The sequence below is a fragment of the Anastrepha obliqua genome, chromosome 5 (assembly GCF_027943255.1).
Source record: "Anastrepha obliqua isolate idAnaObli1 chromosome 5, idAnaObli1_1.0, whole genome shotgun sequence".
In the NCBI taxonomy this organism is placed as follows: Eukaryota; Metazoa; Arthropoda; class Insecta; order Diptera; family Tephritidae; genus Anastrepha; species Anastrepha obliqua.
Window position 1 is genome coordinate 42,002,018 of NC_072896.1, and position 142,891 is coordinate 42,144,908.

Consider the following 142,891-nt stretch of genomic DNA (forward strand, 5'->3'; position numbering starts at 1 on the left):
ATGACTAATGAACTAACATTTAGCTAAATATTGCTGCATAATTTTAACATGACTATTTTCATCTAATGTCCTATGGCGGAACCACTGTGCGCTGATGCGGATATTACTATTATTACAATATAATTGTTTTTTTTTTGTTTATTTAGTAAAAAATGATTAATTTTGCGCCACCTTGTATAACCTAATTAATCAGAAATTAACTAAATAATAATGTCCTCAAAAATCTAGGACGATTTCCCTGGTAACCCCGTATTTTTAACAATATTTTGTTGAAATGGATTTTTTCATTTGAACATCAAAACTAACTTCATACGAACTTCTTTATTTTGATTTTATGCTACAATAAATATAATTTTAAAATCGTATTATATGTATTTACTAACTAAGCGAATCAATAGTGATAATTAGTAAATAGTGATAAGCAGTAAATCAATTTTTAAATACTTATAAATAAATATGTTTGTATGTGTATGAAAACCGCATGAAGTGGTAATAAAAGTAAAGTTCAACGTACATTGTAAATGAAGAGCAAATTTATTACTGATTCAGCAGATAATCAATTATTGAAATCAAAAATATTTAACAAGCAAAGCAAAAAACAAAGCAGATACAAAAGAAATTATACAATGGTTAAATTTAAATTTTTGCAAAGTTGTTTGTGTAATTGAATAAATAAAGTAAGATTGATAACTATAAATAAAATTTAGTTTTATTTAAAATAAAAACATCAGCTCATCAATCTCGGTCAATTGCTTTGTTGATTGATTACTTAACCCATCCTTCCGTAATGGTACCAACTGGCCACCGAGATTTACTGCCCCTACTTTCAGTGATTCATCAGTGCCGTACTGTGCTCCCTGTTGTCCTTTTTAGTTGTAAATTGATTTTATGTTTTTTTCTTGTTGCTTATTTTAAAGTCGTTACAATTGGGCGCTGTCAAAAAAATGCCCAATAAATTCATTATTTTGCAGTTAGCGTTGTAAGATGAATGGCGATAGAATTTCATTGCACAGAGTGAGGCAAAATTTCACGATAAGTCACTAAAAGATGGATAGTTAGAAAGTTATTTTGGTTTATTTAGTTTTATTGAAATTCCGTAATACACTTTCGTGTGGCTACTTTTTCTCAAAAATAAATGCAGGAATTCATTTTTTAACCAATTTTTTACTACATATATACATACAGTTGCGGTCAGAATCTTAGTAGTGCTTATGGCTCATTATATTTAAGTGGCCACGTTTCACGTATCACAACAATTTTTCGCCATCCACTGTAAAATCCGTTAGATTGAGAAGTCGGCTTCAAGTTATGCCATCACTTGTTAAACTCAACCTGTCGGTTTCGTTAATTTTGCTTGAAATTTTAGTTGCAACGGCTTTTTAGTCAGTCAAAATCTTAGTAGTGCGTGAAAAAGTGTGTGAAAAATTAATATTTTCGCGGCTATCTTTGTGAAAATTAAAAAAACGGTGAGATAAGTTTATTTAATTGATATTCTGTAGCTAATGGCCAAATTTTTTTTACTCCTCATTCAGTAAGGTCCAGAAGGAAAAATTGCGCACCCGAGAAACGCGCCCTCATAAAAAAATTGATTGCTGATGGAAAAACTTATGTGGAAGTGCAAAATATCATTGGCTGCTCACCAATAATGGTACGTAATGCCATCAAGTACAAACCAAGTGGCAAAAAGCGTGGAAGAAAGCTAGCAATGTCGGCAAGAGAAGTTAAGTCTATCGTCAAATACTCAAAGCAGTTTCCATTTGCGGCTGCTGCTAATGCCTTAAAAGTGTCTTCGAGCCTTGAGACTGTTCGTCGGCGTTTGCGTCAGCACGACCTGGGTGCCCACAGTCCAAGAAAAGTACCGTTATTGACAAAGACGCATGTAGAAAAGAGACTTCGATTCGCCAAAGAACATATAAATTGGCCTTCGACCAAATGGCGCAATATTTTATGGGCGGACGAGTCGAAGATTGTCTTGTATGGTGGAAAGGCATTGCGCCAATATGTAAGACGCCCACCTAACACCGAATACCAGCCAAAGTATACAACAAAAACAATAAAGCATGGTGGTTCTAGCATTATGCTCTGGGCATCTGTAAAGAGCGTTGTGCTGCAATTTTAAAGAATAAGGATCATGCTAATTTTAACATTTTTGTTCGGTACGGTTCGGATTCATAACGAATCGATCAACGCCAGAAAAACGCTTCCAAATTGTGGGAAAGTAAGAATCACAGGCGAATGTCTTTCATGAATAGGAATGCTTAAATATTCCCCATACTGTCCGCCATACATAACTAATTTCTCTAACCAATAGTCCCTGAGATAGTGGATATTTCTCTCGTAATGATCTATGGTTTTTCTCAAGGGTTAGTGCACAGATCTAACTGAAACTTGGGCTTACGTAGAGTCTTAAGTAAGATAATTTTTTCTTATCACTTTCTGTGAAAATTGCCAGTTTCGCAAAGTTGTGAGCATTCCTAGTCTTTAAGATTATAACATTACTTTTCTGAAAAAATTCTATGGACCAGTGCATGCAAGGGAATCATTGAAAAATAAAAAAATAAATTCGGTGCAATATCGAGTTATGTTAACAAAATCGTTTTCCTTTTGTATAGTAGATGGTAGATGGTGATTGTGAAACACCAAAATCTTTTTTTTTTGCCCCCATTTATTTTATACATCTGTCCATTGACATTAAGTATGTTGTTTAACAATTTGGTCAGGATTTATATTATATACATCGCTTAATGGCCAGTGTCAAAAGCGATAAAATTAAAATAAACGAAATAATATACAATTATATAATGCAAGTTTCACTTTACATGATTACATTTTACAACTATTTTAACTATTTTTAATTATTTTTTTACATATTTATGGTTTTTTAGCATTTATCATACTAGGTCGCTTGGTCCGTTTCTTTCCCTTTCAAGAAGTTTGTTTATTTCTGCATTACTGTGTGTGTGTATTTTTTGAAAGTGCCTTGTTGTATGTATGTAATAAAAATTCTAGTAACGAAACACCTCATTTGTGAATCTTTAATCCTTTTGTCCATTTAGAGCGTGAAGAACGCAAAAATAATTGCGATTGTTTATAAAAATTATTGTTAAAAATTATTGTTTCAACAAATACACAGTCTTTGAACGTTAAATCGATAGAGTAAACATTTTCCGGTAACCGAAATAAATTTCATCAAATTATCAATTGTAGTTTCTGAGATATTGATTTTACAAGAATATCATGCAAAAAAATTCAATTGGTAATAACATAAACAAAAAGCGAAATAAAAAAAAACTATTCACAGCAAATATTATGTGACAAATTGTCTATCCAAAAATGCATTTGATTTTAACATCGGCAATTTGATGGAAAATTCGGGGCCCACTTGACGTGGTTTGACTCTGTTATCTTTTTGATTTCTTCGTCTACTGTTGCTATAATAAAAGTCCTGTGGATGTCATCATTTTTCGTGTACCTCTCAGACATGGTCAAAATTCGAAGAATCTTAGACTGCTGTCGTTGGATTTTTTCTATATGAGTTTTTTTAGCCGTTCCCCACACCTGTAGTCCATATAGTCAGATTGGTTTAATCATAGTTTTGTACACTAACAGCTTGTTCTGTATAGTGAGTCTGGATTTAGAGCAGACTAACCAATGAAGTTGTCGAAGTTTTTCTTTTATTTGTTTGACCTTTTGCTTTATGTGGTGATTCCAATTTAGTTTGGAGTCCACTTTCCCAGATATTTAGTAGTTGATTCTATTGTAATTGCTTTATCATTTATTTTAATTGGAACTGCGGTAAATTTTGTTTTGTTAGTAAATATAACCTGTACGGTTTTGTCTTCATTTATTTTTAGGCACCAGTTATCGAACCATTCCTTAACTGCGTTTGTCTAATGCTAATAGTATTGTATCGTCTGCGAACGTAGCAATTAAAGAATTAGTTTCGTCAGTGGTATATCTGCGTTGAATAAAACATATAGTAGAGGGCCAAGAATGCTTCCTTGCGGAACTCCAGCAGTTATTTCATGAATATCTGAACATTGATTGTCATATTTAATATAGAAGCTTCGGTCGGTTAGATAGCTCTTTATGATGAGATAGTAGTCAAAAGGTAGCATTCCTTTTATTTTGTGGAGTAAGCCTTTGTGCCACACTTTGTCAAACGCTTTAGCTACGTCCAAAAATACTGCGGCACAGTATCGATTGTTTTCAAGGTCTGATTCGATTTTATTTGTAATTCTATGGACATGTTGAATAGTCGTTTTTTTTTTCTAAATCCAAATTGATGATACGGTATTATACGTTTTTGGTCTAGAAGTTGGCTTATTCGATCATGCAGTAATTGTTCAGCAATTTTAGGAATTGTCGGTAATAAGCTTATTGGTCTATATGATGGCACCGGAGTTGGATCTTTACCCGGTTTTGGCAATGCAATAATCTCTGCCACTTTCCAGAGCTTCGGAAAGTATTGTAAGCGAAACATTGCATTAAAAACGTTTCGCAAGTTATCACGTCATATCCGGGCGCTTTTTTATGTTTTATTCCTTTTTTGATGCAAACTATTATTTCGTGTGTATTCGTCCTTTTTATTTTTGTAAAATCATAGCGGAAGTTGTTTTGGTTGTTGATTTTGTTCTCTTCGTCATTTGATAGAACATTTTCGAAGTAATTTGCCAATGTTTTCGCTTTTTCCTCTTTTGTAACAGCCCATGAACTGTCATTTTTTTTTTAGTGGTGGTTGATGTTTTAAAATGAAACACCAAAATGAAGAAAAAGTTTTTTCTAATAGCGGTCGCCCCTCGGCAGGCAATGGCAAACCTCCGAGTGTATTTCTGCTATGAAAAAGCTCCTCATAAAAAATATCTACCTTTCGGAGTGGGCTTAAAACTGTAGATTCCTCTATCTGTGGTACAACAACAAGACGAATGCCACAAATAGGAGGAGAAGCTCGACGTACACCATTTTTTGGGTCTATTGCGCCAATTGTATATATACGTTCTGCCAAAAAAATATTGGTAATTGTTCATTTAAAAAGCGCGCGTTAGACATACGAGGTGTGTTCAAAAAGTATCGCGAATTTTAAATTATCGCAGGCTATGTATATTCAAATTTCTTTTTTTTTTGTGGCGATATGCTGGTACTCGCTCATGCCGACGAGTTCGGCAATTTTGAATGTTCAGTAAATTGTTGACAGCTGCTTTTCTTGCACGTGTTTCGGCTCGTCTTCGATTTTTTTTAAGTGCGCGGAGGCATTTCGAATGTTGACTGTGTCATACGGAGAAGCTACTTTGGACCAAAGCAACGTTTATCGGTGGTACAAAATGTTGTCAGAAGGCCGAGAAGATGTGAATGACGAAAAGCGTACCGGACGCCCGAGCACTTCAACAACAGACGAAAAAATTGATAAAGTGAAGAAAATGGTATTGGCCAATCGTCGAATCACCGTTAAAGAAGTGGCTGAGGAGGACCTAGACATATCGATCGGCTCGTGCCATTCGAGTTTTTTCAATGATTTGGGCATGAGACGGGTCGCCGCACAATTCGTACCAAAACTGCTCAATTTCGAACAAAAGCAGCATCGCATGAACATTGCTAATGAGTTGTTGAACTCTGACCGCTACGACCCGAATTTGGTCCAAAGAGTCATAACTGGTTACGAATCGTGGGTTTATGCTTATGACGTGGAAACCAAAGCTCAATCATCTCAATGGGAGCTGCCGCTCGAATCAAGACCGAAAACAGCGCGCCAAGTCGGTCGAATGTAAAAGTTTTGCTTACCGTTTTCTTTGATTATTGGGGCGATGTGCTTCATGAGTTCTTGCCACAAGGTAAAAGGGTCAATAAGGAATATTACCTTCAAGTTATGCGCAATTTGCGCGAAGAAATCCGCCTGAAACATCTTGATCTGTGGAAGAACAAAAATTGGCTCTTGCGTCACGATAGCGCCCCTGCTCACACATCGTTGCTTGTGCGCGACTTTTTGGCCAAAAACAACACGCTAAAGATGTCACAGCCACCGTATTCAAACAAAATTTCTACTTCCACAAAATACTCCAAAATAAGCATTGCTTTACTCTTTCGCTTACCGCCGGCTTCAAGCCATTCTACTTTTTGTCCCACTTACATCAGCTACGTTAACAGTTTTCCGTTTGTTTCACCTCAATCGTATGAGCAACCTGAATGTTGCAATTTCGTAAGAATTTTATTTTAATTTTCGGCTCGTATAAAAGCTACAACGAATGAGGAAATCATTGTAGTTTAACATTTCTTTGGCAGAGTGAAGTTCAAATCGTGAAGGAAATATTTACATAGAAAATGAAAATCTTCATCACTGTCACCATCTTCGCGGCTATCGCCGTTGTGGGCGCAAATTGCGGAATGACTGATACCAAACAGGGCATCGTATCCTCATCGTATGGCGGTGGACATGGTGGTGGATCTTCTTCATCTTACTCTGCACCAGCTCCAGCTTCAGCACCGTCATACGGTGGTTCTTCCTCATCGTACGCAGCACCTGCAGCTCCCGCAGCTGCACCATCATACGGTGGCGCTTCATCGTCGTACTCAGCGCCTGCTGCTCCCGCAGCTGCACCATCATACGGTGGTGGCTCTTCCTCATCTTATGCAGCTCCCGCAGCTGCACCATCATACGGTGGCGCTTCATCGTCGTACTCAGCGCCTGCTGCTCCCGCAGCTGCACCATCATACGGTGGTGGCTCTTCCTCATCTTATGCAGCACCTGCAGCTCCAGCAGCTGCACCATCACACGGTGGTTCATCCTCATTATACGGTGGTGGTTCTTCCGCATCCTACTCAAGATCTGCAGTCCCTGCTGGAGCAGTATCATACGGAGGTTCATCCTCATCATACGGTGGTGGTTCTTCCTCGTCGTATGCTGCGCCGCCATGCCCAAGAAATTATCTGTTCAGTTGTCAGCCTTCCTTATCGCCAGTAGGATGCGCTTCGTCAGGTAGCAGTAGCGGATACGGCTCAGCGGCTGCTTACTCTCAATATGTGCCATCGTACGCACTCCCACCAATTGGATACGGCTATTGAGCCAGACGAAAACATAGACATCGCATTAGGATTTGGCTTGTGAATGAACCTCGCTTTCTTTTTATGATTTAATTATTGCAGTTAATAAGAAATTTTTCAATTAAAAAAAAACACGTGTTATTGTTTGCTAATATATTACATAAAGATTCGAATATGAATCTGGGAGGTTTATATGTATTACTGAATATTCCTGAGCTCTTAACATGAGCCTCAATAGAAATATGTGACACGAGTGAGACTCCTTCAAGCTCAGCAATTGCCTGTGGGTTTAGGCCAAAAAGCTTTAGCAATGGAATCTCTGCTTTGCGAATTTGAGACAAGTTATTCATCCCAAGTCCAGACAAGTAATTCTGCAGTATTTGCCCACGCACTGACTTTCACTGTCCGCCCGGTGCTGAATCCCTGGATATTTTCACCGGAGCTCATACTTAAGGCATGGTTAAGTCGGCCTTGCAAGTGGTCTGCGCAATGGATCTTGGGTGGATCAGTTGTAGTTGCAGTAAAGCTTCTAAAGTTGGACACATTTATAAATTGGAGATAACTTTCTCTTACTTAGCACTACTTAGCGTCTGTTAGTGTATGTATCGCGGCAATTTTGTGCCGTATGTTTACAGAAAATAATTCAAAGGCATTAAATGGAGTGATCTTGACAGCCAAATTGCTACGTAATATTGTGGGATTATGTTTTGTTGTTGTAGCAGTATAAACATTCCGCACACATATACGGGAATGCTGCTGAGTGAAACTCCTTGGCCAGATTTAAAACCGGTTCTTTTGTGGGATTTTCCTTCCCGTTGGCTATCAATTTATTGTTTCGTTGGCTCTGTTACATTTCGGCATTGCTGAAACTTCGTGCCAATAATATCCATATATTCTGTCAAAAATAGTAACGGGATTTGTTCAATAAAAAGCAAAGTAATTGTTTAATCATCAAAATTTATTTTATCGCCTTCAAAATAGGCTCCATTTGAAGCAATACACATGTGCCAACGTTCAGTCCAGTCAACAAAGGACCTTTGGCCTCCATCGACTCAAAACGTCCGCCGATTGTCAATTTAAGTTTTGAGAAAAGGAAAATGTCACAATCCGTTGAATATGGTGGTTGTTCGATGCTATTTGTCGAGTTTTTGGTTAAAAAAGTGTTCACAGTATGAGCCTTGTGAGACGGTGCGTTATCATGGCGCAAGATTCATGAGTTTTCTCTCCACAAATTGGGCCATTTCCTACGCACATTCTCTCTCAAACGTCGCAAACCTTGTAAATAATATTTTTTATTACCACGAATTCTCGTCCCTTTGCAAAAGCATTATACTACTCGGATACCGGTGTTTTTGATAAAGCGCACTTGCCATAGGCTTTCTGCAATATTTTCAACGATTTGGCACACGAAATCCCGTTCAAAACACAAAATTTGTGACAAATTCTCTGTACGATATTTTTATCTGAAAATCACAGAGCACACCTGCGGTTGACTGATATAATTAGATGCCAAAAACAAGCTAATTACTCGTAACAGATCAGGCTCAAACTCTGCGACACTATAGAGGACAGTTGTGCCAACATTCCAGCAAAACAATTTTGACACAGGAAGTGTGTTCAAAAAGTATCGCGAATTTTGTGTTTTTTCAAAAATTATTTATTATTCATCAATATCTATTTTTTCCCCTTCAAAGTAAGCCCCATGAGATATTATGCAATTTGGCTGTTAAGATCACTCCATTTAATGCCTTTGAATTATTTTCTGTAAACATACGGCACAAAATTGCCGCGATACATACACTAACAGACGCTAAGTAGTGCTAAGTAAGAGAAAGTTATCTCCAATTTATAAATGTGTCCAACTTTAGAAGCTTTACTGCAACTACAACTGATCCACCCAAGATCCATTGCGCAGACCACTTGCAAGGCCGACTTAACCATGCCTTAAGTATGAGCTCCGGTGAAAATATCCAGGGATTCAGCACCGGGCGGACAGTGAAAGTCAGTGCGTGGGCAAATACTGCAGAATTACTTGTCTGGACTTGGGATGAATAACTTGTCTCAAATTCGCAAAGCAGAGATTCCATTGCTAAAGCTTTTTGGCCTAAACCCACAGGCAATTGCTGAGCTTGAAGGAGTCTCACTCGTGTCACATATTTCTATTGAGGCTCATGTTAAGAGCTCAGGAATATTCAGTAATACATATAAACCTCCCAGATTCATATTCGAATCTTTATGTAATATATTAGCAAACAATAACACGTGTTTTTTTTTAATTCAAAAATTTCTTATTAACTGCAATAATTAAATCATAAAAAGAAAGCGAGGTTCATTCACAAGCCAAATCCTAATGCGATGTCTATGTTTTCGTCTGGCTCAATAGCCGTATCCAATTGGTGGGAGTGCGTACGATGGCACATATTGAGAGTAAGCAGCCGCTGAGCCGTATCCGCTACTGCTACCTGACGAAGCGCATCCTACTGGCGATAAGGAAGGCTGACAACTGAACAGATAATTTCTTGGGCATGGCGGCGCAGCATACGACGAGGAAGAACCACCACCGTATGATGAGGATGAACCACCGTATGATGGTGCAGGTGCTGGAGCTGCGTAAGATGAGGAAGAGCCACCACCGTATGATGGTGCAGCTGCAGGTGCTGCATAAGATGAGGAAGAGCCTCCACCGTATGATGGTGCAGCTGCAGGTGCCGCGTAAGATGAGGAAGAGCCACCACCGTATGATGGTGCAGCTGCAGGTGCTGCGTACGATGAGGAAGAACCACCGTATGACGGTGCTGAAGCTGGAGCTGGTGCAGAGTAAGATGAAGAAGATCCACCACCATATCCACCGCCATACGATGAGGATACGATGCCCTGTTTGGTATCAGTCATTCCGCAATTTGCGCCCACAACGGCGATAGCCGCGAAGATGGTGACAGTGATGAAGATTTTCATTTTCTATGTAAATATTTCCTTCACGATTTGAACTTCACCCTGCCAAAGAAATGTTAAACTACAATGATTTCCTCATTCGTTGTAGCTTTTATACGAGCCGAAAATTAAAATAAAATTCTTACGAAATTGCAACATTCAGGTTGCTCATACGATTGAGGTGAAACAAACGGAAAACTGTTAACGTAGCTGATGTAAGTGGGACAAAAAGTAGAATGGCTTGAAGCCGGCGGTAAGCGAAAGAGTAAAGCAATGCTTATTTTGGAGTATTTTGTGGAAGTAGAAATTTTGTTTAGCCAGTAATTTGAAGCCACTAGAAGTGTTTTATGGCGACAATGAACTGGATTTCATAATTTGCCACCTACAAAGTTTCGCAATATATTTATTATTACTTGTATTTATATTATAGAATATTCTTTCCTGTGCAAAGCACTTTTTCCATTTCATGCATAAAGTCAATGTACTCATTTTAGGTACTTTTGTCTTACTTACCTTACCTACTTCCCTCGCATAAAAATGCTGTGTGCACTCGTATATAGGAAATAGTGCTTTTTTTAATTCCCCTGCATTTTTTTTTTATAAATTAATGTTATATTTACATACACATACAAATGTACGTATGTACGCATGCTGCCCATAAGCCATGTGTGTTATATGTTTTTGCAATATTCGATTTGCGTTGATTTCGTAAAACAGCGGCCTTCACAAATCGGTGCGAGCTTATGCAGATACTCTATAGCAAACATTTACAATCTTAGTAAATATATGGACTTGTGTACTAGGGATGTCAAATTGCGAACCAGGCATTTTTTGAGTTCCAAATATTTCGACATCAGTCTGAATCTCCGCCACTAGTAAAACCGAAAGCCAAACAAGTAACCACTAAACAACTACTTAGTAGCTTTCAAAGATAAGCCTTTTGGCAATAATTGATGCTATGGCCAGTTGTCGCACAGCTGTTGTGAACGCGATAGTAGGGTTTTCCCACTGCATATTTTCTTCAAAAAAGTGCATTAAAAATGCAAGTCTTACTTGAGAGGGATCTTCCTGACCTTAGTCATACAAGTCTCATAGCAGAGATACTGGATCAGAATATAATCCGTTTTAACAGACTTTATGATTCCGAAATGTGATTTTAACCTAAGGTTTAAAAACATAATCTCAGACCGCAATTAATGGGAACTACAAGGGCCCCGGGATCGATCTCAGAAGTCTCAAATACTGAAGTCGATGTGGCGATCTAGGGCCCAACCACGAAAATCTCCGAACCAATGAGCAAAAGGCCTAGCGCCTTTCAGGCTGAAATTCAAGCAATTCCAATCTGTGCGAAAATAAATCATATGAAGGGCAACATGGGTGCACGCATAGCTATATACTCCGACAGCCAAACTGCATTAAAAGCACCAGTTTCACGTTCTGTGGAATCGAGATAGTGTACGAATGCCTTAGCAACCTTAATCAACTTAATGCAACAAATAAAATTGTACTTTTTTTGGATTCCGGGCCACTCTGGAATAAAAGGTAATAAAATTGCTAGGTCGGGTTCGGCAGCAGATTTTCACGCCCCAGAACCATACCAAATGAATCCGAATAAAATCAAGAATGCTCTTGTTGCAAATATTTTAAAATTTGGCCGCAAGGCGGAACATTTTCTGATTTTGTTAGCGGATCACCCAAGAGATGACTAATAACCTTGAAAGTTATTGCAACTTATGGAACCTTGAAGTGAACCGCCCAAAGTCACAAATAATGGTGTTCAGAAAAGTGGGAAGATTAGTAAAGAAGAGAAATGGTAGTATAGTAAGGAAGAAATACAGACTGTGCCTCGATATACTTACTTAGGGCTGGAAATATCTCCTCAGGTGAATTTTAAAAAACATGTTGAAAACAGAACAGCTGGAGCAAAAATGGTATTAATGCTTCGCGGACTTGTCTTTTAAAAAAGAAAGAAATTTAAATTGAAGCAAAATGACAACTTTTTTTGGAGTTTGTTGTTCTCCGACTCCGGCTATTTATTACTCTTCTAATTTTTGTCCGTTAGTCTATTATACGAAACTCTAAGATTTGACGTTACGAGTGGATTCGCTGAATGCTACGCTACGAATTTCGAATGTACGTTCGGAACATGATGGAAAGAATAATGAGATGGCGCCTATCGTGGTACCGTTACTTTGCTCTCAGCGAATTTGACAATGAGTTACGTGGTTTTAGCTCCAGTATGGCCAGATTACCATTATCGTAACTTGATGTATTTAGGATTTTCTTTTTTCTTATTTAGTCTCGGGGTTTTAGTTCTTTCTTCATGACATTTTTCTAGCCTATACTAATTAAAAGTAATGTTTATAATTTTGTAAAATAGACATTTTTTAATAATTAGTTAAATAATTCACTAATTTTTTTACGCTTTACTTTTTTTAACACCTGGTCGCATTTCCCGCGATTGCAGTTGTTGTTGGTGTTGCTCTGCTTTCAACATTCAACTCTCTCTATCGCTACTGCAGTGTTGCCTAGCTTTGGATATAAAAACGCACTAAAATGCCCATTTAAAGAAAATAAAATACCAAATTTTTATTGAATTACCCAAAGAACTTTGTATGCGCGACAAATTGTCTTTCAAATGTGCGTTTTTTTAAATAAATGTGTTATGGATATATACAATTTAATTTATGAGTTTTTTTTATTAAAAGAAACTCTTTTGTTAAGGGAACGACTTATTTGCTATATTTCAGGTTATGTAACAAAATAAGGTACTATTTTTGTAAAAATATCGTTAATGTTATTTCAGTATTTTATGGTATTTTTTTGCTTATTTTTACTATGAATACACTTCTTGCGGCCCTATGTCCCATTAAGGATTGAGGACCGGAAAAAACGATTACACCTCTTTGGTTTTAATTCGCATTCAGTAAATTCAACCGCTTTTTAAAGTGTGTAAAAAGGTTTTCAATGTTAAGAAGAGTTGAGAGAAGAACATTTAATATTCTTGCATTAACTTAAAAGGAGCAAAAAATTAAATTTGCACTTTCAAAATATCAAACTTTATAAGAATCAACAAATTTCCATAAGCACTAAAATCTTCTCAGAGTGACCTTTTTTAACCTTCTTTGAAGCAAAATACGTTCGGGAGCATCAAATCGGACCATAAATAGATTTTTAGATATATCTCGACCTCAGCCTCACGTATCGATCAAATTTTAGGATGAAAAATATCTCTTCGTGTAGCTAATACTTACGTGTTTAGAACTTGAGTCAAATCTGATCATAACCCATTTTTAGTGATGTTTCGACCATTATCCTGTGAGTTTGAACTCAATCGACTGGCTGCTTTTTAAGCTTACCAGTCACAAGCATATAAGCAAGATAAGCGAACAAAAAAAGAATGGCTTCGAAATTTTGAATAGTATCGAAATGTGGAGAACAAAACTTGCGGTTTTCATTGGCATCTTAATATATGCATACATACATAGATATAGTGACCCAGTTTCATCACAATCATGCTGAATAAGAAACATTGCTATGTAAAATTATACTTACACGCTGTTGCTATCGTATCTATTCGAAGTAGGTAGTATGAAGCTCCGAATAAGCACAACGTACTTAGTGCTGACTTTCAGTGCTCCAAAGAGGTATGTGCGCTTGTGTACTACATGAATATTAAAGCGATATTGGGTGAATAGGAGACATGTTTTTAAGAATTTTTTTATGCGACACAAATTGTATGAGTTTATAAACTCAATTTTCATATAATAATCCAACATTTTAGTTTTCTAAATTTTCATGGCAAATTTTAGAAAATTGATGGGTGACGGGGAACCCGAGCGACACCCAAAAAAAAAAAGTTTCGTGCGGTGTACCTCATAACTCGCCATATAACTATTTAAAACTTTTTTTCAATTTCCAAATTTTTGTAGTACTTGGAGGCCACAAAACCGATTTTCACTCAAAAAATTTTAGTAATTGTAATATTAATAAATATTATATTAAGTAATGGTGAATTATGTGAAGAAGTGCTGTCCAAAATTTCAAAATGATTTTTCTAGTAGATTTTGAGTTAAGGCATGCACGAACTTCAAACATAGTTGGTTTCAGAAAAACGCTTTAAAGTGAAGCTGGTGTAGAAATCCGGGCCTAGTCTACTTACTCCAAAATAGCACTTGTCGGGAAATATCCGTTGAATTTCAATGCTGACATTGGTATAGGCGTTAATGCTGGTTCCTAGGTAAACGAAGTCTCTTACAACTTCAAAATTATAACTGGTAACATTGATGTGGGTGCCGATAGTTGAGTGCACCGAATCTTTACTTGATGACAGCACATACGAGTACTCGAGCACGCTTAAATACTCAAAATTTCGTCAATTATACTCCGATTGACATGAAATTTGGTCTTAATATTCTAGCAGTGCAAATAAAGTAGCTTACCCACCTTAACAGACGTATTGCTTTATTTAACTCTGATGCAATTTGCGAATTGATATTTTCAAGAATTCCTTTTATTCGGGGACGTAAATTCCTTGTAAACGCTAAGGACTCGTTGCCATTATGAGACAATTCAAACTTTCGTACAACTACTGCGACGAACTTACTTACCTGTGTAGTTATGTTGTACACAGATAAATTGAAATCAACTGGACAGCTCACTTTTTATGTATAGTAGGGTAGAAAATATTTTACATTGTCCCGATTAGAGTGCAACATTGTGAGAAAAGAACCCTTAACCATATGAATATGCTGATAAAAGAACAGAAAACAGCTCTGACGCATGACAGAACAAATGGAACACTATTACGAGAAAAGAAAATACCATTTGTATAAAAAAAACTCTTGCATGGTGCACGGGTTGCACGAATTATTAAGATTTGCATCCCATGCAGAGGCACAACAACAAAACGCAAACGAAACCTTCTTCTTCTTAATTGGCGCTAGAACCGCTTACGCGATTTTGGCCGAGTTTAACAAAGCACGCCAGTCGTTTCTTTCTCGTGCTAACCGGCGCCAGTTGGACACACCAAGTGAAGCCAAGTCCTTCTCCACCTGATCTTTCCAACGCAGAGGAGGCCGCCCTCTTCCTCTGCTACCACCAGCTGGTATCGCATCGAATACTTTCAAAGCCGGAGCGTTTGTATCCATTCGGACGACATGACCCAGCCAACGTAGCCGCTGGATCTTTATTCGCTGCGCTATGTCTATGTCGTCGTAAAGCTCATACAGCTCATCGTTCCATCGTCTGCGATATTCGCCGTTGCCAACGTGCAAAGGTCCAAAAATCTTACGCAGAATCTTTCTCTCGAACACTCCAAGCGTCGCTTCATCGGATGTTGTCATCGTCCAAGCTTCTGCGCCATACGTTAGGACGGGCATGATGAGAGCCTTGTAGAGTGTTAGTTTTTTTCGTCGAGAGAGGACTTTACTACTCAATTGCCTACTTAGTCCAAAGTAGCACTTGTTGGCAAGAGAGATTCTACGTTGGATTTCAAGGCTGACATTGTTATCGGTGTTAATGCTGGTTCCTAAATAGACGAAGTCCTTTACAACCTCGAAATTATAACTGTCTACAGTGACGTGGGTTCCGATACGCGAGTGCGCGGACTGTTTGTTTGAAGACAGGAGGTACTTCGTTTTGTCCTCGTTCACCACCAGACCCATTCGCTTTGCCTCTTTATCCAGTTTGGAGAAGGCAGAACTAACAGCGCGGTTGTTAAGGCCAATGATGTCAATATCATCGGCATACGCCAACAATTGTACGCTCTTATAAAATATTGTGCCTGAGCGATTAAGTTCTGCGGCTCGTACGATGCTCTCCAACATCAGGTTAAAGAAGTCACACGACAGCGAGTCACCCTGTCTGAAACCTCGTTTGGTATCAAACGGCTCGGAGAGGTCCTTCCCAATTCTGACGGCGCTGCTGGTGTTGAGCAACGTCATCTTACATAGCCGTATTAGTTTTGCGGGGATACCAAATTCAGACATCGCGGCATACAGGTAACTTCTTTCCGTACTGTCGAATGCAGCTTTGAAGTCGACGAAAAGATGATGTGTGTCGATTCTCCTTTCATGGGTCTTTTCCAAGATTTGGCGTATTGAGAATATTTGGTCGATGGTGGACTTTCCAGGTCTGAAGCCACACTGATAAGGTCCAATCAGTTGGTTGACGGTGGGCTTCAGCCTTTCACACAATACGCTCGCTAGAACCTTATAGGCGATATTTAGAAGATCCGCGGTAATTGGCACAAATTGCAGGATCACCCTTCTTATGGATTGGGCAGAGCACACTTAAATTCCAATCGGCAGGCATGCTTTCATCCGACCATATTATGCATAGGAGCTGATGCATGCACCTTACCAGCTCCTCACCGCCATGTTTGAATAGCTCAGCCGGCAGTCCGTCGGCGCCCGCGGCTTTGTTGTTCTTTAGCCGCGTTATCGCTATTCTCACCTCGTCATGATCGGGTAGCGGAACTACAATTCCGTCGTCAACGATTGGGGTATCGGGATCTTCACTTTCTCTGTGACATGCGCAGCTGTCACCGTTTAACAGGTTCGAGAAGTGTTCCCTCCATAATTTAAGATTGCTCTGTACGTCAGTCACCAGATCGCCGTCTTTGTTCTTACAGGAAAACGCCCCGGTCTTGAAACCTTCTGTAAGCCGCCGAACTTTCTGGTAGAATTTTCGGGCGTTGTTCCTGTTGGCCAGCATCTCAAGCTCTTCGCACTCACGTATTTCGGCCTCTCGTTTCTTCTTTCGGATAATACGTCTCTCTTCCTTTTTCAGCTCTCTGTAGCGATCCCACATGGCTCGCGTTGCGCCCGATCGCAGCGTGGCTCTATAAGCGGCATCTTTTCTTTCTGCGGCAGCATGACATTCCTCGTCGTACCAATTGTTTTTTCGGGCTCGCCGGAATCCGATTTCTTCTTCGGCGGCGGTACGTAGGGAACGAGAAATGTGGCTCCATTGCTCGCGCATACCGATTTGTTGGGCAGTGCTTTCGGAGAGCAGGAGTGAGAGTCGAGTGGCGAATCTTCTGGCTGTCTGTTGTGATTGCAGCTTTTCAATGTCGAACATTCTTTGCGTAGGTAGATGTACGTTTTTTGCTGCACAGAGGCGGGTGCGCAGCTTGGCTGCAACAAGGTAATGATCCGAGTCGATGTTGGGTCCTCGGATCGTGCGTACATCTAATACACTAGAAGCGTGTCTTCCATCTATCACAACATGATCGATCTGGTTTCGCGTTTTTCGATCAGGAGACAGCCAGGTAGCTTGGTGTATCTTTTTATGCTGGAATCTGGTGCTGCAGACTACCATGTTTCGGGCCCCGGCGAAGTCGATCAGCCTCTGTCCGTTACCGGATGTTTCGTTGTGCAGGCTAAATTTTCCGACTGTGGGACCAAAAATTCCCTCCTTGCCCACCCTGGCGTTGAAGTCGCCAAGCACGACTTTTATGTCGTGGCGGGGGCAGCGCTCATAGGAACGTTCCAGGCGCTCATAGAAGGAATCTTTGGTCACATCGTCCTTCTCTTCCGTCGGGGCGTGGGCGCAAATTAGCGATATGTTGAAAAAACGGGCTTTGATGCGGATTGTTGCGAGACGCTCGTCCACCGGAGTGAACGACAGTACTTGGCGACGAAGTCTCTCTCCCACAACAAATCCGACACCGAATTTGCGCTCCTTTACATGGCAGCTGTAGTAGACGTCGCAAGGTCCTATGGTTTTCTTACCTTGCCCCGTCCATCGCATCTCTTGGATGGCAGTGATGTCAGCCTTTACTCTCACGAGGACATCAACCAGCCGGGCAGAGGCACCTTCCCCATTAAGGGACCGGACATTCCAGGTGCATGCCCTCAAATCATAATCCTTAGTTCGTTTGCAGGGGTCGTCATCAGTATAGGGAGGTCTCATCCGAGGCTTTTTTACACTTTTCATTGGGGGCGATTTTTAAGTGGCGGGTCCCAAACCCAACGCACAACCAGCTATCCTGGAATATTTCGCCTTCTCACGTTAGCTCACTCCCAAACGGATGTTCGGAAGCTACCCAGAGGATACGTGGGCTAATCCCGGCCGTTGTGAGCTGCTTGAACCATATGCAGAAGAATCGTCCTGGCCTGGCAAACGAAACCTAGTTTAGCGAAAATATCAATACTTTTTCTCGATGTATTCCCTTCAGACTCTGATGCATCAATTGTTAATGTTGCTTGAATTTTTATACAGGGTGTCGCAAAATTAATCATCCAATTTTTTTTTTGAATATTTTTTTCACTAAATAAAAAAAGTGCCTTTTTGAGTGATGAAAATCTTTATTCTAGCGTTTGTGTGCTCCATTGCTTGTCTCTTTGTATACTGCAGCTGTCTCAAGTCAAAAGTCTCAAATATAATTGACGTACGACGCCATTTGCAAAGATTGTAAATCTTCCAATAGGGTGTTTAATTTTGCGCTACTTTGTACCTTCGTATATAACGTCGGAAAGTGTGACCGATATTAATCGTATACGTATACGTTTATTTTTCTGTATATCTGTATTATCTCCATCATTAAAGTAATTCTACTTCAGAATTTTTCGTCATTTTAATGGTTAGCTTGTTTGGTTCTGTGGTTTTGAACTGCATGCAACTAATTTATAAATTTGTATTTGGACTGAATTCGTATTTGTTTTAGAGGTAAAATATTAGAAAAAATATTACCCTTTAATTTTAAATAGAAGTTGGATTTTTTTTTTTTCATTGAAAATTTTAATTTTTATAAAATGCGTCAATTGTACTTGTCCTCGAAAATTATGAAGAGCAGACCAAATCGAAAGATAAATTATGTTCTAGACTCATAAAAAAAGGAAAATTGTAACAACTACTTTAGCGATGGATTGTAACATCAGATGAACGGACGAAAATTTAATCTTAACGTATCAAAAGTGGAGTTATTTTTTATGGCATTTCGTTCAAAAATTGCTGCAGGATCAAATTTTTTACAATTTTTTCAAATACTCGAAAATGATTTTGAAAGAGATAGTCTAGGCCCGAATTTCATTTACTTTTGTTTTCTTGTATCCGGTGAATATTCTATGTTTGACCTTGAACTGACCTACAATTTCGCCCAGCTAGGATAAACGGACGTCAATATTCCGTCCAGTGAATATTCTGTGCTAGGTATTTAGGGCGTCATTTCACCTTTCAAGGAGGTTGGAAATTTGCGTACTTGCTGTGATGTATTACCATTGATTAGAACTACGATAAGAAATGCCAATCGAATTAATACATTTTTTTAAGTTTTTCTGAGTTTTTGTTAAAAAAATTCTCCTATCCAAAGGGTGTGTTTTGATATATAGGGTTTTTCAATAGGTGCGCTTCAACTTTTTTCCGATAGGGAGGGCGAACGACGCAATATTTTTTATTTTTCGCTTGTCATTTGTAAATTTCGTTAGTAAACATTTCATCATGGAACGCTACACACTTGAGCAACGATTGCGAATCGTGCAAATTTTTTATGAAAATAATCGTTCTGTTGCTGCTACTTTAAGAGCATTACGGCCATTTTACGGTCCATTTAACAAGCCGTCCCGTTTTGGGGTTATGTGAAGTCATTGGTCTACAGTAACAAGCCGGCGACGATTTGTGAGCTCAGAGCCAATATTGAACGCGAAATTGCTGGAATTTCGGCCGATTTATGCAAAAGAGTGGTCGAAAATTGGGTTCAACGATTGGACTTCGTAAAACGTGCACGCGGTGGTCATGCAAAAGAAATCGAATTTCATACTTAAATGCATATGTTCAAACTCGATAACAAAAAAAAAAATTAGTTAAAAAAGTCAAACAGTTTGTGTTTTATTCAAAAAAGTTCAAAAGTTGAAGCGCTCTTACTGAAAAACCCTTTATTAAAAAAAATAGAAATTCGGGCTAAGAAAATCTTTTCCACAATCACGTACGCGCATTTTAACAAAAAAAAAAAATATTAATATAAAATCGGTCAAAAATTGCCTTATCTAGGATATTTTAACAAAATTTGTCGAAAACTCCCCACGGTGTGCCATAGCAGTATGGATTGGTGCGTGGCTACCATTCGAAAATGCACCGTCTCAAAACACCAATTCATAGAAACGGTATTTTCTAATATCAGTAGTTCCTCAGCAGGCAACGGCAAACCTTCGAGTGTATTTCTGTCATGAAAAAGGTTCTCAGAAAAAAATGTGCTGTTTGGAGGCAGTATAAAATTGTAGAAACATCCATTTGTGGAAAAATATCAGGACACACACCACACATAGCAGCAGAAGCTCGACCACAATCCCAAAAAAGGGTGTAAGGCACATTTATATATGTATATCGGTTGTTTTTTAAGGACTCGAGAACTTAAAATGATAATATAAAAAGAAATTTTGTAAGAATAAATTTTTTTATTACAAACTGGTAGATAATTTTATGACATTTATTTTTAGAGTATGATATCTGGCACTTATCTTCCGTGGCTGCAAGTTACATAGTCCATTCGATCAGCCCAACTTTTTACTACTTTTTCCAAAAAATCTCGCCGTATGGCGCCAATGGTGGCTTGAATATTGAAATAACCCGATTGCTAAGAGTGCTGTATGGCAAGGTTTGTTGGAAAAAAATGGCGTCGATGTTTAGCTGCATAATTTTTGGAAATGAAAATTCAATCAGCGTGGCCCGGTAGCGCTCGCCCTTCACCGTAACCTCATTTCGGAAGAAATACTAAGAACCGAACCTAGAACCAGTGCTCTATGAACTTCACGAAGAAAGTAAATTTCCACAATTTGGAAGCGTTGTTCTGGCGTTTTTTGACCAAATGGCTTACGTCGTTTGTTTTACGGTCGATTTTTAGCTTTTGTGCTATGCTACGACTACTAGCATGACGCTCACCTTCGATTATTTCTGTGACTTTATCGACACTGTCAACATTTTTTTTAACATCAAAAATGTTGGAACGGAAGCGACGAAACCAAAATCGGACATAATTAGCTATTACAGTATCGGCACCATAAAAGTCGTTCATAGTTTGAGCGGCCTGGCTTGCATCAAAGAAATACTGTAAAATGTACCGAATTTTCTCTTCGTTGACCTCCATTGTTAACAGCCTGTAACTCACAAATGAATGCAACAAACAAAAAACAAGAAAAGATTTTTTTAGTGTGAAATCTCACCTTGACAACGAGCATAAACTTTAAATTGTTTGATCGACACTTTACGAGATATCGATCATTAAAGCCATTTACCGAAATATTTTTCCACAAACTACAAACTACAGTACTTACATGCATATAACGGGAATAGGATACATATTTTTACGCATTTAATTGATACTCACCAAACATTTAAAAATAAATAAAAAAATTATATCAAAACATTCGATTTTTGGACGTTTATTTCGTTTCAGTTAAAGTTTTGATTAGAAACTACAGGTTGAGAACTCGCACTTATTAGGAAATGACTGTAAGACAATAAAAAGATAATATGAGGGATAAGAACTAGACCTGAGTGGGGGCGAACAGTAACTTAATATAAGTATACATATATACTGGTTATGTATGTATGTATGTGTAAATCTAGATTATGTGATTGAACAGATAAGTGTACATATTAGTTTCATATCGTTATGCACTTAAGAATTACGCGCTTAGAGATTAAACTGTCTTTACCTAATAACATTTACATTTACATCAAAGGCTTAAACACGGATTCCTAAATGTACATACCTACTATATACATACAAGTACGTCTACATAGGCAAATGCTACTTATATTTAAGTGTTTGTTAAAGACTAACTATCGTCAGTGTCAGAGTTTCGCAAATGGAGACATTTTTAACAACTTTTTCTTTTTTTAAAGCTTAATACTCAACTACTTGCGGGGCAAACAATTTGGTCTACGAGTACACCTTTCTTGAACTCATATATGTAGGTATGTATGTATTTGGCACTTTTGACTTGCCATTCCATAAATCACGCATTCTTTTCAATCTGCTAAGGACATTATTGGTAGTTTGCTAAAACTTTAATGTCTCTCAGAATTTAATTTAATTACACATAATGCATAAAAATCTTCTACTGCTTACCATCTACTCCATACATACTTCGTCAATCATACACACATAGGCATGTGTATGTGTGTACGAGAATATACAAGGGTATGTATGTGTGCAAGAATATATCTATTATCCTTTTGATATTTTGTCTTTGGGATTTTTGAGTCTACTGTGTCTCATATGAAGAATTCTTTATTTATGTACATACAACAGTGTTTTTTTTTTTGTTATTATTTTTGCTATCCACTGAAATTATTCGCTTCCATAATTCGGCTCGCACTTAGACATATCTGGTGATTTGCGTGTGGAATTCCGAGAGGCATATTTGCAATTGGCTAAATGAGGGACGTTCCGTTGGTAGCACTGCCCAGCAGTAAGCCATTATGGTAAATCTATACATAGAAAATAAAAAAACAAATAAGCGAAACATAAATTGAGCAATGAGTGTCAGGCTTGATTAATAAATATGAGGTGAGACTTAAGTATTTAAAAAGTATTTGTGGAATTTCTTTGAAAAAATTTTGCTTACAATTCATCTGGGCAGTTATAGGGCTGTGCCAAGCGGTAACCGTCTTTCAAGTAGTGCTCCATTTCGTAGGGATCGATCTCGGCGTACGGGAGTTTACCCAATGTGCACATCTCCCACATCAGAACGCCGAAGGACCACACATCGCTGCCCTCGTTGAAGTGTTTCTTTTGTATGGCTTCAAGAGACATCCATTTAATGGGGCGATTCTCACCGTCACCCAAACAGTTGTAATCAGCTGGAAACAGATCGCGGCTTAGAGAACTATCGGTTAATTTGACGCGTAGTTGGTCGTCAATGCTAAAGAAAAAAAGCGAGGAAGAGGTGAAATTTCATAATTAAATATATGACAGCTAAGTTATATAAGGTCTTAAACAATATATGTAATTATGTATAGGTATACTTTATATTAGTTCGGGTAAAAGAAATCCATTAGTTATGCGTAACATTTTTGCAAAAATGATTTAAAACTGTTTAATGGTCGATTTTTGGCTCATGGGCGATGCCGGTCAACTTCGATTATTTCTCTGATTTTGTCGATATTTTCTTTAATATCAAAAATGCCTCAAAAGAATCAACGAAACCAAAATTGGACGTAATTAGCTGTTACAGTATCGGCACCATAAGCAATATTCATACTTTCAACCATTTCAGAGGACTTCCATTTTTACCTTGATCAAAGAAAAAGTGTAAAATGTGCCGAATTTTCTCTTTGCTGACTTCCATTGTTAACAGCCTGTAACTCACAACTGAATGGAACAAACAAAAAATAGCAAAATAATTTTTTTAGTATGAAATATTACCTTGACAGCGAGCATAAACTTTAAATTGTTTGATCGATACTTTACGAGCTAGAACCATTCCCCGGGAAAATAATGGATTTATTTTTTCCCAAACTAATAGGCGCTTGCACCCTATTTGGGTGTTTCGCCGAACTCCTCCCCTTATTTGTAGTGTGGGTTTTGATGGTTTTCCACAAATGGTGGTGCCAACAAGTTTGTGGTGACAACGAAAGGCAGATAGTTTTTATGAGGTGATATTTCAAGGCAGAAATACACAGGGAGGTTTGCCATTGTCTGCCGAGGCGCGACTGCTATTAGAAAAAAAACTATTTTTGTTTCTATGATTTGGCTTTTCGTGTCCGGAGCTTTAAAGCTGTGCCCTTCCGAATGCTAGTTACGCACCAACGCATTCGGGTATGGCGGGCAATATAATTTAAAGTTGACTGCTCATTGCCATCTTAACAAGCTATCTATTTAGTTGGTGTGCTACTTACTCTCCTTTTGTTCTACTATAAGTCGATTTTGTTTGGTCAACATTTTGTTGTTTTTGGCTTTTGATAGTCATAAATAGTGCTTGATAAAACTCTTTTATGTGGCTTTCACTAAATTTTTTAAACGTCTTATTTACCTTATAAACCTCATCTCAGGCCCGAAACAGAATTGCAACAGGACAGCGGCTAACGCGTTGACGATCAGCTGATCAAATTCCATCGGAAAATGCGTTGAGCTAAACATAATTGCGACGGGACGGTTTTCAACTGACATTTTGTGGTTACAATAAAAGTAATTTTGCAGTGAAATCTTTTCGTTTGCTCCATTTGTGAAGCAATTCGTTGAAGCTCATTGTTACAAAAAACCACTTCTTTCTAAATTATTGATATTTTGCGGGTTTTGTTGTACTAATCGACTAATATTTGCTTGTTATTTGCCTGCTGTTGCTTGTGAACAAACAAATTGTCAGTGAACAGAATTCAAAGTGAACAGAAAAGCAACCCTAAGTCTTCAACCTGTCGGAGAAAGTAGACATCGTTCCCGTAGTATAACAATAGCCTATGTGCTCATAGGCTATTATTTTTTTATTGAATTTTTGGATTCTCCATCGTCGATTTTATATGTGGTCAAAATTTTGTCAAATTCTAGTTCCACAAAGTGGGTCAAAACGTCAGTCAAAAAATAATAAATATTTACAGACATAACGAGATTTGAGTGAGAGCTACTTTCGACAAAAAGTTTGAAATTCATTTTTTCAAAACATCAAAAAATTTATAGGCTATTTTAATACTAAGGGGACGACATGAATCTAATTATTTTGTCGCCGTAAAAGTAACCGACGGCAAAAAATCCGTTTTCGCAGCAATTCTGTGCAATTTCCTGCTACTAAATGTGTTCTAATTTTGACAGTCGTCCGCCGTGCGTGATTACCATTCGGGAGTGCGTAGGTTAGAATCCTAACAGTGTATTTCTGCCATGAAAAAAGTTCTTCATAAAAACCATTTGCCTTTCAGAATCGGCTTAAAACTGGTCCCTCCATTTGTGGAGGAGCATCAAGACGCACGTCAGAAATAGAAGATTGAGCTCAGCCAAACACCTAACAGAAGAGTACGCGCCAATTATTTATTTATTTTAATTTTGACAGCGGGTGACGGGTTGGCGGGTACGCGCTGTCCGCTGCAATTCTGTTCAAAGGGTCAGAGTGGAGGCATAAACTTGAAAATATAAAAATCGATCTGGTGAATAGCCTATTAAATGATTTAAACTTCTGTAAACAACTAGTCTAGCTCAGCTAGTGTAGAATCGTTTCTCCCTCCACGTACATATTATTTATGATCTATCTGAAAGCTGTTTATCACACAATGTCCTATTGAACTCCGATAACAGTGCATCGTGTTTTATCCTATTAAATCGGGATATGTTCGCCAGATATGTAGTAAGTGGCCAGCGAAACTGAGAACTCTTTTTACCGAGAGCTTATCCCTCAATGGAAGTCGCTATAGCGATCAAAAAAGTTAAAACACAATTTTTAATTCGTTAAAAGTGATATTTTTGATACCTCCATTTGAGCCACCCTTGCTCTATTTACCACAAAGAATGTGAACCACAAAATTGTTTGAAGGAAATAGGAAAAAGTTTAAAATTTCTAACAACAGCTCAGATTCAAATGTGCCAGAAATGTCGTCGATCTTTTATGATTCAGCTTTCAATCTAATTCTGATGAGATAATCGACTGCATTTTATGTGTAGGACGAGCTCTGCATTGGGTGACAAAAAAACTTGTAATACTCTTCTAAAATTATTTTCTAAAGTTTATGTCTCGAGTTCAATGGTTTCCACTGAAGCATCAGTATTAACCTTTACGCGTTATTCATTTTGTCTTCTAGTTCTACAAAGGCGAGTATAAGATATGCCTTTATTGTTATTATTGTAAATATCTACTTACACGCAATTCCTGGCCGCCACGTCTTTATGTATTACGCCATGATTGTGCAGGTGTTCCATTGCCATTGCTAGTTGCGACGACATAAGTACGGTTTGGATAGTGGTCACACTACGCGCGTATGCCGGTTCTTGGAGGAACAACTTAAGGTTTCGTGTATTATTGCTTGCCGGATAGAGCACGAATGGTGTAGTAAAATCCTCGATTGTGACGCCCAAAACCGAGAGAACGTGCGGGTGGGACGCATCGTACAGCATCATGCCTTCCTGTAGCAAAAGTGATACTTGCATTTGACTGGCATGCTGGGCGACCGTTTTTACCAACACCTCCTGACAATCGCTGTAAGTGCCTTTATAGATGCGCCCATATGTGCCCTCCTGCACCAGACTCGAAAGACGCACTCGACACTTTTGCACTGTAAGTTCGTTGAGACGCCGATTGAACTCCTCGGGTTCGTGCTCATATTCTCGAAACGGTCGCGTGAGTGTGGCATAAGTTGGTGTGATTACCGACGGGCACACGTAGATTGAATTATGTGCAGTTGATGATATAGTCGGTAGGCGTTGGAAGCTGGAAGTTTTTATCAAATGTACTCCATGATTTTGACGTTTCGTGGGACCTTTGGCGCAATAGGCGATAACGATGAGTGTAGTGACAAGCAATAAAGCTAGAATACCACCAACTATTAGTGTGGTGACACCACTAGTCGGTGGTGCGAGAGTCTCTTTTAACATTGGATCGAAGTCATGTAAAACAGTGCCTGCACCACTTAAGCGACCACCACCCAACAAGTTTTCATCCATTGTGTGTTGCTCGTCGCTACTGGTCGCATGATCATCACTCACACTATCCCCACCCACCTTCGCAACCTCGGCATCATGTGCAGAATTAACACTTGTAGAGTCTTTGAAAATACCCTCGACTGGGTGATTAATCTGCATGTTCATGTTGCTGCTACTACTACCACTACTACTACTGCTGTGTCGACCGTCATCCTGTGGGCCAGCAAGGCAAATTTTTTTACGTCTGAACATCAAGTCTGTTATGTTGTTCGTCTTTCGGTCCAATATTATTTCGATGGCAATGGTGACCTCGACTTCTGCATCGCGAGTGCCAGAACACTTCAGGCTGACAGCGAATGTCTGTGGCTCCAATGGAATTTCACCGATGCGCGAAATATTCAGCATTGGCCGCGGCAGCACGAACGGCTCTGATGTAATAATGTTGACACTGTAGGGTAGCGGATGGTGGGCTAGACTTTGCCATGTGAATGAGATTTCGTTGACGTTCGCTGGTACGGGCACGGCAAAGTTAAGCGCATAATCATTGACTTGGCCATCGCGCACATAGTACAGCTCAGCAGAGACACCTGCAAAAGAGAAGATAACGTCCATCATTAAAATATCCCAGCAAATTTGAGTGAATTTCAGGGTTGGGCGAATAAAGTAGAAGTCTGAAAATGAAAACAGAAAACTATAAATGCAAAAGAGGACTCCACACACCAAAGCGCTTACGACCACCACAATCCGAAAGGAGAAGAACGCGCTGGCCTTTTATTGAACCATGCTGATACTGACAGCACGATTAAGTGGTTGGTGATTAATAAAAAGTGTCAGAATTGGCTGAGGGTGTGCGAATGTGGGCTTTTGCTTGGTTTAAGGCCTGATGTGGAGAGTTGGCTTTGAGTCGTATCCAATGCGGTAGGGACATATGTGACATACGACCGCCGCTCGTAGTCTACCCAGATTAATTGGATCCATCAGCGCTTTGGTCAACAAAAGAGAAATTGTTGAATCGAACAACCAGCTGCTTAAATCGTAAGTAGAAAATCTGTGTAAATATTTGCTAATATTGAATTGCGCGCTACTACACTAATCAGTCTGAGAGTGCATTCGGTAATCATATGCCACTTATGGTGTGCACCACTATGGTTAGATTCATTTTTGTTTTGCTTTTATTTTATTAAACTTACATAAGCCCTTTAACCCTGGTTTCTACTTGTAATCACTGATAATTTATTTTAATTCTGTGGTTCAATTTTCCGTGGTAGCCAACACGCCTCTCCAATATTGTGCAGCTATAATTTTGCTATGTGTCTGTGTTGCACAGTCTATGGATTTCCACTGCATATGCAAATGCAGCTAATGCATGCATGTAACGCATCTGGTAAACACCAAAGCCAAAGCGTCATTCGTTGCGACCATTTTGTGGGAATTTAAATCAACGTTGATTGTGAAAAAGCGCATTTGCGTTTGACTCAGATTAGTAACGCGCACAGCACGGCGTAGACTGGCAAGCACTTTTCAGTGCCAATATATTGTTAACTCGATTTCAATTCGAGAAAATCCGCTGCTAACTGATCAGTGACAAGCTTTGCAGCCAGTCAGAGGTTAGCAAGCCAATGGCCACCGTCGTTTTCTGATGTGGCGCGTCTAAAACATACCAATTTTCGATTTTAGCAACTGGATGCGCCTCCCCTCTTCTCTTTAGCGCCTACTACATATTCTTTCATATTGTTCGTCATGTAAGCGTTGGTGTCAGATGCGATTTGTTGGCAACATTTCCATACACGGACACGCACATACTCTTACTAAATGTCTGTTGGTTACTGCGGCTATGTCGGCATTATCATTCCAACATTTTTGTGTTTGTGTTCTGGCTTTCGTTTTTCTATTGTTTTGGTTGTTGATTATACGCGTTGGCATTGGCATCCTTTGTTGGTTGTGGGCTACAGCAGCAATGTCCAACAGTTGATAATTACATGACCGCATGGTCGCCTTTACGAGGATACCATCAACGACAGCAGGTCGCCGAAAGCTTTGAAACGACCCTGAATCGATATGCTTGTAATGCAAAGTATTGTGTAATGTCTTATGTGTATGTGCATTCGTGTATGGGTGTGTGCAGGTGGTCTAGTTAGCAACTGAAAATGTATGTAATTCATGACTAAATGCGGCGGCGGTTACCTACAGATGGTGTCCACATGCACCCAGAAACAAAATGAGCAACATAGAATACAGAATCTGACGGCTAGTAAAATTGATATGAAACCCTTTTTGGCAAAAACATGTAACCGAACTCAATTTTTTTTACTAGACTTTATACATGTAAGCCAAACCCAGAGCCAACTCATGAAAGTTTCACTTTAACTTTAGAAGTTGTTGTAAAGTTGAAAAATCAGGAATCACTCGGTCCAGATGAAATTATCAATGAGATGATTGAGTACGGAGGACAAAAATGAGCTCACATTTTTATTTCTCAAAATTTTCAGAACCATAAAAATATCCACATTATGGAAGAAGCGCATAACGATCCAAGTATTCCCAAAAGGCGATAAAAAAAATGTCGAAACCTATAGTACAATAACGCTGTTAAGCTCTGCCTTAAAACTTTTCACGAAGTTCCTTGCTTCGGAGATTGCTGCCATCGGTATAAGCGAGGAACAGTGTATTATTTATTACTAGGCAAATTATAGACAAGACAATATAATATAATACAATCAGCCAGCCTTTTTAAGTTTTGTCGAACTAACACAAGCATTTGACAGGGTGAAGTTTCACGATGTTCTTAATCAACTGCAAAACAGAAATTAAGATGAACGAATCATTGCAGTGGTAGAAAATATAAACACAGACAACTCGACTTTTAGGAGAGCAAACAAAAGCGTGTCAACCAAAATAAAAGTAGCATAAAAGTAGCAATGGCCGCCGTAGCCGAATGGGTTGGTGCGTGATCACCATTCGGAATTCACAGAGAGGTCGTTAGTTCGAATCTCGGTGAAAGCAAAATTAATAAAAACATTTTTCTAATAGCGGTCGCCCCTCGGCAGGCAATGGCAAACCTCCGAGTGTATTTCTGCCATGAAAAAGCTCCTCATAAAAATATCTGCCGTTCGGAGTCGGCTTGAAACTGTAGGTCCCTCCATTTGTGGAACAACACCACGACGCACACCACAAATAGGAGGAGGAGCTCGGCCAAACACCTAACAGAAGTGTACGCGCCAATTATTATTTTTTGTTTTTTTTAATGTCTACCGAATTCTCGCAGTTTTGTTTCAGATGGTCAAACCTGGTAGTCTATCATCCTTGTGCATTACCAGTACTCAATGACTTAAGTTTTTGAGGACACAAACTCCTTCATAACCTCGAAATTGTAACTCCTAAAAGATAGTACTCAAGTACGCAGACATACTGGGTCGTTACGTCAGATAAAATATCTGGGTGTGATGATTGACAATCGGCTCAGTTTAGGACCACATGTGAAATATATAAGACGCAAAGCATCAATCCTTCCGAACGTTGGCGGGCCTAAAAGCAGCAAACGAAGGCTACTAAATAGCCTTATCACATCCACTCTGATGTATGCAGCTCCCGTATAGGCGAAATCATTGAAGTTAAGAGGGTGATAAGCGCAAACAAAACCACCTGGTGATTGCAGCCATGATGTCTATATATCGATATATTGGCGGAAAGACGGAGCGAGAGTGTACGTCCAGAAGGAGCAGAGTTACACTAACATATCAGCAATTACAGAGAAAGCGAAGGCTTTATTTTTACCAAAACGGGGCTCACATATACGCTGATCCCAAAGATCGAAAGATGGTTAAGTCGAAGCAATGGTGAGCTTAGGTTAGGTTAGGTTTGGCAGCCGCATTGCTAAATTTCCCTCTCCATATTGAACCACCCTGAGCTTTTGACAAAGCGTAAAAGGTTGTTGATACCTAAAGTGTATAGATTATCTATATTCGTTAAGAAGTAAGATTTTAAAAATCGGTTCCTAGCTAGAGCTGCGCATGTGCAAAAAAGGTGTTGAATTGTTTCCAACTCCTCCTCATTTCTGCAGCTACGACAGAAATCATGCGTGTAAACGCCTAATCTCTTTGCATGATTTCCTATGAGACAATGTTCTGTGAGGGCCCCTACTAAGGTCCTGATTTGGAACCCAGCATAAGATTATACGATATTGCTTGGCCATCTCATTTAGAGATTGGCGACAACGTAAGACACTCCTGGATGTTGTTTGGAATGCATCCAGGGCTCGTAGGGCAGCTTAGCTGTCCGATAGAATGCAGATATCTGTTGATGATATTCTTTTTATCTTTAACCATTTTAAGGCTTCATGAATAGCGTTTATTTCCGCTTGAAAAACACTACAGTCATCCGGTAGTTTAAAGGATTCACTGATAGAAAGCTCTTCGCAAAATAACCCTGGCCCATACCGGTGTCCATTTTAGATCCGTCCGTGTAGATCTTAACGGGTGTGTTGGTGAGCTTAACTTCCAGCTAATACACTTCCTGACAGGTCGTGGTTACTACCAGAAGTAGGTACGTTAGGTAGGTTGGATGACAAGAGCACCACTAGTACACTACAGGTAGCATTAGAGTGCCCTTTTATACCATAATGTAGACCACTACCTGCGAAAAATTACAAAACTTAAAGGAAGAAAAGCCATCTACAGTCATCCAGTGCTGTTGATGTAGTGGCTGAGAGAAAAGGGATTTAGACTGGAGAACTGCCTCAGGCTATCACCAAAAGTCAAACTAAGGAACCGCAGACGCCTAATCGCCAAACACGAACATTTCCAAAGAAAATGTTGAACAGTTACCAGAAGTACCTACATCGCTTTAGTTTACGTGAGTTGCCTTTGGCGCCTAGTATGCCATGAATAGGAAGAAGCAAGGCATGTGTTTCTTGTAAGCCCACGACTTGCAACTAGCAGATGTGATTTGGCCGTACTATCAGAAGAACCGATAATACCAGAAAGCATACCATAGTCGCCATCATGATGCCTACAAAGGATGCGTGGGATGAGACATTCAGCCGTCTACGAGGTTAGCGGTGGCCAAACAGACGATACTTGGCAAAGAAACGAACTCTTAAGTTAGAGTGAGACAATTATGGTGGAAGTGGGCGGAAAGGCCCGACTGCGGTAGTTTCTTTCTGAAATACACAAAATTGTGGGAAGATTAACGTACATACATATTTTTACAGATTGCATGTGAAGAGTAGTTGACGTCGAGTCTAGTGCTCAACCGCCTCCCGGTGATTTACTTAAGGGTAGTACCAGAAGGGAATTGGTACATTGACGGTAGGAGGTTTAGTTGATGAGGTAAAGGCTTTTTATTCTTGCAACTCGTAAAAAAATTATATACGGGGGCCTACTCTTAGTCAGTCCCCAATTTTGAAATTTAGATATGCCTAGTCTTTTTTTTGCTTTCGAAAGGTCCACAGTGGGTATGCGCGACACGTTAAGCAATTTACGAATTGTATACAAATATATGCATATCCACTCATAGACATATGTAATAAATTGAATCATTCGGAATCTTCTTTATACGCAGTCAGTGCACATTTGGTGAAAATTGGCAACAAATATAATATAATGAGTAACTACGTAGACCTTCGAATAACAAACAGGCATATGTTGGTACTTTAAAATTTGAACAAAGTTAGAGCGCAAAAAATTACAATAATAATTTGCAAGCAAACAAGAATTACGACTGTGCCATATGATTAAAGTTGCCACAGCTGTAATGAAATCAAATCGAAGTCAAATTGAATTTCGTTTCATATCTTTTTTGTGGTAACGTCGTCTCATTTCACTTCGCCCTATGCCTACATATTTCCATTTTATTGCAGTGTTCTTTGCTGTGCTTTGCTTTTTTTTTTTTTTTTTAATCTGCGGCTCATAAAGTTGGGTCACAAATTTCTTGTTAACAGATTTTGAAAAGTGCACAAATGCTCAGCAAATCAACACAAAAGCCTATAAAATAACCAATAAATAAAATAAAATAGCAACAAGAAGAAATTTGTGTTCTTGCAAATTTGCAGTTGCTTTGCTGCTAATAAAACCAAACGCACCACCGCCTACAAACGCCTTTTTTGCTTGCACATCTTGCGAATTTGCCAAACCATTCATAGGAGCCTACAGACATACATGTATGCATGCGTGTGTATGTATGGATGTATGTCTATATGTATTTTAAATGTGCGTGCATGTGATATTCTCCACTGTGGAGCCTCCAAATGTGAAGTGAAAAAGCAAGGCAAATCAAAAGAAAGAATAACATTTTCGCAATCGCTGCCAATTTCGAATTATTGCAAATGGGGCTATTCCTACCAGCAAAAACAACTAAGTAGTAATAATAGCAGCAATAATGGCCAACCGACCAACCGACAGCGACGAGCAACAGCAATAACAACCGAAACCGACGCTACTACTTGTATTTCGCCCGGCATTCAAATAAGCCTAAAGCTGTCCATTCAGCATATTTTCAGCTTTGGCATTTTTTGGTACTCGTACATTATTCCGCCTTCGCAAATAGTGAAATCACAGCGGTTTGTACGTAAGAATAAGATTTTTTTTTTACTTCAAAGAAATAAAAAATATACGCTGCTGTGCACTTAGCATTTCTGTACCCAGTGCACTAAGGCATTAAAATATATAACTTGGTTCAAAAATTTCCATAATACGCTTACGAAATCGTTATACTTTTGTGCTAATAGTGGACGCGCATATAATACAAAACTTAATATAAGAAATGGTCGTTCACTCTTCAACCAGACTAAACGAAACTCGACTCTACAGGTTACTAAAAATCAGTCCCTCGAGCATTTTCATCAATATTCTGCCGCCTTGATTTCAAATATGGGTGTCTGCATTTTTCTTTGAAAATTAGTTATTCACATCGCTGAACTTGTTTTGAAAATACGAGTTTATTTATGCGAAAATAGTTCAAATTATAAATAAATATAAAGTTATTGAAGTTATAAATATTATAAAATAATATGGCTGCGGTGTCTACTTTGCTACAGTTTTCGCGAAATCCTTATGAAAAAAGTAGGTGTCTGCCAGGAAATTCTGCGTCATCAACACTTCCGCTCTGCTAAAATATCATATCTCCTCAGATACGGCTTTTGAAAGGATTTTCTCGCCAATTTTTCGTTCGAGAGAAAACCATAACTACAGGAAATATAACCAACCACCATTCGGTTTCATGAAACACAATACCATCGAACCAGTCCATCGACTCATAAACTACATACACAAAGCATTTGAACAAAATAAATATTGTACAGCGGCTTTTCTCGATATATATCAAGCCTTTGACCGTGTTTGATATGGTGGCTTACTCCATAAAATAAAAAACACTCTACCAATAAATTATTGCATATTTACTAAGTCCTACCACGAAAATCGATATTTCCTTTCCAACAAGGAGAAGTTCTTTGTCAACCAAGGCGAACTAAATATGTGAAAGTTCAGCTGGTGTACCCCAAGACAGTATTATGGGTCCCATTATATACTTGCTATACACATACGATCCACCAGCTTCTGAAGAAACAATAGTCGGAACGTTCGCGGATACCACTGCCGCACTCACAAATGACTCTCATCCCCATATGGCCTCCCAAAAACCCCAGAAAGGAAAGTGGCGCATTAAGTCAAACGAGGCAAAATCTTCTCAAGTCACTTTTACACTAAATTGAAAAACTTAGCCACCCGTTAAGCTTGATAATACAATATAATCATCCCCCAAACTAAAGTCAGAAAATATTGATAGCAAACTTACATGGAAAACCCATATTTTCACTAAACAGAAGGCTCAAGGAATAAAACTCAGAAACCTTGATTGGTTACTACATCGAAATTCGCATGTTTCTCTCGAGTGTAAGCTCTTAACTCTATACTCCTCTTTCTTGGGACCCATATGGATATTTGGCATCCAACTTTAGGGCACTGCAGTTAACTCAAACAACGAAATACTTGAAAGAAAACCAGTCGAAAACCTACCAGCACAGAATGATCTCAAATGCCCCTTATTATATCACAAATGCAAAAATTCATCGCGACCTCAAAGTACCAACAATAATTGCAGAAATAAGAAAATATGCCATATCACACAACACACGACTCCAATCGCACTCAAACCCTCGTGTCTCAGAAATATCAGAAATAATTGCATAACCTTCACCAGACTCAAGAGGACGTCTGCAAAAGACCTCATATGACAATAAATTTGTCTAAATTATTGTTTATCATAAAATTAGTATATGGTTGCCTCACCGAGTGTATACCATAAATGTTGTTTCTCTTAAATGGATTATCTAAATAGCTTGAAGTAAAAATGTTGCTTATTGTTTAAAAAAGAAATGGATTAAAAAATTTTACATGTAATCAAAAATTAAGTACATAAATAAAAAGAGTGGATCCAAATTAGTCTGAAACAGCTATTTTAATTTCCAAAAAAACATTCATGCGACTGAGATTATTTTGGCGAAATACGAAAAAAATCAACACAGCCCTCAATTCTGTTACTTCGTTTGACGTGTGGACAACGACTGATTGCACAAGTGTGTGAATACGTGTGAAATGAGCGGACAGAATTCTATTGTCGAGTCTTTGGGGAGATGGTAGCCAAAGTTACTCTCAAAATTTTGCTTTGGAACTAAACCGCGTAGTCCATCCTCAATGGCTTCAGTCTCTGGTATGATCCAAATTAGAATATGCCGTCTTCATATGGAGACCGCAATATGTCTGTCATTTGAAAAAGCTTGCGTGAGTTCAGAAACTTTTAAGATTTAGAACCTTAAGCAGGTAAATGTATTTAAATTCGTTTGCTTCCCTAACGACCAAATTGGTCGTTTGGACTACTCTATGAAGCTTTTGAAAGTGTTGAGCTTTGAGCGAATCAAGGAATGAATATATGTATAAAAAAATATTAAGAATTAACAAAAATCTGTCTATATACATATATTCACCATTACACCCTTTGTTGGTTTTTCGCCGAGCTTCTCCTATAATTTATGATATGCGTCTTAATCTTGCTCCACAAGGGGAGAGACTTAAACCGGTTAAAAAGACAAACCAAAAATTCTACAAGTCAATGTCAAAACAGTTATACCTATAAAGCAAACAGTAGTTTGTCTTTGATCCGGTGCTAACTTTGACATGAAATATGTAACGCGCCACACTGTCATTCCAGAACCATATTGTGGCAACTTCATTAAATTGAAATCGGAAATTTGTTTACTTACTTATCTGTATTACACATTTTGGAGGACACTTTCACAAATGTTCTCACTAACTTACTCATATTAGGGCGGGTCACATTGTTGGCAAGCAAGGCGCATTCATTAAAGATGAACAACGATGAACATAACAAAAAAAACGTTGTGTACATTGGAATGTCATAACAGAAGAAACTGGAAAACGAAAAGGACGAACTACGTTGAACATCCCGACATTTAGTGGAAGCTATTATAGAAGCATATGACGATAGTGCAAATTGAAAGGCATTTCGTTATTTTATTTTGTTCTGGCATACAAGTGTAAATAGCGAAAAAAGAAAAACAAATCGGCGGGTCTACCGCTATCACCTTTAATAGATTCACCTTGGAGAAAAGTGTTTAATATCGGGCTGATCCGAATTTTATGCCACCTGCGCTTTTCCAAATGAAACCGTAATAGAATGAAATCAGACGAGTATTTCTAATATAATATTTTAAAATAATGACTAGCTGTTCTCATGTGGTTATTAATTGTATTTCAATAATAATTTGTATGCCAGTTTTCTTTCCCCCATTTGTACTTGGACTAAGGCTTGCGAAGTATTCTTATATATATTTCGCTTTGAGTAATTTGCGCTTTTCGGATGCTACGAGTATGCCTACCTATGAAGCGCGATGCTTATTGATTAACTTGAAATCATTGCAGAACGAGAGACTAATATTATCTTTGTCTTTAATTTTTTACTTAATCCGTGATGCTGTTGTTCTACTTCAGAAGATTTTCTTGATTTTCTTTTTAATTATAATTTTTTTAATGCCTCTTAACCTTCCAATATGTCTACTCAGCCTATAAGAATCTATTCATTGGCTTAATAAGTAAATAAAAAACGAAATAAAGAAATAATAAAAAAAAATTAAACTTTTTTTTCAGTAAACCCCGAGGTTAAATATCATTTGTGACAAACTTTGTGGCATTATGCCCCACACCGGAACTCTAGGAATATGTGATTAAATATTATTTTCGCACTCCTGTGCATATTTATAAATATAAGTAGGCGCACTGCCCCAGGCTGGTGAAGAAAGGAGCACCCAGTGACCTTAGTCGTCTAGTTGCCAAACTTGGACATTTACAGAGAAAACGCTCAACAGCCTCCTCCTCTGAAAGGTCCCTACAGCTTCTATATATAAAGCGTTTTTCAGTAAGAGCGCTTCAACTTTTGAACTTTTTTGAATAAAACACAAACGGTTTGACTTTTTTAACTAATTTTTTTTTATTATCGAGTTTGAACATATACATTTAAGTATGAAATTCGATTTCTTTTGCATGACCACCGCGTGCACGTTTTACGAAGTCCAATCGTTGAACCCAATTTTCGACCAGTCTTTTGCATAAATCGGCCGAAATTACAGCAATTTCGCGTTCAATATTGGCTCTGAGCTCACAAATCGTCGCCGGCTTGTTACTGTAGACCAATGACTTCACATAACCCCAAAGAAAATAGTCTAGAGGCGTCAAATCACACGAGCGCGGCGGCCATTCGACCGGTCCATTTCTGGAAATAATGCGCTCATCGAACTTACTCTTCAACAAATCAATTGTAGCGTGTGCTGTGTGGCTTGTGGCCCCGTCCTGTTGAAACCACATGTCGTCTAAGTCCATACCATTCAATTGCGGCCAAAAATAATCGTTTATCATGTCGCGGTATCGATTTCGATTCACAGTAACGTGGCGATCATTCTCGTCAACGAAAAAATATGGGCCAATTACGCCGCCGGCATGTAAACCGCACCAAACAGTGATTTTTTCGGGATGCAACGGTGCCTCATGAATCACGTGTGGATTGCTTTCTGCCCAGTAACGCATATTTTGCTTGTTGACAAAGCCATTGAGCCAAAGGTGACCTTCATCACTGAAGATGATTTTTCGACTTTAAACTTTCTTAACAGAACACGCATTTTTATAATAAAATTCAATGATTTGCAAGCGTTGCTCAAGTGTGTAGCGTTCCATGATGAAATGTATACTAATGAAGTTTACAAATGACAAGCGAAAAATAAAAAATATTGCGTCGTTCGCAGAAGCGCACCTATTGAAAAACGCTATATATACATCATATATAATTGGCGCGTACACCCTGTTTAGGTGTTTGACCGAGCTCCTCCTCCTATTTGTGGTGTGCGTCTTGATGTTGTTCTATAAATGGAGGGACTTACAGTTTCAAGCCGACTCCGAACGGCAGATATTTTTATGAGAAGCCTTTTCATGGCAGAAATACACTCGGACGTTTTGCCATTGCCTGCCGAGGGGCGAACACTATTAGCAAAATGTTTTTCTTAATTTCGGTGTTTCACCGAGATTCGAACCTACGTTCTCTCTGTGAATTCCGAATGGTGCCAACTACTACTTCTGCAATGGGGTTAAATGGTAAACCTAGTTTTTCTGCGTGTGTGCCGATCGTCCAAAGACCGCTAAACACAGCTACGAGTATAGAAATTGTATCGCGAGGAGTTCTCAGAACTTTCTGGGTCCTATAGCTATTGCACTGGGGCCAAAGGATTTTCGAAATAAAAATGGAGCTCCACCTTTTCTGCGATTTCCTAAGAAATAAGTTGTGCAATTCCCCTTTAACAACTGTTAGGGGGATACCGATGAGCCATATTTTCTCCAGTTCCGCTTTTTATGTTAGAAAGTCCGCATGTTGCAAATATCTTTCTATTTATTGGAGATTGATTCAGATTTATGAAAGCAAAAAACCAGCACAACCTAATGTATACGTATGTGCATACATACATACATATATAAGGTATAACAAATACTACATCTTGTCTTCAAACACATTGGATGCTCGTGTTGTGGCGAAAACATCTACAACAGCAATAAAAACAGTACCGCTGTGCTTGCAAAGCAATTCTAAAACAGCTTTATTGAAACTCTAGTGACGCTCGACATTGATGGTGCCATCGAAGCAATGGCAACCTGCAACAGTATGGAAAGTAGGAAATACATACATATGTATCTCGATGTAAGTCAGCGAAGTATTCGTTTGTTGGTAGGGCGACATCAAACAATTCGTCCTTTAACTCTTCCTTACCGCCGAGCATTCGACAGTCAGCAACATCAATCACAAATACGTAGAAGAGCAGCAATTGCTGAGATCGGCAAAGTACAAATCAAATAAAGTAAATTGAATATGGGCACGTCGAACACAACCAACCAAGAATTGCTACGGAAGGGGCAACTGTTGATAAAACAAGGATGTAGAAAGGTAGGGACTTGGAGCACTGCGGCAGCTACGAATTTCAGCTACTTCGATGGCAATGTCAACAGACAACACGAATTGCCAAATGTCCTTTCTCAGGTTGTCAACCGTTTTAGCGAAAAGGCAGTCGAGGGGTGCACAAACATACTTACATGTATACTTGGTATGTATGTATGTACATACCTATATGCGCATTCATGAGATTGTGTAAATTTGTATGTGCCGAAAATCAAAATATCCCGATAAAAGAATTATATCTTGTTCGAGTTGGATTATCTCTCTGTATCTACTAACCGAGCAGGGATGCCATTGCCAGCAATCGAATGATTGAACTTACTACGTACGTCATACAGACATACATATATTACATACGAAGCGATGGAGCGAAAACGACAAACGCCTATTGCTACAGGAAGCGAGTCGCAGCCAACAACGCCAACAACCAGCTTCCTTTACAAAAATTGAATTACGCTTTATTTGTATCATTTGTACGGTACCGTAAGCCTTTGAAATTGTTATTATTGCAGTGGATTGCTACTGACTGCTGATTTCTATTTGTTATTGCAATGTTTCGGCCCAACAATTTACTCGCTCTCTCTTCGATCATTTCACTATTATATTCCATTTTATTTATTTTAGTTCTTTTTGCAAATTTTCGAAGTCTGCATTTGGGTGAACATTAAATTTTTGAAAAGTTCATACATATGTATGTATGAACATACATACATAATATATATACTTATGTGTGCGGATATGCGCATAACTGTATCTGAGTGTTCAACTTTTGGTATGATTGTGCATTTCAATCAGTTTTACGCAAATACATTTTATTTACTTTATTAACAATTATTTATTTTTGAAGGCATCCCCGACTATTTCCAATATTTAAATCTGTGATTTTTACATTTTTACTGTTAAAACGAATTGTTCATTGATTTTTTGTTGATTTATTTTTGAAGGCATCCCCGACTATTTCCAATATTTAAATCTGTGATTTTTACATTTTTACTGTTAAAACGAATTGTTCATTGATAAAAATACAGTGAAACCTCTCCTAATAGCATAGACAAATGGCGACGTTAAGCGGGATTAACGACTTAATCCGGAATTATCTCAGTAATTAAGTGTAACTAATGCGGATTAACAACTAGAATTGATTCTTATAATTTAAGCGGATTATGTGAATTTTGTATGGCAATGTTGCCGAAAAATGCTGTGAATGAAAAATAATGAAGCTTTTAAAAACAATCATTACAGCTTTAAAATTGTGAAAAAAATGATGAGCACAACACGAGTAAGTATTTTATAGTATTTTCGTTTTATTTTTAAGTTTAAAAATTCGTTTTCCAATTTCAGATGGCAAACCGAAAGAAACATTCTAACTGGACGGAGAGGGACGAGCAGGCGCTCGTAACTAAATGGGGAGAACGCACAGAGTTTTGCAGAGGGCAACATGAAATGCTCACATAAACAATGGCATTGCTGTCGAAATGGCAGGCAAGTCCAATCCTTTATGAACAAACGTGTAATATGAATTACAACTCTATAAATTGTATAATATTAAACTTACAATTTTCCAGATTTCGCGTGCTCTTTCCTGAAATGTTATGCGTGCAATGCTAGTTTGCACTAACACGTTCGAAATTTCATCAATTATTTTAATACTGAGGAGCAGTTTAAGAAATAGCAATATAAGAATGTTTTAAAATAAATATATTAATTATTTTTTAGTATCAAGGCAGCCCGTATTTATTGCCTGCTTAATGCCTTATTGCCTCTTAATGTAATAAGAATCAACTGAGCCGGTAATCCCGATTAACGCCGCCGTTTGTCTAGGCTATAACGGACACCTGTATTCAATAGTCATCTCCCTTGGGTGGGCAATTTTTCTTATACCAAGTTTTAAGAATAAATTTCGGAAAACAATTATTGTCTCTTAAGCGGGCACTCTCTTGGCCGGACAGTTATTTTTCATAAAATTGGCACAAAAACCTCTATTGAGCGGACGCAAACCGCTTATGAAAGGACATTAAGATTTATTTTCGTAATAAATCAAACAAAAACCTCTGTTGAGCGGACGTGAACTCCTCATAGAGTCATGTAATCCTCTCTTCCTTCCAACATGGTTCACTCTTTGATCGGATCACTCACTATCAGATCCGTTATTATAATTTACATCTTTTCCTTTTCCCGTTTTTATAAGTTAGTATGTAACAAGGATTACAGAATACATGGTTGCGCCTTCCGAATTCGCCGTGTCGTCAGAGCCCATGAATATACAAACAAAAGGAAAAATAATAACTTGTTTGTGAAGAATAAGAGTTGGCAAAAGCAATGAGAACAACCAAACATAAGAAGTTACACCCACACACACATTTTCTTGTCACGGTGTCTTCCACAAAAAACTGCATTTGGAGGCTTTATATTCATTTGTGCTTAAACAATTTAACACGCGGCATTTCGTTTAGTTTTAATCTCAAAAAAACACAATATTACCAAGCCATTCACTGAATTTTCATAAACATGCAATTTCTCCTGCTTTTGTATATTTTGTTCGTTTGTTTTGTATTGCGAAGGGAGCTGACGTCAGAGTAAGGTAACTGGTTTCTGCCACCTTCAGTACTCAATTCGCCTAGATTCCCAACCGTTCAGTGAATTTTGACATACATGTTTGTTTTGTATTGGCAAGGGACTGGACGTCAGATTTGTCAAAATCGCGAAAAATAAAGTAATGGTTTAGTACTCAATTCGGCTTGAGTATGTCAGTTAAACGTTTTCTTAGTTTTAGTTTGAATTTGTTCTTGAAGGAGTGAGGTTAGCTTAAATAGCCTTAACAATAAATAAAAAAAAGAAAGAAAATTATTTTGTGCTTGCTTTTACTATAGGCGGACAAAATATAAAAAATTTGAGTGAACAGTTACTTACATACATACATACTTACTACTGGATTTTTTTTTCATTTTCTTAAAGTATCTATAATATTTTACAAACATTGTGTGAAAACTTGAAGTAAATCCGACAAATACTTTTCGAGTTTTTCAACAATTAACATAAGCTGCTTTTTTTTGTGCTGGTGATCACTGTAACTTAAAAACCGCTTGATAGATTTCAATAAAATGTATACTGCTTTTGAAAAACATAAAAAAATCGTGCCTGATCGAAGGATTTTTGTTTTGCATAAATTTCGATTTTTTTTAATTAATTGAGAGTTTTTTCGAAAGTCTGAAAAATATTTGGGAGGCCACCATATTGTTAATTTTGACAACAAAACGCTTCCACAGGCATAAGATTACCTATTAATAAAACTACAATAATTTCTCTTGTCCGATTGATTTTAGATGAATTTCTAAGGACTTGTGATGATCACCGCAAGGGACTTCTGGCATACGGGCACACACAAACAGCGATAACTTTTACAATTATTAATTTTTTTTTTTAATTTGCTAAAGTCAAGTCGAAATTGCAAAATAAAGCAATTGACTAGCAAAAAGAATTATTTCGCACTGTTAAAAAAATATGCAAAGTAGTTTCTTTTAGAAAAACCCAAAAAAAACTTGCGTCAATCCACAATTTCCAAGTTTTTTATGCGATGAATCTAATAACCTAGTTTTATATAGTTTATTGACTGAAATGCATTATTTATTTTGATTTTCGCTATTACTTGCATGCACTTATTCACATATGAAATGAATATGATGTATGAACTTTTGAAAAAATAATATATATATATTAAAAAATTAGCAACTTCAAAACACACAAATTACACTTGCCTTGAGCGGACACCTCACTTGGGCGGACAAAATTTGAATGACGGTGAGTGTTTCACTAGAGTGTTCAGTAGGAGGTTTCACTGTACTCATTTTTTTTTTGTTTTTGTTTTTGGAAATACTTAGATTCTGATCATTTACTAAACTCAACGAATTATTTTTAAGTAAATCAATTTAAAATTATTAAATACCAGAACACCTCAAAATGGCCCTAAAAATAGGCGCTACTTGGCTAACCCATATTCTGTTACACGCATTAAACTTAAAAAAAATTGTACACGAATTGCATTTGATTTTACCTTACTGGGATTATGGGTAATCAAGTCCTGAGGAATTCAGTTATCCTTTTTTAAATGAAAGTGAAGTAGTAACAACTTTTCGGTTACTCCGTTTTCCCTACATTATAAATACTTCAATTCGATAGCTTTCAAATACAAAATGCCATGCATTGATAGCAGCTGTACGAGCATTAAATGTTCTAATAGAAAGCCTAGTAATAAAAAATTACGGCAAGAGTATAAAACAACAATTCCGAAAACTCAAAGCAGTGTGACATGGAACCCCGCTCATTGCTCAATACATAGCTCCCTGTGCTCTTTCGACATTTGGCCATAAATAAATGTACACAACGACAAAATGAATAATGGCATTCAATTATGAATAAATTTTCAGCATCAGATAAAAAATGAAATAAAGGAACTTTTCATTACGCACACCAACAACATGCATTCAAACATACGCCGCCACATACGTTTGTATGCGCACCCATGCCCAAACCACGGACAATCAGCTGCTGATGCGCGCTGAAGAGAACTAAGAAATGTCGTTAAGGACTTGAAGCGCCTAAAAGACACCAACCACCAGCCGTCTAACAGCAACGCCGCAGATGTCAATTGAAGTGCTGATGCGGAAAAGTGTAGATAAAAAATGAGCCACTGCATTGGCATCTGCAGTGACAACAGCGCCAAAGAGGATCGAGAGAGAGAGAGGGGGAGAGAGAAGGCGGTGGCGAGAGTTGTTAGTATTGGCAAAGCATACAGTACACACAAGCTTCAGAATCGCCAGCTCGGCAGGTCGGTAAAGAAGACAAATCAGTGCAGGTGCGACAAATGCCTGAAATGCCAAGCATTGTTGGCTGAACGACGAATGTCGGCGCTCAACAGCAAATTAAGTGGCGGTGGAAGATGTACCGTAGTCGATTCGGATGCGATATTTGAGGCCAGGATGCGTTCATTGCTCGCATGTTGTTTTTGCCAGAATGTTTGCAGTGTCTAACAACGTCAGTATTGGAAAAAGCTAAAAGTCAGCCCCAGCAATGGGCACTACCAATGAACGCACCACTGTGCTAAGGCGGCTCTAATGCCCTTGTCAAAGGCTGGAGGATTGTTCGTTCCCGTTGCCGTTGTCATTGCAACACTGAAATTGATGATTCCCTTAAACGATGAGGCAATAGGGCAAATAGTGGTAGGATGATAAGTCGACACTGCGCCAATGTTAAATCAAAATATTGAAGGTACAAAATCCATGATGTTCAAGTAAAGTGCTGCCGCTTGTCATGCAGTCAACCACACTGATGTGACTACTCCGAAGAAGCTGACGATTGTATCGACATCATAATAAATGGAATAGTGAGGAAAAAATGAGTTTCATTGACAAGAAATCAGAGGATAACGGCATGGCTAGAAAGGTAAAGTAACAAAGCTTACAGTACACTCAAAAAGTATAGTCAAGCGAGGTTAAGTACGTATTGCGAGGCAAAGCAATGAAGTGAATTATATCGAAGTGAAATATAGTGAAAATAAATGAAATTTTTATTCATGAGGTAGTACCTAAATTTACCGCAAACGCCCTGCAGTAAAGTTTAGCACAATCGCAAAAACGGACGATTTCGCTACCAGTTGTATAGTAAATTCGATCTGTGGCAAGCACAACAAACTTGGTTGCTACACTCAAATCTCGGACCAGGCAGTCAAATAACACTACTGTTTAACATACAATATATGCAGGGCGAATAGGGTAAATGTGGCTATAACTTCCGGATCCTTTATTTTTCTTTTTGCTCTTTTCAGATAAGAGGAGGAATACAAATTAACTCAACAAATGAAGAGTCATGCAGTTATTGTCGCTAGATGTGCAAATTACATCGATTTAGAAATCTCATATTTTCTTAAGTGCGCCAGTTCATTCGTTCATAAGGTTCATCGTGAATTGGAAGCATCAGGCGGCGTTGATCTTCGGGCCCTTCACCTATGAACATCTGTAAAAAAGTGCAGAAAACGCTGTATATGACTGGCACTTGGTGCTGCGCTAATGGGCTATCGGCATACCCCACCAAAAATGGTCTTTACAAGAAGGAGGAAGCCTGATGGACTCGTTCTGCCTATGCTACCCAAAGAAATCAAATAACTTGGAGTAATCCTCGATAGTAAACTTCTTTGGAAGTCACACGATGAAACAAAGGCATCCAAAGCACTAAGAGCTTTCTGGCAGCGCAAGGGTGTTTTTGGAAAAACGTGGGGCTTTCTGCTAGCAAGATCTTATGGATCTACATGGCCGTGATAAGACCTATTAACACCTGTGCATCAGTAGTCTGGATGAGTAGACTCCCTCTCGTGGGAGTCAAGATGACCTTATCAAGACTACAAAGGACTGTAGCCATCTGTTGCACTGGAGCTGTTCCGACTAATTCAAGCCCAGCATTATATGCTCCGGTTGGTCTACCACCACTTTCGTCCAAGGCGAGGCCTTAAAGGCCATCTGAAGGCTGAAACACAATGAGAAGCGCATGCCCTTAGACAGCACCCCAACCACATCAGGGGTAGTCCAGTCCTATAAATTTAGGCTGAACTATGTCGGTAGACATACTATAATAGCCTAATGTTAACGTGGGTCCCAGGACACGTGGGTATCGTGGGTAACGAGACCTCTGACTCCTTCGCTAAGATGGGCTCTGAGGCCAACCCCGTTTTGCCACTCCCTTCTGCGGCCATCAAAGTCAGTAAATGGGTTACTTACTCCTCCTGTCATTAAGGGACAGCAGACAGCTGGTTGCACTGATGACGGGCCACTTTCTATGGGCGAAGCACTTGAAAAGATATGCATCTTAGTCAATGCACTCTGCCCAGCGTGTGAAGAGAAGGATAGACGGCGGAACACTTCCTGAGCGTCTTCCCCGCCTTCGCTTGAATTATGTGTTAAGAAGGGACCACCTTGGCTCCTTGGCACCAGGAGATCTACTCAGATTTCTTCGGAGGTCGGGTAGATTTAAAGAAAATTGAAAGGGAATCCGATTGCAGCAGACTTAATTGTGTCTAAGTGCTGTACGTGCTAGTTGTCCCGACAAAAACAAATAAACACCAATATTTTACTTAACCTTATCAAAAAGGAGAATAATTAACAGTTATTATTAGAAAAAAACTTTCTATCATTTGGTATTTCGAATCTGACCATTTCCAAATGGTAGTCACGCATCAACCCATTTGGCTACAGCTACACAAAGCAACAGCAAAAACATAGCACAAATCAGTACAGATTTTATGAATCCTCAATTTAAGTTTTCCCAAAAAAATTACATATACACTTCACACATATACATTTATAATGTTGTGAAATAATTTTAATGCTCTTAAGACTATACCCAGTGATGAGAAGAAACAATACCAAACAAATTCCACAACCACAAAGTATTTCTTGGGCATTAATGAAATCAGCAGTGTTTTCTCAAAAAATTAGGAAAATAAATAAACAAAGAACAATAATTTACTTTTCAAAACTTGTTCTTAAAGAAACAAAAAATCTCACAAAAAACAAAAAGAAATTAAGGAGGAAATAATGCTCGTGGAGTCTCAGACAGTTGAAGGAATGAATGAGTACAGAAGTAATTAAATTGCATCCTCGAAACTTACAAACAAAAAGTGACAAAATTAAAAGTGTCAGAGCTACAAAGTTCCTAATAAAATAAAATTCCGAAAGTATTCATACACACAAACATGCCATAGTTACTTGTAGCTGCTGACACGTACCCCCTTAATTAGCAGCAAAAATAATCATAATATTGTATAATTCAACAACAAGCGAGCCAAGTTTGAGTGCTACAAGAAAATCAACAGCAACAACACTTTCACATGTACTATATGTACTTTCCAGATACCGTCACCAACATCTTTGGTACATGGACCAAACAACAACAACAACAGAAGTGTGCTGTAATTAAAAACTTTGAATGTGTTGAAAGAAAAATACTCGTCTGAAGAGAACACAAATATACGAGTATTTATTTATACACAAGGGAAAGGGCGGCAATGAAAAGTTGCTGTTGCCGAGTGGAACTTACAGAGTGTTGAATAAGTGCGGATGTGCCATTGACGGCGAAAAACCTACTCGAGCAGTTTTGTATTCTCTGAATCCGGCCGACATTTACAGATAGGATTGATTGTATTCTAGAGCGGGGGTTGCTAAGGGATGTGTAAGGATTCATTAACTGGTTGCGACTGGAATTAATTGAGTTGACTGAACAATAATTAAAAAGGTAGGATATAGAGCGCATTTAGATTTTTTTTAAGACCGGCAGGAATACTTAGCATAATTTCATAATCAAAAGTTTTGTGTCGGATGCACTAACTTCAATACTCGGCCCATGGCTCGCTACAGTGCACTGCTCTGTGCTAAGAAAGGAAATTTGTTAAGCTAAATTCTGCGAAATTAGTGAATAAATCGAGGTATATAATTTTATGTTAAAGAAAGAGCTGCGGAGTCTAATCATGCTTAAGGCAGGTAGAATGGGGTTGTCATGTGTGCCGATAACATTTAGGAGTTTTAACTGTGAGAAATGATCAAACAACAACCCTGTATCCGCTCATCTACTTAGTAAGAGTACTTACATAGCTAAAGGATTTGAAAGTTAGGATTCCATGAACTATCCCTTTCGATGCTTCCTACCTAATACTAACCGAAGGAAAGGATGGTATAACCGGATACGGATCAAGAAAGCTTGAAACGCTGACGTTTACTTCCTAAGTAAAAATCGAAGTATATCCCCATAATATTTGACATTGATTCCAGATTTAGCTTTGAAGATTAAACCAACACCGAATATCAGGGAACTCGAAATGGTAGGTACATGTATATTACATACATGTTGCATATGAATAAGTGAAAATGAGAAACCTGGAACTAATTTTTTTAGAAACTATTGAATACCATTTTTGTAGAATGGGTTAACTAACTTTATTCTGGTTTTAAGACTTCGACTTAAGTATTGCAGTTTTTACTTTCATAACAATACTTAATCGTCTCTCATGTAAACTTTAAATATTCTTCTTTCAGTTTTATAAAAGGGTCTAAAAATGCTGATGTGAACGATATCAATTATAAATGCAGTTACTAATCGAAACAGTTGATTTCATCAAAAGTCCACAAATACAAGAGTAGTCTTCTATATTTTGCGCCCAATAATGAAAACACAGAAAAATTGCAATGAAAAATGGATTTATTGTTTTTCCAAGTATTCTGCTTAGAAGTAAATGCACTTCTGCATCCGTTTGAACCAAATCAGTTCACTCAAAGTGGATACCTATGAAACAAGCTGCAAACAGCTCCTTCAGGCGTTGAAAAACTTTGACCTCGCATTTTATTTTCGCTGCTCAGGAAGAAAAAGAAAGCAACAGGTGCCAGATCAGAGCTGTAAGGCAAATGATCTAAGTATTAACTCGATCTTTTGATTGCTCAAAATCGTCCGCTACGTGAGAGCTCACATTGTCTTGGTGAAGGATGATTCGTCTTCGGTGGTTGAGTTTTGTTGATTATCCGAAAATTGCTGGCAAACAAATGGCGGTGTACCACTTAAAATTAACTATTTTCAGTTTCTCTAGTGGTACCATTTAACCAGTTATTTTGAGGTGTTTCTTCAGCGAAAAACTCTTGTTGAATTAAGCTCGGTTTGGAACACCTATATTGGCGATTGCGGTTCTGTTTCCAGCTCATATGCATATATTCCAGATTCGTCAGCTGTTACGATGTCATAGACCTGTCTTTAACCACCGCACTAAATTTCTTCAACATTTCTTTACACTAATCGAAACGATAAATTATTTGGGCAATTGTCTAATTATGGGATATTTAACGAGAACAAATCGTGTTTACGGCCAAATGGTCATGCAGCAACTAGAATTACAGTGAGGCATGTCGAAGAATCAGTTAGGCCCGAATTAGGCAGGCCTTACTGAGGCACGCCTCACTATTATCTTACCCGGTCTACGTTAGGCAAGGCAAAGATTGGCATGCCAGAACAAAACCAAATTTGGTTGTGGTCACGAAAATCTGTGGCAGTGTCTCACTTAGGCATAAATTGGAATCCCTAACTGATTTGTAGAAGGGCATCCGGAGTATTACCGAAGTTCGGTTTTTCGAACCTGCGCCTAATGAGGCAGATGTGTGGCGATACCTTTCGGGACTTGGGCCTAGTTTGGCTGCCTTATGAGGCGCAAATTTGGAATGCGGTCTGCCTTATTTGCACCTAATCACCGCCTTACCAAAATTTTTAGTCGGGCTGCTCCCAAAAATACCCAAGTATACCTCTATCTCCCGATGTGTCACATGAGGATCTGGCGTTATCACTTGCCGCACAGAATTGATTGTATCCAGTGCAATACCTGTTTTGGATGACCTTCACGAAATTTATGCTGCAAGGATCGACCGCCACGTACTCATAGTGCCAGCGTTTCACAGTAGCCAACTGTGGTGCTTCAACGCCCAAGGTCGAAACAAGTTGATCGATGCACTTATGTCTCCATAATTCTCGTAGAAAATCGTTATAAATCATCGCACAAAAATGTTTACGAGTTAATTCCATTTTTTAGGAGAGGTAAATTTTTCAACTCACTGAAAAAAGAACAAATAAAGCTCACAAATGGATACGAAACATAATATTTTTACTAAAAAATACCAAACTTTTCGATACAAATATCAAAATACAGCTCATCACACGTAGTATTGTAAATACGCAAAATATAAAAGCCAAAAGCAGGAGAAGGCAGGAGCAGGCAGCAAAGGAGTTTTTCGATAGTTCTGCACTCCACTACTGTGACATTTTATAAATGTGAGTTTAGCTAATACTACGCTGATTAGCACAAATTGCATTCATTGCAGCTCATCTCCATAAAAGGAATAAATTGCTAAACCGTCTGAGGTTGTTCATCAATTTGTATAGCTGAAATGCCAGTTTTGCAGCAGACGCCGGCAATCAAATATTGTTTGAGTCATTATTGCAAATTGGCACGCAATCAACGAATACATAATCTTTTACTCTCTTCCTGGGATAACTAGCGCTTCACTTGCAATCGGTTTAAGTCGGCAGCGTATCGAGTTTTGGCATTTACTACCACTTTTTCGGAACTGTTTAACTTCTTCGAGGCAATCATTTTTCATTTGTCAGCCGTCGTCAGCGTCGTTTTTAAATTACGAAATTTGAACAAGGCTTCTTAAAATAAGCCTATAAAAATTTACGAGAAATGACGCGCACCGCCATGGAATCACAATTACCCAACCAACTCACTCCCCAAGTCCCTTGTCTCATCTATTGAGGCTTACAAGTAACAAGCAGCTGTACCAAAGCGGATGGGTTATTTTGTGTGTGATTTTCAATTTATTCCTTTACTCCTTTACTACAGTGAACAATGTCTTAAATTGCTCAAATGGGTTGGGAAATTCTTTCGAAGCGCGTAACAAAAAAAAACAAAAAGAACAATTGCGCCAAGTCTTTACAGCAGAGGAAATCTTATTTTTAAATTGTACTTTTACTTATTTTACCCACAATGCGCCTATGTGTCGCCATTGTAATGGTAATGGTTAGCGGTACACTAACTCTGCTTTTTGGCCACCGAACAGCCATAAATAGGAATAAGTACAAAAACTAGGGTGTATTGCCGGGAAATATGCCGCAAATTTGGCGATATCTGCTTGCTTCAAGTGCGATAATATGTTTTGTGAATTTAAAAGAACGAACAGGTTTGGGTGTGTGCCTAATCATGTGTGTATGCATGCATGTGGATATAATATTTATATCTTTAGATGTTGTACTCTGTACGCTTCAATCCGAAATTTCCATTTTTTTGATTATTCAGCCGCAGGCAGCCAAATAAATTTCTGCTTTAGCATCGAAGCTTTTTATTATATGTACTTCTATACTTCTTACTACAGGGTAGTCCATATAACGTTTGAAACTTGAACTATAAATTGTTTACAAATTATACATTTACAAATTAATCGCTTTTCGCTTGGAAAAAAAATCGAACAACCAGCCGCGAAGGTGATGTAAATTGGGCAACTAGAAGCTGCAATTGACGCCGTTTTCCCAATTTAGTTGATGGGTTGCATTACATGGTAAATGCTCCGAACCATTCAGAAACACCAAATTAAGAAAAACATTTTTCTAATAGCGGTCGCCCCTCGGCAGGCAATGGCAAACCCCAGAGTTTTTTTTTGCCATGAAAAAGCTCCTCATAAAAATATCTGCCGTTCGGAAGCGGCTTGAAACTGTAGGTCCCTCCATTTGTGGAACAACATCAAGACGCACACCACAAATAGGAGGCGGAGCTCGACTAAACACCCTCAAAGCGTGTACGCGCCAATTATATATATATATATATATATATATATATTCAGAGACCATTCCCCATTCAAAAGTTGACACATGAAATCGATTGGTGAGATAAATGTCAGGAAACGCGAAAACTCACTGAAAAATTGGTTTGGCAGAATGGACTTACGTAAATCCAGCCAGCCGTGGAAGTTATTTGAATGGAGTACTTATTGACTCCAGTTTTTGTTTCTTCAGTCATCAATTTTATTATCTGAAAATCTAACACTCCCTCTTGGGCTTTGTTAGAGAATGAGTATCAACAATAAGCACGTAATGATAGATGACAAAAAAGTGGAGTTTGTTGATAGCTTCTGCTACCTGGTCTGCACTATAGCAGCGGACGGCGGAGCAGAGGCAGATATCAACAAAATTGAGCAAGGCAAGAGCTGCATTCCGGCGCTTATGGAATATTTGGACAAACTAGACAAATTTCCAGAAACACCAAGCTCAGGATATTCAACACAAATGTTAAGTCGGCGTTGATATATGGAAGGGAAACGTGGCTTTTTTCGAAGTGATCACGCGGAAGCTTAAATGCTTCATCAACAAATGCTTGATAACAATATACAGAATATTCTGGCCCAACATAATAAGTAACAAAGAACTCTGGAAATAAACAAATGAGGAGCCCATCTTACGCTAGCTAACACGCAAAAAATCAAGTTGGATAGACCACGCTCTTAGAAAAACGCTCCACAGTACCACAAAAATGGCCCTAGATTGGAACTCTCAGGAAAGCAGAAACCGTGGCTGGCCAAAGAACACCTGAAAAGGTCCACGCTGCATGACTTATCTTTCATAAACACAAGTTGGGCAAAGCAAAGACGATACCAACTAGCCGCGTAAGTTGGGAAAGCCTCCTCAAAAGAGTAATCAGGAGAGAAAAAATATATACATATGTAGTTGTTATTGTATTAATCAAATTGTAAATGGTTCATATTAGCACTCAACGTAAATAAATAAATTAAAGTATCTTCCATATTTAATGGTAATGTTGGCTCTCTCCATAAACCAGAAAAAATCATTGACAAAATATTAAATTGTATCCCAAACGCTAGATGGACCACCTTGTACATTAATATGTATATACATGTGGTGGTGGACGTGAAGTAAGGCGTTTATTGTAAAAAATTTCTAAAAATTATAAACTGGCATCCTGCAATAGATGTGCTAGGAATGAATAATAGCCAAATACATAGGAACATACATACAAATTTACGCTTAGAACGATGTGATATGTATTGTTCTGAAACGCTTTTGGTGTTGTTTCAATTAATTTTTTTTTGCATGCCATTTACTCAATGGTAGAAGCCTTAGTGAACTTATGTCTGCCACAGACTGGGCGAGAAACACTATTACTCAACGGAAGGAATATTTTCCAAGAGCGTGTTTCGGTCCAAGAGTCGTTCCATACGCTATAAAATACCTTTTGTTGTATTTTGTAAGAATTAACTTCAATGGTAGATTTAAATTTTTATTTCATTTATGATTTTTCACCAAAATTTGAATTTTTTCAAGCCACGCCAAATCAAAACATATATTTTTTACTGTTAATTGCTATTTGGGAAGAATTGGACATCAAACTCAAAAACATGCAATGGCTCTTCGGTAGCAGATCAGCTCTAACTATTAAACAAACTATTCATCTACAAGCAGATACTAAGGGCAGTGTGGAGTTGTGGGTGTGCGCCAGTCAAAGTACGAAAACCCAAACCCAGCAGTTCCAAAATAAGGTCTTTGGGTGTATTGTTAAGGCGCCATGGCGTTGCAGAAGTTCTGACATTGAGCGTGGCCTTAAAATAAACTTCGTCAACACTGAAATCGCAAAGTTTGCAGTAGCCTATAAAGAAACACTAATAAGCCACATCAATGAAGAAGCACATAATTTAATTGAAACCGACGGATTGATACGAAGGCTCAGACGCGCTAAACCTAGCAATCTCATACTTCCATAAGATGCATTATGTTATGCAGAGTGAAAATTCTACAATGTTGTCATATTTAAGTTGCTTGTTAGTCATTTGTTAATATTTATGAACTTATCGCAATAAAAAAGTTCTATTTATTTTTTAAATTTTACGATTAAGTTATCGATGGCGGCCGCCGTAGCCGAATGGGTTTGTGCGTGACTACCATTCGTGATTCAGAGAGAGAACGTCGGTTCGAATCTCGAAAGATCAAAATTAAGAAAAAGTTTTTTCTAATAGCGGTCGCCCCTCGGCAGGCAATGGCAAACCTCCGAGTGTATTTCTGCCATGGAAAAGCTCCTCATAAAAATATCTGCCGTTCGGAGTCGGCTTGAAATTGTAGGTCCATTTGTGGAACAACATCAAGTCGCACACCACAAATTAGGAGGAGAAGCTCGGCCAAACACCCAAAAGACGGTGTACGGGCCAATTATATATATATATATCATAAATTTGTCCGCTGAAAAAAAATCTCTCCTTAAAAGTGAATCTACAATTTTACGTACCGTTCGAGCTTGTGAAGAGCTGGATAAAAAAGTTGTCAGAATTTGTTTTATTAGAAATACATAAGCCATGCATTGTACTTCTTTGATGTATATTTAAATTTAGGTATCGGGTGTCTTTTATCTGCATTCAAACTATCAATATCGATAACTAAGGTTTCACAGTTGAGAATGACAAATTGTGTTCAAATTTCTGTTCAGAAGCGTTTGGCAAATCATCATGAATCGTTTAAAGCCAGCACAATGCTTCCAAATTGTGGAAATTTTCTTTGAAAAAAAAAATTAAATAAATCTGTTCGCAAAGTTCATAGAGCGAAGTGTTGAAGAAGATGTCGCATTGTCGATTCATCCTAGTTCTCAACTTGTTGGGTTTTGCCCTTCAAATGCATGGATAATTTTACGTAAGGATCTTAAGGCTTATGTGCTCATAAAATACAGCTCGGGCAAGAATTGAATTGAGCTCATTTAGATTTATTGGAAAAAGTTGTCAAAAATTGAACTGATCGAATCGATCATGTGACTCGTAGCCGATGCGGATATATGCTGGTTATCATATTAATAAAAATTAATACCATGAATACAAGATTATGATAAATAAAAAATCATTACGAAAATATTTCTGTTTTGGGTTATCATTTTAAGTTCTGAAAAAAAAATGCTTAATCCCGATTTTTGAATAAATCTGGTGTTGGGTGTTAAAGAGCTCCGATCTTTGTCACTCACACTGAATGCCTAGTCCAAGGACACACATGAATGCTTTCTCCAAAGTGATTAGATACATTTACAGGGCGACGCAAAATTAATCATCCGATTTTGTTTTTAAATAACTTTTTCTTAACAAAACAAAAATTATTTTGAGTAATGAGAATCTTTATTTTGGCCTTTACGTGCTCCATTGCTTATCTGCAGCTGTCCACTTGACAAATGTCAAATATGATGGACGTGCGACGCCACTTGCAAAAAGAATAAATCTTCCGACAGGGTGATTAATTTTGCGCCACCTTGTATATGAACACCAATATTCTTAACAGAACGTCCACATTTTGTTCTGCCTGAAATTTTTCACCAACCATTGAATTGTCGATTCGTTCGGACAATTATTTTCACCATAAAAATCATGAATTTTGCGATTTTAAAATTATGCATCTGCCTTTACAAATGTCAGAGATGACATAAAAAAGACAGTTGTTTACTTTAATTGAAGGATTTTATCACCACCAACAGAGTTGGTGAATTGAAAATTTCGTTACTTTGCGCCGCGGCAATGTGGATTGATCACAAAGGTATCTTTCTTTCTCTGAATGGATTTTGCCAATAAATCAAGAACACTTTCAAAACTGAAGGACAGGTTCCACGAGCCATTGATTTAATTAGGCCAAAATGTCGTAAATAGTACCCACGTTAAAGGAGGCGCCTTTATCGATACATGACCACCTTATTGTTCTTTATATTGCAATATGGCGCACTCTTTCGAAAAAAAATGAACTCAATTACAATTTATGTGCCTATTCCTCTCAGATATGTATATGTATGTGTGTATGTATGTATGTATGTATGCATGTAATATATGTGGATACTGAAAGAAAATGGAATTTCTTGTGTTCTGATATTTGTTGGTGTCGCCTGTTTATGTTTTCTTGACTTGTTTTGCCTTGTATTATTTTAACATAAATTTTCGTATGCGAATTGAATTCACATATCTATTCACATTCGGTTATTTATTCTTTTAACGACAGCAATGTTTCCCCGCTTGCCGGCGTCCTCACAATGACTGCCAATTCATCTCTGCCGGGACTGCTTCCCACTGTCATTGACCGGCGCTGGCTGGTGGGGCTCGCATAGCCCATAAATCCCGAAATGTCTTTTGACACATGAATATGTGAAGCATTAAAACTGCCAGACGACATTATTTTATTATCATAGCAAACGGGTGGGCGCCTAGGCAACGCTTTTACGGATGGAACTTCAAGGAAAAGGAGAGACCACCACCATATTGCTTCGTCTTAGGCCTGCAGCTAACCCAAGCACAAATGATATCATGTGAGTATGTAATAGCTACATACATACGAATATGCGTAGTGCGGTCGTAGCAAATTTTTTGACCGGATGATGAGCTAAGAATGAGTTGGACCAAGAGTTAGTGGCTTAGAGCTTCCGCTAGATAAAAAAGAAAAAGGACGCTGAATGGCAGAAATGCAGGCAAACCACTCCGCATGCGATTACTTTTTTCAGTTTTTTTCCTAATGCCACTGTTTGATGAAAATGGGGCTTCCTTAATGTCCTGTGTTCTTGCTGTTACTGTTGTTGCTCGCTTTATGGTTTTCGTTGCTGGTCGCCAACAACTTTTCTCTACGCTGTTGCCTTTCTTTTCAGCTGTAGTTATAGTTGTTGTTTTTGATTTTGTGGTTGATCTTGTTGTTGTTCTTGTTTCTGTGGCTGTTGCGCTGCATATTGTCGCGATGATGTGTTTCCAGATCATTTATACGCATTTAGAGCGTTGGATGTGACTACTTTTATATTAGTTGTGGTTGTTGTTCATTTGGCTAGCATCGATGTAGGGAAGGATTTTTATTATTATGCGCATAATGAATGCTTTACAGCTTTATACTTACACCAATGCTACAACCAATGCCAATGTACAACCATACCCGACAGGAACAAATGGAACCAGTGAATTGAAATTTCATTTACAACTCGTAAATGGTATGGAGTATACAGCTAATGTTTCCATACGTAAATATTATTAAACATAAATCAGATATCAGAATTCCTTTAAAATAAAGTAGCATAAATAGCTTAAATTATTCCTGAATAACAAAAACAGTTTTATTAGCTGAAATATTTATTTCAAATTTTATTTTAAAGAAAGTCACTTTTTTATGTTTCATAAAATTGCCTTGCTAATTTTTTTCCAGTTTTTCCAAAAAAACAGGCGACCATTTGCTTGGAAGTGCTTCGTGCGCGAACAACTTTTGTTGGATTTGGCTCATCTTGAAACACCCATACAGTCGACTGCTGTTTACTTTCGGGCTCATACGCGTAAATCCATGATTCATCACCTGTCACGATGTCATAGACGTATTTTTTGAGCATTTCCTTCGACCAATCGACACGAGCCTTTTTTTGAGCGATTGACAAATTGTGTGGGATCCAACGCGAACAAATTTTTTTGACAGTCAAATGTTTATGCAATATTGAATGTATGCTGGTCCCACTAATGCCTAAGATTGTCTCAATCTCATGATAGGTCACATGACGATCTTGCAATATCAGTTCGCGCACAGCATCAATGGTTTTCGGAACAACAACTGATTTTGGACGACCTTCACGAAATTCGTCTTGGAGTGAACTACGACCACGATTGAATTCACCATACCATCGATAAACACTGGTCCTTGATGGAGCTTCATCGCCAAAACATGAATTAAGTTCATCCATGCAATGTTGCTGAGTTAATCCCCGTCGAAAGTTGTAAAAAATAATCGCACGAAAATGTTCACGATTTAATTCCATTTTTGGACCGAGATGAATCTTTTAAGTTACTGTAAACAACACAAATAGCGCTGGTATTTCAAAACGTTCTGAGTACGTAAAAAATATCAAACTTTGCGATACAGTTGTTAGTTGCCAGATTGCAACACCAGGGTTGCCAAATCCTGCCAAATAAAAGGCACCCCTCGTAGAAGTACTTAATGTATTCGTCTAAGTAACATCCAGATCTGCTTTCATCACTGGTTTTGGATCCGTCGGTGTAGCAAGTGTACTGATATCCCGTTAATAGCTTCTCTGGACTTAACCATTGATCTCTATCTGGGATCAAAACATCATACCTCCTATCGAAGCTAACGGCAGGCACCCGAGAACAATGTGCACCGCTCCGACAATGGCCAGTACTTACTTCATTTCCCCAGACTCCGCCTTCATTGCTCCCTTTCGAATTTGAAGATCTAAAGGTTGCAAGTTCAGAATGGCATTAAGGGCATCACCAGATGTCGTACTCATGGCACCTGTGATACCCAAGCGCACACTTCTCTGCAGCCAGTTTAGGGGTTTTACTCTGGAATTAACCATTGTGGTTTTCCACCATACTACAGAGGCGTATGTAATAATGGGTCTAATCAGGGTGATGTACAGCCAGTGTACTATCGCCGGTTTTAGACCCCATGTCTTGCCAAAGGTTCTCTTACATTGCCAGAAGACTTTTAGTATTCGAGAGACCTTCTGCTCGACGTGCTTCTTCCAGGTAATCTTACTATCTAGGATTAATCCTAAATATTTAACCTCAGAAGACAGTTGCAATATTACCCCTTTCAATGTGGGTAGTAACAGGCCTTCCATATTGTGTTTCCCAGTGAAAAGCACTAAGGTACTTTTTGTAGGATTCACCGAAAGGCCATGCAATTCGCACCAATACTCAATCTTGTTTAGAGCTACCTGCATTTTATTGCATATAACTTTAAGCGATCATCCTGAGATTAATACGCACACATCGTCTGCGTAGACTTGGATGTGTCCAATTTCAGGCAGATCATTAAGAAGAGAGTCCACCACGAAGCACCAAAGTAGGGAAGAGTGCACACCGCCTTGTGGACAGCCCTTCTTAACCTCAACCCTGACTCCTTCATCGCCTTCTCTATCCATGGTAAGCAGTCTTTTTGATAGCATGAAGTGGATCCATCTGTCAATTATTTCTTCTACTCAATAACTTCTGATAGAAGAGCACATGGAGTCAAAGATAGCATTGTCGAAAGCTCCTTCAATGTCCACAAACACACCAAGAGTATACTCTCTTGTTTCCAGCCCTTTTTCGATTATGCTAACGCACTCGTGCAGAACCGATTCGCAAGATTTCCCAATTTGATAAGCATGCTGTCTGACGTTGAGAGGGTTTCGAATCTTTCGCTAAGTCAAGACTTGAAGCTGAATACCTGTAAGTCCCAATACTTGTTGTGTAATTCCAACAAAGCAAATGTAACTTAGAATTATCGAAAATAGTAGTGAAAGGGATAAAAGCAACTTTCTTCAAGAAAATCAAACCAGATTCTAGTTCTAATTGGGTAGGATTTCTTACAGGGTATTTTTCCTCTATTTAATATGCTCATATATATATAGGTAAATGTACAAGTACATATCTACATGAACATTTAAGTAGGAATGCGTTGCATACTCGTACAAGCACACATATGAGTACATCTACATAAAAATATAAATGTATAAGCTCATACTCATATTGAATATAAGCGTGTTTTCAACGCAATAATAAATGCACTCATTGATTATTTGGGGCAATCACAATACGCATCTTTTGCTAGTGGTTTGGAACCTGCCACCGTCATAATTTATATGTGGCAGTTTATTATTTCTCCAAATGGCAGACAAAAAACAGTCATTGTTGCATGTAGCATATTTTAATAGGTCTTAAAGTCGATTTTTGTGTATGGCATGAAGTAAAATTACATTGAAAAATATTGAACCAAATTAAATTAAATATAAATAAAATATAATAAAGATATGTAAAATATATGTACAATAAAATAAAATAAAGTGGAATATAAATAAAAATATAAATAAAACTAAAAAACTGAAAAAATTAAAACAAAATTAAATACAAATGAAGTTATAAAAAATATAAAAAATAAATAAAGTAAAATGAAATATAAACAATGTAAAATAAAGTAATGCAAAATCTAAATACAATAAAATAAAACAAAGTGGAATATAAATAAAATTAATAAAATAAAGAATAAATAAAATAAAATATTGTAAAAAAGTGAAATAAATAAAAAAATTTAAATAAAATTAATAAAATAAAAAATAAATTAGAATAAAATTAAACACAAATAAAGATGTATAAAATAAAAGAAAAAAAAACTTAAATAAAATATATATATATTAAAATAAAAAAATAAAATAAAGTGTAAGAAAATGATACCAAATTAAATAAAATAAAATAAAATCAAATGAGTATAGTTAATCGCCCATAAGTGTTCAATAGGGTGTAAATTTGGTGACTTGGAGAGAAACCATAGCTTTACTATACAAGTATGAAGCGTATGACTGGGCATCCCAAATAAAATTAAAAATTGAATAAAAAATAAAAAAATATAAATAAAGTAAAAGATAAATAAAATTAATAAAATAAAGAATGATTTTAAATGCAAATAAAGTTGTGTAAAATAAAATAAAAATAAAATAAAATGATGTATATTAATATATAAATAAAATAAAGTAAAATTAAAAAAATAAAATAAAGTGTAAGAAAATCAAATCAAATCAAATTGAATATAATAAAATAAAATTAAGAGCCCATAAGTATTCAATATGCTGTAAATTTGTTGATTGTAGAGGTGTTAGCAGTAGAGAAGTAATAACTTTACTATATGAAGCGTATGACTGGGCATCTCAACGCCCTACTTTAAAGTTTTTTTTTTAATAAGCAAATAAGTAAACTTATGCATTATTGAATCAATAAACATCAATTTCCCATGCCACCAACTGCCATACACTCCCACATCATGACTCCACCACCACCAAGCTTCACTGTTGAAAATAAAGTTTCTTTATTCAACGCCGCCCCAGATTTTCTCCGCTCAATTTATCTTCCTTTGATGCCAAAAATCAGAACTTGATCTCATCTGAAAAAATTGTTTTTTTTTTCCAAAATCCTCATTTGCGAAAGCATTGCGTTTTTGCCTGTTAATTAGGGAAATAAATGGCTTCTTCCTAGCAAATTTTCCATGATCGTCGGTTTTTCTTAAAACTCTTCTGATAGTTGAAGCACTAATATATTTTTGAAAGGAATACTCCTTATTTCTTCTTTCACTTTTGAAACATCTTTCTGCATCTTTCTATAGTCCTATAATACCGCGCCTTTCCTTTCTGTGAGCCTACAAAGACGCCCTACTCTTATAATAATTAGTATCTGAACAATTACGTTCTGCGGCTCGCAGTACATTTTCCAGCATCAGGTTTAAGAAGTAACACCTCACATTTCTTCTTCAGCGGCGGTATGCAGAGAACGAGAAATCTGGCTCCATTGCTCGTGCGTACCGGATTGTTGGGTAGTGTCTTTCATTCTTGGCGTGGTTAGCTGTACGTTTCTTGCTGCATAGAGGTGTGCACGTATTTCGGTTGCAACAAGAAAGGCCAAAAAGTCGTTGGGTTCTCGTATTAGTCCGGGAGCCAGGGGACGATTTTGGACTGCGTTTTTATACCGTTAAATTCTTGACTAGACTTGAGATTTAGCTTTCATGAATAACGAAAGTGTACATCAGCTAGCGCACCCTCTGTGCGTGTGGGAAGGTACGAAACGTGTCGAAAAAAAATTCTACCAACTCATTTTATACCGGCTGAAATTTTTTTCACGTATTGTTGACATTAAGTAAAATAAAAAAAAATAAACATCTGCGCGTTAGAGGGGGGAAAAAACATCAGCTGAACAGGTGAACTTGTAAAAAAAAATTAAAAAGTAAAACTACTTTATGCCGATTGAAATTTTTTTATAAATTTGGGCACATATGAATATATAATAATGATGGTCAGCTGCGTTTAAAGCGGTGGGAAGACCGTCAGCCGAAGCAAGAATGTATCATTAGGTTCAGCTGACATATTTTCCCCCCTCTACGACGCAGCTGACTATTTTTTTTTATTCTACTAAATGTCAACAAAACACAAAAAAAATTTCAGCCGGTATAAAATGAGTGGTTAAACATTTTTTTTCGACACGTCTCGCAGCATCCCACGCACGTACCCACCGCTACTGGACCAGGTGACGGTTGGTTTCGTCATCCATTGAATAGCGTCTGCCTTAAGTATTAAAATCAGTCGACATGAAATGATGAGGTCAAAATGACCCCTGGCACCCGGACTCTGTATATTGTACGTACATCTAAAACACTCGTACCATAAACCTGTCTTCTATCTATCGCAACATGATCGATGTAGTTTCGCGCTTTTCGAATAGGAGACAGTCACTTAGCTTGGTGAATTCTTTTGTGCTGAAATCTGCAGACTTTCCTTTGGTTTACTTTCATTAATACCGCAACTCAGCTGGTATTTTCGTAGACTTCATCCAATGAAAAACAAATTTTCCAAAAATTACCTACACAAATCATAGACGGTCGCTATAAAAATGCTTACTAATATCCAATTTTGATCCTTTGGGTCACAGGTTACACCAATCCACATTCAACTAAATCAGCTCCCACTGGTACTTCGCTGAAAGGAAAAGTCAGCTGATATGAAGGCATTCCTTTTACATTTTAAAAATAATTGTTATAAGTGTCCAACAAATTTCAAATTCCACTTAATCCAATTTTTCATTTGATTTTGTATTGCATTTTCATACTTTTAAAAGTTTTAAATTCGGATTACCACACAACTCCATTTTGTTCTCATCTATTTTTATATGTTTGTTTATCCCATTTATGCCCTACTAACAAAAGGAAAGCTCAAGCATTTCTATTTGAAAAATGAAAAATATATGCATGTGTATGTACATTTTGCAAGTATGTATGCATGTATACCAAAAAAAAAACATTCAGTCGAATTTCCAAGAGATTAATTCAATAAAGTGAATTTTTATTTGCTCTCAACCATTTGACTACTGAGACTTTTTCTTTGCTTTGCTTGGAAATGCTGCAGCTCACATCCACATCCTCCACCCGGACCACCCGACATCCAGGTTGAGTGCTATTGTTATTTTGTTCCGAATTAATGCTTTTACTTTATTCGCCCACAGGCCTCCAAGTGCCTTGGAATTGGTTCTGCTGCTCTTGCTGTCACTTAGATTATGTTTTTTTAACTGTCATAAAGTTTTACTTAAAATAATCATTTTTAAAACTTTTATAATTTGTGAAATAAATATTTACTTTTATTTAGGTATTCCTGTCCACAGGCAACAGCAATGGATTGCGTTGGACCTTTAGCTGTTTTGTTATCTTTATTTGAAGCTGTGGTGGCAGTGCCAATGGCAAAAATCAACAGCTTTCACTGGCAAACAAAGCGAAAACCAAACCGAAACCAAACCAAAGTGCAAACGAAAGCTTACCAAACCAAACCAAAACAAACAAAAAGTGGAAAATGCAATAACAAAAAAAGTTTCCGAACTGAGTAATCAAATTTAGAGCTGAAGTAGTTCAGCAAATGAATGAGCGCATTGGGACTGGAGGAAGGGTTAGTGGAGGGAAGAATCATTTAATGGAGCTCGCCTGTCGCCGGTGTCTAAACTTATTTACTCTACTCATAAAACGTCAGAAAAATACACCTGATTTTCCACTCTCTCTCACTTCTACTGATTTTCCCTCTTTCGCTCGCCAATTGCCACACTTTTGCCAACGAAGTTTGAAAGGGGCAAAGGTACTTGTAGTGTTTTTTTAAAGGATGCCCACTGCGAAATCGACCCTACGCCTCACCAACTCCTGCCATAACCGTCTTATACGAATGGTTTAAGCAACCATATACCCGCATGACGCCTCTTACTTTCGATTTCTGTCCCCCGTTACCAATTAAATTTATTTGCTTATTTTCAGCTTTTGGCGTTTTAGTTAAGCAAACTGAATCCAACTTTTGAAATACTTTTGGCCTACTTTAATTTTTATGGGCATGCAATTTTAAAATTGAAATGATCCATAGTCAACTTGACTCTTTAGAAAGATTTTAAGTGGAAACCAGTTGGTAAAACTTTTCACTCACTTTTATTTCACAGTTATGTTTGCTTATACAGAGGCTAGAGGGAGTATTTGAAAAATCCAAGCAAATTTTTTGCTTACACATGCGAGGGTCGTTTGACAAATCCGTTCAAAGTCAGAGAGATGGCACTACTGACGCGTGTCGAGGTTATGTTGAGTTAGTAGCATCGCTTGGAAGAACACACACCAAGCTTCAGCCAGATCCGTCTAATTTTGGTGTTTGGCATACGTTTGAGCCGAGGAAGTCGAGTGATTTTCCTTTTCCACCATGGAACGCATCAGCCCACGCCGCAGCAGTTGCAAAATTAATGGAAATTGGGTTCCAATCGGTCTCACATCCTCCCAGTTCTCCAGACTTCGCTCCCTCGGATCCCTCGGACTACTATTTGTTCCGCAATTTGAAAAAATGACTGGCGGGAAAAAGATTTTATTCAAACGAGTAGCTGATTGCAAAAACGAATGTCTCGTTTTCAGACTTGGGCAAATCCTATTATTCGAAAGGCATCAGCACACTTGAACAGCGTTGAACGAAGTGAATAAACCTAAAGGAAGACTATGTCGAAAAATAAAAAAGTTTACCCCAAACAATTAAGTAGTCTGATTTACTTTTTTCAAGAAATTAAAATAGCTCGAAATGATAGGTTTTTCAATATATGTTGAACTTCAAGTTTATTTCGTTGTTTTATTAAAAGTGTGTGGTTAAAAGGGTGCAGCTTTATGACTACCAGGTCATTCGCCTAACACACAAATCTGCAATTCTCAAACGATTTATGAAATAAGTCGTTGGCATAAAGTGATTTCGCGATTTATAAACCATTCCAGAGCATTTATGGCTCAAGCTCAAAGTAAACCGTTAACTTGACCTCTACTTAGTAATATGTAAGACTTATCACGATGCAGGGTCAGTAATTTGGTTGAATTTCTAGCTTCAGTGGCTTCTAGCAGTACACTGTACACTAGTCTTCAGCTTAAAAGATCCATCAGACTTAAAAATAAACAATTTTGGAACCTTAACGCTCAATAAGTAAACACCAAAGCGAAAACTATAACAACCCAATAAATTCAAGGATGTTAATATAGTCCTATTAGATGAAAAGGATTGGCCAACCGAAGCAAAATTAAGAGATTAACTTCGACTGGCACGTCATATAGGATTCGGCAGGGGAACTCTGCCCGCTCAATTCACATGGATTCTTATGCTCATCAGTCAGTTGTTGCCTTCTGAGGCAACAAAAAAAATTAAATGGTAATGTTGTGTTGTTCTTTTCTCTTTAAAAGGCGTATTTTAAGAGGTTGTGAACTTAAAATGATAATACGAGTACAAAAGAGAAATATTTTTGGAATGATTTTTTATTTATCATAATCTTGTAGATAATTTCAGGGCATTCATTTTTTTTAATATGATAATATGGCTACGAATCACATGATCCATTCGATCAGTCCAATTTTTGACTACTTTTTCCAATAAATCTAATTGAACTCAATCAGCAAGAATTAGACGCAACGATCAATTCAATTCTTGCCCGAGCTATATTTTAAGGGCCCAATAGGTTGAGAATAACGATGAATCAATAGTTCAGCATCTTCTTCAACACTTCGCTGTATGAACTTTGCAAACAGATTTATTTAATTTTTTTTTTCAAAGAAAATTTTCACAATTTTGAAACATTGTGCTGGCGTTAAATGATTCATGATGGCTTACAAAACCTTACTGAACAGAAATTTGAACACAATTTGTCACCATAGTTATCGATATCGCAGCTAATAAAGCTCCCTATATCACCAACACAATCTCGAGTTTTTCTACATCCCCTGTTAAGTGAGCAAACCAACTGATTCCTTCACATTCTCTGAGAGCCGGTTAACTACCTACCACGCCTTCTGAATTATTTTCACTAAGCACTAAACTCCTCTCAAGTGAACTTTTCCTTTCTCATATTCTGCAATTCGCTGTTGTCAGTACTAATATTAAATATTTTAAGCCACTTTCTTCTGCAAGTAAAATTGTACAACAATTAAAAATGTTTAAAGTATTTTTTTTTTATGACGCACGCCGCACAATCGAGTGCACTGTCATGCATTGTGAGGTCATAGCGTTATCCTTTTAATATTCTGTATCCGAATAAATATTTCTTGATACTGATATCAGTAAAAAATCTCTTTTCCTTTTTTATACCAATTTATAGTATATGAAAACGGAAGCATTTATAACTGGCATGTGGCTGTACTGCTACTATTTCCTCTCACGCGTCTCATGTTTTCCGCTTTTCACAATTTTCCTATTTTAGCAGCGCCAATATAGCAACAACTGTCCAACCCATTACGCTGTCGGTGGTATCGTGGATGAGTTAAATTTATAGCAGTGACGTGCAACTTCCGCTTGAAGCGAAAGATCGCTTTAGCTTGGCCCACAACTCATTTTTCGGACTTTAATGCTGCGACGCAAACCAGCTGGGAATCATTTGTCAAACTGTGTGAAGCAGTTCAAAAACTTATTGATAAATTCGAGCTTCGTTACATAACATATCTATACTACTGTAAGCATTCACTTGTATGTGTGCACATGTTCACACACATGTTCCTATAGGAACTCAAATATGTATGTGACTGGCAGCAAAGACGGCTGTTGGCACCGGTGGCGCTTGATTAATAAACCAACGTACGAAAAGTCAAATGCGATGTCAATTATTTGAAATGCCTAAAAGGGGATGATCGGAGGGTGCATCCAAAGAGCAGACGTACATATATGTACATACAAACACATATGGATGGATGTATAACAAACATTCGCAGGCATAGATTATACCGTTTTAAAACTATTAAGTTTTTAGTTTGGTTCCGCATTTGTTTGAGTCGGACTCATGACATGACATGGCCAAAAGCATCATCTGCAGCCATTACGAAACACTGGAACTCAATTGTAAAAGCTGTGTTAGTTTGTATATATTTTAGGTAGTTAAAAGCTGACGCTGGATGCAATGACTCTGCAGTGCGCATTGGCCAGCACCTAAATGCGAGGAAGCAACGGATAGTAGCTCCACTTAGTTCAAAAATAAATGTTTACTGCAATGCCAACATTTAGGTCATAAAAATATTATTGCGACTATAGCAGGACTCTCCACAGAGTTCGTAGGCAATGGCACGGAAGGCTAGTCAAGAAGGGCACGCAGGGTCGGTGCTTGTAACTTTCGAAAACCGCTTTTCCTGCGTTAACCAACGAACAACAGCATTGAAGTTGCGCAAATTGATAAAATGTAGTGAAAGTTCTACTGCTTTTATTTTTGTCAAAGATCAGCGAGATTACATGTGAATGTAGCAGCATGTCATATGTATGTGAGGAATGGTAGACATACTCACTTAATTCCCAGCGGAAAGGTGCGTATCAATTATAAATGTGGCCCATGCAGCAAAAGCGAATGCGGCGACAGTTTATTAACCGTCACCGTTTATGTGCATCGTGCGGAAAAACTGATGAGGATGAAAGTAAGCCCATGCAAATATACAGCCAACGTACCTACATACAAGTATATGTATATACTTACACACATGTGCCTACAGATCCAGTCAACTAATCAGCAACGCAGCGGCAACTAACTCTAAATTTTCGCTGGTGGTATTAATTATTTCTTCAACTTAGTGGAAAGACATTTTAGCTTTACTTCTACATATAAATCTATTTGTATGTATATGTATGTATGTAAATATGTATATATAAATATAAATATATATGTACAGCTGCGATCAAAATAATAGTAGTGCCCACACAATGGGAAAGAATTGAAGAAGTAGGATTTTTTTATGTTAAATATTTTTGTTGTTTTTATTTTAACAATAAAATCAAGTAGGCTTAGGAAAATAATTCATTATAACGTTATTAAAAATAAATTACATACGAACTTTTGCATGTGGGCGGTCAAAAAAATTGTAGTATGATTTTCTTCAATCAAAACACATTTAAAATAAATCTTATTTTTAATCAGGTTTAAAGGAAAAATAATCATAATAATAAGTAGTACAGTAGGTTCTGTTTTTATGCGGTAGATACGTTCCGCAAGAAACAGCATAAAAAAACAGCGTAAAAAAGCTACTAGTTCTATAGTAAAACTATAGATACGTTTCAAATGCTAAAACCGCATAAATCTGAAATAATGTAATAAAATCGCATAAAAAAGGGCACTAGTCCCATATTATAACTATAGATACGTTCCATAGACCGCATGAATCTGAAATAATTAAATAAAATCGCATAAACAAAATATTGTATTTTTGAAAATTATATCTTTATTTAAGAAACGTCAGAATCGAAAAATAAATTTAAGTCAGAAATAGAATCAGACAATACCCACATGTTGCGCGTTCGTTTAGGATTTGGCGTAAAATCACTTTCGTCACTTTAGGAAATGTACACGTCTGATCTAGATAGTTATGCAGGCGGTTCCATACTTGTAGGGTTAGCATTTCTGATGTAATCTGTGATGAGTTTTTGCTTAGCTGGTTTAGAATCTTGTTTATATGTACAATTCCCGATAGGTCGACATGCATTTTGTAATTTAAAAAAAAAAATCGCACTATTTCAAAACCGCATAAAAAAAGCCGCATAAAAACAGAACCTACTGTATTTAGTATCGTATCCTTTATACGAGATTTTCACATCGTTCCTCGGGATCGATTTCCATGCCCGCTCTACTGTTTCCCAAAGCTGATTATTATATGTGCGATTAGGATCAGCAACTGCATCCTTCTCATCGCACCTTAAATTCTCTATTGGGTTGAGGTCTGGAGAGTGTGCTAGCTATTTTATAGCCTCAACCACATGTCTCCGAGACCTCTGCGACACCAACTTACTTGTATACTTTGGGTCATTGTCCTGCTGGAAGACCCAAAACAGTGGCATTTCTTCGCGAGCATATGTTAGCATGATTTCTTCCATAATTCGAACATACACATGGTTTTCTTTATCGGTCTTGTACCATAAAATGAAAAACATGCCCAAATCATACTTGATCCTATACTATACAGCACGATTTTGGACTCATATGTTCACAACATATTTTTTCATTTCTCGGTGGGCCAATTAAAGTGCTTAATTGCAAACTTTAGCCTTTGTGCCACATGCCTTTTAGTTAGTAAGGGCACTTTTCTTGGGCAATGAGCTGCGAAGTTCTGTTCCCGAAAACGTCTACGAATAGTTTTCCCGCTTGACTCCAGCTCCACTTCTGCCCGCTCAATTCACATAGTATCAGATGCGCAAAGATTATTCTTTGAATACCTACATAACTAACTACGATTAATTGATTTAGCAGTAAGTCCGGGACGCCGTCCTCGTGTTTCAGGCTGGGATTTATATTTTATGCGTGACAAATCATTGTCAGTGAACAGTCCACAATACCTTCAACTTTTTTGTAAGTTTCCCCTTTCGAAATTAGGTTTTTGATAAGGATGCACAGTTCAGCGGTGCAGTGCTTGCCTCATCAAATAAGTGAAAATTTTACAATCAGATTTTCACAAAATAATATGGAAGTACATTAAAAAATACAGTACTTACCTTTTTGCAAATTTTTTACCCAAAAAAATATTATAAATAGCTTTTTCGCTGACTCATTAGTCAATACACTTGAAAAAACAATGAAATTACAACACCAAGTACTAACGTATACAGTTATAACGTGAACGTTTGTTTATTGTACTCTGTCGACAGTGTCTTAAGGAAAATACACCATAAAGAAGACAACAAGAAAAAATAAAAATAGTATACTATGTGCGGTACTAGCGCTACTATTATTTTGACCGCAACTGTATATATTGTAAATATAAATTTCTTCGAAAGGGCTTCATACAAAAACTGCTGCCAAGAGTTTAGCATATTTTATACCGTACCATATATTTTTATTTTATACCTATGGGTCGTAGATGGCTTGTATATCACTAATTTAAGCTGGGTGTTGCCATCTGGTTGTATTAAAGAAAGTAATTTATTAAAAACAGACATATATGCTACAACATGGGTTGGGTATCAAGGCAAATATTTTCAAGAAAAATCTATTCTAAAAATGTTTTTTTTATAACGGTGCCACCTGGTTGTAGGTAGGTAGGTAAAATGGCAAGAGTGCCACAGGCAAACTTCAAGTAGCACTTACGTGCCGTTTTGATACCATAATGTGGACCATTACTTGTACAAAGAAAAATTATTGGGAAGAGAAAACCTTCTACAGCCATCCAGTGCTGTTGATGTAGTGGAGGAGAGAAAAGGGATCTAGGCTGGAGAATTTCTATAAGTCATCCCCAAAGGGCACGCTAAGGAATCTCAAGCGCCTAGCCGCCAGAGTCGGACATTTGCAGAGAAAATGTTCAAAAGTCTCTTTCTCGGCAGGATCCCCACAGCTTCTGCAATAGGAGTCGTATGGAATTCCAAGCTTCTCCGCATGAGTACCGATCACCCAGTGGCCAGTGAACACCGCAATGAGTTTGCAAATTGAATTGCGAGGATTCCCATCACCTTGAGCGTTCTGTTTATATCCTATTGAGGCCATAGTGTTTTCGAAATAGCGCACGATGAGACAGACCTCCATCTATCGGTCTTGCGCTTTTCTTAGAAAGAAATTGTGTAGTTTTCCTTTAACAACGGACAAAGGGACTCCGATGTTTGCGAGGGGGACAGTTGAAACCGGTTCTGTCGACCTCTTCCTGGCAAGCTCGTCGGCAATTTCATTTCCCTCTATTTTCCTGTGCCCATGAACCCAAATAAGGAAGACGTTTCCTGCTCGATGGAGATGTTTGAGTTCCTCCTTACAGGAGTTCACCAGAAGAGAGCAGCAATACGGCGACGACAGTGCCTTGATCGCAGCTTGGCTATCGGAAAAAATATTAATGTCTCCCTCCCAACAGCGATCTTGAAGCATTTTGTATGCCTGTAGGATCGCGAAGACCTCTGCTTGAAAAACGCTGTTCGTTTCCGGCAGTTTAAAGGAGACCGAAATGCTGGCTCATTTAGAGAAAACCCCCGCTTCCACTCCAGATTCCATTTTGGATCCGTCAGTGATAACAGAGGTACCTATATCCGTGCCGGCTCGGAAATAGCCCTAGCACAACCCTCAAAACCCAATTTGCGGATGGAGAGATCAGTGCGAAGAACAGAGAAGGAAGGGGAGATCTGCTTCAAGATGCTACTATGTCCTGCGGGAAATTGTCTCCAGAGGCCAAGCTCCTGGTTGTAATAAAGAAAAATATATTAGAAAATAGACATAAATTCTACGCAAGAGTGTAAAGGCAAATATTTTCAAGAAAAATGGATTTCAAAAATATTTGTTTTTAATGCGGTGCCACCCGGTTGTATAAAAAAAAGTTATGTATTAAAAACTAGACATAAATACTACAGCATGGGTATCAAGGCAAATATGTTCAAGAAAAATCTATTCGATAAATATTTTTTTGTGATAACGGTATCAACTATATTTTATTACAAAAATAACAATTATCAAAAATTTCACTTAAATACTAATATATATGGTAAGTATCAATTAATAGTAACTCTTGTTAGTAAAAAAATATTTTTAGCTGGTGTTACCACATATTTTACTTTTTCTTTTTTTGTTTTTGAGAGAAAAACAAGTGTAAACAAAAGGTGTTTAAGGGGACAGATACCTATAAAATTTCGGATTTGTTTTTCATAAAATGTTAATATAATCCTTTAATAATCAAAAAAAATTTTAGAACGTAAATTTAAGTATTTCTTATATTATACATCGTCAACCGTGACGACTCTATTCTTTGCGTTCGAGCGCTGGGAGAGGTATAGATAGTGACGTTGTATTCAAACTTTAGACGCATTTTTCTCAAAACTATATTTTTCGAATTGGCGTACACGATAACTCGAAAAGTTATTAACCGATCGCCCTGAAATTTTACACACATCTTTTTTATGATATGACTATCTATGTGAATTTACAATTTCGAAAATTTTTGCAAAAAATAACTTATTCGAAGCAAAAATAGTAGGAAAATTCGCCCCAAAACAAATTTTTTTTTAAGCATTTTATTCCTCGAATTGTTTATTTTATACATTAATAAACAAAAAAATTTGTGGTTTTTTTGTATTCAAGTCACTGACGCCGATGCTACAATGCCTGTCGATTGAGAAGCCCGCTGCGACCTTCCTGGAAGAATTGAGTGTACATCCGCCATTTTAAATGATTAAAGTAAAATAAAATTGTTTTAAATTATTTTAGTGTATAAATAAACTGTATGCCAATTTTGAGAAAAATATATTGACTTCTTCACTTTAAATAATTGAAAATGAATGAAAATCAGGGAAAATATGGCCGTTTACAGGTATCTGCCCCCTTAAGTTGAGCTCCAGACCGGAGTTTAGATAAAACACACTTAATAATGCTATAAAATAACAAAGCACACGCACAAGCCCATTCGGCAACGACGACCGCATTTTAGCTGTATACCACAATACATAGTATCACATAATTACATTTAACAATTTTCTACTTTTTATGAAAAAATCTTGTTTTATTATTCTAAAGTTAATATAATTTTGAGTCAATTCATGCCCGCAGTAGGTTTTGATTCTTACCAAATGATAGTCATAGACATTTTTAGTAGATTTTTTTACTCAAAATGGTGTGATTCTGTCTCCTATGTCTGTTATTATAACTTTTGTTATTTCTAAGAAGTCTAAGCCAAAGCCTTCAAATATACAATCTAAATGAGGTAAATGATGAATTTTTACACTGTACGGACGCTATTAAAGTTCGGGAAATGGCCCGATATTATACTGTCTTTTTCTAAGAAAATGTAGCCCGTTGAACTGATAAGAACCTACTTTTAACGTATAGAAATAGACATGCACGCTTTTGCGTTAAGAATTCAATTTCCATTTAACATTTCTCCTTAGTTGTACAGCTTCCCAAGCAATACTTAAGGACTACTGAAAAGCCAATTCGCACTTGGAGGAAACTAATCGACTGTAATATAGTTACCCAGGGGCGTTTAACTACATGCACATACATGCATATATATGTACAGATATATTCATACACACAAATAAATGCATATTTACACAGATATACATAGCTCCATAGTTACATGGGTTATAAGAGCATCGGAGAATCTACAACTGGAAATCGTTGTAAGAATACTAGGAAAGTTCGCCACTTGCGCTAATTAGCGGTTTGTCTTGCAACTCACCTGAAAAGAGAAAAATTGAAGAAAATAGAATATCAGGATAATGCCATGATTTAAGATGGTATAAAATTAAAATGGAAATAATTAGAAGAAAGGGGAAAATTAGAGAATGAGAGAAACAATAAGAGCATACATTAAGCTCATTAGCTAATTTGAAAGTAAATCGCGAAGACGACTGACTTTTATTTTCCACCTGCAAGCAATTTATAATAAGTTGAGTGCGTTGCAAAAGATGCATTTAAACAGATAACCAAAGTGGCGAAGAGTAGAAGAGTAGGAAATGAAACACATCGTTGGTCGATATGTACTCGGAATAAGAAGAGATGCGTTGATTGGAATTAAGTATTTCAGACTTTTCAGAATAATGTTTCATTAAAAATAAATGCATTAATTATTGAGACTACGAAAGAATATGATTTTTAATATTCGAAATATGGATGCAAATACAAAAGTTTATATGTTATAAAATCGAAAATCCCAAAAGCAAATCAGAACAGTTTTTAAATATTATATTATGCATCAGCATTTCGTAAAGAAATTAAATCACTATTAGTATCTTCCGATACATAATATATATAATTTTTATAATAATTATAATTTTTGCAAATGACGTCCAACGTCAATCGTATTTGACACTTAGAAACTAGACACCTCCAGTATACAAACAGACAGGCAATGGAGCGCTAAACTTCGCAAGAACGTGGAATAATTGTGTCGAGTTTTTCGGTCAGCAATCGTAGTGTTAGACACGTCGATCGTGTCGCGCCAAGTAAGCAAACATTCCGGCGCTTAGCTAATCGACTAGAACAGACTGGAATCACACCGCCACCGGGCTGGTTGTTCGACCGAGAGAATCGCAGTTGTGGCTGCCGATCCGCGCGTGATACACGAAGAGCTATTACATTCACTCAAAGCCACTTTGTGGTGTGGTGTTCACGTAAATATGGTCACTGTTACTGGCAAACCCTACAGCGCATAATAAATTACTTCTTACTGCCGGTATTCGATTAGCGGGGCATGAACAAGACGATGCAACCACACGCACAGCACGGTACACAACGAATATTGCGAAGGTAGCGTTTCCTGGGCGCGTAATCTCGCGTTTTCGCGAGGTGGCATGGGCAGCTAGATCGCCAAACTTAACTTCAAACAGACTTTTTTCTTTGGGACTACTTGCAGTCGTGGGTTCATGTCAACAAGTCTCAGATAATCGCAGCCCTTAAAAAGAATATTAATGCAAAGAAACGCAAACAATTATCATCTGAAATCTTGGAGCAAGTCATGGAAAATGCGATTAAACGGACCCAAATCCTTCAGAAAATCATATTTTTATTTAGTAAAAAAAAGTTATTCAAAAACAAATTTGGGTGATTAATTTGATTGTATTACATATGGATTCCTGTTTCGGGTCAATGTTTTGTTGGAAGACCTTTTTAAGGGCATATCATGTTCGTTATGTGGATTCCATTATGTTTTTGTAATCGTATTAGTTATCCATTGTATCATTAATACGATGAAGCCGCTCCAGACCTTAATATGGCCATTAAGTTTGACTGCCTTAACACAGTACGGTTTTTGAAGACATTTGCCTTGTGGTCGTTGGATCCAGCACATGTCATCACTTCTTATGAAATTAAATTTGGACCAGTCGCTGAAAAGGACAGTATTCCATTTACTTACCGGTCTGTTCATATGATCTTTACCAAATTGCAGCCGTTTTTTTTGGTTGAGTAACTATGTAAATCAACAGCAGCCAGACGATGGGCGATATTTCTTGAACATATTGGCAACCCAAACGCTTTTACCAATTGTGAAGCACATTTAAGCAGATATTTTTTATCTCTCTCATATTATTGTGTAGAATTCGGCTGTCAAATCCCCTGTGACGTGCCAGCCGAAGTTAGTCGATCAATCTCATTTTTCAACATAGCTGATAGCCAAACCTGGTAATCCAACATATTAGCTTTGTGGCTAAAGAAAGTTATGAATAGAGAAGATGCAACTCCCAACCCGTTCTTATGCTAAAATTTTTAACAACAATCGGTTTCAATAAGACTCATTGTACTATCATTTGAGTTGTGCGTTTCGTGCCTCATAAATTGGGCTGTTAACTGGTCATGTGATTTAACAACTTGGGATCACTTTTTATGCGGGATATTAAGTCACTGATGTAAACCATAATTTCATAACCACTCTAACCGGTGATAACTTGAAAATCAACCTTCGACGGTTTATATGTTAAAAAAAACATAACTTCGCTAAAGCTGAGAAAATTAGATTGGAGTGTCTTCAAAGAGCTCGGTTGATGTACCCTTTGCTTATAAACTATAATTGGAACCAAGAAACTGATAATTTCACGGATTTTTTGTGCATTTATTTGAAAAAGAAATACAAAATATCTGTTAGACGCTGTCCAAGCGGCATCCACCGACATTAGGGAGGGTCAATTTGTTCTTCAAAAATATAGCCGACTTTTTTTCGGCGACTAAAGTATTCTTACTGACAAATCTCAACAAAGAACGCCATGAAATTTTAGTTATGAATTATTGATTAAAATTAATTAATTTTATTTTTTTTTTTTAATTTTGTTAAATTTTTTGGAAAAGAATATTTATTCCTACATACCACATACATATGTATGTAGTTTTTGGCTACCAGAAATTTATTTCTGATGATTATTGTTCTCAAAACGTATTCTCAAAGAGCATAGCATCAGCTACAACTGCTGCGGATTCTATTGTATTCCTATAGATGGTTTTACAAAATCTTTTGTTATTTGCAAAATATATATTTTAAAAGTGATTTAAAGGATCTACAACCTACTTTAGGTTATATTTTCCCCAAAAATGTGTCCACATAATTATAGAAATAAAATAGAACTACTTTATTTAAATTTGTCTTATTGTCACATACTTTCTAACAGTGGCGAATTTCGCATGGTAAACTTACATAAGCTTAAAACCAACCATGTGCTCCTTTCAGTTCTTCAATAAAATATGTGTATGTAATAAATGAATCATTTCTCTTCCATTCATTTTGGAGAGAACATAAAAAAGCTGAAGTACAAGTAACTGCAATTGAGCGAATTCGACAGCTGCCTATCGAAATGCCTAAAGCTGGGGGAGGTCAAATGCAAATTTCCTATGGCCATAACTAAAACTGCCTGGTCAGTACTGTAACGATGATGATAATGTCACATTGCATTTGTTGCAACACTGAGAGGGCTGTACATGCGATAAAGCGACCAACTGAGCGGCTGAACTTCTGTTCGGCCTGCCTGTCTCTAAATGCTGAATGGAACTCAATATGTCTATTCATGTGCTGTACAGTTTATGTTGCCGCCCACTCGAATGCTTGACAAAAGGATGGCTAATAAATTATGTTCAGCATTGACTGAACACTACGCGGACTACTGTTACATACAGCAAATATGCGTTTCTTCCGTACAAGTGAATTTGTATTTAAAATTAGTTAGTTAGAGTGCCAGTCGCGCTGCGGTGTCTCAGGTCGCATACATTTTCATGCTCGAACGCATAGTTAAACCAAAAGAAAAATTCGATTGCAATACAAATACACCCGCATGAACGTACTATTTATGTGCATATATCTGTATGAGTACATACGTACACATGCAGAAGCTTCTCTGACCCATACAAATAGCCAATATGCACTCAGCCACTTCCGACTTTTAGTTCGTCGTCGCACTTATTCACATTTGTACAATATGAAATCCTTGCTAACAATCTCTGAGTGGGCGATTACTCACCCTCCCCTACTCAGTTCTGGGAAAAACCGAATAGAAATACAAACATGTTACGGTCAGTGGATTTGGGAGGTATTTGTTGGAATGAAAACGTTTTTCAGCATGCCTTATCTACAGATATAATTTTTCATTCGTTATGAGTCTACAATTGCTGCTATATCAACTGTTTGTGGCAAAGTGTAAAGCTCTCGTTTTGCACTTTCACATCTCCAAATGGGTCGCATGTGGGTTCGCATAAATGCATCGTTAAATAAAATATGAGTCTTTAGTTGGTCTTTGGACATGTTGCATAGCAAATAGAGATGCTGCTCTATCCGCCCATGAGCACCCATCGAGATCAAATACATCGAAACTCATCGTTTATTCGGATTTAGATGGAGTATTGAAAGCAGTTTTGTGCAACTTTACGTGATTCCCTTAATGCAACCTCTATGTGAGTAAAATGTAAATAAACTTGAGTAAATGACTTGCATCCTTGGTTATAAACATTTTATCAATATTTAATATGTACTCGTATACAGTATGCGACCGTCGCAGCCGAGTCGGTTGGTGCACGATTAGCATTCGGTAGTGCACAGGTGCGAAACCCAGTGTGGGCATGGAACAGCAAATGATAGAATAAGTTTTTCCTAATAGCAATCGAATCTCAGCAGGTAATGGCAAACCTCCGAGTGCGTTTCTGCCATAAAAAGAACCTCATAAAAAACCATCTGCCGTTTGGAGGCGGCATAAATCTTGGAGAAAAATATCATGACGCTTACCACAAATAGGAGGAGGAGCTCAACCAAGCACGATATCAAAATTGCAATGTTCAGATGTAAAATCTAAGAGTTTGGCAATCCTCACAAATTCTATTAAAGTCAGACAATTCCAACTGAAAAACATTAAACAGCTTTTAGTAAAAAAAAATGTTTATCCGAAAAGTCAGAGTCTTGGTGAAAGATGTATGGGCTGTAACCGCATATACTATCAGTCCAGAGTTTCATTATTGTGTATGTAATTCACACGATATTTTTGAGTAAAGAAGTGTGGTGGCATGACATGCCCTTTGTTGCCTGCAACATCCAAAACCATAACAGAGACTGGAAACTTCGTAACAGCAGGGAGATTTGTAGGAATGGAATATAGCCAACTGTCATTTCTGCGTTTGGCCTTTTCGTCAGAAGAAAACCATAATATTTCAAGATCTTCAGGGTGTTGAATTTTGTTTAGAAGACACTTTGAACGGATAACTCGCTGCTCTCGTGTTTGCTCCGGCATAAACTGTCTTCTGTGTATAACGTAGAACTTTTACCGGAGATCTTCAGAAACAACTCGACGCATAGGAGCCTAAGAAATATTAAACTCCCTCGCAATGGCTATCAATTATTTTGAATAATAAATTCTGCAGATCGGACAGTGTCAAAAGCGTTCCTCGGGTTTTATACGTTCTTTGCGTTTTGCAACAGATTCAGCATTGCCTCTTGATGCTTCCAAATCACGAAGAACCTTAATAACGAATGAACGAGCGCACATAAAAAAATTAGAGATTTATAACTCGGTGTGATTCGAACATAAAGAAATGATAACTAAATATCTTTTCATTTCTTGAATCAAGTTGAAGACCTCCATGTCTTATCGGAAAAAGAGCAAAAAGAAGGATAATGGTTTCGGGGAGTTATAGCCATGTCCTCAAATACCGTATACACCCTCTATGTATGTCCGTAATTTTTTTAAGTGTGATCAGATTGGAGGTACTTTTTCCAATAGGGAATAGATCACGCGTGACTATTGTAAAACTAAGCACAATCTTATTTTCAGTATTTATTGATATTTCATCTTGGAAAGACTTACGCCTCAACAACATTTACAAATCGTACAAATGTATTACGAAAACCGACGCTTTGTGAAAAGTGTTCATCTTACGCTCAGTCCAACTTATGGCCTCAGCGATGAGGCCCATCTTTGACTAAATGGCTACGTCAATAAGCAAAATTTCTGTATTTGGGCTGAAGAGCAACTACAAGGCACTCAAGGAAAGCCATTACATCCATTGAATACAACCGTTAGGTGTGGCCTAAGGGCTGGAGGAATAATCGACCCATATTTCTTCAAAGCCGAGGCTGTTGCCAATGTAACAGTGAGTGGCGAACGCTAACGCGAAATGATAAATTATATGTCGGACATTGAAGCCCGGGATCTCGGCAATATCTGGTTCCAAGAAAACGGCGTTACTTGCCATACAGCCTGTGTGAAAGAATGGATTTACTGTGTCGTCGTTTTGGTGAGCAATAGTGGATTGGCCAACAAGATCGTGTTGGCCTTTTATTACTGAGGAAATGTAAGGTCTAAATGCTTTGTGGATAAACCAGTCTCGGTTGAGGCATTGCAAGCCAAGGTTACTTAAGTTATTAATGACATACCGACTGAAGTCCTCCAGCGAGCCATTCAAAATTGATGTGTACGGATGGCCGAGTTACGGCGCAGTTTTGGCTAGCATTGAATGGAATTATCTTTAAAAAATAAATGTCACGAATGGCTCTACACAAAAATAATAAAAATTGCCCAATCAATTTGAATTTTCTTTGTTTTATTTCAATTTGAAATCCGATACCTCTAAATTGATCACCCTTTAGAACAACTGCAATTCTAAGCTCTGTATAAATCCGAATGTGGTCATAAAAGTTTGCTTGCTATTTCATGTAAGGTGATATGCGCTGCCAACACAACTGTGTACTATTGGGCAGCAGCTTTAAATAATAATTTCGCATTTAACTTTGCCATCCCTCGAGGACATCGGCAACCTCTGAAAACACAAGTACATAGGCCAAAGATTTGATATGCTGTAGTTACGAGTATGCATATGACATACCATATATGTGTGCTTATATGTGTAATTGTACAAGTTGCTGAATTTATATTGTACATGCACGAGTATAATAGTTATTTTATTTCCTAAAATTCGCATCGTTGTTGCACAAACACAAAAGTAACTCGACCTACATAATATTTTCAGCAAAGATACGAATGAATGCAACTCTAACAACAGCCACAAATTGCTGACTGCTGTTATGGCACCTGCTGCCGTTGTACGAGAATAAAAGCTGCTGCAATTTGTTGCTGGTAAGTCAGCACTGCAATGTTGCCGCATATCGTGTGTTGCCTGGAGTTTTACGAGTATATCCTACATTTAGGACAACCAAAACTCTAAGCTCAGCCGCATGCTTTTTGTTAAAATATACACTTACATATGTAGGTATAAACCTCATACGAGTATGTGTTGGATGGTGCTCTGTTGTGCTAATATAGCTAGCGGTTGGGAAGAGGTTGCATACACTTGGGAATTGACCCTAATTTTCTGTCTGTTGCAGCACACAAATGCGAAACATCTACTTGACGTTTTTCGTCACAGCCGCGCATTCGTAACCACGGATTCGTTGGAGCAACTAAAAAGTCAGTGGCAACAATCAGAGCAATTGAAGCGTACTGCTTGCCACGTACGGCGGTAGGAGCCCACACACACATAAATTCTTATAATAAAAACGGTACATTCACATATGGAGTTTGTGCTTTACAGCTGTAGATGATTGCATTGTTGCGCTTATGCAGGGGAGGATTTCGGGTAGAAAAGAGTTTAGGTTGCGGCTGTATCGACTTGCATTTAGAAAAGAATAGGCAGATATACCTACAGGTCGGGAGATGATATGCATGTGTGTGTGCATATACAGTTATATAAAAAACCATCAATCTCCGGCCGCATTCAATAATCTTCTTTTTTATTTATGGATTTCTTTTAAGTTATTATTTGCACTGCGCACCTAAGCCGCTGTCGATTTGCCATTCAATCGGAATAATGAACAGACAAATTGTTGTCATTTTGTGCAATTTAACTGCAGATATTTTGAATCTGTCTTTATTCGCTGTTTGTGCAATCAATTATGGGAAGGGTTGAATGGGGCCACAATAAAAGGAGTAAACGAGGTAGGCGCGGCATGTTAGCAGAATGAGTAACCAATGTTGATTAGAAAGTAATGATAGTGGGGCTTCGGCAATCGTTGTTATTAGTGTTGGGCAGAATCGGCACTTAAAGTAGTAAGTACTAGATGCTCAAAAGGGCTGGCAGTACCCAAATTTTAAGGATTTTGATACTAGGTAGTGAAAAGTACTCAAAAGTAGTCAGTACTACATCATTTTCAGTTGAATTTTGGAAAGCCCTAATTGGACTTTATAATAGTTAATTACATTTCAGAAAGGATCAATTGAATTTTACTATTGTAAAATCCAGTCTACGCTTCCAAAATTGTGTATTTTCTAGTAACTGCTTAAACGAGTTTAGACGAGTTCAAGAAAGTGCGCCAGTCGTTTCTTGTTCCTGTTGACCAGTACGCCAGTTGGACACACTAAATGAAGTCAAGTCCTTCTCCACCTGATCTTTCTAACGCAGAGGATTCCTTCTTATTCTCTGCTACCACCAGCAGGTACCGCATCGAATACTTTCAGAGCTGACGCGTTCGCATCTAGTCGGACGACATGACCCAGCCAACATAACCGGATCTTTATTCACTGCACTATATATATGTCGTCGTAAAGCACATACATCTCATCGCCTACGATACTCGTCATCGCTAACGTGCAAATGTCCAAAAATCTTCCGCATAACCTTCCTCTCAAACACTCTCAGAGACGCCTCATCCGATGTTGTCTTCATCCAAGCTTCTTCTGACGGGCTTGATGAGAGCCTTGTTGAGTGTTAGTTTTGCTCGTTGAGAGGGGACTTTACTACTCAATTGTCTACTGAGTCCAAAGTATCACTTACTAGCAAGAGACTCTCTACGTTGGATTTCAAAGCTGGTATTATTACGGGGGTTGATACCGGTTCCTCAATATATGAAGTCTCTTACAACTTCAGAACCATAAATGTCCACAGTGACGTGGGTGCCGATACGCGAGTTCGCCAGCTGATTGTTTGATGACTGAAGGTACTTCGTCTTGTCCTCGTTAAGCACCAGACCTGTTCGCTTTACTCTTTATCCAGCTAACAGCGCCTTCAATAATGTCTATTAGTATAGCTGAGGGCGAACCACCAGAAGTTATTCCGTTTGGTTCAACAACACCACTTTCCATAGTATTGAAATCTACGTAAAGTGCGAAATTCACAATGTCAAATTCTGTTCTGCAAAGAGTCTGTCCAAATGTTTACCTGGTAGCTAAAATTTGTCCAAAAAACCATTTGAAACAACTTGAATAAAAAACTTAGATAAAAAATCTGATGTCTGAGCGCCACATAAGTCAACGCTTAAATACTTTTTGTATTTGCTCCTAAATCGTAACAAAATCGATCTATTCCTGAAGCGGATGGTGTCGGCTGATGAAAAATTAGCCACCTTGGATAACGCAATGTCTTATGAGAACGGTCGTGCACGAATCGTGGAGAGTCGGTGCTAACGATCAAAAAGCCAGCATTAACAGTTAAGAAGATTTTGCTGTGGGATATGTTGAACTTGCAAGGAATCATCTACAACAGGCTAGCGCAAAATTAATCCTAATTTTTGTTTTTGAATAACTTTTTACTAATTAAAAAAATGATTTTCAGTTAGGGAATTCTTTATTTCGACCTTACACACTCAATTACAAATACACCCTACCTGCGAAATGTATACATTTTCCGATAGGGTAATTAATTTTGCGCCACCTTGCGTAAGTTACGGCCCTACGGCCAAACTCTTACTTCCGACTCGTTTTGTGTATAATTGGACGATCCCACCGAATTGGTCAGGAGAAAAATTGTGCCTCATAAGAGGACAAGCGCTCCAGGAGCTTGATTCGGAGGTTCTTATGCATTCAGCTTGAAGTTCATACTTGACATCAAGCGATTGCCAGCTGCGACTGTGTGTATTGAATGATTTGGAATTTGAAAAAATTCGCCTCAAGAGGAGCTTGTGAAGACTATCCCAGTATAACGAAGCGTGGGAAATGATAACTCGAGCAGCAGAAAAGAATATAAAACAAATTTGATCTCTAAAAAGGGGAAATGTTCCGCCTTGGCTTATTAATGTAAGCCGAAGGTTTCCAAATGGTATTTTTTTCGGAGGTTAAAAAACTCTCCCTCGTTTGGAACTGCCGCCCACCCTGGAGCCGCTTTTGCATTACTTCAGGTGCCATTTTTTCAGCTGGAGAACTTTTTCCGCGAAATCACTAATGATTTCCCACGTTTCCTCACTGCTTAGCATCTTGTCGATTACATTTTCAGCGGTTAAGGTTTCAAACGGGTATACGCATACTTGGAAACAATGACATCATTGACAATGACATCAAACTCCGGAATGGACTTCTTTATTTGTTGACCCGCGGTGGTGTCTGATATCAGAATCTCCTGAAACTTGCAATAAGATATCTTCGAGATGCAGAAATGCAAGACTATCGTATGGCCATACCAGTACTAAGCAATGTAGCTAAAAAAAGACGAAGGAACATGTAATTCTATCCATGTTTGGTTTGCCTTTTTGATTATCACAAACGCACGCTCATAGGAATAAGTGCACACATATGCTTGAATCAATAAAATAAGCAATAATACAGCAAAACAAGGAATACCATAACCATTGCGCTTTCGACCGCAAAAACATTGGTAACAGCATAAACAGCAGCAACAAGCGAAATGGCCTGAAGGCTCCGACAATTGCATAGGACCTGATTTCGCATATGATTTTATGATTATACACCCTTTGAAGACGTCGTCAACGACGTGATGGCCTGACGAAGTGATGAGCTGGAAAGTATCTTCTCCCTGGATTGGCTAAAAAGCCAAAGAAGCACGCAGCACACAGTTAGCGTGCAGTAAGACAGCCAAGCAGACGTATAGCCTGGCAAACAAGCCTAAAAAATTGAAGTGAGTATACGGATAGATATGTAGATATCTACATATACATGTATGTATGCGTGTGTATAATAAATATGGCCTGGAGTGAGTTGGATGGAAGACATAAACAGACTGATGTGTTAACGAGACAGTTCAGTTTAAAGTAAACAAACCGAAAAGCTGCAATGAGCAAACAAGCAGTAGTTACGGCAACGGCAACAGTGACGGTGCCGGCTGTGCTAGGGACGAGCGGTACAATTCTTTCGCTTCAAAAATTAAGCAAATATAATCAGACGTTAAGAATTCGTTGAGGATGCATTCGGGTCAGAAAACGGATTGTGTATGTATTAGTATTCACAAGTGGTGCGCGAATCGATGATTGCAAATAAGTTTAGCAAAGCAAAGCGAAAGGCGAAGGCGAAGACGATGACGATGACTCCAACAAGTACAAAGCATCCAGAGGAAGCCCATAAGCGGAAAAACAAAAGGAGGAGTAGAAAGACGAGAGAGTAGCGGACTTAATAATGGTGTTGGCCGGCAGGTAGTGTGAATCGCGATGCTGTTGAAGCGATGATTGTACGAGCAATGGTCATAATAATAATAATGATTGGTAATGGACATGATGACAATCAATGTGCAACATGGTGATTAGAGGCAACTGCCAACACTTGTCCGCTGTGCACTCGTTGCGGCATTGAAGCGTTGCAATACCAGACACGTACCCACTTAAGCACTTAGCAACTCAGCGAGAGACAGCAAGACATCTAGCCACTTAAAAGCCATAGCCCATCCTCGTTTGGACAGCCATTCGAATTAAAGTTTGGCATTTGCAACTGCCGCACCAAAATTGCAATGCCTACATTTGTTACTGTAGCCTTCCTTATTCGTAGTCACGTTGGCAAGAATGCTTTTGGAAGAACTGTCTTATTGATTTATTATGTATGTACACTGTTCAACAAGAATTTATTCACATTAAAATTAAGGGCAAAAACAAAATTCTCAGTCAATTTTATTCAAATTATTACGGCAAATATTACAAATTATTATTACAGGTTCTGGTAGATTTTTACTTTTTTAACACCAAAAAACCACTCAATTTGTCAAAAATTCTAGCTTTTTTGTTGTAATATGCGGAAATAATCGTAGAACGCTATTTGTTTATTACTTCATTCGCCTAAAAAATATATTTGAATTCTGAGCCAGCACTAAAGCAAACTGGTCCCAAAGAATCCGCGCATCGCCAGTCTTGAAATTTTGAAAAAATTAGTCCTCGTCCCTACATTTCTGATCAAATTTCGCCCTTCCACGATGTACAAATAGTTCAAAGGCGCACTCATGTTTTATGTCTTAATCCCAATTTACACACAGAGACATCTGGAAAGGAGACACTGGAAATTCTCTTTCGATGTTTCATTCGCGGTCACACGGGCAAGTTTGAGAATAAGCTTGACAATACGAATAAGAAGTTGAAGGCGTGTCGCCAGTACGGGAACAAAAATCGCTATCTCTTCCCCGTCTGTCATTCTCCCACGAACAAAATATTTCCCTTACAAATATGTAAATCGGGACCTACTCAGAAAAGAGCACAAAACACAGCGAGTTTTGTACCTACCTCTGTCTGTAAAAAAGCATATCTTAATATGATCATTCTAAGTAGTCAGGCAATAAACATCCCTGAAAAAACTTCTGAAGGGAGAAATTTCCCCAATGTGTCTTCATTGCGTGTGACATTTTTGAAATCAAACCCAGAAATCTCTCACCAGATGAGACTTATTTTAACAATCCAACATAATTGCGCCTCAAATGACTTCGCACTTATAGCAGCCGTTGTCTACTGCGTTGAGTGATGTGGCCATTAAAACAATCCCTTCTTCTCTTCTGGTGACATTCCCTTCCCGAAACTACTTTCTGCATTACTTCGGGATGGCCCAGAACGGCGTACGTTAAGTGGACCAGTCTAGGTCCTACATATTTGTACTCAGCTTCATGCCTTGAGCTCCTTTTCTTATTTGTCTATCTGTGCCATATTTGTGTCTATTTTCCACAATTGACTCCAGCGTCCTTTTGATATATGGAGGTTTTGTGTCATGCTGTTTTATGCTCCGCTCTTTGAAGCAAAAGGAACATTAAATTTGTTAATATCGACTTGTTCTCGTCTGATATCTTCGCGAGCGTTACCTCATTCGTTCGTCGGCCAAACAATTAAGGTTTCCTTACTTAAGTGTTCCTACTCTTTTGCTATTTGGAAAATAATGTAGTAGGGGTTGTCTACCAGGTTAAAACAGTAAAGGTACGACCTTACTTAATTGTGTTATCCAGCTCTCACTGTTTATAAGTATTATATTTTTAACTTAATGGTATGTATTTGTTATAATCGGTAACGAGGTCTTGTTCTTAAACTAAGTAGTTAGCTAAGTAAATATTTATTTGCTTAGTTATCCTCTTAAAACCCCATCCCCTTTCAACCTCAGCTGTACACAGTTAATTCATTAAATATTCTTACGTTCCTCCCACAGTCAGATCTACTTGTACTGGAACCGCCCTGATTTAAATGGACTGTTGCCAAGGGGGCAACTGTATTCGAAACCCCGGGCGTAAGTTCGAAACTCTGGACATAAAACACCAACTTATATATTAGAAAGAGTTTTCTCTAGTAGCGGTATCTCCTTGGCACGCAATGATAAACCTCCAGTGTATTTCTGCCATGAAAAAGCTTCTCATAAAAAAATGATCTGCTGTACGGAGGCGGCGTGAAACTATAGGTCCCTCCATTTGTGGAATGCATCAAGACGATAATCGCAAATAGACGAAGGAGCTCGTTTGTGCAAAATTTCCGACACATTTTCAAATTGCTTGCTTGATTTGAAATCAAAATATAGTACTATAGTGTCAAAGCAAACGATCTTGGTAGAATATACCGAGAGTGTGGATATACTAGTCAAAGCATGCGGAAATCTTCCTGCAGCTAGCACGGCCAATATACAACCAGCTCCCTGCAAACAATGACTGGATATTAATGCAGGAATAATTCAAGAAGCGAGCTCAAGATGGGAAAGAACCAACTCATGCAGGATCGCGAAAATCATGCTGCGCAGGCACAATGTCAGGTCTACAAACCATATTTTATCTCTTCCCAGAGTGAGTGTAAACTTTTGGTAGGGGCACTGACGGTGCATTGTCTCCCTCCATCGTACGCGGCCAAAATACAGCTAGTGCTGAACGACAATTGCACAATATGTAACGAGTCAAAGTCACGAGAGGAACTCTGAAACACCTACTCTGCCACTGCCCTGCATTTAGCAAAACATCATCATTTTCAACTAGAAAGTGTGGCAGAACCAAAAATAACCACCCTACTTACATTATTTAAACTGTGTATTCAATACTAAATATAAAGTGCCTGAACTATCCATACAAACACCTGGTGTCACTATAGGACAATTTCTGGTCTATGTGCAATCTAGAGGATCCGCCAAGTTCAACCTAACCGAACTAGAATGCTCCAATGAGAATTCACCACGATTTGTCAAAACGTCACTTTTTTTAATTTTCTGCCTTTTACTAATGAAAACTTTTATTCTTTCCCAATGGGAAAGTAATATTATTTTAAGAACAGTATCACGCTAATATTTAATAAACGCGCTGCTTAAAAAATTCTTGGAAACTTTGCGTTTTTGACGTCTCAAAACGTACCTTACTCAGTCCTCAAGACCAAAATCGGCACTGAACCGTAACTCGTTGAGTAAGTATGGGAAGTGTGATATTTGGGTCCTTCAAATATATACTAGAGTTATTTGACATGGCCCATAAGTGTTAAGTGAGGTTCTTTGCTGTAAATCATTTCACTCGAAAGATGCTTAAATTTCCATTACTGTAAGATTTGTAGAGGCAAAAATTCCTATGAATTGCTAAATAGTGTGATTCCCTTTGACTGCTGTTGGGCACTCTATAGGTGTCTATAAAAACAAACGGCTGTATGAACTTCCAATGATACAGACTTTATTCTAAAAATGGCCACTATTTAACCACTAAAAAGCAATATTTTTTTTTGTGTTTGACAGTGTTTCCACGTTCTCGCCTTTCCGACCCAAGTAACCAAAGAAAGACAGAAGCCAAAAACGCATTGAAAATCGTGGGGAATGTAAAATCGCAATGCCGCTAGAGCTTGATTTCAATATTTTGCTTGACTGACAATGCAGAATTCAAAAAATGACGATTGTAACGTCACGCTGGAGTGCGCTGACAAGACGTTGTTGCTGTATGCGTTGGCTGAAGTGATTGAGAAAGGCATCAGGAAGTGATGGCATGGAGTTTCGTGAGCGCAATGACAAAAAGCTTGCAATCTTAATGACACAATAGCTACTTATGTATGTAAATACATACATACAATTTTTTAGTGATATACATACTTACATACCTATGTACATAGCTGCAGACGTCCTATCAAATTAAGAACAAAGACATTAAGTAATAAGAAATGTAAAAATTCTTTTAATATTGATCACGAAGTGCCATTCCTCAACTCTCGATTAAATTAAACATCTATGTATGTATGAATGTGTGTGACCGCGTCTAAGGGGAAGAAAGTTAGTTAACGACCCAGAAATCGATTTTTAGTTTTGACGATTTCTTATGGTTTAAGGTCCTGAAATTATGTTCAAACAGGTCAATTATTTGAGGTAAGAAGGCTTTAAATTGCTTCATTGAGTTTGGTGTTCACACACATAATGTTTAGCTTACACAATTAGTGTCAGAAATAAAATGATTTTCCGCCACTATGCACCAAACGCAACTGGTCAGATTTGGTATGCTTTAAAATCCTTTACCGGTAGTTTCGAGTCAGTATTTAATTCGATAAGGTAACAAAATTGAAACCTTGGCAGTGCAACCCAACTTTACAAAGCAACTTACTGCATCAGAAGCCGTTGATGAAATCGTACAAAAATAAGTTTCACTAGTTCAGATTTTCTCTGCAAGAAATTTGTTCTTTTGAAGCAAACAGCAAAATAATCTAAAAAGCTGTGAATATACAAAAACAAACAGTTTTATATGATTTCCATTTTTTTGTTTTGTTCACAATCTACAAAATTTAATAAACTATGCCACATGCCGATTGTTGAGAGAGAATAATTCGAGTGGAAAGATTGGAAAGCAAACGCCTTTTCGAATCGACAATTAAGTTGAGTAACGGAACGTCATCAATTGGCCAAAGTTTGATTGAACAAAGACTTTGGGAAATTTACATGAACGAAAATAAACAAACAACACAAAATCGAGCAAATTGCAGCTTCATTGGTGGCAACGAATGTAAATATGAGCAAATCTGCAAATATTCGAATGTGAATACATATTTACATATACATATATATATATATATCCCTGTATATGTGTATATATATACGTATAAGTATGTTTGTGTGTGCATATTTGTAAGGAACATACACAGCCAGATATTTATGCAAATCCTATAGGAAAAATCTGAGCTTATGAAACAAATGTTTACTTCGAAACTGCAAGTATGGAGAATGGACTTTTTCCCAAAAGAGTATACCGAAGTTTTCTTACCAATGGACGAAATATAATAATAATATAATAATGATAATAAGTTAAATATTTGTTATCGAAATATATATTTTAAGTATACCTAGGGCCAATTTACACGATGACTTTTCACCCTGGGTGGAAAGTTTACTTCGGTAGAAGGTCTTGTGTGTCGAGCCTTGCGGCAAAAAGTGCATAGAAGTCAACGGAGTCATCTAAATCGAGGGATTTTTTTGACATTTCGGTATCGTCGGAATCACATTTTCGCTTAAACGTCAAAAAAACACGCAAGGAAAAAGAGAATGTGCGAAAAACCAATGGTGAAAAGCCATCGTGTAAATCGGCTCCTACAAAGCGAGGTTGCTTAGCAAATTTTGTACCGCTGTGCTCCAACTTATTTCAAATTTATTGTACAGATTGAACTGCTAACAATACAGATTTACAGACTAACGTGGGGTGATTTAAATACTAGGAAGCATATTTTATGCTCTCATCAGTTATTCAGCGTTTGAAAATGATTTTCTGCTTAATAAACTTCGCGTGCGTATCTTCTAAATTAACTTGGTACAATTTATTGAATAGTGGTATCTCAACGCTACAAAATAACATCTTACACATTTTTTTTTTAACTTTTTCAAATACCAAGTAGCGCAAAATAATTATGAATTTTGTTTTTGAATAACTTTTATAATAAATCAAGTAAAAAAAATATTATGACCACCACCTTGAATAATTAATTCCCTCTTTAATAAGTTTGGTAATATTCTGTAACTCATTTAATAGACTGTAACTAATTTAAGAAAATAATTTTATATTTTAACCATTATTTAGTTAACCAACTCTAATGTAATGAATGTAAGAGATGCTAGTTTTGACTCATTTGAAATAAAAAAATTCATAAAAGATTCCGTTTCTTACTAAAGTAGTCGAGGGCTGCCACATTTTTCGTAAAGACCTTTCTATCCACGCTAACCGCATTTAAAGTTGGAAAATCACAACTATTGCCCCAACTTTCAAAAGTGTTGTTGCAAAGAATGACGTGTGCAATCTCGAAGATTTCTATATCCAAACTCTTCGAAGGAATTGTAAAAAAAAAAGATGTACTTTACGACTAAGAGTTTAATTTCGCCCAATCAGCATGGATTTGTATTTCAGTCGACTTTGTTTGAATTTTTGTTTGCCAGTTTTTTTCTATATGCTGATGATTTGAAATTATTTTATGCGGACATTCCTATGTTACAATCCGAAATTAACGCGCCGTTCGCTGGTGCAGTAACTCTGGCATCTTTCAAAATTTCAAGAAATGTTTCCATGTTGCTTTCACCAAACCTCAAAATGTTTTTCAATCGTCTTATAGTATTGCTATTACTTCACTTAAATGAACGTGTAACTAGAGGAGACATTGATTGACTTTCATATCCCTACTACTTCATCCATGGTGAAAAAATTGTACAGGTATTGCCAATATCAGATCGTTAACCGGCTCTCAGCGAATTCGGCAGAAATAGCTGATAGGCTGACGAAACAGGGCATGCGTTTACAAAAAAACTGAGATTGTGTTGAAGATATATGAAAAAAATCAACACAGTGTTCGCTTATGTTGCTTCTTGTCGTCTAAACAACGACTTATTGGACGAGTGTGTGAATATGTGCGACACGAGTGGGCAAAAATCGGCTGCCGACGGCTCTGCGATGTAGAAGACGAAGTTGCTTCCACAAATTTCTTTTTCACCATATATTATGACCAAACCTGGTAAATCTATCATCCTTGCTTTTCATCTTAAATCATCTATGAGATCTCGAGTTCTATTCCGTGTGACTTTTCGGTGTCAAAGAAGTTTTTTAAACTTTTCTTTTTTAATTTATTTATTCCACTATCTGTGGTAATTCAAGCTCATATTAGCCCTAAGTGATCTGTGAAAACTATTGATCTGTGAAAACTACTGAATTGAAATTTGAAATACTCTAATCTTCTTACAGCCACGTTAGTTCGAGATAAATTCATGGACATTCACTAAATCCGATCCACCATTCATCAAAAGCATCATTACTGGAGTTTATGAGTGCATGGGATTATTAGTTCGGCACGCAATACGAGCTTATGAGTCCAATCCCGACATCAGGCGAATAGGTGAAGAGCTCCACATGGACCAAGACCAAAAAAATCACTTAGTTTTCAGTCAAAAATGACAGCGATGCTCTCATGGTCTCTACTGTCCACCACGAATTTTTGCCACAAGGTCGGGTAGTTCATAAGGGCTATTATTTGGACGTTATGAGGCGTTCATGTGCGCTAAAAAATGAAAGGATCTGACGGAAAACAGTTCGTGGGTTTTGCACCATGATAAGGCACAGTATACCATCATTATCCGTGAGTTTTTGGCCAAGAATGAAACGAATACCATTTAAATACCGAACAGCCATCAAATTCACCTGATTATGGTCTATGCCATTTGTTTCTGATGTCTATACAGATAATAGAGTTCCACAGCTCAAATGTGTACATAAGTGCGTTACAGTTGATAGGGAGTACTTTGAAGACGATAATATCACAACGGGAACTTTTAGATCAAAATGCTATTATTATAATGTTCCTATAGGGATAATTGTAATGAACGTTGAAGAACTCTTTTACTCCCACCTTTAATTGACGCTTCACTCTTTTGTCTAAATGCTTTTCCACACAGGGAAGGGCCTGCAGTTTTATGGCGCCTCCGAACGGCAGATGCCGAGAGGTGACCGCTATTAGAAAAACCATTTGCTATAATTTTTTCGAGCCAGTCCACTACCGAATGGTAGCCACGAACCAACTCATTCGGCTAACGCAGATACTTTCACCTTTGGTAATAATGAGAAATAAATTTTCTCTTATTTAATAAAATAAAATTAAATAAGTAGCTAGTCTAGAAACCCTGATTTTAATTTTGCGCTTCTTAGAGTTAAGGCGTATTATGCCTTTTATTTACGAGGATCGTTTAAAAAGTCCGCGTAAAGCCAGAGAGAGGGCACTTCTGGCGTGTATCGATGTTATGTTTAGTGAGTAGCATCTCTTGGAAGAACAAACACCAAATTTCACCCAAAGCGGGTTATTTCTTTGTGTTCGGCATTTGATTGAATCGAGGAAGTCGGGAGATTTTCCTTTTCCATCACGTCAACGCACCAGCTCACGCCTCAGCAGTTGTGGTCGCAAAATTAATGGAAAAAGGATTCCAACTCGCTTAACGCCGTTCATATTCGCCAGACTTCGCTTCCTCGGATTCCACGGACTACTATTTGTACCCCAATTTGAAGAAATGGGTGGTGGGAAACAGATTTTAAACGAGGGGATACTGGCCGAAGCGAGAGGCTATTTTTCAGACTTGGACAAATCCTATTATTCGGAAGGGACCAACAAACTAAAACAACGTTGAAGGAAGTGTGTAATCCTCAAAATACTCCAGTTTTAAACATAAATTACACCTATGAAAAATAGAAAAGGTTTACATTTGCCCCAAACATTTAAGTAGTTTTTATTTTTGTACAGACAAACACTCCTCATCAGTTCTTAGCCGGTAGGGATTATCTTTAATAAAATGCTTTAGCCTTCAATAATAATTTTTCTTGCAACTAAAGAATTTATTTGCCGTACCAAAAATAAAACCTAGTACCGAATTCTTTAATGGGTGGACTATTGCCTTAGCGGCAGTGTCGCCAACTAGGTTACGATTTCTCCATCCAAAAAGGAGTGCAAATCGTAATAGATTTAATCTCTTTAATTGAGCATCAATTCCGAACTATAGAAAATAGGATGCAGCTGGGCACAATTGACTCTTTTTAGATCATCGTCGCGTAAACGTCAAAAGGTAATTATGTAAGAAATAGAGGCCACACGGAGTAGTAATGGTTATGAATTTACAAGAAAATCACCATTTAGTAAGTAGTGCATTTCCCTGCAGGGAAACTGTAAATTGGTAAATTGTGGTCGACGAACAAAATGTCTTTATTTGCCTCAACGATTCAGACAGACTGATTGCGTGCGAAAGACGAAAAATTCAAAACCTAATTGTCTCTGATAAACCGATACCAAAAGTGTACGTAAAAATTGAAAACCATTGGTTTGCTCTTCCGTTTTACGCATGTGGCTTTCCACAGGAGAGAGACACCCCACACCGCAATTGCACAACTCTTTAAGGCAGCAATTCCCATCTACGGCTTACATTTAGGAGATGTAGCAATGGGTCTAGGTATGTGTGGATGTGTGTATGTATGGATATATGTACATATGTATGTACTCGTATGCATGCACATTGCATGTTGACATATCTAATTCGAACATTTAGCTACAAAGAGTTTCAGAGCGCAGTGTTTAAGTGCAATTCGGGAATGTCAATACAGAATTCCATTTAATAAATTCAGTATTCATGGACTGAGCAAACATGTGGCTGATAGAACAAATACGGAAAAAATTTCATTTCTAGCAACTGGCTATCGTATTTTATGCTTTTTTTCTTTTTTTTTTTTTGTGTGCTTTTGTAGAAGACCATGATAAAGGAAAAAGTAAAAGAAAAGAGCAAATAAGCGTTGGAAAGATTGCGAGTGATGGAGAAGAATATAGCATGAATTCTGCTGAAATCATTTGGTATGCGTACATTAACTCGAAATGCCAATGAGTTATACGACATGTTGCAACTTGCAATTGTCAACTAGCACCAGTATGAGAAGCAATAGTCGACCAACCATAAAGCAGTTGTCGTTCAAATGAATTAAATGTGGAACTGCGGAAGGTGTTTCGTTGTAAGCACAGTAGTGGCAAAGAAAATAGCATCAGATCTAACAATTTTAACGCAGCAAATAAGAATCACTGTTCGCTCGCTCAAGCTCCTCTAAACGCATCACAATCATGGTTTCATACAAATGCACGACACTCCATGAAATTTTTTTATATGGAAGAAACCACTCACCCCTTCCGCAAAGAAAAAAATTTTCAAAATTCAATCCGATTTTTGGGCTACTTAAAACCTATTTAAAACCTTAGTAAATCAAAATTGAATGGGCTATAAAACTGCTTAATTGAAAAATTTCTCGAAATTTTGATTAAAATGTGGGAAAATTTATTGAACATTTGTTAAACATTTTTTTAATTTGTTTGAACATTTCCGCAGCCAACGGTAATAATGCTGTTGGAAATATACACATGTGGCAACACTTTCCATCATTGTTTTCGTTTCGTTATATTCCTTTGTTATAAGCATTTAAAATGTTCGTTCAATCAGGTTTAATAACTGATGGGAATAATAATCAGCAGTTATGGTTTGGTTCCAGAGGTTCGTAATAAACAATACCGGCCATATCCCCAGATGGGAGAATCTTCTTGGGGCTAAGGCCATCGCTAGGGGTCGGTTTTGGTGTTTCATCTTTATCTAACCATTGGCGTTTGTGAACAGGATTATTGTAAAGGACCCTGAAGTCATTCCACAAGTTCATTCTGCTTCAATAAGGCAACCAAACAAATGTTTTTGGTTAGATTTATTCATCAAACCTGCATTCAAATTGGCGGTAAACACAAATAAATGATAACATTCTTTTTCGGAGAAGCAGCCCCAAACGAGAACCTTAACTGAATGTTTAACAGTTCTTTGAAGTTGTTGATTATCAGCAGTACGCTAGGACCGATGTATGCAACTATTCGTTCAGAAGAAAATTCATAAACAGATATTTTTTTTCCTAGTCCACTCCGCTCGGTAGCATAGGCAACAAGACGAGACTATTCCATCGTCATCCAAAATTCTTTAGCCGACCGCGACCTCTGCTCCCTTCAGGTTCTAGTCCAGTGTCATTCTCCTCATACTATTTGGTGGTTTTCTAAGCGTGTGACCTACACACCGGCACATTTTGCGTTTGATTTGCCATAGGCTGCGTTCCTCATCCATTGATCTCCATAGGGCGTCGTTCGTGTTTGACTAGAATATTCTGCAGATGATGCGGAGGCATTTGTTGACGAAAGATCACAGTCTCAATGTGATGAGGTTAAGGACCAGCGATGTTCCAGTTCCGTACAACAATACTGACTTCATACACGAGCTGAATATTCGCAGTTTAGAGCGCCCAAAGATCTGCGAACTCGCCCATATTGTACGCATTCGACCGAATGCCGCCCTTGCCCTGTGTAGTCTGCAGTTCACATCTTCAACTGCCGTCTGTCGTGATAGTGCAGCCGAGGTAGTAAAAGCTTTCGGCAAATTCCACCAGGCAACTGTCAACCATTAGATGTTTTGATTTATTGCCCAATTTCGTTCTAAATTTGCCTTAGCACATGCAAGTATTTTTTCAATGTGCTCCGGTATTTGAGGTCCTCTGCATATAAACGTCTACGAATCGTGTCTTTGGTTACAGTAATATCACTCTTCCCTAAAACTGTTTCAGCTTCACGCAACGATAAGTTCGGCTGTGCCATAACCTAATCAAAGATCCTCTGATCTTACTTTAGAGACCCTCGTCCGTGGAAGTCGACAACGTTTTTAACTTCGGATACCATCGTACCCATTTATCTATGCACATATTCGTTTTCTTCAAATATTTTGATGCACATTCACGTGAAATTTTTGTACCTTTAAGGAGCATAGGATCGCTGCTTCAAATCGCTTTTCAGACGTGGAACTCATTTTGTAAAAACAACGTACGCTTTCTCACTAAACTATTGCAAAACGAAGGTGTATCCGTTAGCTGCCTTTAAATTTGTTTGCTAATGGAACTCTAAGTGTGAATTTTGCAAATCACGCTTCTATTAGGCCGACTGTATATTGTATGTGTATGTAATAGCAGTCGCCACTCAGCAGGCAATGACTATCGGCAAACATCAAGAGACATACCATTTCGGATGTTGGTTCGAGATTCACGATTATAGGTAAACTGGTCAGCACAAAATTAAAATCTAAAACAGATCGAAAATGACTCGGCTTCACTAAAACACCAACTCGAGTCCCACGATGGAGCAGTCCTTACAAAGATAAACGAGAGAGTGAGGAACAAAATCTTGCATATTCTAGAGAATAATTGCGTTCTCACTACAGTCACTCCCGCTGCCTTTTTCAAAATTTTATCAAACTTATCGAATAGATAGCCAGGGTTGGTGGGGCTGTCAATATAAGCGGTACTGGTTGATCCCAGAATTTCGGTATTTAGGCACTTCTCCTGACGTTTCCCCTTTCTTTGGTGCCAGCTAACCTTCCTTAACCTTAGCTCTTCACTCCTAAGCCTCTCCTTGATGGTGTGCGGTTCTATTTGTAACGAGGCTCTACCCTCTCTCAATGCGACCACTACTTCGTTCCCAGTTATACGTCTGTGTCCTGGTACCCATATGAGTCCGATAGAGCGACTGTGATGATGCGATTATGCGTTCCTAACAAATTCAGTCTCTGGATACACTCAAAGACCAGTGCAGACTTAACCTCATAAGATGGCAATGCCTTGAGCGGCGCCCGTCTGTCGCTTCGCCCATTCCGGATATTCGTGTCTAAGTTGATCGCTGCACATAGATAGACAGTATGCACGTACGCTTGGAAGATGCTTGGAAAACTACGCATCGGCACAGAATGCTTTGTTTTGGAGCCGTATATTCCAGCGCTCATGCCTTCTGATGCCTTCCAGCCATCTGTATACCAGTGCAGCGTACGCTCTTGAAGTTTCCTTTCAAGTGCAGGTGCACTCCAGTTCAATGGCAAATATTTTTGTGGTAGATTTCAATCCTTTATATGCCTTTGCTGTGAGTATTTCTTGCTCTTTTCCTATTATTTTTTACATAGAGCTGCAGAATATATCAAATGACTAAAATGTAATGATCACATAATTTCCTGTGCCGATTTACCATAAAAATGTGCACGAAGTGGAAACTTTGACCACCCTAAAACAAATTCAGATATAAACTTTTAAATCGCTGACGCTGGTATACATTTTCTTGTCTCCTCTCCTCCAGAATACTTTGTCGGAACTTTGTTATTCAGGCAAAAGTTTATTTTTGTAGTACAGTGCAATTCGGACCCTTTATTGTGTGTTTGACCGAGCTCCTGCTCCAATTTGTAATATACATCCTAATGTTGTTCCATCAATTGAGGGGCCCACAGTTTAATGACGTTTCCGCACGGTAGCTTTTTTTCATGAGAAGCTTTTTCAAGAAAAAAATATACTCAGGAGTTTGCTATTGCTTGCCAAGAGGCGACTACTCCCCTTCGAACCATTGACCGCCTTGCCTTACGCTTATTCAAATTTACTAAATTCATTTGAATACTTTAGTTGCGCTGAAAAATTGTGATCTCCACATCGATAGTGGTGACTTTTTTCCAACTCTACTGTAGAAGTGTGCATACAAAATGATACAGGTATTCAAGCTCACAAACAATTTGGTAGGGTAATTAATTTACGTGTTTTTATTTATTTGCTCTTACACGTTGATCCTTCTTGGAACTGAAAAAACACCAAATGGCGTGAAGTCAAATAAAAAATTCGTGGAATAAAACTCTTTAACTTAAATCATATGCACAAAAATGTATAAATAAATTATTAAGAATGGAAATGTTCGAATTTATATAACTGTTTGAGTAAGAATTTACTTGGTTCAGAGAAGCCCGAATTTAATGAGTTCTTACACCTACACGACGTAGTGAATACAGAATGTGGCGCCTTTCGAAAGCCGCTACTTTATTTTTGGCAAATTTAAAAAATGCGCAACGTCAGTACTCGGATAGAATTTATTTATAACACTTTACAACAAGAAATATTGTAACTTTCCTGTTGGGAGTCCTCGAGTAGGTGCGCGCAAATTAAAAACAATCAAAATTTCGTGCATAAATTTTAATAAAAGAGGAATAAGAAATAGAAGAAAACAGAAAATATTACCTTCCGTTGGAAAAAGATTTGTTCTTACGCGAATTATGTGAAACAGTAAAAGTGCGGAGGAAGTGTCAAATAATTTCCAAAAATTCAATTTGAAAATGACGCACATACATCCAGACATACAATGTTAAAAGTGCACACACACACATAAACAAATATAACGCAATTTCCCCACTCTATGCAAACTTGAATCCACCCATTCCCAATACATACGCAAACACCTATAACCATTCATCTTCCCTCTCCATACACGGCCTCTTGTAAACTACGAGGATGTAGAGGTATGAGGTTGTGGGTGTTTGGGCACTTCTCCGCTCTCTTCAACATTGCTCACATGTGATTGAAGAAAGGCGTTAGAGCATACGAAGCCATGCGATAAAAAAGAATGTTTCATTGCAAGGCAAAATATGGAATAAAAGTGGTAGGATGGGATGTCACCTCTCTTCTAACTCCCTTCATTTACAAACCCACCCACTGCAGCTTGCGAGCGGCGGCCGGAAAACGCTGGTGTAGGATGTCACATTCGCTAGTGTTGTAAAGACTAAAGAAATGGCATCCAGTGGATGTGTGGGAATACATGTATGTGTGTACAAGTACATATACTTATATTACAAATATATGCATATATGAACGAATAAATATGGCAAAGTATCCGTCTACCTACGTGTGGTGATGTAGGGTTTCGTTGGAAAATCGGCTAATGTGATTGTGACAGCGGCAAACTCACCGGATTGCGTTGCCTTTAATTTGCGGCACAGTGACTAATTCTCATGACACACCTGTTAAACAGATATCTAAAGTTTTAGCTTTAGCTTTAATTTTAATTGTACGTATTATACTTGGCCGGTTAAAAATCCACCTTGAAGCATCGATTAGTTCCTGCCAAGCTGGATTTCGTTCTGGCTTTTTCTATGCAAAGCATATCAACACACTCCGTATTATCATGGAAAAATGCACCGAGTATGACTCCACACTTCACTTGCTGTTCATCGATTTCGAAAAAGCGATCGATAGCGGAAGAGAGGAGAGGAACACTTTTACTGCTGGCTGGCGTTCGGCAGGATTGCATTCTATCGCAATCCTTTTCCTGCTGGTATTTGAAAACGTTCTAAACGTTTCTTTTGCTAACGGGAACCACCAAAGAGGTATTCAGTGACAGATCAACAATGTACACTTAAACTATGGAGCATAGCCGACGACGTTTGTCTGCTTTCGTATAGGATGTGCGATCTAAAATCGATGGCTCAGTCAATGCCACAACAATTGCAAGCAACAGGACTTAAGATCAACCTAAGAAAGACAGAAGCATCTTGTCTGAGTTTCTCCTCATCACATTATTTAAGAGTGGGTGTGCAGGTCTTTAAAAACGTGGATAATTTTTGCTACTTGGGATGTATGATCGCCGCAGATGGAGGAAGTGATGCTGATGTTGAAAGTTTTTATAATTACCAAAGCCACGGCGCCGTTCGGTATTCTTGCAGTACTCTATTTTGTCAGAGAAAACATAACTACTAGCATCAAGCTGCGAATTTTCAACGCACGTGTCACGTGCGGCTGTACAACGTGGATGGTCACCGCAATGATCACTAGCCGTCCCCAAACATTCATTAATCGCTGTTTGCAGCGCAAAATGCGAATTTTCTGTCCTCGAACTACATACATATATCTAACACCGAACTACTGAGGAAGGCTAATCAATCCTATGTGGCGACTGAAGTGCGCAGAAGGAAATGGCAATGGATCGGCCATACGCTGAGGAAGAGTGACGACAACATCGCCAAACAGGCGTGGCGAAGGAACCCCTTCCAAAAAACATGACGAAATGCCGTTCAACGGAGGCGAAAATGCGGTCTTTGAATAAGACGTGGAATGAACTTAGAGCCCTTGTACAAAACCGTGTTCTTTGGCGAAGAGGAGTTTTTGGTGCCCTATGCTCCAACTAGGAGGTAATATATTTATTACAAAACCTTTTCTTTCAATTTATATGTATATACATACAGCTCACTACCCTCAGCTGACTTTCTGAAACAAGGCCAAGCCTGTTTATTTCTATAACCTCTCACCGCGGGACTACCGTCATCTGTAATTCTACCATATTACATCTCTTCTGGCTTTTTTTGGCTATATGTAAAGACGACTTTGGCGTTTTGTTGCACTAATTCTAAGATGTTTTGTTCTAGCCAAGATTGCACGCTCAGGACCCCATGGCTCGTGTTGTTGCGGATATCGCCTAAATTTTAAGCTATCACAAAACCGCAATGTTGTCACCGAAGCCATTTATCTTTGTTCCCTCTAGAATCGTAACACGAAGAACACCAGTCGTATATTATATTCTACAGCAATGGCCCGGGAACATTGATGTACTGGAGCACAGAATTCTGCCATAAAAGTGGCTACGCATTATTGGCCCCAGGTAAGTGGAGACTCCAATTTGCTCCAGAGCGACTAGGATTTTCGCCCAATTTGCAGAGTCAATTGCATTCCTGACGTCTAAGGTGATAATCAGACAATACTCTTTGGGACAGCCTATTTCTCTTGGGGACAACTTATTTATACCACTTCGTATTCGTTATAAAATGCCGTCTGTCTCGCCAGTTCATCAGCTTTCTCATTTTATTTAATGTTCCTATGGTCATGTGCCCAGATGAGAGTGATGTCTGTCGCACGTTAAAGCATTAAGTTCTTCTTTACATTGACTGACCAGTTTTGAATTGGTTGTAGGTGACTTTAAAGCTAAGATGGCTGCTTGACTATCTGAAAAAATATATACTCCCGATAGTTGTTGCGGATGGTTTTTAATTATCCTGCAAGCTTCCCTTATCCCGAGAACTTTTGCTTGAAAAATACTTTTCCAATTTCGCAACCGGAAAGAAGTTTCGAGGTCTTTCGAATATACACCGGCGCCGCCGCCGCAATCCATCTTGGATCCGTATGTGCAAAGTGCAGTTGTATTCTCTTTGATTACTGAATTCAAATACGTGTGGAGAACTTTAGTTTGAACTCTATTCCAAAGTCTAGTATTGCTATAGTAAAATCTATGAGTTGCTAGTAAGCCTTTGGTTGTCCAAACAGCCTAGCATTCCAAAAACCACCTTCTTTTATTCTGAAGGCGGTATTCATTGCTGCTAGCAGTAGTTGTAAGTCTATTGGTAAATGGTAGAGCATGACAGTGAGTGCCTCTGCTGGACACGATCTCATAGCTTCAGTTATTCTTGCAGAGGCTGCTCGTTGTACGCTTGTTAGCCGCTTAAAGTTGGTGCGATAGTGGATTAAAGGTTTAAGCATCCAAGAAAGATATTTTTTCGCATGAATATACTTCTTTGGTCACCCACTGTAAGTTTCATAAACCTGACTTCCTCGTACAATATAAATACATACATACATATATATGTAGATATGTATAAGTATGTATGGGAGGCGTGCATTTGGGCGTGAGTTGTTGGTTTCAGCAGTTGAATGGAGCATATATGCTTATGAATAAGTACTAACGGATATTGTGTGTTTTTGCTGGCTCATATCAAGAGATGTATGTGTGTATGTATGAGTAGAGAGTATATCGTTGTATGATGTATCCAACTTAAACTGTGGGGTGTGATAAAACTCGAGGATTATACCGTATTATGGTATTCATAATTGTGTCTCTTACACACATCATCCCACACAGCCAGACATGAAAAACGAGAGTCACAACAAAAAATTCACCGCGCGGGGAAAACAAGGTAAGAAATTGTGGAAATATACAAAAAATTCTACTGTAGCATGTACTAAATTAGATTGGAAGGCATTTTATCTAAGACACACACACAGCCACCAGTATGCATATATGTATACATGTAACTACAAATTTTGCGCATATGAGTGCGTGCCATTTGTGGCATGTTTAAGCCGTGACTGTGACCGGCGTCAGCTTTTTGGTTTTTGCTGGAGCTTCTGCCTTCTGAACATTTACCGCACCAGCAGGATTTACGATTTATGAGCTCGTGAAATGAATTAGCATCGAAGGACCTAGCAAAGCAGCATTTAAGCGAATCAGAGCCAGCAGTGCATATACACACGCGTACTTAGACACATCTAAAGGTACCTACATGCATACATACATACATGATTTCTGAATACTGCAGATAGAAAGCGCAAATTGTTAATTTGATAAGCAAATAAAAAAGAGTCAACGAAGTGATGAGTTACCTTTTTTCATCCAACCGCTCGCAGTAAATGAAGTGACTAGGACGAATGGCATACACATTCGAGCAACGGTATACACTTTTGATGACAATTATACTCACGCTTCGACGGCGCCGATGAGTAAATGTGCAACCTCGAAATATCAGTTGATAAAGCTTTGACTCAGGCGATGATAATGAGCTGTGCACAGCAGTAGTAAAAATTATGGAAATCGCAGAAGTAAAACCGTAAAAGTGATTTTTAAATGTTGTCATTGTCCGTATTAGCGTATGAAATGTATGAAACAGGGTTGGAGGACAACTCTGACGGTACTACCGCATTGCACAAAATTTAATTAAAACGAAGCATGGCCAAGAGAGAGAGAGAGAAAGAAAGTGAGAAAACAAAGCGAAAGCTTCGATGTAAAAAAAGGACACCGAATGAAGCACTCATTCATCATCAATTCATTAAGAACGCATCAAGTGCGATGGTGCATGGTGAAGTAGCTGCAATAACAACAATCGAACAAAGAGAACATTGCAGCTACATTTGCAATGTGACATTGCCGTTCGACATCAACATAGTAATCGTGAGGTAGTGTTGGTGATGATAGTGGTGGAGGCGGTGATGTTGGAAGCGCAGTAGCTTTTAAAAAGCGTGCATTAATTGTGAGTTATGACAGTTTAAGCGGACATCATTAAAAGCAGCTCGAAAAGAAAAATTAAAAAAGACTATAATTCAAATTAAAATTCCAATGCCATTTAGTGGCATGGCATGGCATGCCTCCACCTCTCTGCAGTTGAGCTCATTATTTGTAGTCGTTTGCGTGTGACAACAACCACTTCTGGCTTCGTATGCCACTCATGCTATGCAGTAAAAAATTACTTTCCATTTACTTTTTTTTCGACAAGCCAACGCACCCATAAAACTATTGCCAAGAATTTTTAATGAGCATGGAATTTTATAAAACAATTGATGTTTGACTGATATCGAGAGAAAACATTGCCTTCGATTTTGCTACTCAGTGCACTCGTACAAGTTAACTTGGCCTCGGTGCTGGCAATATTCATTCTAAGTACACTTTTATTTACCATTGGGTTATGAAAGTGCAAATGTATGCACCTATAAAAATAAAAATAAAAAAAATAAATAATTGGCGCGTACACTTCTGTTAGGTGTTTGGCCGAGCTCCTCCTCCTATTTGTGGTGTGCGTCTTGGTGTTGTTCGACAAATGGAGGGACCTACAGTTTCAAGCCGACTCCGAACGGCAGATATTTTTATGAGGAGCTTTTTCATGGCATACACTCTGAGGCTTGCCATTGCCTGCCGAGAGGCGACCGCTATTAGAAAAATGTTTTTATTAATTTTGCTTTCACCGAGATTCGAACCAACGACCTCTCTGTGAATTTCGAATGGTAATCACGCACCAACCCATTCGGCTACGGCGGCCGTATGCACCTATACGTTTGCAAAAAACAAATGAATTTGTGTGTTCGAGAATTTTAGAATTTGCAACTTTTGTATGAGTGGCTGAGTGGCGGGTGAATATGGCAATTAGCAGCTAATTTGTGCGAAATAGGGCGTAAACTAATTCCGAGCTCAAATGAATAGGATTTAAAATAAATAATTACGAAATTATATTTATTTTTTTATTAAAAATAGGCAGTAATTCAATTTTAAATCACATTAATGAATTGAATCGTTGGCATCTAACGATTAAGGACGAGCTGCTTGAAGGAAAAAAAGATGGTTGCATCGATTGGTCCTAAACAATTTGGACTCATGTTTTGTGCTGGATCTACGCGCATGAGCTGGAATCCAAACAAAGTTTATTATTTTATATATTATATATTATATATGTTATATTAGTTTATTATTTGGGAACAAAAAGTGGTAAACTGTGCCGACCTTTGCCCAACTAGGGTTGCCAAATGATACGTCATCTTTTAAAATTTGGCCTACCAAGAGCCAAACCTCAAAACTCACCGACATATGTTTACAACAAAAATTTATACACATTTGATTTTACAATTTCTTGAACACAAAAAATGCGCAATAATTTATATACGGGGTGCATAGGGTAGTTGAGGGCATGCATAAATGTGGCTTTAAATTCCCGAAACCATTATTTTTCTCTTTGCTCTTTTTCAGATAAAATATGGAGGACTACAACAAAACTGAAGAAATGAAGAGACTTGCAGTTATCGTCGTCATATTTACAAATCACACCAATTTAGAAATCCCAAATTTTCTTAAGTGCGTCGGTCCTTTCGTTCATTAAGTTCGCCGGAAATTGGAAGCATTAAGCGGCGATGAAAAATCTGCACCAATTTGCAAAAAAACACGAGGAATGTTCTGATACTATACGATCTGCTGAATTTTTTCAACAAGTACAAGCAATCATTGACGAGGACCCTTCAAAATCAATGAGGGTACTCGCGAGGGAGCATAATGTTTCTGAGGGTCTTATCCGTCGACTTGTCTATGAAGATCTTATGCGCGTAAAACAGTTTATGTCGGAGCAAACACGAGCACTGCGAGTTATTCGATCGAAACGCTTTCTGAACAGAATTAAAGACCCTGAAGCACCTGAAATGTTATGATTTCTTTCTGACGAAAACAAGTTTGATCAATACCAAAAGACCACGCGTTGAAATGACAGATGGATATGTTCTAGTCCTTCCGAGGTTTTTGTTACCATGCACACGAAGTTTCCAGCCACAATTATTGTTCTAGGTGTTGTGAGCCACAAAGTACATGTCATGCGACCAAACTTCTTTACTCAAGGTTTTCGAATGAGTTCTGTAAATTGTGCTGTCGAGGTTCTAGAGACCGTAATAAAAGCCTGGATTAATAGTACAAGACTCTGCTCCTTCCCACAAACCGATGGCGACACAAGATTGGATGGCTGAAAATTTCCATGACCACATAAGACTGAACTAATGGCCGCCTAACTCACTAAACCATAATCCCTTGGATTACTACGTACCAAAAAGAAACCTCATAACACCATTTCGTCTCTGAAGGCCGCAATTGATACCGATATGGTCAATATAAATATGGAGGTTTTGATTCGGGCATGCAATCGTTTCCGGATCCGGATCGAGGAGGTTATTGCATCTAATTTATATTTTATTGAATGGTTTTCTAGATATATAATAAGTTAATGTTGTGTAAAAAATTCGTGAAGTTTCATTAAATTTTGTTCCTAATAATTATCACCACCTATTCGGCTACAGAGGTCGATATCATCGGCATACACCAACAATTGTACGCTCTTATAAAAAATTGTGCCTGGGCGATTAAGTTCTGCGGCTCGTACGATCCTCTCCAACATTAGGTTAAAGAAGTCACACGACAGCGAGTCACCCTGTCTGAAACCTCGTTTGGTATCAAACGGCTCAGAGAGGTCCTTCCCAATTCTGACGGCGTATGTATCATTCTAATGTATCTTTATTTTATTTTAATAAGTCTTTAAATAATTATTTAGTGAGTTATTTTTCTGGTTCAATATGATTTATACCTTATATTTCTACTTATGGTGTAATTAATTCTCCTTTAGTTTTAGGTAGAGTTGTTTATAAGTCTTTTGATCAGGGGTGATCTGAATTTATGGGAGGACAGAATTTGTATACCCTTTCATGGGTCTTTTCCAAGATTTGGCGTATTGTGAATATTTGGTCGGTGGTAAACTTTCCAGGTCTAAAGCCGTCGGCGCCCGCGGCTTTGTTGTTCTCTAGCCGCGTTATCGCCATTCTCACCTCGTCATGGTCGGGTAGCGAAACGACATTTCCGTCGTCAACGATTGGGATATCGGGATATTCACATTCTCTGTGACAAGCGCAGCTGTCACTATTTCCATACGTCACTGCAGTTCCATCTACTTAGACAAAACTGGCATCTAGTTGTACCTCCTGAGACTCACTCACTTAATTTATACCAACTGCGGCCCTTCGATGTCTCCTAGTAATCACTGCTCTTAGTAAATTAAGATGGCATTAAGACGGCAACTTCTTTAGTTCTTAAATCTCATTTTATTCTCACTTAAATCTCAAATATTTAAAGATACATAATTGTAGAAAAGTATATATAACTCTTCGAATCAATAATCAGTTCTACGCTATAGGAAAAAAGAAGCGTAGAATTGGCGATTCTTTCATCCACAAATATTATCAGTCAAGACAAGCGGAGGCAACTATGAAAAATTGCGTTCGTGTTGTCAGCTATTCTGAATCGGTTTAGTACATGATAAATTTATGAATATTTATACAAAAAAGAGTGAATGCATTGATAGACAGGTAGAAGTGGCAGGCGGTCTTTAAACTACTAACCTCAGAGGCTTGACTACCATTCGGCAGTGCGTAGGTTCGAATCTCCGTGCATGAAACAGCAAAATGATAATATATAAAACGTGTTTTCTAACAACGGTCGCCTCTCGGCAGACAATGGAAAACCTCTGAGAGTATTTCTGCCATAAAAAAACTCCTCATAAAAGATCAATTTGCCGTTTGGAGTCGGCTTAAAGTTGGAGGTCCCTCCATTTAAAGAACAACATCAAGACGCAAACAACAAATAGGAGGAGGAACACGGCCAAACACCTAAGAGAAGTGTAAGAGCCAATTATTTTTTTATTTTTATTTTTACTTAGACCGTTTCCGATCCATTGTGATACCACAGGAACTACGTGAACTCGTTGTCTGTCCACTCGCTCGACAAGCTACTCCCTCCCCTGGACCGTCAAGAAGCTAGTTTGTGGAAGCTAATTAGGATATTATTATTACAATACTGTTGGGGATACAGCAATGAGACCTTAAGATCTTATGTGCTCCTTCAAAGATTCAATTTCTCTTGCGATAAATGCTTTAGCATGGACCCTAAGACATTGGAATCCAAGGCACTGTCCGTCACCCATGACTCTTTTGCACGTGTGTATAAATGCACACTGCAAAATCTTCAGATGTCACACGAATAAACTATCGCTTTAGACAGGTAGATCATGTCAGAAGTGTAGTTATAATTATTCGTTCTTAGATAAAGAATTAATGGATATTGGCCCATATATTATTAAAACTTTTCTGGTTGTAAGATCTTAAGGGATTCCAAGGATTTTAGTATGTACTTAAAAGTACTCTTGAGTGCTTCACACTTTCAGACTTTCCTCTTCCTATTTTGAAAGAATGGCCAGCGTCCCCCTCCCTAAGCCGCAGAGGAGGTCCAGACTCATAAAGGAGGTTAACGCTCCTTTCTTTGCTAACTTTACGACAATATAATTTATTTTTAAAGAGAACCCAAACTTGATTGATCAAGCCAAGTGTGTATAGCCAATTAAGGCAGTCCATCAGCAGTTTTGAGGTTGGTTGGATTGATGGGCTCTTGTTGATGTTGTTGTAGCAGCACACGTATACGGAATGCTGGAGTGGCAACACTTGGCCGTTTATAAATCCGGGTCCTTCCGGTAACATAGAACCGTCTGTCGTGGGAACGTGCATCAGAGTTACATAACCGTAGCTTAGCAGTCGAACAAGGTGGCAATATTCAGGTGCGGATGTAAGGTATAATTAGTAAATCTTATTAAGAGTTTTCAAAAAAAATCAAATTCATGTAAAAAATTTAATATTAAGTTAAAAAAAATTTAATTAATTTAAAAATTAAAAATTCTCCAGCACTCGTACCTGTTTTGATTGGGGTAAAATAACAAATTGATTAATTATTAAAATTCTGTGTTTGAGTTATTTGAGACGTGGCATGTTTTTAGTTCACAAAGCTTTCGCTTATAATTTAACGCTCCACTGTTCATCCAGTATATATTAACCCGAACAACTACCCATCCAAATGAATTGCAGCGCCTCCTCCAACGTGCTGCAAAACCCAAATCAAAGTCAAAGTTTCGGCAAAAGCACTTATTTGTGCGCATACATATGTATATAAAAATGAGTTTTTTCTCGTGAAAATAATTGAATGTGTGCTGGGGGGTTTGTTGAAACTTTTTGACACTTCGATGTGTGGCATGTGAAAATGAAAATTAATCCTATTAAATCTGTCACTAATTAGGGTAATATGTTTGGGGAGTTCACACGCCCGTTTCCCGTTATCAAGTGACACAGTTGAACACAGGACGAAACGTAAGTATGTTTATGCATACATAAATCTATAATGTGTAAGTACTTATCTACGTAGGTATAAAGGCAGAATAGGAAAGGAAAATAGCTGGACTCCATTTCCTTCACATGTGTGGTTCACGTATCATATACTTTTAAATGCCATTGAAGACAGCACTACCCAGTGTGAAGAAAGACGGCGCCAGACAAGATCTGTATGTCCTTTAGAAATACTATACAAGTTACGCCAAAACTTTGTTTTAAAATGGAATAGATTATTCCCGAACTCTCTTTGAATTTACGGACCGCTGCCGAAACCAAATGTTAATGCATTTGGAGGGAACACGAGAATAAGTCTTTATCTGTACATATATCCTTCGATAAGTCAAGGTTACGCATATTTGAATTATTAACAGATACGTACGTTGAATTTGCTATCACCTAAAAGACCCCTCAGATGCATCAAGAACTTTTTTTTCAAAAAAGCACATCAGATGGCAGACGAGTTAAGCTTAAAATGTTGGACTAAACAATTTTATAAAATCAAAATAATGAGATTTTTGGAGGTGCCCTGAAATCAGTCTAGCTGATGTAAATCTTAATTTTTTTTTCGAGATATTTTGGTCCAGTCTTAAAGCAAAATAAATTTTATACATCCGATGAAAAACAGTACCGATTTTTTTGTGTATAGAAAGTAATGAAATTGAAATTTGAAAAAATAATTACATGCCAATAAGCACCAAGAGAATGGACTCCTAAAACACTCAGATTAAAAATCCGATTTTATAAGAAGCTCTGAAAAGTAAAAGGGTAGATATTCAAGGAGATAAGGAGAGAAGGACCGAGAGAATGCGCTGGGATAGGATAGATAGAGAGATAGCTAGTAGTGTGAGAATTTTCCAGACTCTTTGGCAAATCTGAAAATATCATCCAGTTTGGAAGAATGAATTTGACTCATTCTCATGACATCGGAACCCAAAATTCATAGCCTCCACTAAGCAAGACTGGTAAATCGGGTCCTCAATGATTCCGATGGAAGTCATATGTTTCGGTTGTGTCCTGTAATAATAGTGACCATCGACCGAACATCTTTTCTTCCAAGCTTTAGACGCAAGTTCGCCCATTTTTTGTTCGGGCTTTTCACAACACACTTTGCAGTTCTAGACCGGACCATCGCTCTTTATGTAACTTGCATACATAATCGCTGATCCAATTCATGATTCCTGTAGAACTGGTTCCGATTATAAGCTCTGGTACCTGTGGGGTAACCGATGATCCGTAGTTCGCCAATTCATTGGCAATATCAATTCTTTGAACACCGCGGTGTCCCGGAAATCAAATAAGTACAAGCTTAATCGGTCTTGCAACATAATTAAGCTTCCTCTCACATTCTTGAACATTCTTTTGAGCTTTGCTTCGCGTTCTCCAGAGCCTTTAATGCAGCCTTATAGCCTTATAGCATCCGGCTTTAGAACCTATTTCATTGTTGAACCCATCGGTAAAGAAAATATCCGTAAAATTTCTTTCAATGCGCTCTGGATTACTGCATTGCTTACGCAATGGAAAGTTTACATCAAAATTCCTTCCAAATGAAACTAAGGGCATAAGATCGTCCTTAGGTGCCAAAAAGATTGGATTCTGCTCATGAGAGTTATACATCCTAATAAACATACATAAAAGGTGGTGCAAAATTAATCATCCAATTTTGTTTTTTGATAATTTTTTTATTAAATAGAAAAAAACGATTTTAGTGGTGAACATTTTTATGTTGACCTTTATGCGCTCCATTGGTTGTCTGTGTTGTTCACAAGTGTCAAATATGATTGACGTACGACGCCATTTGCGTCTTCCGATAGGGTGATTAATTTTGTGCCCTCTTGCATATATATGTATGTTCTTCAATATAGCAATAAGTTCTCCACAAAAGTCTCTAAGAGGAAAGACTAGAAAGAAGCACGGACTAAAGCCCAAAATAGACAGCAATCTTTAGTGGTGATATATAGTAGATCAAAACGATGTGATAGGCTGTGGGGTTCACTACTAACCCCTCGCACTAAAACTGTGCTTATGTCTACTTTACCATTCCATAATTCAGGTTAACCTGACTTTTTTTTTTTTCAATTTACTTTGACAGTAGAGCCGTCATGAGGCGAGTGTAATCCTACATATAGTACCACTTCTAAGGAGCAAGCGAATGTTGCAGAGGCGTGTGCATATCACGGTATACATATGTATGTGGGTGGTATGGACTCCAGGTCGCAAGAGCATACCCGAAAATGATGACGCTGCGAGCCATCAGGGCTAAATGTGCTTCTGCAGACACCGAGCGAAGCGGTAAGCATCTCAACCTATAAAACTTAAACTAGCCGACTTATATTTTGGGGTATAATGCATCCATGTTGCGCTCTGCATGATCTTATCTTACTTTTAGTGCGTCATAGTGGCATGTCGAAGTAGAAAAAAAACCATTTCAATAACAACTTGTTTCGGCTTTTGAACTCCCTAAATTTTCTTATAAATTTCTTGGAGATCTGAATAGCCTGTGAAAAGGATTTGCGATAAACGGATGTTTTTTTTTTTTTTTTGAACAACTATTCATTCATTGGTTGTCGAAGAAAATAATATTTTTTTTCGAATGTTTTATAGACTAATAGACTTAGCCGCACACTACTCTTGACATGCTGGAAATTTAACGCCATTCGCTTGTACACCGCTATTTTCCAAGAAGGAGTAGAAAAGATATGAGAAAGGAGAGAAGACAATTGACTTGCAAACATTAAACTATCCAGATGTGAAATTGCTATTGGTTTTGAATTTCACTTTTCGCCTTTTTTTTTGGTTTCCTTTGTTTCCGCACTTTTTTAACTTCATCGAATTCGATACAACGAACAAATGGAAATCTATTTCGTGTTAGTCGCAAATTCGCTCAGACAGTGCGACAATCAAGCGTCGTATGCCGATAGTTAAGTAGTAAAGCAAGTTAAGCCTCGGTAAAGCTGCAGACGGATTGACGTTCGGCTAGCCAGACATGTCTGGCCAGAACTACAGTGTCATGTAAAATTTTAGCAGCAATTGATATACTCATTTAAAAATATGGTAAACGGTAAGGTTCTAGGCAACAAGTTCGGTGGTAAACAGCCCACGGCCGGGGCTCAACCGGACATCGAGAACAAATGAAAATTTTAAGCTCGTCGCTACAAATTTTCACGATAACGCGCCTCAGTCCACGCGCAAAAGAGTGGCTGCCAAGGGACTTCCAAAAACTATTGATCATGAAATATTGAGGAAAGATATTCGGCTCCTTGAAAAATCAAATCGTGGCTTAAAACTTCTGCGAGACAATATTGGAGCGATTTCGTACGGTAAACACTATTTTGTGGAGGGATGAATCCCATTTTAATTTCATATAAATGTGTGTGTAAATGAAGTGTAAATAAGCCAAATTTCCGTTATTGGTCACCTAAAGGGCAGAACCCACTATGACATCATCAATAGCCCCTTCACAGTTCCAAAGTCACGGTTTTGTGTGCAAACGCCGCGATTTCAATTCATTATTCTGCCACTGAACACTCAGATTAGATTTGTGGGAGGTTAGACAAGTCCAAGCACTCAGTCAGGGAGATCATTGCACCACACCCAGTGGAAAGAATAGAGAGACAGGATAGTTGCAGTGCGGAGAGTAAGACGAAAACATTCATTTCATGTCACTCTTCCGCAAATTCATTCATTCATTGATGAATCTTAAGAAATCCGGAAGAGGAAGAGTTAGAACTTTATCCATACTCAGTACATCGCACCCCAACAGTCTAAGTCTGTATCTAGAAAAGACCCGACAACTTCAGAGAAAATGCTCTGCAGTGTCCTCAGAATAGGCATATTGGATTGCTAATGATTTTCACAGTAGCCATGTGCTGACCACAGGCGTTGTGCTCTGTAATTACACCCAACAGTACTCTCAGGCCATTTCTACTAAGTTTTAGGAAAAAGACCGCTAATTTCCTGTTTGGATTTGCATAAAGCACTTGGCTACTCTGTAGGAGTTCAACTCAGACCAAATTCTTCTATGGATAGACCTCATGAAGTCGTAAATGAATCGATGCAGAATTGACATCTAGGGCCTAGTGGAATGCTTGCAGAGCCTTCATTAGTCAGTTTATCAGCCAACTCGTTCCCTGTATTACCACAATGTCCAGGCACCATAATAAGACCAACTGTGTTGTGTTTAGCAAAACTGGGTTTGCTGAGCTCTTAGTGGACATCCAGTACGTAACATTAAATATTTTAGTGCGAATTTATGTATTTAAAAGAATTTCTATTATTTTGCACAACAGTGTAAGTATTTGTGTCTGAACTGCAACGACGCTTGCTTTTTTTAGCCCTAGCATTGTTTCAAGGTCTATAATGCAATTAAGATCTTTCACCACTGTTCCATCCACGTACACACAAACGCACTCTTTCCATTTTCATTCTATTTTGCAGACGTTCTTTTGTTTATCCTTTTACCACAAAATACAATTACCAAATGAACAGGTAGTTTGGCTTCTGGATTGGCAATGTTGCAGTTATTATTGTTGTTGGAGACAATCTTGCATTTACCAATGATATTTTGGTCTTGCATATTTATTGTGTCTGCATTACTAGTACGTGGCTGATACGCTCCGGATTGGCAGATTATTCATGATTATCGACAAATTCATACATACATAGGTACATCTATTGTTGTCCTTCGCTTTCTTCCCAAGTTGGCGGGACGAATAATGAAATATAACGAGTCGCAAAAGCAAAACCCAAAGAAATTTATCAAGCTATTCAATTACTTATGCGACTTATCCCAACAATACACATAAATACATACATACACACATCCATTGGCATATTAATAAAGGGGCCTGTGTAAATATGTATACTCCCCGCAGAGAAGCCCAGATTTGTCCAGCAAAAGTTCTAGTTACGAAGTATTGTTTTTTCGGAAAACGAAGTTGACTGGTGTATATTTTTTACCAAGGTGCATTTTTCTACCATGTAAAACTACATCAAAATGGAATTCTTTGGTAGAAAAATTCTTTTATAAGCATTGTTAAATATTTGGTGTTTTTTGTTTGTTCCATTCAGTGATGAGTTACAGGGTGTTAACAATGGAAGTTAATTGATAAAAGCGAAAATGCAAGACAGACCGCTGAAATTGTGAATGATGTTTACGGTGCCGATACTCTAAAAGCTAATTACGTGCAAGGCATGTTTGAGGTTAAGGATACACCTCGTACAGGCAGGGTCGTCATCGAAAATGTCGATAAAATCACAGAAATAATCGAAATTGAGTGGCATCGCCCAGGAGCTAAAAATCGACCATAAAACAGTTGTAAACCATTTGCGCAAAATAAAAAATAAAAATAATGGATTTCTTCTTCCCCAAACTAATCGAAAGCATTTCATAATGTCCGCCACAAAATTCTTGCCAAAAAACTGGATTCATATTGCGGATTTAGTGGCTATGCAATGGAATCAGTAGAAAGCTTTCTAACATTTGGATAACAAAGGATTGTTTCCGAGGTAACTATTCTAGATTAATGCCAATAACCTCTGGTGTACCGCAAAGTTCTATCCTTGATTTAGTTTTATTTACTTTATACATCAAGTATGGTACATTGAAAAATGCGTCTCAGCACCCCCTAGTCTTCTCTTAGAATAAATGAAGACTTGCAATAAAGTTGTTCAAGTTAATCATGTCCAGGATATCCATATTCCATTACAGTATGAGGACTTTCGTCGACCGAAACATGAGTATTGTGGAAATTAGTTACTCTACTTTATGTAAGGGGTGCAGTATTTGGAGGCAGGGCTTGGTGAACCTTTTGATGGTTCGAAATTAGATGGAATAGTTGACGGAGGAGTATTCTGCTAGAAACTTCCCATCAAACTCAAGTTCAGGTTACCGCACCACTGCAGTGTATCCCAAGCAGATGTAGGGGCAAATAAAGAAGCAGCTGATTAGTTACTCACTTGCGTAATAACTGTCACGGAGGTTCATATCTACTTTCGGTTGCATCCGAACTCTGTGAAATTAGACTCATCTGGATACCTAGTCATAATGACATTGCCGGAAACTGCGAAGCAAATGAGCTGGCGAGACAGAGGACCTGTAAAGTAATTAGCCCGCGAAACGATAGGTTTAGGATCCCATTGACTACCTGCAGTCTGCTTCTGGAGAGGTGGAATTCGCGTCAACTCAGCGAACGCTGGGCAAATACGTAAACTTGTAAGGTTGCGAAATCTTTCTGGAGACAAATGGATCGGAGGCGCTTTAGGGATCTCTTGAGGTTAATAAAATATCAGCTCTCAAGTTTCGTGGGTACCCTTACAGGGCATTGGCCGCGGGGTATACATGCTGTGAAACCCGGCATTACTTCGAGCCGTTTTTGCCTCAGTTGTAATTTTTAACTGCCCTGCTCTAGGTTTTAGGTATCTTGGCTCTCACCTCTTTCCTACGTGTTTGGCCGAGCTCATCCTCCTATTTGTGGTGTGCGTCTTGATGTTGTTCCACAAATTGGGGAACCTACACTTTCAAGCCGACTCCAAACCGCAAATATATTTTGTGAAGAACTTTTTCATGGCAGAAATAAAGTCGGAGGTTTGTCATTGCCTGCGAAGGGGCGACCGCTATTAGAAAAAACTTTTTCTTCTTTTTGGTCTGTCACCGAGATTGAAACCTACGTTCTCCCTGAATTCCGAATGTTAGTCACGAACCAACCCATTCGGCTGCGGCGGCCCGTGTAGAATCCATTAATATTAAATACCTGATGAATTTCATTAGTAATATGAAGCGGCTAACCACCGTAATCAGTCATCGTTCGGGTGTCTTCAACAAATACAAGAAATCACAGTCAAAAAATTGTTTACCTAAAATGGTAAATCTAATACAGGATGTGCGAGACTATCTCTTCCTCTTCTTCATCTAGACAGCTTCTACAGAAGTCATGTGTTTGCAGGCTCATTCTCTGGGTGTGTCTGCCTTTTAGGCAGTGCGCCATTATAACGGAAGTCAACGTGCTAAAATGTGCTTATCTTGGCTCAGAGATTCTGTACGTTTAGCATTGAGAGTAGGCGATTCTATCCTCTTCAAAAATAAGTACCTTACAAGTTTTTAAGGGTTTGCCTATGTCCTTGTCCCATCAGTCCACTTCTTGCCAAGTCCCAAAAATTTTTTACCAACCTTTGAATTGTTGACTTCTTCGAACGATTATTTCCACCACGAAATTTGGAATATTTTGTTCTTAAAGATCGGCCGTTTTGTGAATAAGTTTCAATAACTTTAACCCGTGGTTGTATCGAGTAAAATTGTGCAACTGTCTACTTGACAAATCTCAAAGATCACATGAAAAGGTACCACCTAGTAATTGTTCACTACTGACATCTAAGCGTCACTTTTGAAATGGATGCAATTAAATGAATAGATACTTCATATGTATCTGATATATCCTGTACAATGGTTTAGCTTTTTTATTGAAATTCATATCTAATTTGTTCAAAGAAGGTACGGAACTACTCTCCATTCATGCTTCACAATTTTACACCTATTCAGTCCGCAAAAATCCTTCGGTTAATTGTGAATTTGCGCACTAATTTGATTGCTTTCTAATCCCGACGGCTTGGCACTGACATGTGTTGTAAGGATTGCTTAAGGATAAGATTGAATTTCTTCCACCCACTATATTGCTGCTATTATTGTTGTAGGAGCTTGCCAGCACCCCACTGCAGAGTGGGCTTTCAATTTGGTCAAGCGAATGCGTTATGCCAGATCAAGCAGATGGCTGTGTGTATGTGCGTGCGCATTAGCTGCGTGTAGCCAATATGACAAAATGAAAAGGCACAAATGTAGGTATGAAATTAGAAGCCAGACATGCTTAAATAGCTAACGAAAAGCAACATGGCACCAAAAGGGACAAGCGTAGGCAGCAGCAACATCAGGAATTAGCCTTCTTTAAGCTGAACAGGCATTGAATGTCAACCAAAAGTGCTTCCATTGAATAGATCAAATTTACACGTGCATTTATGTATGGATTCATGTATGGGCATACAAATGGCATTTTCGGTTGTGGGCTCAGTCAAGTTTTGCAACCCAGCAATGAAGTGCGCTTGGCGCTGTGTTCCGAAATCGATACCTTTTTCAATGCGTAAATGTCTACTATCTGTCCGCTTGTATTCAACCGAAGCCAGACACTAGTGTACTTGTAGTCAAAACCAAATACACCCGTCATGCTAGAGTTACATCATTTAAGCATCCTTTGTATACCTTTCTCAGCATTAATGTGAATATTTCGTATAAACAGATAATTGCAATCCAGGCGAAACAGGCTCACCATATGTAGACAACTTGACCCCCCATAAGACAAACTGAAAATAGAAAAAAACAAGACAGCGCAGTAAAGCAAAAACCATGTCGGAGGTGTGTATGAGGAAATGAAGGCGTTACTACTAATCTAAACATACGGCCGACTTCATGCAGAGCAAATAATTTTCTAATTTATTGGCAATTGATGTCGAACTGACTCGAAACCGAGCTGATACTCGTCGAGCACCAAGCAGAAATTTGAAAATTACTTGAAGCTGCAAATTAAGCGGGAAGTGGAAGTCATCGTCATCGGCGTCTGCCTCACACTTGAGCACAGTTGGTTGGTAATTTATGGCAGCAATTCATTTCGTAAAACAAATGGAAGTAAGTGTGGCGTAAAAGTGCCACATGTGAATCACACACACACGCGGACTTGCAACATTCTAGCTGAACTCCCAAGGGGACATGCAAACGCACGCACACTTTCGAGTATGTATGTATGTATGTACGCATCTACAATGCGTTGGAAAATATCCACATAGATATGTGCACATAAATGTATTTGTATGCCCTGTTGATTGCGTACAATACGCACTGTTAGTTCAAGTGTCACCACAACGTGATTTTTCAAGAAGTCGCAAGTTATTTCCAATGTTGCCGCTCCTTGTGTATTTATTTATGTTGCATCTATGTACATACGTACATACGTATGTTAAACGTATACTCTCGCTGAATATTTGTTTGTTCTGGTTATTTATTTAATTGTTAGGTCAGCATTTGTTATTTGCATAAATGTTTCCTGTGTCGCGCGGACCTCACGCAGGCGGCATGCCACACAACCACTAGCAACAGCAATGTTTTTGTAATGCCGGAAGGTTCAATATTGCTGTTTTGGCGATCCATTATCATCATAGCCGCACTCTGGTTCAATATTGAATGTTCCTTCATTATTTTTGGAATTAGTACAATGCGGGTGATCTGCTGCTATTATTCGAACCCATATCTGTGTCGATTCCTATGCGTGTGTATACAGTTGCTTCAATTGTCTGAAGACTTTTCTAATCCCCTTTAGAACATGCTTGCACAATAGACATTGATTGCGTTTATTGATGCGGTGGTAGTAGAGCGCTCTTAAACAATTATTACGTGTCTTATGTTTTGTATGCTATATTATGTTATGTATGTAATGCTATGTTATTTACCTTATCTTACGTTATGTCGGTTAAATTTTGATGTGTTGTGCTATGTTCAGTTGTATGGGTTAAGTTTTGTTATCTTATGTTATGTATGTTAAGTTTCTTTAAGTTTTGTTATGTTATGTTATGATGTGTTATGTTATGTATGCTAAGTTTTGTTATCTTATGTTATATACGTAATATTAAGTTATGTCTGTTATGTTATGGCATCTATGTTTTGATGTATATAATTTTTTGTTGTGCTATGTTATGTTATGTAAGTTACGGTATGTATGTTAAATTTTGTTATGTATGTTAAGTTTTGTTATGTTATGTATGTCATGATAAGTATGTTATATTATGTTATGTTATGTTGTGTTATGTAGTGCTATGTTCTATTATGTTATGTTATAATAATTTCATAGCTCCTATTTTTTATAAACGCATTATACTCTCACGTAATTTAGAGCATAATAAATCCTTGATTGTCTGTAGATACTTATACTATTTTTCAATAAAATATCACTTTACACTGCAACAAATTTTAATTGATTAGATTGAATAGTGAAAGAAAGATGTTTGTTTTTGTCTATTTTCATTATTTTTGGATGATGAGAATTCTATGAAATGGTTGTTGTTAAAGCGATCCGGTGGCGCCATGCAAAGCCGTGTGCGTGGTTCATTTATCCAATGATTGTAATCCAATCTGTTTGGCTGGTGGTCCTGCCGTTTGCGTTTACAAGATTCTATCGATAATACTGTTCGCAAAATTGAAGCCCATCACCAACTAACAGATCGTTAAATACAATGACTTTGAAGCCGCTTCTGCTAACAAAAAAAGAAGCAGTCTATACTCAGGAAAGAAAAAAGCATAGAAAAAAATGAATAAGGACGAACCTGGCACCATATTTTGAAATCCAAGGATTAAATCTGTCGTTCAGTATTCATTTCTTTGCTTATCCACGAAAACTGCCTCAGTTCAAATTTAATAATGCTTTTGTGAAATTGCAATTGACCAGTAGTTCTGATAATGGGATAATTTCTCAACTAAACTCTAACATACAGCACACTTTATTATTCTCGCAAAACTTGCTAAGCTCTCAGGTCGGTATGTTAGTTGATGTAGCGTGTAAGTTACCATATACAGATAAAATATCGACGTTTAATAAACTTCTGCCTCTCTTAGTTCGACAACTTTTGTTCACATTGAAGACACAAAGCTTGAACAGCTCATTTTCATAAGTCTCTTTTGGCGCCGATACATGAAAAGATCGGTTGATGCCAATTGTGGAATATGGGGTAAATACGGTAGAACCTCTCATTCAAGCTTTTGGCACCCTGGCGCGTCGTCAAAATAGTGTGTGGCCTGGCATTGACTTGGTGAAGCATTACCTTTCTATTCACCAAATCAGGCAGCTTCTGGTCAATCTCCAATTCAAACTTTGATTCAGTACCTGGCCTGACGGAAAGAACTCAGAGTAAATGTTTCCCTTCCAATCAAAGGCTTAACCACGATCTCTTGCGACTGTTGCTTTCATATGTGATTCATTTTCCAATGCGATATCCTCAAAAATCGATATCCGTTACGCTTCGGCAAAGAATCACAGAAGTTTATTTGTCGTCAATGCGTATAGCACCCGTATTTCAAGCTTCGTTTTGAGCCTGGGCGTATGCAAATGGTTGCAAACGTTTTTCTTACTAATCTTCAGTTCTTGGATTCTTCACATGTAAGTCCGACTTCACGAGTTTTATGACTTTATCGCGATTTTCGACAATTACTCTACCAATACGCCTCTCATCTTCGACATCCATTTAACGAGAACAGTGTCATTGTAACGGACACTTTACTTTTGCGTTCCCTATTGTACTAAGTCCTTAAATAGCACACGTTTTTGTGGACGCTTGCTTTGATTTTCCAACTTGGTCGTAGTCTAATTATTAACTAACAATTCGTTAAGGTCGAGCCGTGTTTGATGTAAGTCTATTGGCACAACAGATTTTCGCAGCAGGCTCCACACCTGCGCACTCTGGGTTTAGGAAGAAATGAAACATCGGAAAATGTGCAAAAGTCCGATACTTACAAATTATTGTCTTGTCTTCTGTTTAATACTGTAGTGAGTGATTGACTCAAGTGTCTTTATGTGTCATCGGACTGTCTAAAACGGTTTATCTCTCCTGCCAAGCTGGTTCTACTGCTGCTGTTGTCGCTTCTAGACTTTCCTCTCACAGTCAATGTGGTTGAACTTCTTTACGAACGCCGCTGCCGACGCTTTTACAACGTCTCATTTAACGATGGATGAGCACATATCCTGGGCATAAGTTTTGTGTGAGGCGGCGGATGTTCGAAGTTCCTTGCCTTTTCCAGCAGTGCTCGTTGCCGTTGGCTCGTTGAAAGGACAAATGTTTTGCGCTCTTAACTGTATTCGAGTAACTGGGGTAAAAGGATTGTCAGACAGCTGGAAACGGTGTAGATATTCCAAGAAGCAGCCGTATCCGGTGAGTATCTGATAGGGTTGATTGCATTTAATTTAAACCAAAGTCGCACATTGGCATTGCATTTAGTGTCATCTAAACGTACTCCTTTTGACTCAATCAAATCCCATTAAATGGACATTTTTAAACTCCTGAAAAATTACATATTCTTTGAAGCTTGCAATACGTATACAAATTTTTATGCGGCCGAACTATTTTTAATTCAATTTTGAAAAGGGTTGCCGCCATTTTGAAATCGTAAAACTCTACCGGTATCTTGTCTAGCCAAATGTAATTACGTAAAATCAACTAGAGCGAGTGAGAGAATACCATTAATTACTGGTGTGGTTCTGCATAGCTACTGCCTAAGGTAAACAACTGCTGGTGATGATATACCAGTTGCTAGGCTATATACTCTCGCACACTTATACTCCATTCAACATGTTCCACCTTTTGAACCTCCGCTTGAATGAATGGCAATTTTGTGTCACCGCAAAATTTTATCTCACTTAAAGGAATGAAAACAGAATTCCAAATTACAACCAAACAATGGCAGTTCGAGTTGTACTATAAAAGCGTCGAGAACTAAGAAAAATAAAATTGCAAAAATGCAGTTTTCTTTCTCAAAATGTGCGAGTAGACTAAATGACAAGCGTATGGCACACAGTGGCGCTTTTGACTAATTTAGTCGCACAAAAGTCATTGGCAAATTTTGAGATAATTCAATATGGTTTAAGTTCACAGATGCCCACTGACTTAATAAATGCAAATATTTTATTTTTATGCTTTAATTTTGAAAGTCAATGCATTTTAAGTAGACGGCCGCCGTAGCCGAAAGGGTTCCATTCGGAATTCAGAGAGAACGTAGGTTCGAATCTCGGTGAAATACCTAAATGAAAAAAGTTTTTTCTAATAGCGGTCGCGGCTCGCCAGGCAATGGCAAGCCTCCGAGTGAATATCTGTCGTGAAAAAACTGCTCATAAAAAATATGTGCGCCAATTATATATATACCTATATATGAGGGTCATTGTACTAATCAGGTTCGTTGCTTAACTCTTTATTGAAAGTGCCCATAGTGATGCTTTTCATATGCACAATTGATTTTATAGTAACACTAACATTGATCATGGTTTGTTTCTTATGAGGATTGCCTTTAATATTTTGCGACTTTGTAACACTGCTTGTGATGGGCTGTAATTCGGTATTTTTGTTGACAAGTTTGATATCTTTTAGCATAAACTTAAATATAACGTTTTCAATTACGAATACTATTGCTTTCTTTTTCAGACAGTTGGAAAATTTATCTCGCCCCAAAAGATGGAATTAACTCGTGAATATTTTCGTGCGATGATTTATCGTAATTTTCGACGTGGCGGTCCATCCATGCAGCTTAAATCTCATGAAGGCCGTCTGAAAATGTTTGTTGTGCGTGCCACAAACAATCGATGCTGTGCATCAATTGAAACCAGAAGATCCTCATGTGACATATCGGGAGATAGAGGCATCCTTGGCTTGCATGAACATTTGGTCGTCGAGACTATTTCTTCTCGTTGATTAGCACATATTTAATTTCACCTGAAGAAGCTGTTTACAGCTCCTTAAATAGCCCGTATTGACTGCCAAAGAGAACATTTTGGAGCAGAGAAAAGCCATTTTCATTACTATTTTACTGTGTATTCATTATTAGGCACGAAATATAAAAGACAACCCTGGTAGTACTCAGGAACGTACACTGAGTTAAGTGAAGAAACCACAAAAAATCTCACTTCTATCACTCTACCGCACATGCGGTGTCCAACAAACTCTCATTGCCTTATAATTTCGTTCTATAATTTAAACACATAAAATAATTTTGTCCTGTTAACTTGTGTGGGCCGTTCCACTATGCGGCATTACGTGGAATTTTAAATACCTTAAAAGTCGCACAAATTGCAAATGGTTATTGAAGGGGAAGATTGGAGCAGGTCAACATGAGAGCCCGATTGCAGGCTGAGTGTCTCAGAATTCAGTGAAACTCCAACAATAGTAAATGGCAAAATTAGTGGCAAGTAGCAAGTACTACAGGCTGAAAAAGCAAAAGTGAAAATGTAGTGGAATAAACCTTTTTTCGCCACTAAAATGTTGTGCTCGTATTTACACAAACACGGATAGTCGCATGATGCACAACCACTGCAAACTTCAACAATTTGCACTTGCAATGTAAATTCTTGTACAAGTGATACTTGTACATGTGTTGGTCTAAGTGCCACCGCAATCGCTGTAATATGTATTGCATTCACCCATGCCACACGAATTACGAGTATATGAGTCACCGATTCACCTGCGACGCCACGAAAAACCATTCGTTTTGGAACTCAAACTTTCATTTTCCTTTCTTCTTCTTCGCTTTTTCACGTGTTCGTGCAAAAATGCATGTTGGTTGTTTCATTTTTATTGTTGCAACAATTGTTGTTTTTGTGATGCTGAGCACCTAAATCACGTTGACACAAAACAGCAGCATTTAAATCATTTTTAAGCGACTCTGCTACCGCAGCAAACTCAACTCAACTCCACTGAACTTCACTTTTAGTTGCACGACTTCATAAACCTCTCCACTATGCATCTGTGAAGTCGACGACTCTCCATGGACCAATTTTATCTCGTTTTTATGTTTCCTTCTATTTCATTTACTACAATTTCTATTTTTTGTCCGTCCACTGCCTTGTGTGAACGTGCGTTTGTTTTATTGGAATTTATTGCGTCGCGTTTTTACGCCTAATAGATATGTAGCTTCAATTTGAGGAAGAACACTGCAACGAGCAACTTTTATGTTATGCCTCGCCACTTCTTGCTGCTTTTGCTGTTATTGTTCCTTGGTGTGCAACTTGTTATAATTGTGGCGCAAATCTTCACCCCTCGGTATTCTTAAATATTTTGCCCAATCATTCATGACTACTTGTGAAAAAGAAACAGATGTGCTGAAAAAATTAAAGAGGGAGCGCTGCACGGAAGCTTTATAGCCACCCTCTTCGCAACCCTATGCAGCCAGGCATATAACTCAATTTCAAAGCATCAGGTATGTTTTTCGCTAATATTTGCTAGCCATAAATTTACTTTTAGTCACACTCGTGTCGACACCTTTTTATGGATGATGAAATTCTTCATAGCTAATGCCTTAAATTTTCTAAAGTTTTTCTAAAACTTTCGTTAGTACAAGTTTCCCAAAATGTTTTGAATAGATTTATAAAAGATTCATTTTTAGTGAAAGTTTTTTGTTTAGTTTAAATAGTTCGGAACTGTTCTTATCTACATAAAGGATTTTCCAATAACTGGTGTTACAGGTGAATGGATTGCGCTATCGAGAGATAATTAACGATTTTTATGCCCGGAATTGGATGGTATTGATCTGGACAACGTTTATTTTCAACAAGACTACGCGCTACGTGCCACACAAGCAACGAAACCATTGATATTTTACTGTAAAAGTTTCCGAACTGTGTTATCTCTCGAAGAGGTGATCACAATTGGACACCGAGATCTTGTTATTTAACACTTGTGACTTTTTTCTTTGGGGTCACGTGAAAGAGAAAGTCTACGCCAACAGCTCAGGGTCGATTTAAGACCTCAAAGATGGAATTCGTGAGGCTATCGAGGACATAGGGCAGCCACTTTGCAATTCGGTTATGGAAAATTTCATGAAAAGGGTATTGTCCTGTAAGCGTGGTCGTAGTGGTCGTTTGCCTGATGTTATTTTCCACTATTAACGGCATAACTTCCTCTTTATAATGAAATAAACAATCGATCATTTGTTTTAAAAAATAGCATTTTTCTCTGAATATCAAAATAACACCTCTTATTGGAAACTCCATACATGCATATGTGCACATAGGTTAGCAAAAACTTACCGCACAAATTGCATTGAAAAAATTCATCATAGTTCTTCTCAAATATGGTGGCTACTTACCTGTAATAAAAAGAAAAAAAAGATAAATAAATATTTTGTCAAACACTTGAATAAGTCATCTGCACATGTCTTAATTACAATAAATAGACAAATATGTGTTCCTTACATCCCTTTAACAGCTAAAGTATTACTATTTCTAAGGTAAAGGGAAATCAATTTAAAGTTATCGGATTTTAAATTGAAATAAAAGAACGAAAATTCAAATTTATTACGCAATCTTTTTTTTTTGTTTTTTTGTGAAGATAAAGACAATCCCTTTCAAATGTTAGCCGCAACTGCGCCGTGATGCGCCCATCCGTTAATTTGAATGACTCGTTGGAGGTCTTCGATCGGTATCCCGGGCTGCAAATTCCGGCAAAAAGTCGTTTATCAAGGCGCGATAGCGTTCACCATTCACTGTTACATTGGTGCCAGCCTTGCCTTTGAAGAAATATGGGCCGATAATTCCTCCAACCCATAAGCCACACCAAACCCTTTATATTCATTGCATACAATGGCTGTTCTTGAATGACTTCGAATTGCTGTTCAGCCCGAATACGGCAACTTTGCTTATTGACGTAGCCATTTAGCCAAAAGAGGGCCTTACCGCTGAACGGTTATGTACACCAAAAGTTGGCCTGATAGGTTAATTTGACGATTTGTAAACGTTATTGAGGTTTAAGTTTCTCTCTTGAAATGTCAATCAATACTGAAAAAAATATGTATTGGGTTTAACAATAGTCACGTGTGATTTGTCAAAAGAACCCTGTTCGAAAAGGTACCTCCAATCTGATCACCCTTTATAAAAAATTATATATAATTATAATTCCAGAGGTATTTTAGTGCTGAAGTGAAAGAAATTATTCAAATCTCAAAGCAAAAAAATCAGTTCAGATCAGAAATGTCAAAACACTTATTCAAGGTGGCGCAAAATGAATCACTTTAATGGAAAATGAATCACTTTTACGTAAATCATGTTTGACACTTGTGAATTCGACTGCTACAATGTACAAAGAAATAAACAAGCAAAAATGTTTTTTTTTTATTTAGTAAAAAAGTTTTTTCGAAAAAAAAAATCCGAATATATTCAGAAAATTCAGAATACAAGTTTATTCTTCAAATTGTCGCCTTCAAAGTACTCGCCATCAACTGCAACGCACTTTTTTGATTGATTGCCATAGCCGGCAGTCTGATCTTAATGCCTTTCAGCAATCATGTCGACTATATTGTTCACCATCGCTAGCACTTGGTGCAAAGAAATGTTGCTGGTGACATTTAAAGCCCATCTGGTCGCATGGCACCAGTGATACGCAGTGTCAACCTGTCAAAACAGCACGTTTTCTGGACCTACCGTTAGATGAGTGAGACGAAGACGATCGATGACTACATCGCACTGGCAGGGCTTAGTAAACTGCTACAACAACTTTATTGTTTCTAAAGCTCGAATTCATTAGAAGAAATCCAGATGGATTTAAGGATACCTGCATTTTAAGGTCTCTTTACAATTCATTAGTTGTAAGGAGCCGCATTGTTTATTATTGTCTGGTTTCGAATTCATACTATTCGACACATACTAATAAAACCGAAAGGGTTTACAAAACTTTTACAACGATGGCATTACATAGGGGGTTCCTGTTCTCTAGAGCTCGAAAATTTAGGGTATTTTCAGAAAGAATTATTAACCAATTTGTTTGTAGCTATGCCTCGTACTAAAATATAAAAAAAATACGGCAAAATGGCGCGGTTTTGAAATTGACGCTCTAAAAATCGATTTTTCCAGTTTTTTAATAAAACAAATACGAAATAATTGAAACAATAATATGATTCTAGTACAGGCGATAGCCATTGATGTTGTGAACAACATATTAAAATTTCAGACGATTCGGTTGACTAGATTTTTTTTGAATGAATTTAAAGTTTGAGGTACAGGAGCGCGCAGATCACTCTAAGTTAATGGGCTATAGAAGCTATAATATTGGGAATTTCCAATTGAAAATTTCACAGTATATTCTTAAGATACTATACTTTCGAAATATCGAAAAACCAAAAAATCGATTTTATAAATAGTCTGTAAGGTTATCCTGCAGACTAAATAAATAAATATAATATGGGGTTTTAATCAAAACGATATGAGTGTAGATTGTAATTGTAATACGATCCGTAAATACTGGTTTCTATGAGCTTATTTAACTGTTGGCGAGCTCTAGGCTTCTCTCTTTCACTCCTCTCACTCTCTTATTAAATAATAAATGCATAAATAATTGGCGCTCACACTTTTGTTAGGTGTTTGGCCGAGCTTCTCTTCCTATTTTCTCATATTTTGTTACTGAACGCTGGCATTTTTTTAATCTCTACTTATAGTATTTCGTTTTCCCTTTATAAAAAGCTGCAGAGAACATTTTAAATATGATCAAATCAGTTGAAATAGACAAAAAATACTATTAAGTGCAAATACATACATATGTATGTATGCGTGTAGATATAATGCAACCTCTAATATAATCGAGCATCAAATGATTTTTCTCAAGAATGTGTACTTATGAACTTATAGACCATCCAGCGCCTCTTTGGTACATTTACCCATTGGAAAGACAGAGAAGGGGATCCTAAGCCGCATTTGATGCAATTATAAACAATTACGAGCCTCATTAATACACTGTGACTACATAAAAACGAAATGGAATCAGCTTGAAGTATTAAGTTCGTAAGGGAACTTAATATACGCACAAACATATCTACACGCATAATTGTGTATGTTATGTGTTTGAGTATTCTCTATAGCCGCATTCGTAACACGATCGGAATGGGTCGCCCAACTGAAAACGTGCGTACACCATTAGCGGCAACAGCGACACAACAAACAAAATCACACGCCCTAATGGCATCGCGACGCATACTGCCGTTAGTCTTTTACACTGCCACATCAGATAATCATCACCAGCATTAGAGGCATTAGCAGCGGCATCCCCTGGATCACAACTTAACTGCACTTTGTCCGTCGCTGCCACTACTGCGCCTACGCATCTCTTTGGGTATGCTCTTTGCGCTACCGCTCCGGCCCAAATTCACACAATTAAATTTTGACAGTCTCAAGTGGAAGTGAAGAATTGAGAAATTGAACAAGAACTTTGATGGTGCATTCAAGCGTACATACCATAAGTTCATTTTGTTGTTGTATTTACCCGTTGTGACGTAGCGCTTAATGCATTTGCCCATTGGCAGCGTTCGAGCTCTTCCCGGTATTTTAAACGAAAACAATAAAAATTATAAAGACAATTTAATATCTGATTGTGAGTGATGTGACAATCCGTGGCAGCGTCCTCTTCAAAGAATATCCACTCATCCACATTAATGTTACGCTGCTGGGAGGGAATAAACTTTTCATTTGTGATAGTACACATTTAATTGGGTTAATGCGATTATCGACAGACAGACATAGGCAGTATAAAAAAACGACAAGCATCAGTATAATGAGAAATGAGGTCTGAGATATGCAACAGGCCTGCTTTCCTTAAGTCGCCACATTTACAATGATATGTGCACTCATATAGCGTTCGTATATGCCCACATTGCAATCCAAAACTAAACAAAGTCTGGATTTCCTCTCAACAAATCAATCAACTAGAAATTGTCGTCTATTTGCACGAACTGGAAGTTTTTGTTTTCCACTTTTCGGTTGCAGCTGTTGATCAACACAGAATCTATAACATGACACATGTTCTCCAGACAAAACTGCGACAGCAGCGTAGCAGCTCTAAGGGAGTGTCATTCCCCACTTGCTGACAGTGCACTTGTCCAGAATGCGAACCAGCGAATAAATAGAAAGTAATGTCATTTTTTAACTATTAACCATAGCCATTAACATTTAACCATAAAACTAATCGGAGACCGAACCTCGGAAAATAGTATAACCATCATCCACGCCGCAAGGCCATAGGATTATATGTAGGACTATTGTGACTGTAAGACCGACAGGTGCAAACTCGAAAACAGTTCCTTAAAACATAAGGTAGGACTATCTAATAAATGTCTTTAAGAGATGCACGGCATTTGCGAGCAATGATGGAATTAATGAGAACTCCACCAAGAAATTTAATCGGCGTTCAGAATAAATATTAGATTTCTTCTAACCAGACAGCTACCTCATAAATGGCTAGAATTTCAGCCTAAAATACACTGCAGTGATTAGGAAGGCGAACCGAAACGATTACATTTGGCTTTTTACAGTAAGCTCCAAAGCCAACTTTATCGACAAGCTTTGCGGCATAAGTAAAGAACCGTAAGCAGTTTTTCCGACCAGGTATGATGACTATGACCAATTACGTTTAGCTGAAATTCTTGTACTAAATATTAAAATGGTTCATCGTTATTAAAATATGGTTCATCCAAACAATAGACAACAGGATTAGTTGGACGCAGACCGAGTATTAAGGCCGAGTGTCCAACACCTAAATCACGACATTGATTAGTTGCGGCTAGCCGATCAGCAGTGTTATCGACATTCTGTTTGCCAACCAAGTCTGGGAGAAGTAAGAAGAAAAGAGTATTCAGTGCATCAGAGGGTATGATTCTAAGAGCGTCGATGATACATACAAGCGCCATATGTTGAGCTTTCGAGAGCCGCCTACTAGACTATAATCTCGTAAAGGAGGATAGGTCTGATAACAATCCAATACAGCCAGTGAGCGTTTTTCGGAAGAAGACCCCACCTGCGACCCATGGTTTTTTGGATGAAAATAGAGCTAGAGTAGCTTTCCTTACTCTATACCTAGATTCATGATTCATTTTATTTTCTTGTCGAGACTAACATCTAAATATTAAATCTAAGCAGCTTACTAGGAACGGTCTGCATTAGATCGCTTAGACTTCAAAGATATTTGCCACATGTGGCAACATCTATGTCATCTGCGTAAGCGATTACTTTACAGCGCCGACCATAGAGCATCAAAAGCAGATCGTTGACGATCCACAGAAGAGGACAAAGAACACCTCCTTAAGAAATTCCTCTGAAAACTGTGCGAGCGGTGCAAGACGCACCAAAATTCCGACTAACTAGTGGGCTACGTACTAATACTCCGATTGACACATCAACTCTAACCTTACAAAGGACCGAGAGTATTTTCTCTGGAGACATATTATTAAATGCATCTTCACTATCTAGGAAGGCTGCTAGAGTATATTCTTTAGCCGAAAAATATTTCTCATTAGTATCCACAAAAAAGTGCAAGACAGTAGTACTCACACTTAGTGTAACCATGTTGAGCTGCCGAAAAGTTACCACTGTTCAAGCAAGCTTTTATATGAAGATCGATCAAACGCGTCTGAGTGATCCAGTGACTCCTGTCGCCTTTAAGACCAGTCCCCGGAAGCTCTATTACACCTTCGAATGTGATAGTATAGCGAGATTAGATATTTCGGCCAGAAGAAAGGCACAAGCGCTCAGTCCAACCCAGCTCCATCCTAGGCTTCAGCTCCATCTTAAGTGACCGCAAGGTGACGAGCATTTAATTATGAGAAAAATAAAAAAAAACCCCTACAAATCGGCTCCCAACCAAACCACAGAGCTTCAGCAGAAATTAGACAAATCATGTTGAGACGAAACTATGAGCTTCTGACATACCGAGTAGCAAGAAAGAAAGAAACCATTCATTACCAAAAACAAAAATAACCAACTGAGCCAAGGGACCTCCAAACTAAGCATTTTGATTTCTGCAAGAAGGAAATTTTTGGAAAATCGAAGTTCAACCTTTGTGGATCAGCTGCAATGACTTACGTTTGACCGAATCCCATTACCGAGCTCCGGAACAGCAACTCAAGCCAATGTGAAATATGGTAGTTGCATTGTTGGAAACTTAACTTTAGTCGAAGATATCATGAGTAAATAAATACACTTCAATATACTAAAAAATAACCTACTCTCAGGTGCCGAAAAACTTAGAATCTGTTGAGATTTCCGTTACTACCAGAACAATACCCAAAATCCTAACGGCAAACGTGCATACCTAGCTACTTACATTACATGAGTAAACCACCGGACAACCACCGTAGTCGCTTGTCTTGGGGCTTGACTTGATTCGGAAGCATGCAGGTTCGAAACTCCGGGCGCGAAACATGAAATTAGGCAATCGAAAACCTCCGAGTGTATTTCTTCCATGAAAGAGCCCCTCATAAAAAACCACTTGCCGTTCGAAGGCTGCTTAAAACTGTAGGTCTCTCCATTTGTGGTTAAGACGCACATCACTAATAGGAAGAGGAGCTCGGTCAAACACCGCATATATGTATATAATATATATATATATATTTTGGTATGGGAAGAAGATTCCACCCTCGTAAAGGAGGGGTCGCTGCTGATCCTCTTTTTGATATTTGTTGATTTGAAGGTGTATATATGATATGTCTACATTCGTCCCGAAAAAACAGCATTTGCGGGAAGTTATGCGTAAGTAAACATCGAAAATATTGGAGCCTGCCAAGTGAACCAGATCCATCGACAGCGAAAAAAAATATTCATGTTTCAAAGTTTATGTTGTGCATCTGGTGGTATCATAAGGGTATCATCTACTATGAACTTCTTAAACCATCTGAAGCCATCACTGGCGATCATTATCGACTGCAGCTAATGCGTTTGAATCGAGCTCTCAAATAAAGGTGGGACGGTAGACATGACAAACTAATTGTGATGCATGACAACGCCAGGCTACACGTTGCTAAATCGGTCTAGAAATATTTAGAGGGACTGTATTGGGAAATCTTGCCACACCCTACGTATTCCCCAGAAAGGATGGAAACTTATTCTCATACCCAACATATATGTATGTATATCATGAAACTACTGGTCCAATCATCCGCTATGAACATGGTCGAGAATTTTTAGGCATTGCATCCGCTAATACTAAATTAGCAACTTTTGGAAGAGGAGAACAAAGTCGAGCCGGAAACTACAAAAAACTACTCGAGCCAATGCCAGCTACCTTCGAAGCTGTATTAAAGACGAAAAGAGATCAGTGAAATGTGTTTTTGTTTTTAATTCTTAAGTTTTTAGCCATAAGTAAAAATAATAAATTACCCTATAGGAAGATTTAAAATGTTTGCAAATGGCGTCTCAGGCTGATGTACATACTAAGGAGGCTAAATGATTTAGATATTCTTCTTCTTTTATTTAAAATCTACAGAAGCAAAGGATCTATTCTATATACACATAAATTGTTACAGGAGACCGTTTGCTCATGAAAGCTCATGTCATAATCATCAATTTGCCAACCAATCAGAAAGATCAAACTGTCTTTGTAAGCGATTTATGAAATTGTCTGTGAAATTGATAAATCGTTGCATCTCAGATGTCTCGATAATCTTTGCTTGGTTTAAAATTAGTCCGCACACTAACAGCAAACTGTTGTAGACACAATCAATTATTGTAAATTGATCGCCATTCAACCGGCAGTCAGAGAGCGGTGGTGGCTTCCGCAGATTTTTCAAACTAAAAAAAAATTGTTGAAAATTAATTAGTTTGACAACTGTGCATTCCAAAGCATTCGCTGGGCGCTTGCCTGCAATTGCTGGCAATCACACAAATATCCGCCGAGATCGGTGGTCGCTTCGTTTGGTGCAGACCGTGCAATGAGCACTGCGGCATGACTTTTAGTGGCTGTCGTGAGATAGTGAAATGTAACTGTAAATGCACAAAAATTTATTTTTCTATTTCGTTATTTAATAAAAGTGTGTTGCTATTCTAGTTTTTTGAAGAAACGGATTTTTGTTATAAAAAAAATTGAAAGCATTAAAAAACTACACCCATTCCCTAGTTTCATACCACTGTGCACATCAGTCACTGCACTATTGCAGCGAAGTGACGTTTTAATGTACAGACATAATTTCCCTGTCATGCTCAATATAAGTCTATACATATAAGTACATACATATAATAAAATTCCTTTTCCGTTCGAGGCGGCCACACGATAGGTCTAAGTATTTTTCTTGGCAACTTCGATAGTCGAGATGCCGACAAGTTAGAAGATTGAATACAGTAAGCAATTTGGTGCATGGCACACGACGAGAGCAATTGGCTCGGAATCATAAAAGTTGTTCAGTGCTGCGTTTATTTGTGGACTCATAGCTAATAACGAGAATTCTTTCGGACCAAATATTTTCCAAATAAAAATAACATTGTTTTTTTGTATACCAATTGGCACCAAATGCCGAAAATAGAAATTTCTTTGCTGAAGAATATTAGAAAACATTTTTGAAGTGGCAAATCTTTTTCCCTTCAAAATTCATATTTCAGTAGCTGAGTGAGCTTGTATGTGTCATAACGACTGGGAATCCAATAAATGTCTCAATAGAGCTCTTAAAGTGCATGAAATAGAAGGAATAGACATTTTTTTTATAAAAGCGGTCGCCTTTGAGCAGACAATGGCTGACCTTCGGTAATATGTCATTTACAAAAATATGACTCACAAATCGAAATTATACTCTATTCCTCTTTTTATTGATTGGCATGATAAACGCTTAAGTGATTTGGGCCGAGTTTAACAAAGCCCACTAGCCACTAGTGGCGCCATACCAAGACCTTCTTCGCCGATATTTGCAACGCAAAGCAGGCTTCCTCCTTCTCTGCTACCACCATCGACATACTGCATTTTTATTCACTGTCTGGGATATTCGCTATCAGCAACGCACAAAGGTCTAAAAATCTTCCAGACAAATTCTTCATTGAATTTCAAATCCGACAATATTATTGATGTTAATTCTGGTTATTAAATGAACGACACCTTAATTTTTACTACTTAAAAATTATAACTAGCAACGGCGACGTGGGTATCGAGACGCAATTGCGTCGACTGTTGATTTGTTGTTGAAGGAGCTGCTGGCATTTCTGGTATTGCTTGGAAACCTAAATCAGGCACCGTAACATGCAGGCAACCCCATTTTAATGCTGTCGACAGCGGCTTTAAAATCGATAAAGAGATGTTGTGGCTTGACCCTATTTCACGGGCGTTTTCCTAAGACTTTGCGTATTGCACATATCTGATCGATAGTTGATTTTTATGGTCCGAAAGTACGCTGATAAGGTACAGCGCCTGGTATGGTTAACGTGGGTACGCGCCGACATTGGCATTACCCACACGGTGCTTAGAGTCACAGCGGATTAATTTAATGTATTGATCAACACCCCGAAACGCTAAAAGCTTATAACAATTGGTAGTATGGAATGGATACATTAACCGCGTTAGTCAGATTCAAAACCTATCTAAACTCCTGCCGTGGAAAATACTCTACCACATTTGGATATTAAACCACAACCACTACTAAAATCCTTGATCCTTCGATCACAGTGAGCTCCGTGGGAGCAGACTTAAATCTCCAATCAGACTTCGTAGCCGAGACTATTACAAGTTGAGCTTCCATACTAAGAAAAATGTCCCTAACCATCACATTCACCTAACAAAAAATACAGAACCCATTCACACAGACTCCAACTGAGAGCACAAAATATTTTCGTCGTTGAAACACTTCAATCGCATACCGACTTAACATTTCATTACACCAATCACATCATAGCGGCCATTAGTTCAACTAATCTCCACACGCCCAGGAATCCCTAGTATCTCGAGCTTTGCGAATAGACATGCACCCAGTCCTGCCTTAGCGTCCCACTTAGCGTCACTTACGGATAGTTGCTTCTTAGGGTATATGCCCTGTATGCAGGAACCTCAAGCACAGGGATGCAAAACCCAGATTTCCCCCGGCAAATTAAATGTCACTCAACATTGAGACCGATGTCCCAAAAATCTTATCATATACTCAAGACACATCCTGCAGTGACGGCATACTCAGTCAACAGCACACCTTATCAAGTCAAGAGGAGGAGCATCCAACAAAACCTGCAACGCATCTGTCGCATCAAACCGACCATATTTCGCATAAGAGCTAATGAATGCACTTGACTAGCCAAATGTTTGAATAGCTCAGCCACCGGTCCCCCTGATCCAGCGGCTTCGTTGACATTTTTGTATTTTGGACGCGGTATTGTGATTCACACTTAGTCATGGTCGGCTAACGGAACAACAGTCCAGTCGTCAGCGATTGGCTAATCGGCGTATTCATGATGTAATACTCACTACTGTCACCATTCAGCGAGTGTGAAAAGTGTTTCCTGCATAAATTAAGTACGTTCTGGACGTCAGAGAGCAGATCACTGTTCGTCGTACAGGAAAAGACCTCAGCTGATAAAATATTCAGACGTTTTCTTATGCTTCCTTTCCTTTTAACACCCGGTAACTATCCCATATGGCTCGCCAATCGTTTTTGCTGATTTCTTCGATAATGGTCCAAGTCGATGTTAGATCCTCGGATCCTACAAGCATCTAAAACACTGGAAATACTGATTTCGTGCTGAAAAATTATCGCGTTTGAGTTGTATCATTTTTTCTTTTTACATTAAAATATAATATTTTACCTTTGTACTTTAAAAAAATTTGGCAGATTGGGAGAGAAAGAGTACTCAATAGCCTGCAGTTTGTAAAATGCCGTTTTAATTTCATATCTACCAGCTCAAAATTAATCGTTAGCAAATAGTACCATCAGCATTCTTACTCAGCTTAGAATAAATATGTATATACTTTATGTAGATGTTAAATCGCTCCCGTAGCCGAATGGGTTGGGAACTACCATTCGGGAGTGCTTAGGTTCGAATATCCATGCATGAAACAGCAAAATGAAGAAGTTTTTTTTAATAGCAGTCGCCCCTCGGCTGGTAAAAGCGCACCTCCGAGTGTATTTCTTCCATGAAAAAGCTCCTCATAACAAACCATTTGCCGTTCGGAGTTGGCTTAAAACTGTAGATCCCTCCAATCGTGGAACAACATCAAGACGCACGCCACAAATAGCAGGAGGAACTCGGTCAAACACCTAACAGAAGTGTAGGCGCCAATTATTTATTTATTATTTATTTATAGATGTTAAACAACTGGACTGTAGGAAAATCGACCCCGCTTAATGTACTCGTACTCGTGCCATACCACATTCATTTAAGAACGCACTGAACGGCTTAACAATTAAACTGTACAACAGTTCATCTCAAATGCTCGACCCAAAAGTTTACCCGTTACCGCCTTTGGAGTAATTAAAAATGTGCCAGATTCCCTCTGCATTTGCAATTGTAATGTGAGTGGACTACGAAATGTTGGATGGAATTGAGAAATGAACTAATCGCATTTGAATGGACCGAGGTTACAGCAAATAAAACAATGAGAGTTAAACGGCATTCAACCGTTAGTTGGTTGCGTGTGGCAACCGGCGTTTTCAAAACACGAAAACAATATAGGATGTAGTCAAATACGAATTGCGCTCAATCTCTCAACAAGGTCCGCACAGGAAGGGGATGGGGGGATCCAATCTGAAGTGCCGACCGAAGAAAGGCAAGGAAGGGAATGCAGCATGGCATTGTCACCCTCCGCAGAGATTCGGTCACAACTGTTCTGCTGCTTCTCCCACCTACCGCTGGTATTTCGCACTTTCATTTTTTTCTGAAATGTCCCTATAATTAAAGCTTTGTAATGGATGCGATGGTATTTTTAAATTTAAATACAGATTCGCATTTTAGTTACAACAGCGCGCAAAGCTTTTCTGTATGCTGGAAAATTTGTAGATTTGTATGTACATATTAATGGGCGCCGGTGCAGCGATACCAGAAGAGTCACCAACGCGTTAGCGCGAGGTACTCATTTGCAAGTCGGATTGTCAACAAATTTGCATAGAAATCGCTTGACGCTGCTGACTACAACCGAAAAGAAAATGAAAACCGAAACAAAAACAACAACCAACAACTGTATGCGCTCGAATAATAGCATCAACACATACAAACAATAACAAAAAATCTGGCAAACGACGCATTTAGTAGCTAGAGATCACAATAAAGACCGGATGAGCAAAGAGTCCGTGTACCAACTCGGATATTTGTTTCCGCATCCAGATAAAGAGAAGATAAAAGCAGATGGTATAGAAATCCCGCAGCTGATGTTTAATGGCAGACACTTTTTGACAAGTGACTTATGATGTCCGACTACTAACTTCTGGCTCCTCAACGCTCATCTCATGATTTTGTTTTTATTGTTGCTTATGAGTGTGTGGTGTGTAACACCTCTGCGTATTTAAGTGAAAAAATATAATTTTTTTTAAGAATTGGCCACAACCAACTGCTGGTAAAGCCAACAAAGAACGGTAGGAGCGAGCGCTAAGGCGGCGCTGGCGGCTGCTGCACTATAATCATTACCTTACTCGTACACACAAACATATAAGATATGTCCTTACGCCCACCTGCACATGCACTTATAGTCAGAGTTTTATTCTGTTTCCAGGCACTCAATTCACTCTCGATGAAACTTTCTCAACTCTTTGTATTTTACTTAATTTTAGTTTATTTCGCCTTTTCTTTTTTGCTTTGTTTTGTTTATTGCGGCTCTGCACTGCGCTACACCTGGATTCTGCTGTTCGGTGTCGACGTCAATGGCTGCAATCGGTAACGCCTTCGAAACCTGTGAATATTCAAATTAACTTTTTAATTAAGATTCCACTTTTTCTTCCACTTTATAGCCACCCGCTTGCTTACAGTGGAAATATAAGAAATTGTTGTGATTTAACGTTTTTAATTTCGAGAGTCAGTGCGTATACGAGCTTTTAAGGATTACGTGCCCTCGACGGGCGTACTCATCATGCACGCTCAACTCTTAGACGCTGGCGCACCGACGACTATCAGTGTGTGAGTAATTGCGTTGTTATGTGCCGACTTTGGCATGTAAATTTCCACCACTTAACCTCATGTCGAACTCTGGTCAACTGGACGTACGAGCCCGTGTGTTCGTGTCTACATTAATAACTGAGAAGCAGGCGGCGTGGGAGTGTATTGAAGAAAGTATGGAAGTAGTCGCAGCGCTGCTCAATAAGGGAAGGGGAACTCTGGTAAACCAGTTTGCTCTGAAGTGTTTATGCAAATTAGTTGTGCGAAAACTTTTCCAAGGAAAGGAGAAAATGATCCCCCTCTCTCTCTCTCTCTTTTAAGTGGTTTATAAGTATTTCTCAATTAATTATGTTTGTATAACAGTGCTGACTTTGAGCGGAATGGAGTGGGGACTATGATAATAATGATGATGACAATGTGTATTTAGTACGGTTAGGCATCGTATAAAAGATATGACGGCATGATGGGAAGAGATATGTAAACATAATAAAGTATAGTTTCGGTAAAGTGGCTTTCCTATACTTAATTATATGCAAAGTGATAGCAAAAGTTTCCAAAATATTCGAAAACTTGTGTATGAATATTGAAACACCTCTTTGGGAAATTAGTTTTAGTACAGTGCATATTTATAATTGTGTTATTGCGCCTCGGTTATTTATTTCTTGAAACTGATAAGTGCTTAGAAGTTTAAGTGCTTTCAGTAATTGATATTTAAATTTTGAAAACTCAAATCTAAAAGAAAGGTATAAGCACAAATCCTATTACGAGTATTGTTGGCGAAAAGTGAAGTGTGCGCCCAAAATTTTTTTATTTCCTCTCCACACTCGAAAGAAAGTCGTATAATTTATTAAAGAAACTACACTTCATTCGGAAATTGCTTTTAAGGAACTCCCTCCATCTCCCAAAATGTAAACTCAAAGTTTAATCAATTAACAAGAACCAGTCAAAATTTGTTCAGGCTTTCCAATTTATTTAAAAATTGAGTGCAATAGTTTTCTGTAAAATTAATACAATCAATCATCGTTGATTCAATCAATAACAAATCCTATTCATCAATAACTCACCCCTTGCGCGATAAACTGGAATAAATTTAGCGCAAGCTTGAGAACTTAAAATGATAATACAAAACAGAAATATTGTTGGCATAAATTTTTTTTATTGCAATCTGGTAGATAATTTCACGGCAATTATTTTTTTATATGATATCGGGCATTTGCACACCGCGGCTACGAGTTACATGGTCCATTCGATCAGTCCAATTTTTAACTAATTTTTCCAATAAATCTGAATAATAAATATAAATGAGAAACAATGCACCGCAAGCAGGCCAAGATCCTTATGTAAAATTTTCCACGTAGTCGAAGGACAAAGGCCAACAGAACACATGAATTTCGTGAACAATTGTTTTTTTTTTTCAAAGTAAATTTCCACAATTTGGAAGCGTTGTCTAGCGTTAAACGATTCATGATGACTTTTCAAATCTTACTGAACAGAAATGTCAACACTATCACCGCCTCAGCATAGTTATCGGTATCGATAGGTCTCATGCAGGTAAAAAACACCCGATACGAAATAGTATCGAGCGTGGTCGAATACACGACTCATAATAATTTAAACTGTAAGTCGTAGGTTTTATCAACTTTCAATTGAACTGTGCAATGTGATAAAATATGTAAATTTTTTAACCCTGGTAGCGATCCATAAAAATTGTTTTAAGATTTTGAAAATTCCGTTGATTTATTTATTTCGTATACACGATATGAAATTTAAATTTGCATGGGAGGTACCACGCCCCCTTTTCCAATACTAACCTCTTTGCACCATAAAGCAGGTATTGGATATTTGTGTAAGCATATCAATTTTCATTATCTTACCTTTTGTGGTTCCGGAAAAAGCGATTTGGAAATTTCAGTTTATATGGGAGGTTTTACGCCCCTTTTTCCAATACCAACCCCTTTTATATATACAATTCATGCATTTGTGCCAAGTGTCAGTTCCCTAGCTTTATTGATTTTCAGATTTTGGTCTATATGTCAGATGCCACGCCCCTTATACTCTTTCTAAATTAGAGAAGTTATTTTCCTCAAATCTGTGCATTTTTCATTGAAATCAGGTTTTTTAAGCACTCCAATTAAAACGCTTGCCAGTTATTCATAAGCTCAAAACCTCAAACTCGAGTTTATGGCTGAATGGGAACGTAATAATGATTATAGAAACAAAAAGTTTTGTCACAAAAAATGAGTGATTTAATAAAAAAATAAATTCTTACATATGCTTGTTTTATGATTTTTTCACATCTTTGATGCAGTGAATTCACTTAATTTGCACATTTAATCAAAGAAATAGAGTACAGAGGCTTTTGAGTTTGGTTCCACATTTCTTCGCTATTTGTGGCTGTGATTATCTTTTTCAGTTCTGCCCAAAGATACTCAATCGGGTTTAAGTCAGGAGACAGCAACGGCCATTCTAAAATATTCACATTTTCTTTTCTTAACTACTCCTTTACTAATTTTTATGAATGCTTGAAATCGTTATGCTGCACAAACTGCCATCTTAGGGGCATTTGTTTACTTGCATAGGGAAGCATAACCAATATTCTCACAATCTCCACCGCAAACATTTTATCTTTTATCCAAAATATTGGACTTAGTGCTTTTTTCAGAAAAGCATTCCTACATCATTATTGAATTACCATTGTGCTTTACTGTTGTTTTAGTATGCCAGGGATCATCATGGGTCATCAAACATATTATTTTTCGTCACATCCAAACATATTTATTTCTGTTTAATCCGCTTATGGCAAATTTTTTCAATTTCTTGCAAATTGAAGCCTTTTTGATTTGTTCTGTGAACTCAACAGCGTACTCTTCTGGGTGTTCCCGCTATTCATCGGGCTTCTACCAACCTGTGTCGAACTACCCAACTTAGCTCAGTTTTAAGCTCGTTTGATGACAAATATGGTTTAATTTTGCTTGAATCTCCCGCTTTCACTTCCCCAAATTTTACATTTTCTTCCTCGAGTTTCAGTTTTTGGTGCGTTACGAATACCATTAAAAACTTTGTTCTTAGAAAATTTCATTAATTCTGCTGTTTGATCGTTTTTCTTCCTTTTCTTAAAGTTTTTATTAATCTGGCTTCTACCTTGGTACAATACTTAGCACGACCCATTTTGCTTGTTTTATTCAATACTAAGTTAATTAATCTGCCGTTCGGAGTCGGCTTGAAACTGTAGGTCCCTCCATTTGTGGAACAACATCAAGACATGGCTGTGTTAGCAAGCAAAATTGCCGTATATGGGACGACACCAATCCACACGACGTTCACCAGGTGATAATGCATCCTCAAAAAGTTACCGTTTGGTGTGGATTTTGGGCCGGCGGCGTCATTGGTCCGTACTTTTTTCAAAACGACGTTGGTGAGGCGGTCACCGTCAACAGCAAGCGCTACACAACGAGGTTAACCAATTTCTTATGGCCCATATTGAACCATATGGACCTAGACGATATGTGGTTTCAACAGGACAGCGCTACGTGCCACACAGCAAACGCCACGATTGACATTCTGCATGAACGATTTGAGGGTAAAGTTATCTCTCGCAGGGGTGATGTGAATTGGTCACCAAGGTCATGCGATTTGACCCCGCTAGACTTTTTCCTGTGGGGTTTCTTGAAGTCTCAGGTCTATGCAAATAAACCACAATCGACCGATGCTCTAAAGGTGAACATAACACAGGCCATCGCTCAAATTCAGCCGGATCTATGCGGAAGAGTCATTGAAAATTGGACCACTCGGATCCGTTCCACCGTAAGAAGCCGAGGCGGATATTTGAATTATGTCATATTCCACACTTAATGGCATATATGCGCCTTTCAAATAAAAAAATAATTTTGTCAATAACTCACACACAGCTTGTTTTATTCTATTTCAACATCTACCCGCCCTTATTGGAAAACCCTTTATATAAGTTAATTAATTTTACCTTTAAGGGCAACTGAGCTAAATTTGAAACGTTTAAAATTCTTGCTATCAGCAAATAGTTACTGCTTCTATTATTTTTTCCAAGCATAAAACTCGTTTGTTCACCTCCTATAAATGTGTCCAAAATAAAAATGAGACAAAAGAGATGAAGTGCAATATAGAACAAAAACATGTTAACCACAATCTTAACAAAGTAAGTTTTTTATTTACATAGTAAAAACGTTATGCAAGAACTAAATTGAAGGACTAATTTTGCGCCATCTTGTATATGTAATTGGCTCTTCCTCCCGTTTATTCGGTGTTTTGGTCGAGCCTATTTGTGGAGCGCGTCTTAATGTTTTTCCGCATTACGGATGCCAATATTAGCGGAAAATTCTGATTACGGAACATCGAGATATTTTTAGAGTAAGCCCGCGATTCCGGAACTCGTCCCGGGATTCACTTTGGAACGCAACTTTTTTAATATAAAAAAATTCAAGTACCAAAAGCTTCAATAATTCACAGCTTATACCCAATAAAAGCACTTTATAGCTTGATTTGAAAAAAAGTTTACAGAACAAAATGTTACTCAATTTAACAATTTGAATTTTAAGTTGATTTATTTCTAAGTATCAATGATGCAGTTTCCATGGAAATCGAAAAGCTTTTATTATAATCAAATTTTGTGACAAAAAATCTTTCACTTCTTTCAATTAGATATTTCACATTTTTGCGATCACGGGATTAGTACAATCTAATCCCGTAATTTCCGAAGCCAGCAAACACCGGGATCCCTTGTGTGCACGCAACAACAGATTCCTAATGATGGCATCAATCTGCTGTACGAGTATAGTGTTAAATTACCACGAATGTGTATACATACACACATTTATTATAAATATAAACTGCTCCTTGGTCATACATATTGTCAATTCATTCCACTTCGTTCCGTTTCGAATTGCTTTAGTTGCGCGTTTTTGACAACACATTTAAGCTGTCATCATTAAAATTTATCGCATTTGTTTTTAGCCATTTGGTATGGCGGCGCTGTCGCCGATTGTTCATCATTCACAACCAAATCAAATGGATTTGTATTTCGGAAGCGGAAAATGAGCAAATTAAAATAAATATTAACATAATTCGGTGGAATAAATCGCTGAGGTCCGAAACTCGTCTTTGAAAAGCGAAAAGGGGGAAAGAAAAGGAAATTGCTGCTAATGAAACATTTATCATTATCATTTTGCTACTAATGATACATTTATCCTCCATCCGTATCTTATTTTCACAAAAGAATATTTTTTACATATAGAAAATAGTACTAAATGTATTAAAACGCTCTTTTACTTCAATAAGCAATAATTTTATAATATACTAGCGTACCCTCGCCCGCTTCGCTAGACGATAAATTCAATGATTTGCTGAAAGAGAATAAAATTAATACGAAACAAAGCAAATTCTTTGATACAATTTCATTCGAACTTTATTGTAACACTTTTTGGTAGACAACGTTTTTGGTTTTTCATCTTTCGCGTGAATAATGACGATGGTTTGCCAACTCGTGAGCAAGCTACATACAATTGTCCATGAGAAAAAATTGGGTATTCTAAATTAATACCGCACATTTGTAGAGACTGTCCTTGCGCCTTATTAATTCTCATAGCGAAGGCAAGGCGAATAGGGAACTGCAAACGTTTGAAATCGAATGGTAAATCCACCAGAATCAGTGGAATTCAGGGTATCAAAATGTCTTCTCCTTTGTACTTCCCTTTCAAAATTGTTGCTTCGATAACGTTACCCATTAACTTCTTCACAGCGAGTCTGGTACCGTTGCAAAGTCGGGGCACATTACTATTGCGCAGCATAATAATCGGTGCTCCAATTTTTAATCGTAAATTATGAGGTGGTAAGCCTGGCAAATCGAGTGAGTTTAAGAATTCAGTTGGATAATTTACGACCTCATCTTGATCAGTAATAGTGTCCATTGACTTATACGCAACTATGTCACCAGGTATTTGATCTAAAATAGCTGAATTTATATCATTGACGTCCTTATTTTTCCCAGCTAAAATTGCTCTTTCGCTGAGTCAATCATGGTTTTTGTAATGTTGAACTATGTTTGGAAATACACTCTGTATCAATGCCTCTTTAGACTGTGCAAAAGTGCAGAAATTGTTAGGCAATGTTATCATTCCTGTTGTTTTTGAAAAAAGGTTTATTTTTTTTGGTTAAAAAGTGTTTTTTGAAGTTTTGAA

At 38.0% G+C, this 142,891-nt stretch overlaps 3 protein-coding genes across 5 annotated transcripts; 1 reads left to right on the forward strand and 2 right to left on the reverse strand.

Moving 5' to 3' along the window:
• The first annotated feature begins 6,247 nt into the window (after positions 1-6,247).
• On the forward strand, positions 6,248-7,214 carry LOC129249149 (vitelline membrane protein Vm26Ab-like). Of its 3 annotated transcripts, none has more exons than XM_054888804.1 (2): positions 6,248-6,772; positions 6,854-7,214. In XM_054888804.1, exons 1-2 carry the CDS (start codon positions 6,316-6,318, stop codon positions 7,054-7,056), a joined length of 660 nt encoding a protein of 219 aa, XP_054744779.1. In that variant the 5' UTR covers positions 6,248-6,315; the 3' UTR covers positions 7,057-7,214. The 3 variants fall into 3 exon arrangements, with proteins under 3 accessions (XP_054744779.1, XP_054744780.1, XP_054744778.1); XM_054888805.1 differs by having other exon boundaries at positions 6,248-6,712; XM_054888803.1 differs by having other exon boundaries at positions 6,248-7,214.
• Positions 7,215-9,253: 2,039 nt separating this feature from the next.
• Positions 9,254-10,060, reverse strand: LOC129249275 (vitelline membrane protein Vm26Ab-like). The gene has a single exon (XM_054888985.1). It carries the CDS (start codon positions 9,988-9,990, stop codon positions 9,412-9,414), a length of 579 nt encoding a protein of 192 aa, XP_054744960.1. The 5' UTR covers positions 9,991-10,060; the 3' UTR covers positions 9,254-9,411.
• Positions 10,061-21,346: 11,286 nt separating this feature from the next.
• LOC129248708 (tyrosine-protein kinase Drl) lies at positions 21,347-112,666 on the reverse strand. Its single transcript, XM_054888335.1, has 5 exons — positions 112,568-112,666; positions 32,872-32,965; positions 25,755-27,120; positions 22,539-22,835; positions 21,347-22,401 (listed from the first exon to the last, which is right to left on the reverse strand). The coding sequence occupies exons 1-5, from the start codon at positions 112,664-112,666 to the stop codon at positions 22,290-22,292; spliced, it is 1,968 nt and encodes a 655-aa protein (XP_054744310.1). The 3' UTR covers positions 21,347-22,289.
• Between the last annotated feature and the right edge of the window lie 30,225 nt (positions 112,667-142,891).

Excerpts from the sequence above, each read along its gene's own strand:
- LOC129249149 (XM_054888803.1), top strand. The coding sequence starts at position 6,316 with ATGAAAATCTTCATCACTGTCACCATCTTCGCGGCTATCGCCGTTGTG.
- LOC129249275 (XM_054888985.1), bottom strand. The coding sequence starts at position 9,990 with ATGAAAATCTTCATCACTGTCACCATCTTCGCGGCTATCGCCGTTGTG.
- LOC129248708 (XM_054888335.1), bottom strand. The coding sequence starts at position 112,666 with ATGCAAGACCAAAATATCATTGGTAAATGCAAGATTGTCTCCAACAAC. Across the intron at positions 32,966-112,567 it reads CCAAACTACCTGTTCATTTG|CGTCGGTTTCGGTTGTTATT; the intron begins GTAATTGTATTT and ends TACAAGTAGTAG. Across the intron at positions 27,121-32,871 it reads CTACTTAGTTGTTTTTGCTG|GTGTCTCTGCTGAGCTGTAC; the intron begins GTAGGAATAGCC and ends TCTCTTTTGCAG.